The sequence below is a fragment of the Hyla sarda genome, chromosome 4, assembly GCF_029499605.1.
Source record: "Hyla sarda isolate aHylSar1 chromosome 4, aHylSar1.hap1, whole genome shotgun sequence".
In the NCBI taxonomy this organism is placed as follows: domain Eukaryota; kingdom Metazoa; phylum Chordata; class Amphibia; order Anura; family Hylidae; genus Hyla; species Hyla sarda.
The window spans coordinates 99,085,635-99,229,813 of NC_079192.1; the positions used below are offsets into that span (position 1 = coordinate 99,085,635).

At 43.8% G+C, this 144,179-nt stretch overlaps 1 protein-coding gene across 3 annotated transcripts; it reads right to left on the reverse strand.

The window, feature by feature from the left end:
- Positions 1–4,182: 4,182 nt before the first annotated feature.
- LOC130368294 (gonadotropin-releasing hormone II receptor-like) lies at positions 4,183–70,410 on the reverse strand. 3 transcript variants are annotated; one of them, XM_056571735.1, is made up of 8 exons: positions 62,271–62,325; positions 45,997–46,164; positions 35,286–35,363; positions 28,116–28,257; positions 27,113–27,245; positions 24,984–25,513; positions 18,210–18,411; positions 4,183–5,088 (listed from the first exon to the last, which is right to left on the reverse strand). In XM_056571735.1, exons 6-8 carry the CDS (start codon positions 25,485–25,487, stop codon positions 4,685–4,687), a joined length of 1,110 nt encoding a protein of 369 aa, XP_056427710.1. In that variant the 5' UTR covers positions 25,488–25,513; positions 27,113–27,245; positions 28,116–28,257; positions 35,286–35,363; positions 45,997–46,164; positions 62,271–62,325; the 3' UTR covers positions 4,183–4,684. The 3 variants fall into 3 exon arrangements, with proteins under 3 accessions (XP_056427710.1, XP_056427711.1, XP_056427712.1); XM_056571736.1 differs by lacking the exons at positions 27,113–27,245; positions 28,116–28,257; positions 45,997–46,164; positions 62,271–62,325 and adding an exon at positions 70,304–70,410; XM_056571737.1 differs by lacking the exons at positions 27,113–27,245; positions 28,116–28,257; positions 35,286–35,363; positions 45,997–46,164; positions 62,271–62,325 and adding an exon at positions 26,070–26,088.
- Positions 70,411–144,179: the final 73,769 nt, after the last annotated feature.

Here is a 144,179-nt window from a genome sequence, read left to right on the forward strand (position 1 = left end):
GGGATATCTGTTTTATCCTCTGGCTGATCCGAGGGCACTGACAGCGTCTCGATCCAAGTAAGTAGAACCATTTACTTAGAAACTTCGGGGGGTTGCTGTGTCTGGGACACAATAGACAAAGGCTCAGGGAGTCATAGGTGATTATAAGAGGTGCTCCGGGAGCCCCATATCACCTTAGTCAGAGATAAGTGCACTTAAAACTAAAAGAAGCTGTTCGGGGAACAGAAGGTTACAAGCTAACCACCGAAGTTCGGTACCAGGGGTACCTAGATAAGATCAGATCTCCTTACATAGACCAACTCTGAATATAAATATATACACATCACACATTGGTTTGGTGACAAAAATGAAATAAAAACCTTTATTTCCAGTGTGTATTGTTATATCGCAATGGATAGAAGATGAAGAGGCAACTTTTACTTAGTATATATAGATATAAAACACAGTAATACCAAGAACCAAATTCATACATAGTAACAGACGAGAACAGGAGAAATACATTGTGACGCCTTCTTCTATCCATTGAATGTATAATACGACTAATCCCAATAAATATCCCTGATTGTGCTCTTGTCGGTGCTCACACTGTGAACATTATCTATAGAAAAACACCTAATGGCTTCACTTATGTGAAAAGAAGTGTCTATATGACATGTCATGCATACTGTGCATGTTACCCAACATACATATTTGTGACATTTACTGATAGAATAGAAACCAATCAATGTGCCAAGTCCTTAGTTATACTATAATGCTCTTTATCCCACAGGTATAACAAATGGTTTGAACTGACAATATAGCCTTCAGACAGGTTCAGGGTCAAAACACACAAGCTGTTTGACGCATGTGGCTGAAATCGCGTCAGCTAATCGCCAATTGGATGAGGTATATCAGTCACATGTGGCTGTCAGAATGTGTGTTTTCACCTTAAGGGTCCATTACGCAAGCGGAAACTCTGAAGTGTCAACAGGAGTGTGGAAACCCATAGAAGTGCATGGACTTTCATTTCAGGTGGAATTCCGCTAGCGGAACTCTGCAAGCTGAAATTCTGCCTGTGTGAATAGATCCTTACCCTTATAGTACTTCTGTACTATAAACAACAAGATTATCTGGAGAACTTCCACTGGGCCCATTGCAATAATGTCACATGCGTTGCTTGCAAGATTCTGCAACCAATCACTGGTCTCATTGGTCATGTGCTGTACCTGTAATATCATTGCAGTATTCTAAAGGGGTGAATAAAAGAGCAGCAGCAGTTTGGAATGATGGCTAAGGTCCAGTTTCTAGTCAAATTTTAAGCAATCCTGAGAAACCTGTTAACAAGTGTACCTGTCATTTGCAAAAACATTTTCTATAATGTAGATAATACCATTATATGTATATTTGTAATAAACAATAAATACAAAATGTGTTTATTTTTCGGGGAAAAAAATGCTGTCACTGCAGCTATTGCCTGTGTGTCTCTGTGAGGAGACCAAATTCAGGAAGTGGGGTAGGACAAGCAGGGCTCTATGCAGGCTCCTGGCTTGTCAATGATCCTGATGTGTGAGCCGGGGGTGTGTTACAGAGCCTCAGTGCACAGAGCCCTGCTTGTCCTCAGTTTCATAGAGCCCTGCTTGTCCTCAGTGTACAGAGCCCTGCTTGTCCTCAGTGCATAGAGCCCTGCTTGTCCTTAGAGTAAACATATCTGCTTGTCCTCAGTGCACAGAACCCTGCTTGTCCTCCGTGCACAGAGCCCTGCTTGTCCTCCGTGCACAGAGCCCTGCTTGTCCTCCGTGCACAGAGCCCTGCTTGTCCTCCGTGCACAGAGCCCGGCTTGTCCTCACTAAACAGAGCCCTGCTTGTCCTGAGTGTACAGAGCCCTGCTTGTCCTCAGTGTACAGAGCCCCGCTTGCCCTCAGTGTACAAAGCCCTGCTTGTCCTCAGTGTACAGAGCCCTGCTTGTCCTCACTGCACAGAGCCCTGCTTGTCCTCAGGGCACAGAGCCCTGCTTGTCCTCAGTGTACAGAGCCCCGCTTGTCCTCAGTGCACAGAGCCCTGCTTGTCCTCAGTGCACAGAGCCCTGCTTGTCCTAAGTGCACAGAACCCTGCTTGTCCTTACTGCACAGAGCCCTGCTTGTCCTCAGTGTACAGAGCCCTGCTTGTCCTCAGTGTACAGAGCCCTGCTTGTCCTCAGTGTACAGAGCCCTTCTTGTCCTCAGTGTACAGAGCCCTGCTTGTCCTCAGTGTACAGAGCCCTGCTTGTCCTCAGTGTACAGAGCCCTGCTTGCTGCTTGTCCTCAGTGTACAGAGCCCTGCTTGTCCTCAGTGTACAGAGCCCTGCTTGTCCTCAGTGTACAGAATCCTGCGTGTCCTCAGTGTACAGAACCCTGCTTGTCCTCAGTGTACAGTGTAATGTATTTGGTTTCCTCACAGAAAAACATGGGCAATAGTTGCAGGGACAAAAATATACACATTTTTAAACCAATTTATATTACAAATATACATATAATGTTATTTTCTACATTACATAAAAAGTTTTTGCTAATGACACCCCCTATCCAAGGGACATTTTAAGGTGAACTCCGATCACCTATCCTGTGGATAGTGTATAAAAGTCAGATGGTTGGGAATCCCACTGCTGGGACCCCTGCAATCTCCTGCCGGTGACCTAGCTCTTATCATGCACTGAATAGGCACCGCTCTGCGCACAGAGCTGTGTCGACTACTGCACAAAGCAGTAGTATCTCTATGGGAAAGGTGGAGATACAGCGTTCGTGTGGTGGTCAACACAGCTCCTTATATGGAGCAGTGCTGTTCAGTACATGGAGAGACCCGGGGTGCCGAGCAGGAGATCGCAGGGGTCCCTTCAGTCCGACCCCCTGCGATCAGACAATTATCCCCTATCCTGTGGACAGGGAATATGTTTTTTAGTACGGGAATTTCCTTTTAAATAGCTGTGTTATTGGAAAAAAATTTAAAATCTTACAAATAAACAGTTATAAAAAAAATGAGGTGCTGTACATAGTGTACAGACTGTACTGTAGTCTGGTCCAGTGTGCTTATGGACAATGTTAACATACATAAAGATGTATCCTGAACAATCTTTGTGACATATAATGCTGTCCAGGTACATCCAGTCTCTTTGATCTGCTCTCAGGGACAACTTAATATATGTCAAATATGTCACATGATTAGAAAACCACTTTAGAGTAGGGTCATTTTGCTGTGTATTTTCTGCAGCTGATTTTGCTACCCATTGACTTCAATGTGTAGGAAAATATGCAGCAGCAAATATGCAGCAAAATACTGCACATGTGACCTTACCCTTAAAGGTGTGTTCCCATTTTGTATATTTTTCCTGTGGATAGGGTATGACCATCTAGTTTTGGGATCTCGAGAATAAAAGAGGTTTGGAACAACCAGCACTCTTCCTTGACCTGGCCTACCCACCAAACTAATCTGGGGAGAGGGACCTTGGTTAGGGAAATGAGAGAGAAACTTTCAGAAGGTCTCCACCAATCTGAGCTTTGCGGCCAGAAAGAAAGTAGCCAGAAAGAAACCTGTCCTCCGTAAAAGATGCATGAAAGCTTACCCAGAGTTTACAAAAATGTCCCGAAAGGACTGTGAGAAAATATATCCTCTGATCTTACAGTGATTGAGACACTTTCCATAGACTTGCACTAAGACCCCCGCCGACCAAAACTTTTGACATATCGCTAGGACATGTCAAAAGTTTTTCCAAATGACAGGATCCATTTAAGTTTTCTTTTCATGTACTGAAAAAAGCTACAACATTTTTACATGCCCCAATATTATAAATATAACTTGAAGAGAAAGCTTGAAAGGTCACAGGTATATATAGAATCGCATCTAGACAAATGTTCTGCACAAGAGAACTTCCGGTAATTACATTAATGGGACTCAATGTTATTGGTAACGTTTGGGAGTCAGGGTTGTGGCAGAACACAAATGACTGCTTTCCATAGAGAGGTTTATGATGTCTATCCTTAGTTTTAAACAATATTTTTGTGAAAAAATATAAAAGAATATGGTAATGACAAAAACTATGTGGGCCATGTAAATAAATATATCTATCTATCTATATATATATATATATATATATATATATATATATATATATATATATTTTTTTTTTTTTTTTTTTGTTTTTGTTTTTTTCTATATGGGTGAGAATTCAGCTTTTTTGGATATGCTCAGTTAGAAAGATATACAAAGCAGCTCTCAGGTGTCAGCTTTTGGAGGTAGCTTCCATTCATGTCAGTGTTTCACACTGATAAATAGTCTTAGAACATGACTAGGGATATATGCCAAGCCAGATATGTCTCCAGAAGGAAATATCACCTGTAGACAACTTTTTTCAGAGTTCTTGCCCCTTGTCAGTATATAGCAAGGCCAATCATTGTGGAACCAAAGTGGTAATGGTTCTCCTTAAAAGAGCATCATAGACCTTCTCTGTACTAACAAGGGGTGATAACTAATATATTCTAAAGAGATATTATGTTAAACAAATATCCCTAGTCATGTTCTAGGACTCTTAATTGGTAGGAAGCACTACATTAAAGGAAAAGCTACCTCCAAAAGAGGTGGAGAGATGCTTTGCATATCCTTCTTCCTAGAATTCACATTGGGGCATGAATAATCTATAAGTCTCTATGTGTCTAGACACAGTGTAAAATTAATTTCACAACATTGACTGCAGGGTTGTTCCAGTAGATGTTGGACCGTCCATGTAGCTGAAGTCTTTGATGGTCATTTCAGAGTCTTCTAGTTGCTTGCTATTCTTTGCTCTTCTCGACAGAACAGCACCTACTCTTCTGAGCCAGGTGCGCACATCTTCTTTGAAAGACGGGGTGTACAATCCATATACAAGAGGATCGGTGCAGGTGTGAAGAAGGCCAAAGAGAAACAAGCTATGATGAATGTACTCAGGGGTCAAGTGAATCATTTCTGGTTGGAACCAGTACCATATTCCTAACAGGTAGTAAGGAGTCCAGCAGACCATGAATGACACCACAATAACCAATGTCATTTTCAGTGTTTTCAGCCGTGCTTTGGAGATGAGGTCATTTTTGCTTCTTGATAGCTCTGTAAATAAAAAGACATATATTATGAAGTGTTTTCAGGGTACTGACTAAATCTTCCATAAGGACTCCTTTGTAGACACATACATTTCACCAATGCTTCAAGATGATGAGATCAGACAGAATGTGAAACTATTTACAGAGAAGGTATAAAGGCCACACTATGTTAAAAATATGAATAAGGGTGGGCTCACAACACAATTTTGCTGTACAGTTTCGGCATACCGTTTCATAAAAAAACATATGCAACCGTACAGAAAACCGTTCTTATAGACTTCCCATTCAAAACCGTATGCACCATAATGTATATGGTTGTCTCCATTTTTCAAACCATACGTTTTTTAACTTTTTTCGGACAGAAAATCATGGCCTACCATGGTTTTTGGTTCGGGTGAAAAACGGTATTAAACCGTATACGTTTTTTTTTAACATGGGAGTCAATGGGAACCGTACAGAACCTTATGTGCGTACGGTTCCATATGGTTTTCACCATACGGTTTTTTACTTTGCTCAGTTTTTTTCTTGGAATTTCAATCGAACAAGTGAAACTTTATTTATAATGGAGTGAAAAGTTAAAAACGTATACATTTTGTCTTCTTAAAAAACTGATGCAACCGAACATCATTTTCAAACCGTATACAGTTTTAAACCGTATACAGATAAAAATTTGTACACACGTTTTGATACAGTTTAGTCAGGTTTTGAGGAATCTGTTTTTTTTAAATCAAAAACCTGATACGGGAACTGTATTGCAAAAACGTGGTGTGATCCTAGACTAAGACAAGAGAACAAATAGAAGAAACATTTTAATTTGCATTGATTATTCAGATGAGGGTGCCCATTATTTAGTCCTAAAAACTGACTGGCCTGAAACACCTGAGAGTTACTCAACAGAGAAACACTTCTAATATTGACGTACTTAGAAATCATTAATACTTAGCAGTTCACATCAATTGTAAGTTAACTCTTTTCTAAACCAAAATTTTATTTTTACTTTATGTGTTGGATTGTTTTTCCAACATCTATATTATAAAGCAGTCTCATCCATTAATGAAATCAGGCAGAGGTTGTAAATGCAATTCCCTAAAAGGAAATCTGCAGTGAAATAAATGTATCCCCTATCCACAGGATAGGGGATAAGTGTCTGATCGCGGGGGTCCGACCAATGGGACGATCTTCTGCTACAGGGCCCGACTCTGCCGCAGCTCTCTTGTGCAGGAGGCGTGCCGTCTGTAGCATGATGCCGTGGCTAACACACCCCCTCCATGTATCTCTATGGAGAAGCAAAAAATACATTACCAAAAAATTACAAAAATAAATAAATTACAAAAAAGGCGTGTCCAGGATCTTTTGTGATTATCATAGGAAGATCTTACAAGACCGTGGATCTGAGCTCTCTGTGGAAGGCGGACATGGAGGGGGGTTCAGTATATTCTGCTCTGGCCCCCCACCGTGGAGTGAGTTGATAATTTTACTTTCCTTTTGGTTTTTATGCTATTCAGTCCCCATCCTGAGCGTAAGTGTCTTGTTTTAACTTTTTTCTTTCTGTATGAGAGAAGCAGGGATGCAGCATTCATGCATTCCCGCCTCTCCCATAGAGCTGTTAGGAGGGGGGGGGGCCTGTTCGTCAACCTCAGTGAGGTGACAAACGGATTAGCTGCAGTAATGCCGGAGCCCCGTACGGGAGATTGCAGGGGTCCCAGTGTTCGGACCCCCCGCGATCAGACACTCATCCCCTATCCAAAGGATAAGTTTATTTCACTGCACATTTCCTTTAAAAATATGTCAAGTCTATTGCATTGTTGCACAAATGGCCGACTCTGTTTTGTTTGAGTGGTTAGGGATATATTCAAAAATATATTGTAAATTTCAATGGTAGAAACAGCAGATTATGATGTGAATGCAAAGCCCCCAACTGGGATGGATCAGTCCCAAAAATCTGCACTAGAGAATAAAGCAAAAGGCGAACAGCATCCTATTTCCAAAAATACTGCTATTTATTTATGCCAACTGCATAGAAAAAACACTGCAATGTTTTGGCTTAAAAACAAAAGAATAAGCTTCCCTCAAGCCTAGTGTTACATCGCCCCAACCAGATTCTTATACAGTGTAACCTCCCTATACTAGAGATAAGTTTTGCAGTTAGCTGAGACATCTACCTAGTTGTCAATGGAGGGCCTAGGTTAACTGAGTGTCAGACTGTAGTATCACAAGCAAAAAGCTAGCAGTGATCAGACACCACACTGCAAAATTTTAAAAAGATCATCACCAGAATCATGTTCCCAAACAAAAGAGCAGCACCAGTCCAGCAAGCACTCCCCTTGAAGTGTGGTAAATAATGGCTGCTGGATTTTGATTTGCTGGATGAACTTTTACACTCATTATCAGGAACCCCTCATGTTGAATATACTGCTCTATCTGTAGTATATAGGAGGGGGTTAATTATATATGTACTTTTGTATGAAATGATGTAGTATAACATTTTATTCATTTGAATCCCCATCCATTAAGGGCTTAAATAGTCACTCTCATTTCAAACAACTTCACTCCCTTTTATAGCCAGTGGGATTCCAAATATATTTGTAAATCCCCTTTAAAGGAAATATGTCATTAGTGTCACCTGCACTAACCTGTCGGTACCGACAGGTAGTGCAGATGACACTGATGACAATGGTACTTACCTTGTCCCGTTCCATGCAGGGCATCTCCGGTAATCTTCTCTGTTAACTTAAGTTCCGGGCCTGGCTTGGGGCACGGGCAGACCTTAGTGACATCACCGCTGCTGTTCTCTAGCAGCGGGACCCAGCAGACAGCTAGAGAACAGCAGCGGTGATGTCAATAAGCTCCACCCATGCCCCAGGCCAGGCCCGGAGTTAAGTTAACAGAGAAGATTACCGGAGATCCCCTGCACGGAACCGAACAAGGTAAGTATCGTTGTCATCAGTGTCACCTGCACTACCTGTCAGTAAACATAGAATGTGTCGGCAGATAAGAACCATTTGGCCCATCTAGTCTACCCAATAATCTGAATCTTATCAATAGTCCCTGGCCCTATCTTATATGAAGGATAGCGTTATACCTATCCCATGCATGCTTAAACTCCTTCACTGTATTTGTAACTACCACTTCTGCAGGAAGGCTATACTATGCATCCACTACTCTCTCAGTAAAGTAATACTTCCTGATATTACTTTGTCTCTATGTCTCTCTAATTTAAAACAATGTCCTCTTGTGGTAGTTTTTCTTCTTTTAAATATGTTCTCCTCCTTTACCGTGTTGATTCCCTTTATGTATTTAAAAGTTTCTATCATATCCCCTCCATCTCTTCTTTCTTCCAAGCTATACATATTAAGGTCCTTTAACCCCTTAAGGACACAGCCCATTTTCACCTCTAGGACGCAGCCCTTTTTTGCACATCTGACCACTGTCACTTTAAACATTAATAACTCTGGAATGCTTTTACTTATCAATCTGATTCTGAGATTGTTTTTTCGTGACATATTCTACTTTAACATAGTGGTAAATTTTTGTGGTAACTTGCATCCTTTCTTGGTGAAAAATCCCAAAATTTGATGAAAAAATTGAAAGTTTTGTATTTTTCAAACTTTGAAGCTCTCTGCTTGTAAGGAAAATGGATATTCCAAATATTTTTTTTCGGATTCACATATACAATATGTCTACTTTATATTTTCATCATAAAATTGACAAGTGTTTTCTTTTGGAAGACACCAGAGGGCTTCAAAGTTCAGCAGCAATTTTACAATTTTTCACAAAATTTTCAAACTCGCTATTTTTCATGGACCAGTTCAGGTTTGAAGTGGATTTGAAGGGTCTTCATATTAGAAATACCCCATAAATGACCCCATTACAAAAACTGCACCCCCCAAAGTATTCAAAATGACATTCAGTAAGTGTTTTAACCCTTTAGGTGTTTCACAGGAAAAGCCGCAACGTGAAGGAGAAAATTCAAAATCTTCATTTTTTACACTTGCATGTTCTTGTAGACCCAATTTTTGAATTTTTACAAGGGGTAAAAGGATAAAATTTATACTTGAATTTGTAGCCCAATTTCTCTCGAGTAAGCACATACCTCATATGTCTATGTAAATTGTTCGGCGGGCGCAGTAGAGGGCTCAGAAGCGAAGGAGCGACAAGGGGATTTTGGAGAGTACGTTTTTCTGAAATGGTTTTTTGGGGGCATGTTGCATTTAGGAAGCCCCTATGGTGCCAAAACAGCAAAAAAAAAAACATGGCATACCATTTTGGAAACTAGACCCCTTGAGGAACGTAACAAGGAATTAAGTGAGCCTTAATACCCCACAGGTGTTTCATGACTTTTGCATATGTAAAAAAAATAAATAATAATTTTCACTAAAATGTGTGTTTCCCCCCAAATTTCACATTTTTGCAAGGGTTAATAGCAGAAAATACCCCCCAAAATTTGTAACCCCATCTCTTCTGAGTATGGAGGTACCCCATAAGTTGACCTGAAGTGCATTACGGGCGAACTACAATGCTCAGAAGAGAAGGAGTCATATTTGGCTTTTTGAGAGCAAATTTTGCTCGGGGGGCATGTCGCATTTAGGAAGCCCCTATGGTGCCAGGACAGCAAAAAAAAAACGACATGGCATACCATTTTGGAAACTAGACTCCTTGAGGAACGTAACAAGGGATAAAGTGAACCTTAATACCCCACAGGTGTTTCACGACTTTTGCATATGTAAAAAAAAAATTATTTTTTTTACACTAAAATGCTTGTTTTACCCCAAATTTTACATTTTTACAAGGGATAATAGCAGAAAATACCCCCCAAAATTTGTAACCCCATCTCTTCTGAGTATGGAGGTACCCCATAAGTTGACCTGAAGTGCATTACGGGCGAACTACAATGCTCAGAAGAGAAGGAGTCATATTTGGCTTTTTGAGAGCAAATTTTGCTCGGGGGGCATGTCGCATTTAGGAAGCCCCTATGGTGCCAGGACAGCAAAAAAAAAATGACATGGCATACCATTTTGGAAACTAGACTCCTTGAGGAACGTAACAAGGGATAAAGTGAACCTTAATACCCCACAGGTGTTTCACGACTTTTGCATATGTAAAAAAATATTTTTTTTTTTTTACCAAAAATGCTTGGTTTAGCAAAAATGTTACATTTTTGAAAAAGGTAATAGCAGAAAATACCCCCCAAAATTTGAAGCCCAATTTCTCCCGATTCAGAATACACCCAATATGGGGATGAAAAGTGCTCTGCTGGCGCACTACAGGTCTCAGAAGAGAAGGAGTCACATTTGGCTTTTTGGAAGCAAATTTTGCTCTGGGGGCATGCCGCATTTAGGAAGCACCTATGGTGCCAGGACAGAAAAAAAAAACCACATGGCATACCATTTTGGAAACTAGACCCCTTGGGGAACGTAACAAGGGGTAAAGTGAACCTTAATACCCCACAGGTGTTTCACGACTTTTGCATATGTAAAAAAAAATTTTTTTTTTTTACACTAAAATGCTTGTTTTACCCCAAATTTTACATTTTTACAAGGGATAATAGCAGAAAATACCCCCCAAAATTTGTAACCCCATCTCTTCTGAGTATGGAAATACCCAATAAGTGGACGTGAAGTGCACTGGGGGCGAACTACAATGCTCAGAAGAGAAGGAACATCATTGAGCTTTTGGAGAGAGAATTTGGCCATGTGCATTTCCAAAGCCCCCCCCCGTGGTGCCAGAACAGTGGACCCCCCCACATGTGACCCCATTTTTAAAACTACACCCCTCACGGAAGGTAATAAGGGGTGCAGGGAGAATTTACACCCCACTGGCATTTGACGGATCTTTGGAACAGTGGGCTGTGCAAATTAAAAATTTTATTTTTCATTTTCACAGACCCCTGTTTCAAAGATCTGTCAGACACCTATGGGGTGTAAATGCTCACTGTACCCCTTGTTACATTCCGTGAGGGGTGTAGTTTCCAAAATGGGGTCACATGTGGGTATTTATTGTTTTGCACTTATGTCAGAACCGCTGTAAAATCAGCCACCCCTGTGCAAATCACCAATTTAGACCTCAAATTTACATGGTGCACTCTCCCTTCTGAGCCTTGTTGTGCGTCCCCAGAACACTTTGCTCCCACATATGGGGTATCTCCGTCCTCAGGAGAAATTGTGTTACAAATTTTGGAGGCTTTTTTTCTTTTACCGATTGTGAAATTTTAAAGTATGGGGCAACACCAGTATGTTAGTGTACAAAAATGTTTTTTTTTTACACTAACATGCTGGTGTAGACCCCAACTTTACCTTTTCATAAGGGGTAAAAGGAGAAAAAGCCCCCCAAAATTTGTTAGGCAATTTCTCCCGAGTACGGCGATACCCCATATGTGGCCATAAACTGTTGCCTTGAAATACGACAGGGCTCCAAAGTGAGAGCGCCATGCGCATTTGAGGCCTAAATTAGGGATTTGCATAGGGGTGGACATAGGGGTGTTCTACATCAGTGATTCTCAAACAGGGTGCCTCCAGCTGTTGCTAAACTCCCAGCATGCTTGGACAGTCAATGGCTGTCCGGAAATGCTGGGAGTTTTTGTTTTGCAACAGCTGGAGGCTCCGTTTTGGAAACACTGCTGTAGGATACGTTTTTCATTTTTATTGAGGGGGAAGGGGTGGGGGGGGGGCAGTGTACGTGTGTATATGTAGTGTTTTACTCTTTATTTTATGTTAGTGTAGTGTAGTGTTTTTAGGTTACATTCACACTGACGGCGGATTACACTGAGTCTCCCGCTAGGAGTTTGAGCTGCGGCTGCTGCAGCTCAAACTTGAAGCAGGGAACTCACTGTAATCCGCCACCAGTGTGAATGTAACCTGTACATTCACATGGGGGGGGCAAAACTACAACTCCCAGCATGCACTGACAGAACGTGCATGCTGGGAGTTGTAGTTTTGCAACAGCTGGAGGCACACTGGTTGGAAAATACTGAGTTAGGTAATAGAACCTATTACCTAACTCGGTATTTCCCAACCAGTGTGCCTCCAGCTGTTGCAGAACTACAACTCTCAGCATGTACTGATTGTCAAAGGGAATGCTGGGAGATGTAGTTATGCAACAGCTGGAGGCACGCAAGTACAACTCCCAGCATGCCGAGTTCCTGAATGCTGGGAGTTGTAGTTTTGCAAAATTTAGAGGGGTTCAGTATGGAGATCACTGACAGTGGTCTCTAAACTGTGGCCTTCCAGATGTTGCAAAACTACAAATCTCAGCATGCTAAGACAGCAAACTGCTGTCTGGGCATGCTGGGAGTTGTAGTTTTGTAATATCTGGAGGGCTACAGTTTAGAGACCACTGTCAGTGATCTCCAGCCTGAACCCCTCTAAATCTTGCAAAACTACAACTCCCAGCATGCCAACACAGCAAACAGCTGTCAAGGCATGGTGGGAGTTGTAGTTTTGCAACATCTGGAGGGCGACAGTTTAGAGACCACTCTCTAAACTGTCGCCCTGCAGATGTTGCTAGGCAACAGACTCCCGGACACGCGGCGTCATACTCACCTCCACCGCCGCCGTGATCACAGCCGCCGGGTAAGTGACCGCCGCTGCCGCCGCCGCTACTACACGGTTCCCCCCGCTGTGCCCGGACACCGATGGGTGGGCATAGCGGGGGGGAACCAAACTTTAACCCCCCCGCCCCCAGTCTGCTATTGGTCGGTCGCTCGGCCGATCAATAGCAGGGATAGGAGGGGTGGCAACCCTGCCACCTCACTCCTATCTCTTCAAGGGGGATCGAGGGTGTCTTGGACACCCCCGATCCCCCTTATTTTATCGCTGCGCCGCCGTTGATGGGCAGGGGGAGAGCGCTCCCCCTGCAAACACTATAGATGCCGTGATCAGATAGATCACGGCATCTATGGGGTTAATGCTGCCATGACCGGCGCGATCGCGGCCCCGGCAGCTGCGGTGGGACTCCGGCTGTGATTGACAGCTGAGTCCCACCCGCGATCTCCTGCGCTGCCCGCGGCAGAGCAGGAGATCGCTTGGACGTATGCAAACGTCCATTTGCGCGAACGTGTAATTCGCCTGGACGTATGCATACGTCCAATAGCGGGAAGGGGTTAACCTTTCCTGGTAAGTTTTATCCTGCAATCCATGGACTAGTTTAGTATCTTCTTTGAACTCTCTCTAGAGTATCTTTATCCTTCTGGAGATACGGCCTCCAGTACTGCGCACAATACCCTAAGTGATTTCTCACCAGTGTTCTGTACAGCGGCATGAGCACTTTTCTCTTTCTACTGCTTATACCTCTCCCTATACATCCAAGCATTCTGCTAGCATTTCCTGCTGCTCTATTACATTGTCTTCCTACCTTTAAGTCTTCTGAAATAATTACTCCTAAATACCTTTCCTCAGATATTGAGGTCAGGACTGTGTCAAATATTCTATAATCTGCCCGAGGGTTTTTCCACTCCAGGTGTATTATCTTGCACTTATCCACATTAAATTTCAGTTGCCAGAGTTCGGACCATTTTCTAGCTTGCCTAAATCCTTTGCCATTTGGCTTATCCCTCCAAGGAACATCAACCCTGTTACATATCTTTGTCATCAACAAAAAGACATACCTTACCATCAAGACCTTTTGCGATATCACTAATGAAGATATTAAACAAAATTGGTCCCAGTACAGATCCCTGAGGTCTTTACTGGTAACAAGACCTTGCTCTGAATATTCTCCATTGACTACAACCCTCTGGGAGTCCAAGCTCAATGATTGTAGTTTATTGTGATAAGTCTTCTATGTGGGACAGTGTCAAAAGCCTAACTAAAATCTAGATATGCGATGCCTACTGCCCCTCCGCCATCTATTATTTTAGTCACCCAATCCAAAAAATCTATAAAATTAGTTTGTCATGATCTCCCTGAAGTAAACCCATGTGGTTTTTCATCTTGAAATCCATGGGAAATGTTCCACAAACCTATCCTTTAGTAGGGTTTCCATTAATTTCCCCACTATTGATGTCAGACAAACTGGCCTGTAGTTGCTTGATTCCTCCCTACTATCTTTCTTGTGAATGGGCGCGACATTTGCTAATTTTCAATCTTCCGGGACAACTCCTGTTACCAATAATTGGTTACATTATTCTATTGATGGTTTTGCAAGTTCACTGCTAAGCTCTTTTAATAATTTTAGGTGTATCCCATCAGGCCCCTGTGACTTATAAGTCTTAACTTTAGACAGCAAAGGTCGAACCTCTTCCTCTGTAAAGACACATGCATCAAACGATTCATTAGTCTTCCTACCTATTGGAGGTCCTTTTCCTTCTTTTTCATCTGTAAAAACTGAACAGAAGTATTCATTAAGGCAGTCCGCTAGCCCTTTATTCTCTCCGACATACCTTCCTTCCTTTGTTTTTTATTTAGTTATTCCTTGTTTTAATTTCCTTTTTACCATTTATATATTGAAGAATGTCTTGTCCCCTTTTTTCACAGACTGAGATAGTTTTTCTTCTGCCTGCGCTTTAAAAGTTCTTATAACTTGCTTGGCCTCTTTCTGCCAAGTCTTGTAAATTTCCCTATCTTCATTGCTCTGATCTTTTTTTTTAATAATTACTAAATGCTAGCTTTTTTATGATTTTGGCCACTTCTGCTGAGTACCACAGTGGTCTCTTCCTTTTTCTGCTTTTACTGACAAATCTAATGCAATTTTCTGTTGCCTTAAATAATGCATCTTTAAAGTAGTTCCATTTCTCCTGGAGTCCATGTAATTTGTTCCAGTCTGATAGGAACTCATTTATGACTAATCAAATTTTTGAAATTTTTTTCTAAAATCTAAACATTTTGTTTTTGTGTGGTGTGACTCGTTCACTGTTTTTATATTAAACCACACTGACTGGTGATCACTAGATCCCAAGCTTTTGCCTACAATAACATCATATACCAAATCCCCATTTGTGAATACCAAATCCAAAATGGCCTCCCTCTGAGTTGGCTCCTCAAACACTTGTTGTAGAGATAATCCCAGTAGGGAATTTAGAACGAATGGAAAAACCAGCGCTCGGAGGCAGTATATAACATAATAACAATCAAACCAAAATATAGTAGATTGTCACTGAGATGGACTTACTTCACTAGGGGAGATGTGTAGGTACAGTAACCTTTCACATCATCCCCTTCCAGGAGAGTATGACAAAAAGGCCCGGAGGTCCGTGGATAGATAGGGTAGGTTTTATTGCGACGTGTTTCGGAGGGCTTACAGGATCGCCTCCTAGGGAATTTAGAAAATTTCTCCTCCTGACAGAACTAGCTATTTTGGTTTTCCAGGTGATATCCGGAAGATTGAAGTCTTCCATAATGATAACTTCTTCTTTCATTGTCATTTTAGCTATTTCCTCAACTAGTAGATTATCTAATTCTTTAACTTGGCCAGGTGGTCTATTTATCACACCTACACGAGTTACTGTCTGATTACCAAACTGTAACGTCACCCAAACTGACTCTATGTTTGTCTCACTAACTTGTATTAGGTTAGATTTTATGCTATCTTTCACATACAGGGCCACCCCTCCTCTTTTCTTGACAGGTTAGTGCAGGGGACACTGGTGACAGATTTCCTTTAAACAGTTTAAAAATCTTGTCCACTGGGCACCTCCCTTCTGTGCAATCTGCTGTCCACTGCCTGTTGTCAGGGGATTTCTGTCTTTAGTAACAGAGAGAATCACGACAAAGCAGTGATTGAGAACAGCATTCCCCAAGTGCCCTGTGGGAATGGGGCAGTAGTGCGGTTGTTCACTGTAATGGAATTGATGGAATTTGCAGAGCATGATCTCCATCAGTCACACAGCAGTTCAGATCAGTTACCCAAGCGCACAGCCACTTCACTCCCATAGGACAGGTCCTGGCAGTCAGACCCCTGCAATCCCACATTTATCACAAATCCTGTGGATAGGTGGTAAATAATATTAGTAGACAAATGAGTTAAAATTTATATGAACAGAAAACAAGTTATTCTGAATCTTTTGTCAATTTTGTATCAATCTACTGTCCAATAATATACCTGCAGATTGTCCAGCCTGTTCAACGTGGCCTGTCCCTTAGGATATTGCTAGAGCATTAGAGGTAAGTTTCTAATAGAAATGAGTCAATATGTGAAAATTCAGCTAAAGTAGACTCATAACTCAAATATTTAGAGAACAGAGCATAGCATATATTTTGAACACATCCATGAAACATACTGTCTGGCTTTCCCATCTGTCATGTATTGCTGCCCCAATGGAATCACTCTCATTATTTATTGACAGATAAAAGCCGTGGTCCTGAACTGAAAAAGATCTGTCAGTGAACTGGCTTGCTTAGGATTACTTAGGCGCATGTTTCCCTTAACCCTTGGAGCTGCAGCGGTGCCCTACATGTAAAAATGTACTCATCTGCTGCACAAGGCCCTTGACTTGGCTTACGCTAGGGATCGGAAATTCATTTCTATGCATCCAAAGCCTCAGAGAAAAGACTTAAAAAAAAAAAAGCCATTATCTCTCTTGTCATTTTCTATAAATTAAATTGTGGTTTTCAAGCATCCTCAAGATTACAGGGTGTCACAAGGCATGCATTAAAATGTTAGTGTGAGGAAACTGGGAATGCACAAACACTGAATGCCAGCAGGGCCACCCTGACAAGCCATGTATGTCTGGCTTAATAGAAGAGGATTTTTATGTTCACGTTCCAGACATTGACATCTAATTTTATTTATTACTACAAGAAAAAATTCATGAAAGATATTGTGTGTTTATATTTACTATTACTTTCTACCGTATTTTTCGCCATATAAGACGCTCCGGTATATAAGACGCACCCAATTTTAATGGAGGAAAATCTAGAAAAAAAAGATTCTGAACCAAATACAATGTAATGTATAGGACAGTGATCTTCAACCTGCGGACCTCCAGATGCTGCAAAACTACAACTCCCGGCATGCCCGGACAGCCGTTGGCTGTCCGGGCATGCCAGGAGTTGTAGTTTTGCAGCATCTGGAGGTCCGCAGGTTGAAGACCACTGGTATAGGAGGTAATACTCACGTGTCCCCGCTGCTCCGGACCAGTCACCGCTGCCCTGGATGTCGCCCTCCATCACTGTCGCTGCGTCCCCGGGGTGTCCCAGCCGCTCTGGAATGTCTCTGCTGCCCGGTATGGTATCCTCGCTCTCCGTTGCCACCATCACGTCGCTACGCACGCCGCTCCTATTGGATGACGGGATGGCGTGCGCGACGAAGTGATGACGACGAAGGAGAGCGCCAACCATGCAGGGGATCCCGGCACGGAGCAGTCATTCGCCGATCGGACACCGAGGAGGCAGGTAAGGTCCCTCCCAGTGTCCTGTAAGCTGTTCAGGATGCCGCGATTTCACTGCGGCGGACCAGAACAGCCCGACTGAGCAGCAGGGTTAGTTTCACTTTCGCTTCAGACGCGGCGGTCAGCTTTGATCGCCGCATCTGAAGGGTTAATACAGGGCATCACCGTGATCGGTGATGTCCTGTATTAGCCGCGAGTCACAGCCGTTGATGGCCGCAGGGACCGCCGCGATATGACAGGATTTTAATGTGTATTTGCCCTATAAGACGGACCAACTTTTCCCTCCCAGTTTTGGGGAAGAAAAAGTGCGTCTTATACGGCGAAAAATACGGTAATACTCACTGCATATATAGACCTCATAAAGCAGTGTGTGGAGAGTGGTTCTCCATGGGAAACATCAAACTCAACACAATGTCAGGATCTCAGTAATAAAATGAAATTCTAATATTTTATTTGTAATAAGATTAGCAGATATAAGTCTGGTGTCACACACAGCATTTTATGGGAAAACCCTGCAGCTTTTGTGGAAGTTCTTTTTTAAACAAAGCCAAGAGTCAATTCAAAATAAATGGGCAACGTAAAAGTAGGATCTGGACTTCCCGTTTTGCTGAATCCACTCCTGGCGTTGGCTCAACCATGGCTGCAGGGGAGTGAAGGAATTAACTGCATTTTTTTCTTTTATCGGGCAGCATGGACATATTTATAAAGAAAGACTTTTTGCCAGATAGTAAACCCTGTTATTTCAATTTAGAGAAAATATGGTAAGATCAAGCTTTCTTTATGTAACAGTAATACATTTATCTCACCTTTCTTGTGCTTCATCTGCTTGCCAATTTCCCAGAGGATACGAGTGTAACAAACAATCATGACACCCAATGGTGTGATAAAAAGGGTGCAAAATGTGAACATGTTGTACACTGTTTCTTGCCAGCGGTGGGCAAAGCTCCCATGTGTGGCACACTGTGTAAAGTTGGCTCCGGGAACAGTTTTCAGTCGGAAGAGGAACAGCTAAAGAGATAACATTTAGCAATGGAGAATAAGAAATCTGTAATGCGAGTTAGCAATAAAAAGCAACAAATCATTTGGCAAACTAACAAAACTGTATCTGAAATAATATGCATGTAACAGTAGGATTTTGCTAGAATCTTGGATGGCGGCATTCATAAAGTCTGTACAGGCAAACACAACTGAGTGAGCAGAGACAATAAAAAATGGAAGTTCTCAAACTTTACAATTCTTACGTGCTTAGGAAGGATCCATGCTTGTCTTGGGGCTAAATGGCTGTCCTGTAAGTCCACTATAACGCTGCTGCTTTCTTTTTGTGAATTTTCTATTTCTTGTTGGAGTTCCCTCTCTCCAACTACAAGTCCCCAGGATCCCTTTTTTGTAATTGTGAGGTCACTTTTCTTCCTCTCACACACCAGTCACCCACCCTGTGCAGCACTGCTGTTCATGAAACTACAATTTCCTGCAGCCCTGTGGAGAATGATCTCCTTTCCACCCAGCGATCACTCCACCCACTGAAGCACAGATAGGCTCCCTTACAACAACTGACTAGTGATGTAATGTCTTTAGCCACACTGCAACCTGGGAAAACCTGAGACAACACTCATTTTGTATGCTGTTAAAAAAAATTGGGCCAAATGTCACATGAGAATTGCGAGACCAGCCATCAAGCACAGGCGCAGACACTATATTATGAACTACACTAACATTACAGCCTCTGTAGCATAATCAAATAAAAACAATTCCTGGAATACTCCTTTTATAACGGCTCGCATTTCCACATTTTATATTGGGTCCTGTTGGACCCGCGGGATACCAATCCCATTGCACTCCTCTAGTCACTCTAGTAGACTACATTTGATCGATGCCACATCATGCTGAAATATACTATTAATATTCTTTTTGATGTTATTCCGAAGTATATTAGTGGCAGATAGAGAAAATTTAATGTGAATGGGGACTAACTCACTAATAGGGTTTTTTCTAATCCAGACATTCACTTTGATGTGTGAATGCACAGTATGTAATGATGATTAATTTACACAATTTACAGTTCACTCTCTGGGAAAGCTCCAAAGCCTTTTCCTTTTATTACAGTTGCATGTTTTTTTTTTTTTTTGTACTCTTCCCTTGCAGTAATTAAATTACATTTTCTCCACTGATATTGTTATGCCTTGAGGCTTAAAACCATTAAGTACTTTGAATTATTAATATATATTAAAAAAAAAAGTTACAGTAGTTCAATCCACCAATTTTCATGTGTAGTTTAGGCTATATTTAACAGCAAAAACTTTGTCGGGAATAAAAGGTCAAGGTGCATTAATGCCACTTAGAGGAGAGCATTACTTGTCATCGATAAACATGAGTGACACTTTATGGAAAAATTCAACAAGCCAAAATCACAGTTTTAAATTACTAGGTAAATTATGTTTGAATAGTTAACATTTATCTGTTCACTTTCATTAAAAGATGTTCTGAAGTTAGTTCTTTTTAATATATTGCATACTGGTGATAACAGGTATTAAAGGGGTACTCCAGTGGAAATTTTTTTTTTTTTAAAGAGTACCTGACACCAAACTAAATTTTTTAGATATTTTTCCTTATGTAATTATAAGACACTTTGCTATTTACTTGCTGTTAAAATTCTCAACCTTTATTAATGTGATTGAAAAAACAGCCACTAGGTGGCTCTGTTCTGTTCCCTGCACAAGTTAAACAGTTGGTTTGGACTCCACCCAGACTTGCAGAAGTCCAAACTCAGGAAGTGGGTGCGGGGCATGGTGAGGCCCAGCTGACGCAAGCTTCAGTGACGAAGCACCTGCTGGAGAACACCCACTTTCTTCTGCCAGGAGCTCACACAATGTGAGCAAGGGGAAAGGTAGGTTACACAGCTTTTTAAAGCTCAGAATTTTTTTTAAGGGCAGGAGGGGTGCTAGGAGTAATTAGGAAATATCTTTAGTTAGTTTAGAAAATATAGTTTGATGACAGGTACACTTTGAATCAACTGGTGCCAAAAAGTTAAAGATCTTAATCCTTCCAGTACTTATCAGCTGCTGTATGCTCCACAGGAAGTTCTTTTCTTTTCTGTCTGACCACAGTGCTCTCTGCTGACACCTCTGTCCAGAGTAGGAGCAAATCCCCATAGAAACCTTTCCTGCTTTGGACAGTTCCTCAATTGGACAGAGGTGTCAGCAGAGAGCACTGTGGTGTGACAGAAAATAAATGCAAAAAGTAAAGAACTTCCTGTGGATCATACAGCAGCTGATAAGTACTGGAAGGATTAAGATTATTAAATAGAAGTAATTTACAAATCTGTTTAACATTCTGGCACCAGTTGATTAAAAAAAAATAGTTTTCCACTTTAAAGGACATATGACACGCTAAAAAATGTATTCCCTGCTCTCCCAAGGAGCGGTGCGTCACGACCCCCGCTTAAAGTTGCAGCCGACACGTCTTCTCCATATATCGCTATGGGAGAGCCATTCCGCTATCTCCAGGTCTCTCATAGAGATATGTGGAGGGAGTGTGTCGGATGCTGTTTCGTGTCATGGTTGACAAACTGCATTCATGCAGAGAGCAAGGGCACTGGAGGGGAGATCATTGGTTGTCCCAGAGGTTGAGCCCCCAGCGATCTGACACTTATCCCCTTTCCTGCGGATAGGAGATCATTTTTTTAAGTTTTTAACGTTTTTTTACAACAGTGGTATCTATGACAATGTGTGTCAAACTAGAGAAGGCGGTGATTTAAACTTTTATTAGGAAAAGGGCTTATTCATATTTTATTAACTGTTTTTTTTTCACACTTTTTGTCATAATTTTTATAGTCACCATAGGGGACTTCAGATTGCACAGGATTGATCAGTGTTATCAACACTCCATTGCTACATGGCTTTCTGCAAAATGCGCCGATGGTATGGCAGGGAACAAGGTAAGAGACTTCTCTCAGGCCTAACAGCTGGTTGGGACCCCTCAATTTCGCTCCGACGGTCAAGATCAACCCTGAGTAGCCAAGATGTGTTTTCCGGTACTTTTAGATGCCCCTATCAACTTTGATCGCAGTGTCTAAAGGGTTCATGCTGGACATTGGCTCAATCAGTGAAACAGCCTGAAGGAACCCGGCATGAAGTGCGCTCAGCTCCTGAGTGCGCTTCATAAAACAGGAGCGGGTGCCCTGATCCTTAAACTGTTTTTGTGGTGGCCCAGTACGGTAGGTGTTACACCGTACCCTTGCTACCCTGTCTGGCAGCTTCCCTTCAGTGTCCTTGGGCCCCCTGTGCTTGATTCCCCCCTGTATATATGTTTTGCTATGTATTATAATATATAATGTGTTGTTGCTTTAACGCCTTAAGGACCAGGGGTTTTTCCATTTTTGCACTTTCGTTTTTCCTCCTTACCTTTAAAAAATCATAACCCTTTCAATTCTACTTTGTAATGATGTCAGTCATTTTACTCAAAAATCTACGGCAAAACGGAAAAATAAATCATTGTGAGACAAAATTGAAAACAAAATGCCATTTTGTAACTTTTGGGGGCTTTTGTTTCTACGCAGAAATTTTTTTTGCTAAAAATGACACACTCTTTATTCTGTAGGTCCATACAATTAAAATGATACCCTACTTATATAGGTTTGATTTTGTCGTACTTCTGAAAAAAATCATAACTACATGCAGGAAAATTTATACGTTTAAAATTGTCATCTTCTGACTCCTATAACTTTTTTATTTTTCCACATATGGGGCAGTATGAGGGCTAATTTTTTGCACCGTGATCTGACGTTTTTAGCGGTACCCTTTTTGTATTGATCAGACCCGTTGATCGCTTTTTATTCATTTTTTCCTGATATAAAAAGTGACCAAAAATACACTATTTTGGACTTAGGAATTTTTTTGCGTGCACGCCATTGTCTGTGTGGTTTAATTAATGATATATTTTTATAATTCAGACATTTCCGCACGCGGCGATACCACATATGCTTATTTTTATTTACACTGTTTGTTTTTTAAATGGGAAAGGGGGGGTGATTCAAACTTTTATTAGGGGAGGCGTTAAATGATCTTTTTTCACTTTTTTTTCCACTTTTTTTTGCAATGTTATAGCTCCCATAGGGACCTATAACACTGCACACACTGATCTTTTACATTGATCACTGGTTTCTCATAGGAAACCAGTGATCAATGATTCTGCTGCTTGACTGCTCATGCCTGGATCTCAGGCACCGAGCAGTCATTCGGTGATCGGACACCAGGAGGAAAGGTAGGAGACGTTCGTCATGTCCCACAGCTGTTTGGGATGCCGCGGCGATCCCGAACAGCCCCCTGAGCTAACCGGCAGTGATTTACTTTCACTTTAGACGCTTTTGCACTCATCACACCCCGTTATCACATTTCCATGTATGGCAGAGTAAGCTTGGTGGCTACAGTTCACACTTGGTGGTACAAAAAAATATCTTTTGGAATAGATTCGTCTCAATTTGCACCCTGGTTAGCTATGTCAATGTGTGTCAACATTTTCTGTGGAAACCTTAGTAAATATGTTGGGTTTTTGTGAAAATGTCGGGACAATGCCCCCTTTATGTGACCAAGCCCCATTTTCCCGACAGCCACGCCCCTTTTTCGTGTTTTCTCAGTAAAGTGGAGAGTTGGTCATTTTTTTTTTTTCATTTCTGTTGCAATGAGGCAGAATTCTGGAGCACTACCCGACAAAACATGCCAATATTTCAGTACATTTCAATGTAAGATTTTATATAAATAAATATACAGTGCCTTGCATAAATATTCACCCCCTTGGGCTATTTTATTTTTTTTACATTTTGTCATGCTATGCCCACTGATTCAAATATATTTTATTGGGATTTTATGTAATGGAGCAACACACAATAGTCCATCATTGGTCTCAAAAAAATTTCAAAATCTAAATCTGAAAAGTATTGCTTTACTGTGATACCCCTATCAAAGATCTAGTTCAACCAATTGCCTTAACAAGTCACATAAGCAAGTCACACAATCAGTAACTAGGGTCCACCTGTCTGCATTTTAATCTCAGTACAAATATTACTGTTCTTTAAAGGCCTCAGAGTTTGTTAGAGAGCATGACTGAACAAATAACAGCATGAATATCAAGAAGTTCACCAAACAGATGAGGGATAGTTTGGCTTAAGTTAGAAAAAATATCACAAGCTTCAAACATTACACAGTGTACCATAAAATCCATAATCAGAAAATGGAAAAAATATGGCACCACTGTAAACCAACCAAGACATGGTCGTCCACCAAAACTGACAAAGCGAGCAAGGACAAAATTAATCAGAGAAGCTACCAAGAGGCCCATGGTAACGCTGGGGGAGCTGCAAAGATCAACAGCTGAGGTGGGAGAATCTGTCCACAGGACAACTATTAGTCATATACTCCACAAATCTGAGGCATCTGGAAAAGAGGCAAGAAGAAAGCCATTGCTGAACATGAGCCACAAGAAATACTGTTTGGAGTTTGCTGCAAGTCATGTGGAAGTGACAGCAAATGTGTGGAAGAAGGTGCTCTGGCAGGCTGAAAGCTAATTTTAATTTTTTGGCCTCACTGCAAAATGCTATGTGTTGCGGAAACTCAACTCTGCCTATCACCCTGAGTGCATAATCCCCACAGTGAAATATGGTGGTGGTAATATCATGCTGGGGGATGCTTCTCTTCAGAAGGTACATGGAAACTGGTCAGAATTGATGGAAAGGTGGATGGAGCCAAATACTAGGCAATCCTTGAAGAAAATCTGATACAGTCTGCAAAAGACTTGAGACTAAGATGGCGGTTCATATTTCAGCAGGACAATGGGGGAGATTTAAACCTGTCCAGAGGAAAAGTTGCTGAGTTGCCCATAGCAACCAATCAGATCGCTTCTTTCATTTTTCAAAAGGCCTGTGAAAAATTAAAGAAGCGATCTGAATGGTTACTATGGGCAACACAGCAACTCTTCCTCTACACAGATTTTGATAAATCTCTCCCCCCCCCCCCCCCCCAATGACCCTAAACATACAGCCAATGCTACAATGGAATGGTTAAGATCAAAATCTGTTAGTGTCCTAAGATGGCCCAGTCAAAGCCCAGATCTGAATCCAACTGAGAATCTATGGCAAGACTTAAAAATTGCTGTTCACAGATGGTGAAGCTGGTAGAGACATACCCCAAAATACTGGCATCTGTAATGGCAGTGAAAGGTGGTTCTACCAAGTATTGATTCAAATGGTGAATACTTATGCATCCAACAGATGGCAACTTTTTCGTTCTCATTATGTGTATCTTGTTTTATTTTATATTATGCACTTTGTGTTGATCAAATGGTAAAAGTCTATATAGGCCAATTTGAATTCAAGTTTGTAACAGTAGCAAAATGGGCAAAAAGTTCAATGAGGGGAATACTTAGCAGTTATGAACCTTTCCTTTATTACTTGTAGTTCTTTCACATTCTGTACACTGAAACTGAACATGTAGTAGTAGAACACATTACCTCAATCTTCATTTAAGCATAAACACTTATGTCATATACCAACAAAAACCGTAACTAAACAAAATATTGGTCATCTGTACCTGAGGTGAAGCCAGAAGGAGGCTGCCTATCCAGGATGTCCACAGCATGATCCGGTTGCGTTGCCCAGCACTTGTAAAGCTGAGTGGGTACAGAATAGCCCAGTGGCGGTCGAGGCTGATCACTACTAGCACTAATGCAGCAGAATACATAGCAAATAACTTCCCAAAGTTTAGAATCTTGCAGGAAAGTTCATCTGCGTACCATTGCACCATCACATTCCACACAGCATCCAAAGGCATGACCAAGAAGGTAACCAGCAGGTCCGCCACAGAGAGGCTAAGAATAAGGATCCGAAGATGAGACTTGCATCGTTTCCCACTGATGCTGCATAGTACAGCCACATTACTGCAAGATGCTATGAGGAAAAAGCAACACGTAATCCCCACACGTACTTTGGCAGCTTCTGTAAATGTAGGCTCTCTCCATGGAAAGCCCGATGCTGAGACATTGGCATCACGTAGAACCAGATGGCTTTGATTCAGGATAGTTGGCAGCATAGCCATGGTCTAAAACATATATGTACAGAAACCTAGCATAGTAAAGAATACACAATGTTAATATCAAAGTTCAGATTCTTAATATATCCTGTTAGGGTTGAGATTCTGGTAAGAATTATACAAGTTGTAGAGTAAATTCTTCAGGTCGACAGAAGATCTTTGCGATGCACTAGATGTCATATTGCCTATATGACAGCAAATCCATCAACCTGGATCTATACCCAACACAGGTTCTCACAAGAATACTGGCAATGATCCTTATTCCTTATCATCTAGAAAATATGTGCCTGTGTTTGCACAAAAAGTAAGGGTAAGGCTCAGCCAACTCAAGGCTTTTCCACAGGGTATTTTAGGCAGTTTCAGATACAGATTTGCTCCCAGATACAGCAACAGATTCTGTGGATTTCTACCACAGAATTGCACCAAATATTTTACAAATGGTTTAGTTAGTCCCCAGTAATGTATATTTCATGCCAGTCTTTTTTGTACTATCCTGGGAAAACTGTATTTCTAGTCAGACACTAGTCTTAACTCTTTAATGACCAGTAAAGATATTTTCTTCTTGCATTTTCCTTTTTTCCTCCTCACCTTCTAAGAGTTATAACTCTTTTATTTTTCCATCTACAGAGACATGTGAGGTCTTATTTTTGGAAAAACCAACTGTACTAACGTCACCCTTTATTTTCCTGTAAAATATAGTACAAAACAACAAAAAAATATTTGTGGTTTATTAAAAAAAAAGCAATTGTTAACATTATGGGGGATTTCCTTTCTACACAGTGCGCTTAACAAGAAAAATGTTCTCTTAAAGGGGTTATCCATTATAAGGTGATTTTAGTACGTACCTGCCAGACAGTAATGGACATGCTTAGGAAGGATTGGTGCTTGTCTTGGGGCTAAATGGCTATGTTGTGAGATTAACATAATACTGTGGCTAGCTTTTTGTGAACTGGTATTTCCTGTTTGACTTTTCTTTTTTTGACTACAAATCCCACATTTCCATTTTCCTCCCTCCCACACATCAGCCACCCCACCCATTGAAACATAAATGAGCTGCATCCATTCAAAAGATATGTGGTTTTCAATCAGGGTGCCTACAGCTGTTGCATCAGTTGCAGATTGATGTCTATCCCACCAAGCGATCCCTCCACCCATTGAAGCAGACAGGCTCCCTGTCATCAGCTGTCTAGTGAGTCATGTCTCGGCCGCATTGCAACCTGGCAAAAATCTGAGACAACAGTCATTTTGTATGCTGCTAAAAATAAATATTGGGGTGGAAATCAAAGAAGAAATGTGAGAAAACCGTCACACAAAGGTACAGACACTATATTATGGACTACACTAACTTTACAGCCCCTGCAGCATAGTCAAATAAAAAAAATCCTGGAATACCCCTTTATTTCTCTAGGTCAATGGAATTACAATGATACTCAATTTATATAAGTTTTCTTTTATTTTACTACTTTAAATTTTTTTTCCCTTTTTTCAGGAAAATAAGTATGCCTAAAAAAGCACTGTCAGAATCAAAAGCTTTTTATATATTGTACATCTTCGCAAAACATTAACCTTTCTAATATATTTCATACATTTTTTTATCTCTATAAAAATAGACCTCTAGGGGGTCCCCATACCATCCAGATCACCTGTCTGGCTGCAGCATCATCTTTGTCCAAGCTGAAGCACGGGCAGGGACAAAGTCAGGTTAGTGTGGCCAGGACCAGCACCCCTCTGTGTTCACTCCTGTCCTGTCTATCAGATTCCTGTCTGAAAACAGAGAGGAGGGGATTACAGAGCAGCCTGCAGTGATTGGATGAAGAAACCCAGTACAGCAGACTTATGAGTGAATGCATGGTAAGGGCGGTCTCAGTGCTTATTTTCACATGCCTCTTCATGAGCAGTGGATGTCAGAATGAGTGAGCAGCAGAAGAGAGGGATTTGTGAGCCAAATACAGAAGCTAGACACATAAAAAAGGCATATAAAGCATCTGTGTGACCTACTGAGTAAGGCTGGGTTCACACCATGTTTTGTAACTACGGTTCCCGTATATGGCTGGGAGGAGGGGGGAGGGGCTTAATTGTGGCGCCCGCACTCAGCCGTATTCGGGAACCGTATTTAATGCATGTCTATGAGCCGACCTGAGTGAACCGCAGCCTCCGGTCGGCTTTGTTTTCGGTCGTATGCGGTTTCCCGCCCGTCGGCAGAAACGCGGTCGACCACGTTTTTGCCTGCGGTCGGGAAACCACATACGGCCGAAAACGAAGCCGACCGGAGGCTGCGGTTCACTCCGGTCGGCTCATAGACATGCATTAAATACGGTTCCCGAATACGGCTGAGTGCGGGCGCCACAATTAAGCCCCTCCCCCCTCCTCCCAGCCGTATACGCGAACCGTGGTTACAAAACGTGGTGTTAACCCAGCCTAACATTTCTAAGCATTTATTTCTGTTATATGACTGGTATGCTTTAAAATTGTTCTACTCTGACCTCTAGAATCTAACATTTTTCCATATACAGAGTTGTATGAAAGTAAATTTTTTGTGCCCTTTAGTCTTTATTTGAACTAGGGATGAGTGAATCTAATATGACACATCTGAATTTCAGGAAAATTTTTATTTGCAACGAAGGCGAATATCACCTGAATGGCAGATCCACATGTGAGGACATGGGGCAAGGAATCCTGGGAAGGCGGGAACAAGGTGTCGGCGGATAACCCTGAATCACATATGATGTCACAGCTCTATATAATCGGCCATCTTGCGGACAGTCGCATCAGCGTTCTATTACAGAGAGAGGGACAGACAGCAGTGTGTGTTACACAGAGAAGCATTTTTACAACAGCGATTCACCTCCCAGTCACATCAGCGTTCTATTGCAGAGAGAGAGGGACAGAGAGCAGTGTGTTGCATAGAAACTTTTTTTTTATAGCAGTGATTCACCTCAAGCCCAAATCCAGCCTTGAAGCATTGATAGCGAAGGGAGTGAGATTGAGAGAGAGAGTGTAATTTTGGGTGTAGTACACAGCGACTGTGTGCTGCAGCACTGGTGTGTACAACAATTGAAAAGCTAATAGTAGCCAGCCAGTTAGGGTGAGCAGAGCACTAAAAGGGTATTGTCCTGTATTGAGTGTAACCTGTGCGTACCTCTAAGTGGTGTACCATTTTATTCCTGTTAAAGGGCCTAGATGCTGTAAAAGGCCAGGCAAAAGTGCACACCTACTGATGTTGTTGACAAATACTGTTTTACGTGTACTGGAGCGCATGGTCCTACCCTCATAAGTGCATACCACATACTTACATCAAAGTGGTGTACCATGTTGTTCCTGTTGAAGTCTTAAGGGCCTAGATACTCTGAAAGGCCAGCCAAAAGTACACACCTGCTGGTGTTATAGACAAATACTGTTTTAAGCATACTGGAGCGCATTGTTCTCCCCTCATAAGTGCATACCACATACGCACATCTAAGTGGTGTACCATTTTATTCCTGTGAAAGTCTTAAGGGCCTAGATACTCTGAAAGGCCAGGCAAAAGTACATACCTGCTGGTAATGTAGACAAATACTGTTTTTAGCATACTGGAGCGCATTGTCCTCCCCTCATAAGTGCATACCACATACGTACATCTAAGTGGTGTACCATGTTGTTCCTGTTAAAGTCTTAAGGGCCTATAAACTGTGAAAGGCCAGCCAAAAGTACACACCTGCTGGTGTTGTAGACAAATACTGTTTTAAGCATACTGTAGCGCATTGTTCTCTCCTCATAAGTGCATACCACATACGTACATCTAAGTGGTGTACCATTTTGTTCCTGTTAAAGTCTTAAGGGCCTACATACTGTGAAAGGCCAGCCAAAAGTACACACCTGCTGGTGTTGTAGACAAATACTGTTTTAAGCATAGTGGAGCGTATTGTACTCTCGTCATATACGCACTCAGTATATCAGGCAGAGAAGTCCCAGAACGTGCACAGAGGAGTGGCAGAGGCCTAAATTAATCAGGCAAATGTTGCAGCAGACTAGGGGCGAGTGGCAGCAGGCGTCTCAGCTAGAGTCCTGAGCTCCCCGTATCAGCTAGCGGTTGTGTCTCGACCAGCAACCCATCTGCCATCATCGATTGGTTAACACAGCCAACCACTTCATCACAAGTGACATCTGACATCCCCAGTCAACAGTTGGTGGGTTCCTCAGACACAACCCTCAGTTGGCATGGCCCGGGAGCAGTCTCTGTCCTCCCATTGCCTCTGTCCTATGCTGTTCCCTCCCCCACAGAAGTATTGTATGCTATGGATTCAGCTCCACTATTTAGTGAGGACAATATACCAGAGGACAGTCAGCTGCTACAGCCCAGCCAAGAAGTGGAGGAAACATTCGCCGCTTCCTCCGCTAGGTGGGCAAGTAGTGATGAGGAGAGTGGCGTTGGAGGTGGTGTTGCGAGCATTCAGGCTCCTGAAGCAGACACTGTTCTGAGGAGGACATCAGTGACGTGCAGACACAACTCGATGATGGTGAAGCTGAACCCACTTGAGAGCCGGGTGCAGAAGGGGCTTCATCTTCATCATCAGGAGAAGAGGGTTGCAGGTTGCCTGTGAATCAGCAGCTGAGCCAGCAAGGTGGTATCATGGTTGGCAGTCAGCATGGTGGCAGAAGTGTAAAGTCTGGAGCCATACGTGTCAGGCAGCCATACTTTGCGGCAGCCTACCTTCCCGGGAGATAGTGGAAGAGGGGTTCCTGGAGTTGGCGGCAGTAGCAGTCAATCAGTGCAGACTTTTGGGGGAAAAGTTGGCTACTCGGCGGGGTGGCAGTTTTTCATCAAGCATCCGGAGGATATTAATCTGGCCACATGCAAGATGTGTCGGCAGAAGGTGAAGCGTGGCCAGGGTCCCAATGTTGGCACCACAGCCCTGCATCAACATATGCAACATCACCATAAAGCGGCCTGGGAGAACGTGGCTCTGATCTGGTGGTCCAGCCTGCTGCATCACCAAGTGGCACGCCGCTCCCTGTTTCAGCCAGCCAAGGCTCCCCTACCCTAGCCAAAGGGAGCTGTGTGTCATACCCATCATCTGTCGCTCCAGATGCTCCTGCTCCTCCTACTTTGAGTCAGTCATTCCGCCAGCAATCCATCGGCGAAGCCATGTCCAAGTGGCAACAGTATGCGCCCACTCATCCAGCGGCGCAGAAGCTTTATGTGCTCCTGTCCAAGTTGCTGGTGCTGCAGTCCCTCCCTTTTCAAGTGGTGGACTCTGCACCTTTCAGAGAACTGATGGCTTGTGCCGAGCCGAGGTGGTGTGTCTCAAGCCGTCATTTATTTGCGAAGAAGGCTGTACCAGCCCTGCACAATTTTGTGGAACAGAAGGTGGGCCAGTCCTCAAGTCTGTCGGTGTGTACCAAAGTGTGGTGTCCCAGTACAGGTACATTGTGTAAAGGTATTTAGGCCCTGTCAGATTGAGACCTCCAGTGTCCTGGGGGCTCTCCTGCAGGGACTCAACCATTTCTAATGTGTATTTACACTGTTATAACTTAGCAATCAGTTATTAGGTATCTGTAGCTTTAAGTATGTTACCTAGCAACCTCATGCCTAGTCAGGGTATGTGAGAGTGGAGGACTGAGGGCTAGACTAAACTTTTGTGTAAGGTATTATGTTATTACTTGTATGTAACTTTATTGTTAATCCCAAAGGAGAGACAGACAACCCTATGATCCACAGCTGCCTGGCCAATGGGCTTTAGTTTAGCCTTCCCTCATAAGGGGTGGCATTTCCTATGTAGTTCAGTTCTGGAGAGTTGAGGAGCAGAGTTCAGGAGGAGTTCTGGAGAGTTAAAGTGTGGAGAAAAGCTGAGTGAAATGGAGTGCAGGAGTTCAGGAGAGAAGTTGAGTTCAGAGTGAAGAATCATCAACTCATTTCAGTCAGAGTACAGAGTGGAGAAATATCAAGCCTTCACTTCAGCCTTGATCAGAGAATTGTTAAAGGACAATTCATTATCTTCCGGCGAAAAGCCACAAATCTAAGTACTAAGTCTAAGTCACTTCAGTAAGTGACTTTAATCTCAAGCCTAATATAGCGCAGAGCTAAAACTCCTAGTCTGGCCGTAAGAGCCAAGCATATACCGTATGCAATATCAAGTCCAGGCACTGCAAGCTGTGTGGTCCTCTAGAGACTGTCTTTTAACCCTTTGGGAGACTTTGGTTGAGCGCTGTGAAGATTGTACCACCTATCTTCAAGTTAGTAAAGCCTCCGTTAAACTGTAACCTAGTGTGGAGTCAATTCTTACCTTGCTAGCCTGTGGGGAGACGGAGTTCCCCGGACTTGTAGTACACCGGGAGATACCAAGACTACAGTGGCGTCACGTGACATTAAGGGTTAATACCATCCGACCCTGGGTTAATACCCCCAAGAACCAAGTAGCTAACCCCAGCGTAGCGGTGGCTGCGGACCTCACCCGTGGCCACCACAAAAGTGCACGGCAGCACTGACGTGTGGAGCTGTAACTACGGTCAGGGACAATGCATGTCCTTCAATGCCCACTGGGTGAATGTGGTTCCTGCACAGCCACAACAGCAATTTGGACAGGTCACGCCGCTTCCGCCCCCATGCTCTCAGGTCGTGGGTCCTGTTACAGTGTGCGACTCCTCCTCCTCATCCTCCACCGTGTCCTAAGCCTCCACTGCACGGACAAGTCTCAGTGCCCCTCTAGCATACCATGTGTGCAGGGCACGGCGGTGTCACGCTGTTCTTCACATGGTTTGCGTTGGCGAACAGAGTCACACAGGGGAGGAACTGCTAAAAGTATTTAATCAAGAAATCGAATCATGGCTTACTCCACGAAAACTGGAAATGGGAACCATGGTGACCGACAATGGGAAGAACATCTTGTCTGCGCTGGGACAAGGAAGCCTAAGACATGCACCCTGCATGGCACACGTGTTCAATCTGATTGTCAAGCGGTTCCTGAAGTGCTTCCCCATCTGCAAGACATCCTAACAATGGGTAGGAAACTTTGCATGCACTTCAGCCACTCGTACACCGCAAAGCACACCCTCCTTGAGCTGCAGCGCCAGAACGGTATCCCCCAACTTAGTCTGATTTGCGAAGTTTCCACACGTTGGAATTCCACCCTCCATATGTTGGACCGACTGTACGAACAAAGAAAGGCCATCACTGATTTCTTGATAATACAAGCGGATAGGGGAACTCCCCTGCGTAACTTCAATGTCATCCAGAGGCAGCTCATACGTGACACCTGCCGTTTGCTCAAGCCCTTTGAGGAAGCCACCTTATAAGTCAGTCGCCAGGATTGTGGGATGAAGTCATTCCACTGCTTCATTTACTACATCACATGTTGGAAACAATGGCTGGTCAGGGCACTGGAGACATGGCGCCTACATCTCATGGACACATGAGCCCTGTGGGGGCTGAACTGGAGGAGGAGGAGGAGGGGGGCATAGTGGAGCACAGTTTACGTTTCGCGAGATGGGCGGCTTTTCTAGCAATCTGACAGGAGAGGAGGAGCAGGAGCAGCCAGAGGAGCTAGAGGGTTATGAGGAAGGCGAGACGGAGGACCCAGACACACCGTGGCAGTATGCAGTGGAGATGGAGGCAGGTAGTCTCTGCAAGTCACTTGCACAAATGGCATGATGCATGCTCACTTGCTTGCGTAGTGACCATTGAATTTTCACCAGTGGCAGCGGGATGACTTCTGGCTCTCCACCTTATTCGACCCTCGCTACCGGCACAAAATAGGGGGCCTTTTTTACACCCACTGAGAGGGAGGACAAACTGACCTACTACAGAGACGTCCTACGTAGTCAGTTGGCTGATGCCTATCTGCGCCATCATCCATCCTCTTGTAGGTCTGACTCGGGGGGCCCTCATCGCTCACCTTCCCCTGCCATGGCTGCTGGGGAGGGGTGGGGTGGCAGGAGCAGTACCAGCTCCAACAGCAGCAGCCTGAGTCTACAGTCATGAGTAGCTTTCTTCACCCGCATAATGAAGCAGCTCATCAGCAGCAGGTAGACCTGGTGAAGGACCTGAACCAGCAGGTGGTGGCATACCTTGACATGACCCTGCCAACACACTTTGAAGATCTGCTGGACTTCGGGGCAGCCAAACTTGATTTTTGGCCACAACTAGCAGAGTTTGCCCTGCCCAGCCAGTAGTGCTATAGGGACAGAACGTTGATCCAGGGATTTATTCTGACTACCATATTTGGAGTCGGGAAGGAATTTTTACCTCTAGTATGAGGGTTTTTTGTCTTCCTCTGGATCAACTCAGTAGGGACTCATTAGGGTTATAGGTTGAACTTGATGGACTCTGGTCTTTTTTCAACCCTATGAACTATGTTACTATTCAGTAACTATGTTACTATTCAGCCACTATATGGTCTCCTCATGCTGCCGCTACCTCCACGTTGTGTCATTCAGCCACTATAAGGTCTCCTCATACTGATGCCACCTCCAGGCTGTGTCATTGTGCAGCTCTGCGACAGTGATTCTAATAACAACGCCTCTGATCTGCATGTCATGTCTGCATAACAATATTATTTCACTAACCCAGCATACACCCTGCGTGTTACAGCAAGGCAAAGTGTTCTACACCCCTGTTTAGGCAAATTCATTAGCATCATATTTTAATAGTTCTGATACCAAACATGTTTATTTTTTTTTTGTTGTCTACATCTTTTTAATTTTAAAAGGGGAAAAGGGGGGCTTTATATATTTTAATAAACTTTTTCTTTTTTTTAAACTTTTTAAGGCCTTCTAGGGGACTTTGCTTTGATTGCTTATACTGATCAGTGGGCTATGCCAGGAATACACATCTAGAAAATGATTTAAGTAAACTAGAAAAATGGTCAAAACTCTGGCAACTATACAGAAGCAGAAGAATATTTCTTTGCGGTGGCGTTGCTCATCTAAGATCGATTTCACGATGAGTCCAGAATTAAGAAGTATCAATTTTATTGACACAAACATATAGGACAAAGGACCGACAGGGTGCAAGACACGTTTCGGGAGTAACTTCTCCCTTTTTCAATTGCATAAATTGCAGACAGCCTTTTATGCAATTGAAAAAGGGAGAAGTTACTCCCAAAACGTGTCTTGCACCCTGTCGGTCCTTTGTCCTATATGTTTGTGTCAATAAAATTGATACCTCTTAATCCTGGACTCATTGTGAAATCAATCTTAGGCGAGCAACGCCACCGAAAAGAGATTTTCTTCTGCTTCTGTATACTCCATGGATTGCCGACCCCTCTGAGGAAACCAGCCCTGAATTTGCAGGCTGTAGCTTGTGCTCATACGTCTGTACCCCTACACGGAGGGGTTATATGCATGAACCCAATGTTCACGTAAGGTGAGCACAATACCACCCCAGGGACATTTGGGGTCTCCTTTCCACATGGAATTACATGAGGCACTGTCGTCTAATTTGTTTCCCTTCTTTCTCACTTTATAACTCTGGCAACAGACATTTAATGTGGATAAGTGCGAGGATGACGGCAGCTGTATAGATATCGCATATATTTTTGGAATCACATTGCAAACCTTACAAACTATTTTTAGGTGAAGCATTCTCTGGGGATCATTTGAGTAATTTACAAAGTACAGCATCAGTCCTGTGTGCTACCTGGTCTGCAGCATTTAACACACAAGGAAGGTAGTGAGTCATGAGACACTCAGGAGGCCTTTCTGTTACAATATCATCCTCAATATTTATGACATTCATATAATGCTGAGCAGTGCTGTTTTAAACTGATGCTGAGATAATGAAAAGGGGCCGGGAGCCATCTGTTTCTAGTATAATGTAAGATGTCTTACCATATCACTGAAGTTTCCTTTCCAAATGTGTAACCCGTATCCATATACTTATCGCCACCATGGTATCTTGTGGAGTTCCTGCAAAAAACACAAGTGGGTATAGTGGGTATAAAGGGACAGAGTTTTGGTGGTTGGGCACCCTATCACCCTATCATGGGTAGAACCTATAACACAGAGACATAACTTGTTGCTTCTGGGCTGGTGCAAAATCTGCAACAACAGGGCCCCCATGTGCCAATTATAATACTGGTCTCTCATGGGGAAGATGTGCTTTGAGGCCCCCTTAGTCACCTGTGCCCCGGTGTGACTGCTACTCTGCACCCCCTATAGCTACGCCCCTGCTATCTAGTGTTGCTCGCGAATATTCGCAATACGAATTTTATTCGTGAATATCGCATATTCACGAATTCGCGAATATTCGCGAATATAGCACTATATATTTGTAATTACGAATATTCGTTATTATTTTTTTTTCACAGTACACATCACAGTGATCATCCCTCTCTGCTTCCAACTTGTGTGGTGTAAAGAAGGCTGTAATACTACTGTGTGAGACTGGCGAGTGAATTTTCGCATATGCAAAAATTTGCATATGCGGAAATTTGCATATGTTAATTTTCGCATGTGCGAATTTTCGCTTATGGTAATTTTCATATGCTAATTTTCGAATATTCGTCCATATATTCGCGAAATATTGCGAATTCGAATATGGCCTATGCCGCTCAACACTACTGCTATCACACATTTAGGATATGTTTGTGGTATCCCGGTGTGGAACACACCTGACTTCATGACCTGTCTGGTGGATGTCACCTAGCATATCTGCTCCATGCACACTACCCAGGTTTAAATGTACAATTTATTGCACTGTAATATACTGTCAATGCACTTTTATACTTTATGTCATAAAGGGTTAACCTGTCTGTTCAGAAGGATGCTGAGGGGATCACATGCTTGCTTCAGCCAATCAGGGCTGCTGCCCTGCTCCCCTGGGTCTAGACTGAAAGGAGCTAGTTCAGTCAGTGTTTAGGAAGAGAGAAGAGCAGAGGTCACCTCTAGACCTCTGCTGTTGACCTGTTCCTCACCACAAGAGTGACAGAACTAATCTGTACTAGAGCGACAACACCCTTCACAGGATCCCGTCAACCAAGAGAGCCCACATAACCTATTAGCAAAGAAGAGGATGACAGGAGATTTGCCTCGGGCAACTTCAGTCCAGTCCAAATAGGTTCAGTCTGGCGGGAAGCCCTAATTCAGGATTCCTACGTGGAGAGCAGTGTTTGTCAGCTTCTAAGTCTCATACAAGCTACACAGTCAAATCCAGATCAGTCTAAAATATACCCCAGCAAGCTGCTAATCAGCAAGGAATACAAGTCCTAAAGTGCCCTGAAGCAACTGTGATCCCTGAAGCAAACTGCAGCAAACTGTGCACTGTTGGACTATTCCTGTATATTTTTCCAAGTTTCCAAGTTCTTTAGTAAAATGTTGTAGTTTCCATAACCCTGCATCTGTGGTCATTATTACCCCAGCGCTTGGCCCAGGAAGCTACTACCCTTAGAGAGTGAGGGTCAACACTATCCTGGCATCATGAACTTAATTCCAGTGACATCACCCCACCAGTATTACACCTACGCCATTACCCCAGTTAGCCACCACATGTTCACATGTACTTTACTAACAGTAGATTCATGCATGGAAATACACAAGTAATCTCATAGCATGTCATCAGTTTTCCTGTGTGAAATCCGTATTTCATGCAGTGTATAAGTGTGAATTTCGCTCATTAAAAGTTAATAACAACATGCTATAAGATTGCCTCTGGATTTTCATGCATGAAATCTGCAGCAAGTACGGTGTGTGTGTGAACATACCCTTATGGCAAATTAGCAAATACTATTATTTAAAATATTCTTAGTTTTGGTTCCCCTGTTCCTGTGCAGACCTATGTGCCTATTTCCTTCTACCATACAATTGGTAGGAGACTGATGAAAGAAAGAATAACTACAAGAACATGACTAAGGGTGTCTTTACACATGGTGTTTTCCAGAAAGACACTGTAAAAAAACCATTGTACATGCATGTTTTTTAATTCTCTGATAAACACTGGGGGAGATTATCAAAAATTGCTGTATTTGTACGTTGTGCTAAACGATTACGTATTCAATTTTTTCTCTCATATTTTCAATTGGCTCGTCTCCCTTTGAAAATACCTTTTTTTATGGCAAAAATTTTTTCCCGCCAAAATGTTTAATTCTTGCGCCCAAATTGCCGAGTTTTGCGACATTTTTTTAAACACAGTGGTCTCCAAATTGTGGACCTCCAGATGTTGCAAAACTACAACTACCAGCATGCCCAGACAGCCAACAGATGCCATGACATGCTAGGAGTTGTAGTTTTAAAACATCGGAAAAACCACAGTGTGTGCCCGCACCGCTGATCGCCGTCTGACCTGATCGCCACCTGCTGCTGCTGATCGCTCCCACCGCTGCTTGCTACTCCTGTACTGGTTCCCCCTGCCCTACTGGACTACCATGGGTGGGCAGAGTTGGTGAACTAACCTTTCAACCCCCCCCCCCCCTTCCAACTTCTGCTGTTGGTCGGTCACTTGCGACCAACCAATGGCAGGGGATTGGAGGAGGTGGCACCCCTGCCACCTCCCTCCTAACCTTCAGGGTGATAGGTGCTGTCTCAGATAGCACGGACCACCCTTATTTTCCAGGCAATCGGGTCACCAGAGACCAGATCAGCCTAGAATAATCGTGATTCACTGGTCAGAAATGAACGGTGAATGATGGCGATCCCCATTATTGGGGGGGTCTCAGGACCCCCCTAGGCATCCACGTTCCGATTTTCACCTTGGGAGAAGCAGTGATGGCTAATGTGGAGGGCGTACAAGTCCATCCTTAAGTACCGTCCCAAGGGTATACCTGTATGCCCTCCGTCCCCAACAGGTTAAAAAAAAAAAAAAAAAGAAGGACATTTAACATTATTCCAAAATGATTTAAAGTAAAAAAAAAAAAAAGAAACATAATTTTTTTTACACCATCTGAGATATGGTGTGAAGTTCACAAAAGCCATAAAACTGCATCACTGAGTGCAAAGGAAAAGATGCGTTTTTTTTGGGCGCAAAATTCTTTGAGAATCTCCCCACTGTGTCCAGATATTAGCTGGGAGTCAAAAGGGAAAAATAAAAAGCTATACCTTATCAGGCTATATTGGTACAGATAAAATCAGATATTATGAAATGAGAGGTATATAGATAGTTCCAGGCATCCATCTTGAATCAAATGAGTCAGTTCCCCTTAATTTGACCATGTCAGGGAAAGTTTGCGAAAAAAAGAGTGGAATGTGTGAGATAAACAAAAGGTGGATTAAAAGCCAAACATAAGAGACAATAGGCATATTAAGTGACTATTCTTAGTCTGGATACGTGTGGTTTTTATTGGTCTATTATATTCTATTTGTCTTTCTCAAGCCATGGCATAGAAAGATAAATATGTTTGATGTTTGTGCAGGTGATATAGTGGCCATAATATAGCCACATGAACTTTACATCTATAACCCAAGTAGAGTGAATAAATGATTAGCTGTGATGTCATGTGACTAGACCCTGATCTACATACTCACACCCACCCAGTCATCATTGGATGACATGATATTTGTTTGGGTGGATGTTTAAGAAAAGAAATAGGCTAAAAGCATTTGTGAGTGAGACATAGGGGATCCCCATCAAAAGGAGGCCCATCACAGGATCCCATCACAGAAGTTCTAGAAGCTACCTGAAGGGGCGGAGCCATGAAGAGTCAGGGGGAGAGTATGTCCCATAGTCATCTCTGATGACCGGTTATGACTATCGGCGTTTCCATGGGCCCCAGGCAACCATCTTTCCTTCATCCAGAAGTGCAACTATGTATAGTATACTCTCGGTAAGATATACAGGTTTCTTATTTGATTAAGTTACCTCCTTTTTAATGTGGATGAACAGGCCCATCGTTACAGGACAGGCAAACCAAGCAATTGCTTGGGGCCCCGAGCTGGCCCGGGGCCCCGAACAGAGCCGGTGCTTGTCCTGCAAGGCCGTCCTCCTGCCCCTATCCCGCTTTCGGCAGCTCACCCTGTTGGCCGGCCGGGCCAGCAGTGCGAGAGCCTGGAGCGGTACATGAGGCAGAGACTAAAGTCCCTCCTGTCCTATAGCATGGTGGAGCGGAAGCTGTCAGCTGTCCCACTCCACCATTCTCTCACCTTTCTCACAAGCTGCTCCGTTCACGCATTGTGAGCCGCGGGGACACCATCCACAGCAGGCTGGCTCGATGACCGATTCCCTTCGTGCAAAAGAACATGCATGTACGTCATGTATAATGAACAGTGACTGCATGGCGCAGTTCAAAGCCAAGCATCCCTGAAGAAATCACAACAGTCCCCTCTAAGCAATCGCTTCTATTGGTCTGTCACAGACGAATAGCTTTAAAGGTTGAGGCGGGAGCGGTGTCTTCTTCTCCCCTCCACCTCCGATCCTTCACTCAGTGAAGGTTAGGGGGAGAGGGCCGCATTGTGAGGCCCATGGCAGCAGTCGGGATCGGAGCTCCATTCCAATCCTGAAAGTTAACCCTATAGATTCTGCGGTTAATACTGCCTAAATATTATATTTATATAATATAAATATGAAATAAAAAGTTATCAAAACATCATATGTACCCCAAAATAGTACCGCAAACAAGCCCTCATATGAAAAAATTAAAAAGGTATGGCTATCAGAATATGGCAACTTAAAAAAAAGTTTTTTGTTTTTTTTTAAATCTTCTAATGTCCTAAAAAGATAAAAGGATGGCTAACAAATGATGCCAACATAAAGTAGAAATATTGTTGATGTGAATTTATAATTAATTCATGTGGCATGACTATTTCTGGTACAAGCTTGCAAAATCTAGCAAAATGCTATTTTTTCACAAAAAAAATGATGATTATAGCAATCAAAATTTACTTTAATAATATAAAGTACAATATGTCATGAAAACCAATCTTAGAATCTCTTGTTTTACTAAACATAATTTAGGCCCTGTTCAGGAGATTGTGGGGAGTCCGACCTCTTGCACACCCTATGGATAGGGATATGTTTTTAAGTTAATAACTCTTTAATCCAAAGCTATTGCACTGAATTGATTGATCGGCGATCTGCTTATGCAGCCTGTCTAAGGATAGCAGTCACAGAGGACTATAAGAATTGTTTAAACATCCCTGTGAGCTTTGACAGTGGCATATAAACAATTAAATAGCGACTATCAATGATTGCTCTCTGCTGGCTGTAAATGACAGGTCAGAAAGCAGTCTATAGCCACCTGGTTCGGGAGCATCCATCCTTAATTTCATCATGGCACAGAGATAATGTGGCGAAAGGGGGTTAAAACTATGTTTTTTATTTTAGTTTGGATCGATGAGCCTTCAAGCTGTCAGCTTTGGTTATTTACATTAAAGGTGTATTCCCATCTCAACTCATGTTGTCAAATTTGTAGGGCATGTCAAGTGAAAATTTTTTGCAAATACATTTACCAAGTTTGCCCCTTTCCTCTGATCTATCAATCTACCTATCTGTCTATCTGTCTATCTATCTACACAGCAAAAGCGCGGAGACAGCACACCAGAGTAGGTAGTCAGTGGGTCCAAGCCAAGGTGAACAGTCCCAGTCGCCGACTGTATAGTAGATATCCAAAATCGGTTTTAGGCAGCACACCAGTCCAGGTTCAAATAAAGTGCGGTTTTATTTTCCCATATCCAGATACAACGTTTCGGCAGTATCACACTGCTTGAGAAAGCCAGTGTGATACTGCCGAAACGTTGTAACTGGATATGGGAAAATAAAACCGCACTTTATTTGAACCTGGACTGGAGTGCTGCCTAAAACCGATTTTGGAAATCTATCTATCATCTATCTATACCAGCCTGATCACCACTTCTAGAGTTGAACAGTGGTCGTAAACCTACGCAATGAGTTGTCAACAAGGAAAGAAAGCAGCAGAAATATCAGGAAAATTAGGCAAAATGCAAAATCAATTTATTTAAAAAAAATATTTAACTTGACTTGATCTATCATTTTAACTACATGGTTTCAGATGGGAATACCTCTTTAACCCCTTGAGGACCGAGACCATTTTGACCCTAAGGACCAGAGCATTTTTTGCAATTCTGACCACTGTCACTTTAAGCATTATTAACTCTGGGATGCTTTTACCTTTCATTCTGATTCCGAGATTGTTTTTTCGTGACATATTCTACTTTAACATAGTTGTACATTTTTGTCGTTATTTGCATCTTTTTTTGGTGAAAAATTCTAAAATTTCATGAAAATTTTGCATTTTTCTAACTTTGAAACTCTCTGCTTGTAAGGAAAATGGACATTCCAAATAAATTATATATTGATTCACAAATACAATATGTCTACTTTATGTTGACATAATAAAGTTGACATGTTTTTACTTTTTGAAGACATTAGAGGGCTTCAAAGTATAGCAGCAATTTTCTAAATTTTCACGAAAATTTCAAAATCAGAATTTTTCAGGGACCAGTTAAGATTGATGTGGATTTGAAGGGCCTTTCTGTGAGAGATACCCCATAAATGACCCCATTATACAAACTACACCCCTCAAAGTATTCACAATGACATTCAGAAACTGTATTAACCCTTTAGGTATTTTACAAGAATAGCAGCAAAGTGGAGGAGAAAAATCTAAATCTGCATTTTTTACACTAACATGTTCTTGTAGACCCATATTTTTTATTTTTACAAGGGGTAAAAGGAGAAAAAGCCCCCAAAATTTGTAACCCAATTTATCTTGAGTAAGGAAATACCTCATATGTGGATGTAAAGTGCTTTGTGGGCGCACTAGGGGTCTCAGAACAGAAGGATTGACAATGGGATTTTAAAGAGCGAATTTAGCTGAAATGGTTTTTGGGGGGCATGTCGCATTTAGGAAGCCCCCATGGTGCCAGGACAGCAAAAAACACCCCACATGGCATACTATTTTGGAAACTACACCCCTCAAGAAACGTAACAAGGGGTACAGTGAGCCTTAACACCGCACAGGTGTTTGACGACTTTGTGTTGAAGTTGGATGTGAAAAAGAAAAATGTTTTTTTTTTTTTTACTAAAATGCTAAAGTTACCCCAAATTTTTCATTTTCACAAGGGGTAATAGGTGAAAATGTCCCCCAAATTTGAAACCCCATGTCTCTCGAGTAAGGAAATACCTCATATGAGGATGTAAAGTGATCTGCGGGTTCATTAGAGGGCTCAGAAGGGAAGGAGTGACATTGGGCTTTTGGAAAGCGAATTTTGCTGAAATGGTTTTTGGGGGGCATGTCTCATTTAAGAATCCCTCATGGTGCCAGAACAGCAAAAAACACCCCACATGGCACACTATTTGGAAAACTACACCCTCAAGGAACGTAACAAGGGGTACAGTGAGCATTTACACCCCACTGGCGTTTGAAAGATCTTTGTAACCATGGGCTGTCCAAATGAAAAATTACATTCTTCATTTTCACAGACCACTATTCAAAAAATCTATCAGACACCTGTGGGGTGTAAATGCTCACTGTACCCCTTGTTACATTCCGTGAGGGGGGTAGTTTCCAAAATGGGGTCACATGTTGGTGTTTATTTTTTTGCGTTTATGTCAGAACTGCTGTAACCAGCAGCCACCCCAGTGCAAATCACCAGTTTAGGCCTCAAATGTACATAGTGCGCTCTCACTCCTGAGCCTTGTTGTGCGTCCGCAGAGCATTTTACGCCCACATATGGGGTATTTTGGTACTTGGGAGAAAGTTTGTTACAAATTTTGGGGGTCTTTTTCCATTTACCTCTTATGAAAATGAAAATTATGGGGCAACACCAGCATGTTGGTGTAACAAATAAAAATACATTTACACTAACATGCTGGTGTAGACCCCAACTTTACATTTTCATAAGGGGTAAAAGGAGAAAAAGCCACCAAAAATTTGTAGCGCAATTTCTCCCGAGTACGGAAATATCCCATATGTGGCCCTAAACTGTTGCCTTGAAATACGACAGGGCTCTGAAGTGAGAGAGCACCATGCGCATTTGAGACCTAAATTAGAGATTTTCATAGGGGTGGACCCGGATGCAAGCGTTACACTTGCCTCCTCCACAAAAAATACTGTACGTCAGTTTTCCCCAAACAGGGTGCCTCCAGCTGTTGCAGGACTCCCAACATTCCTGGACAGTCAATGGCTGTCCAGCAATACTGGGAGATGTTATTTTGTAACAGCTGGAGGCTCCATTTTGGAAAAACTGACGTACAAGACGTTTTTTATTTTTATTGGGGGGGGGGGGACAGTGTAAGGTTGTAGTGTATATGTAGTGTTTTACTCTTTATTTAGGGTTAGTGTAATGTTTTTAAGGTACATTCACACTGGCGGAGGTTTACAGTGTGTTTCCCGCTGCAGCGGAAAATTTGACGCATCTCAAACTTGAAGTGGGAAACTTGCTGTAAGCCCCTGCCCGTGTGAATGTACCCTGTACATTCATGTACCCTGTGCATGCTGGGAGTTGTAGTTATGCAACAGCTGGAGGCACACTGGTTTGGTTTAGGAAACACTGAGTTAGGTAACAGACTACCGCAGTGTTTCCGCACCACTGTCTGTTTCCTAACTCAGTGTTTCCCAACCCGTGTGCCTCCAGCTGTTGCAAAACTACAACCTGGCACCCTGCCACCTCTCTCCTATCCCCTAGGATGATGGGGGCTGTCTTTGACAGCTCCAATCATCCCTACTTTCCGGGCTATCGGGTCATCAGAGACCCGATCAGCCCGGAATAGCCGCAAGTCACCGATCAGGACCCCCCAGGCATTTGCATGGGATACCTGCTGAATGATTTCAGCAGGCATCCCAATCCGGTCCCCGCCCGCCGCGCGGCGGGTACCGAAATTCCCACAGGCGTACAGGTAAGTACAAGGGAGCAAGGGCGTACCTGTACACCCTTCGTCCCCAAGAGGTTAAATACCCCCCTAAAATGCCCCAAAAAATATTATGAAAAAACAACAAAAAAAGTTGTAGGTTGTAAATATGTTGGAGCTGGTGTCATGGTTAGGAGAAAGTCTGGAGTTGAATAACTACTAATAAATAGGTAGCAATAGATATTGTTATTATAAGTAAGTGAAAAGAAAGTAAATTTTGAGAGCATTACACACACCTACAAAATCACGTATAAATGCTTCTGTGTCGATTTGTTAGTTTTTCACCTTTTTTATTTTAGAGATTTTTTTCACCTTTTGTGTTTTAGGACTTTTTTTTTTTTTTTTTTTTTAGAGATTTCCATGCAAAGTTTGCTTGTCTTATGTTTTTTTCTTAAATAATGCAGAAAAACACATAATAAGCAGATGGTGAAGACCCCATGTAGTGCAGAGCTCGCCTTTTTCAGCAGGTTATCCCGGGAGGCTCAGAATAGAGTACTTTTACTCTCCTTGTTCCGACTGCTCATGTCATTTCTGCTTACAATTTACAAATTGATCACCGGCTGTGAGAAGTCTTTGGGACCCTGACTGAGGATCCCTCATTAAATACTGAGCATCCATTCTTCTACACTATATAGAAAACATTCCCTAACCCATCCAGTTTCTTGGCTGCGGCATCTCAGGTGGTGGGGCAATGTCTGTAAACAATGGAGTGAACCTGTGGAAACAACTGGAATTGTTTACTTCTATTAGGTGGAGGACAACCCCTGGGTTGTGGATCTAAAGAGATTTCTCTAAGACCATTTTCAAATAGATGTGTCGGACATTATCCATAAATTGTTGTATTAAGTGAATAGAGAGTTAACTGCAGTACCCTGAGACATCTCTCTATCCCTAATTTCTGTCTGAGCTGGAGACAAATTGCCTGACAATTCTGTAGAAAATTAGGAGATTAAGGTGTCACACTTCTTGTTGAAGAAAATTATTTCAGTGACTCCCCTGCTAGGTAACTATAAGGCTTTGTACGGGGTGATTGATGAAAATCTACAGAGCTTGGTGCCCATCTCCATCACATTCTGTTTGTAAATAAGATAAAGAATTGTATCCAAAACGTTCAGTGCTTTCCTTCTCATAATTACAGATAAATACGGGTTTGTGTATAGACATTAATAAGATATAAATGCAAAATGAATATTTATAACCAAATATGAATACATTTAGAATGCAAAATAATTATTTACACCAGCCATTAATTGCTTCTTAGCAAGGCAAATGCCACAGAATGCAAACTTAGTGGGAAGATCATGTTTCTCTAAGGCACATCTGGTTGGTACAGATATGCAGAAAGATGACTGCTAAATCAATACGACAAATCAAAGTATCAAGGCATGAAACAAATTGCTGGTTTAATATATTATACTATTACGGTGTCCCTATCGGATTGCTAAAGGGAGTATCTGACTTCCTTTAGCAATCCGATAGCTTGAATGCTGTAGGTAAATGTCATTATTTTGCTAGGTATGTCGAAAAGAACTCCTAGACGATCTGTCTGCTACTCTGCATATTGGGCTATATTCTGTAGGCTATGCTAAATGGTGAACCACTTACATTCAAATAGATACATTTCATATAGTGATTTTTATTATAACTACCATATATATGGTAAACATATTATATATTCATATATTTACCAGAAATGGTACATAACTATTATACTACTAATAAAGGATATTATTTTGCACTCACCAAATTCTGCTCTCCTGCTATATTGTACTAGGATGTCTCCATGAGAGTCATTTAAACTTGTGCTTGTCCTGTGCTGGTACCCAGATCCGAGTCTTCACATCCTCTCTATGCAGACTGCTATATCTCTACTGATGCCTCATAGATGCAGCTGAGGGATGAGCAGTGACTCTTGTGGGAGGGGAGATATAGTATAAAGCCAGGAACAGGCAACCCATTGAAGATAAAGTGCAGCTCCTAGCACAGTAAGGTACCACAAGATGTACAGGCTCGCACTAGGAGTCCTGGTAATACTACATACATGCATTTGTAAATGTTCAATGTCATGTAATGGCTCAGCTAGGTTTAAACATAGAAAATGTTGCAATTCTAAATTCTTTCCAAAGCTAAATAAAAAAGCATTTTTTACTTGTAAACATCTTTGGTCGAAAACAGAAATACAGTAGAGACTAAACTGGGCTCTATGATGTTAATCTCAGTATATTTGTAGTGTCAGTAATGGCAGATAATCCTTCCATGGATGGGGGCTCATATGAGGATGTTCCAGTGGGCCCAGCTTTGGACCATGTAAATACAAAGAATAATAATTGAAGATTTTCTTAGTTTTTATGACGGAAAATATAGATTTTTTTTATGACAGGAGGCGAGCAATATATGCAGTTCTTTCTATTACTGACTCACAGCAGCGAAGTAGTTAATTAGAGTTTACAACAAGAAAAAACTTTAAGGTGTAACCAAACATACAGATAGTAACAGGTAGCCAATCATATATCAGGACAGGCCATAAATAGTCTTAGGTGTAGCTCCTCCCTCTTTCCAGGATGCGATGAACCAGGAGGTTATTAAGGTTATTATTAAGATCAGTCAATATATGACAAAATGTATGAAGTTGAAGGGAAGAACAAAGATATAATCCGGGACTTCAATCGAAGTAGTGTCTAGATGAAGAACTCAGTGAAGACTGGGACATACGAAAACTTGTAGAAATGGAACCGATGAAGGTTGATTAAACCGAAGAGCAGAAGGTAATGTCTAATATGTTAGAAGAAAACATAGAAAAAACATAATAAGGGACACGAATATACATAGGGAGGGATATTGTCACGATTCGGCTTCCAGGTAGTGGATCCTCTGTGTCAGCGAGGGATTGGCGTGGACCGTGCTAGTGGACCGGTTCTAAGAGGCTACTGGTTTTCACCAGAGCCCGCCGCAAAGCGGGATGGTCTTGCTGCGGCAGTAGCAACCAGGTCGTATCCACTAGCAACGGCTCTACCTCGCTGACTGCTGAGAAGGCGTGGGACAGAAGGACTAGGCAGAGGCAAGGTCAGACGTAGCAGAAGGTCGGGGGCAGGCGGCAAGGTTCGTAGTCAGGATGGGTAGCAGAAGATCAGGTACACAGGCTTTGGACACACTAAACGCTTTCACTGGCACAAGGCAACAAGATCCGGCAAGGGAGTGCAAGGGAGGAGACTAGATAAAGGCAGGGAGCAGGTGGGAGCCAATTAAGCTAATTGGACCAGGCACCAATCATTGGTGCACTGGCCCTTTAAGTCTCAGAGAGCTGGCGCGCGCGCGCCCTAGAGAGCGGAGCCGCGCGCGCCAGCACATGACAGCAGGGGACCGGGACGGGTAAGTGACCTGGGATGCGACTCGCGAGCGGGCGCGTCCCGCTGTGCGAATCGCATCCCCAACGGCCAAAACAGTGCAGCGCTCCCGGTCAGCGGGACTGACCGGGGCGCTGCAGGGAGAAAGACGCCGTGAGCGCTCCGGGGAGGAGCGGGGACCCGGAGCGCTAGGCGTAACAGTACCCCCCCCCTTAGGTCTCCCCTTCTCTTTGTCCGGAGACTGCCTCCCCTGGGATGAGGACACCGGGAAAGAATGGAGGGTTTCCTCAACGGCAGGCAGTACAGCAGGAGTGGGAATGGGGAGGGAGGGCAGAGGGCGAGGCCTGGCACGGGGCAGTGTGACACCAGGACGGGGGCCATGGGGAGGCACAGAGGCTTGCCTGATGGGACTGGGAGGGGGGGAGAGGCACTTCCTGTGGCAGGCAGAGTCCCAGTTCCTGATCTCCCCGGTGGTCCAATCAATGGTGGGGGAATGAAGCCGGAGCCAAGGCAGACCGAGGAGGACCTCAGAAGTACAGTTGGGGAGAATGAAGAACTCAATCCTTTCGTGGTGGGGTCCGATAGACATCAGGAGGGGTTCTGTGCGGTAACGCACGGTGCAGTCCAATCTGGCTCCGTTGACCGCGGAAATGTAGAGCGGTTTGACGAGACGGGTCACCGGGATGCTGAATCTATTAACAAAGGACTCTAACATGAAATTCCCGGAGGCACCAGAGTCCAAGCAGGCCACGGCTGAGATGGAGGAGTTGGCTGTAGGGGAAATCCGCACGGGCACCGTGAGACGTGGAGAAGAAGACTTAGAAGCAAAAGATGCCACACCCACGTGAGCTGGGTGCGTGCGTGCGTTTCCCAGGCGTGGAGGACGGATAGGGCAATCCACCAAGAAATGCTCAGTACTGGCACAGTACAGACAGAGATTTTCTTCTCTACGGCGATTCCTCTCTTCCTGGGTCAGGCGAGACCGATCCACTTGCATGGCCTCCTCGGCGGGAGGCCCAGGCGAAGACTGCAAAGGATGCTGTGGGAGAGGTGCCCAGAGATCTAAGTCTTTTTCCTGGCGGAGCTCTTGGTGTCGCTCAGAAAAACGCATGTCAATGCGGGTAGCCAAATGGATGAGTTCTTGGAGGTTGGCAGGAATCTCTCGTGCGGCCAGCACATCCTTGATGCGACTGGATAGGCCTTTTTTAAAGGTCGCGCAGAGAGCCTCATTATTCCAGGATAGTTCAGAAGCAAAAGTACGGAATTGTATGGCGTACTCGCCCACAGAAGAATTACCCTGGACCAGGTTCAGCAAGGCAGTCTCAGCAGAAGAGGCTCGGGCAGGTTCCTCAAAGACACTTCGGACTTCAGCAAAGAAGGACTGGACTGTGGCTGTGGCAGGATCATTGCGGTCCCAGAGCGGTGTGGCCCAAGACAAGGCCTTTCCTGAAAGAAGACTTACTACGAACGCCACCTTAGACCGTTCTGTAGGAAACAAGTCTGACAACATCTCCATATGCAGGGAACACTGAGACAAAAATCCACGGCAGAGTCTGGAGTCCCCATCAAATTTGTCCGGCAGGGACAAGCGGAGGTTAGGAGCGGCCACTCGCTGCGGAGGAGGTGCAGGAGCTGGCGGAGGAGATGGTTGCTGCTGTAGCAGAGGCAGAATTTGCTGTAACATGGCGGTCAACTGCGACAGCTGCTGTCCTTGTTGGGCAATCTGCTGCGATTGCTGAGCGACCACCGTGGGAAGATCAGCGAGACTTGGCAGCGGCACCTCAGCGGGATCCATGGCCGGATCTACTGTCACGATTCGGCTTCCAGGTAGTGGATCCTCTGTGTCAGCGAGGGATTGGCGTGGACCGTGCTAGTGGACCGGTTCTAAGAGGCTACTGGTTTTCACCAGAGCCCGCCGCAAAGCGGGATGGTCTTGCTGCGGCAGTAGCAACCAGGTCGTATCCACTAGCAACGGCTCTACCTCGCTGACTGCTGAGAAGGCGTGGGACAGAAGGACTAGGCAGAGGCAAGGTCAGACGTAGCAGAAGGTCGGGGGCAGGCGGCAAGGTTCGTAGTCAGGATGGGTAGCAGAAGATCAGGTACACAGGCTTTGGACACACTAAACGCTTTCACTGGCACAAGGCAACAAGATCCGGCAAGGGAGTGCAAGGGAGGAGACTAGATAAAGGCAGGGAGCAGGTGGGAGCCAATTAAGCTAATTGGACCAGGCACCAATCATTGGTGCACTGGCCCTTTAAGTCTCAGAGAGCTGGCGCGCGCGCGCCCTAGAGAGCGGAGCCGCGCGCGCCAGCACATGACAGCAGGGGACCGGGACGGGTAAGTGACCTGGGATGCGACTCGCGAGCGGGCGCGTCCCGCTGTGCGAATCGCATCCCCAACGGCCAAAACAGTGCAGCGCTCCCGGTCAGCGGGACTGACCGGGGCGCTGCAGGGAGAAAGACGCCGTGAGCGCTCCGGGGAGGAGCGGGGACCCGGAGCGCTAGGCGTAACAGATATTGCTTGCCTCCTGTCGTTAAAAAAAACTATATTTTTCGTCATAAAAACTAGGAAAATCTTCAATTTTATGTCTGACAGGAGGCTTCACAATATATGCAAGTTTAAAGCCATACTATAATATTAGTCAAATTTAATAATATATATTCAGAAAATAGACATGGAAACATGGGATTCTGGTCTAAAGTAGAAAGTCTTAAAAGTAGATTCTGATGACCAATCGGTCGCTTTAAGAAGATCTGATAGTGAACCTTGTAACACTCCAATTCTGAAGACAGGAACTCCGGTGTATGTGGATCTGCTGGACCTGTGTGGCAGATGACTTGGACCTTACCAGGGAGTGGAGTCTAAGGTGCCGCTGGTTTTCACCAGAGCCCGCCGCAAAGCGGGATGGGCTTGCAGCTGTAGGCGACACCCAGGTCGCTACCCCTGGCACAGCTCGACCACACAGGCGACTGAGGAGATGCGAGGCACAAGAGGGATGAGGAGGCCACTCGTAGTCTGGATAGCAGAAGGTCAGGGCAGGCGGCACAGTAGCATAGTCAGGCGTAGCAGGAGTTCGGTAGGCAGGCAGCAGAGGAGCAAGGTCAAGTCACAAAAGCAGGAGATCTGGTACACGGTAAGGCAATACAATGGAATGCTTTCTCTAGGGCCCAAGGCAACAAAGATCCGGTAGAGAACTGAGGAGGGTGGAGGAATTTATAAACAAGCCACAGGTGGATTACACTAATGAGCGTACTGGCCCTTTAAATCATAAAGCTCCGGTGCGCGCATGCCCTAAGGGACAGGGACACGTGTGCCAGAGCAGAGAGGCGGAGGCAGAGGCAGGAGAAACACCCGAAGAGTGACGGACTGGGGCTCGCATGCGGGCGCGTCCCGCAATGCGAGTCCCAGCCCCCTCGGCAGCAGAAGGTAAGGGGACCATGCGCTCATGGACAGCGTGTGTGGCCGGAGCGCATAGCATAACAAACCTCCTGCTTGAATAGTTTTTGTGGACATTGGTCCAAACTTAGTAATATCAAATCAAGCTATACTCATGGCTTGTCTGACCCATCTAGCCAGTAGCTGAAGATACAGGAAGATGAGGCCTGAAATATGAGATTAAAAGTTGAGAAAAAGAAAGATTATGAAGAGAGATTGTTTTAAGTTTTACGTTTTTAGACATCTTACTACACACAGTTTGGGGGTGATTAAGGAAAGAAGGATATAAAACTGATTGAATATTGGTTTTAGTATGACTGGAAATTAAAAAATTAACTCCATAAGGAGAGAACGATCTATGAGATATATCTAAGGCCTTAACGTCTGAGACTCTTTTAATGGATACAAGGAAGAACTTTAAGTTTTATAGATAAGAGTTTTAATGGAAGGAATTCATTATCCTCCCATGAGGAAAAAAGAATAAGAATGAGGGAAACATCCCAAGTGGAATTATATTTTGGGAGAGGAGGTCTCCTAAAACGGATTCCTTTTAATAGGCGACAAACAAGAGGATGCTTGCCAACTGGGAGAGAATCCACAGGTTTGCGTTCCGCGTAAATAGCAGAACAATAAAGTATCATTCTATAAGCTTTCCCTGAGAGGACCCAGCAGTCATGGTACATATTGGCACCAATGACAAAGTAAGAGGTAGGTGGAGTGTCCTAAAATTGATTTCAGGGACTTAGGCCGCAAGCTTAAGGCAAGGACCTCCAAGGTAATATTTTCTGAAATATTACCTGTACCACGAGCCACACCAGAGAGGCAATGGGAGATTAGGGAGGTAAACAAGTGGCTCAGAAGCTGGTGTAGAAAGGAGGGGTTTGGGTTCATGGAGAACTGGGCTGATTTCGCTGTCGGTTACTGGCTCTATTGTAGGGACGAGCTGCACCTCAATGGGGAGGGTGCAGCTGTGCTTGGGGAGAAAATGGCTAGAAGGGTGAAGGAGTGTTTAAACTAGGGACTGGGTTTGAGGGAACCTACAACATAGAGGGGGAAGATAGTGTAGATAGTGAGGGGGGACTTGTTAATGTACCTGGGGGAGGAGCGGAGGGAGGGGTTAGAATAGTTAATAGGGATAGGCTTCAAAGGAAGAAAAACCATATGCCATTGAATTGCATGTTGACTAATGCCTGAAGCCTGACCAATAAAACAGATGAACTGGAGGGGTTGATGTCTGAGGAGGAATATGACATAGTGGTTACAACAGAGACTTGGTTGGATGATACCTGTGACTGGGCGGTCAACATAAAGCATTATAGTCTATTCAGGAAGGATCGGACAAAACGGAAAGGGGGAGGAGTTTGTCTTTATGTAAAGTCCAGTCTGAAGGCCGCATTGCGGGAGGATATATGGGAGGGAAACGATAATGTGGAGTCACTAAGGGTAGAAATATATGGAGATAAAAATAATAAAATTCTGATAGGGGTTTGCTATAAGACACCAAACATAATGGAAGAGCCAGAAGATCAATTAATGAAGCAAATAAACAAGGCAGCAAATCAGAATGAGTTAATAATAATGGGGGACTTTAACTATCCTGATAGAAAATGGGAGACCGAGACCTATGAATCTCATAAAGGAAACAGGTTTCTGACTATAGCTAAAGACAATTATCTGTCCCAAATGGTGTAGAGCCCGACCAGAGGGGGCGCCCTACTGGACTTAATATTAACCAACAGACCTGACAGAGTAACTAATGTGCAAGTAGAAGGACACCTAGGAAATAGTGATCAGAATATAATACATTATAACGTGTTCTTCAATAAGGGAATCTCGCAAGGGGCCACAAAAACAATGAACTTTAGGAAGGCAAAGTTTGACCAACTCAGAGAAGCCCTTAACAATATAAATTGGGATAATGTCCTCAAAAACAAGAATACTGACACTAAATGGGAGACTTTTAAAAATATCTTAAATTCTCACTTTAAGATGTATATACCTTATGGGAATAAAAGGGTCAGAAATAAAAGAAAACCAATATGGATGAACAGAAATGTTATGGGGGCAATAAATTACAAAAATAAAGCACTTAAACTACTAAAAGAGGACAGCAGTGAGGAAGCATTAAAAAGCTATAGAAAAAAATAAAAATGTAAAAAAACAGATAAAAGACGCAAAAATAGAGACAGAAAGACTCATTGCCAAAGAGAGTAAAACTAACCCCAAAATGTTTTTTAACTATATAAATAACAAAAAGGTAAAAAATGAAAGTGTAGGCCCTTTTAAAAATGATAAAGAAGAAATTGTAAACGGGATCAGGAAAAAGCAAATATATTAACCCCTTAAGGACCAAGGACGTATGAGTACGTCCTTGGTCCCGGTCCCGCTCCCGTGATATAACACGGGGTCCCACGGTGACCCTGCATCATATCACAGCGGGCCTGGCGTCATAGTGAAGCCGGGACCCGCCTCTAATAGCGCGCGGCACTGATCGTCTCTAATAGCGCGCTCAAATCTGAGCCATGTGGCTAAAAGTGAAAGTAAAAGTGCCCGGCTAGCTCAGGGACCTGTTCGGGATCACCGCGGTATAATCGCGGCATCCCGAACAGCTGTACTACAGGAGGAAGGTCTCTTACCTTCCTTCCTGCAGTCCGATCGCCGATTGAATGCTTCAAACCTGAGATCCAGGCTTGAGCAATCAATCGCCGAAAACACTGATCATTGCATCTCTACGGAGATGCATTGAACAGTGTTAAAGATCAGTAAATGCAATGTTATAGCCCCCTATAGCCCCCTTAGAATTATCCCTTCCCCTAATAAAAGTTTGAATCACCCGGCATTTCCAATAATAAAAAAAAACTGTGTAAATAAAAACAAAAATAAACATATGTGGTATTGCCGTGTGCGGAAATGTCCGAATTAAAAAAAATATACTGCTAATTAAACTGCACGTTCAATGGCGTACGCGCAAAAAAATTCCAAAGTCCAAAATAGCGTATTTTTGGTCACTTTTTATATCATGAAAAGATGAATAAAAAGCGATCAAAAAGTCAATGCAATGCAGATCAATGCAAAAATGGTACCAGCAAAAACTTCAGATCACGGCGCAAAAAATGAACCCTCATAGCGCCCTGAACACGGAAAAATAAAAAAGTTATAGGGGTCAGAAGATGACAATTTTAAATGTATAAATTTTCCTGCATGTAGTTTTTTTCTGAAGTAATACAAAATCAAACCTATACAAGTAGGGTATCATTTTAACCGTATGGACCTAGAGAATAAAGATAAGGTGTCATTTTTACTGAAAAATGTACTACGTAGAAACGGAAGCCCCCAAAAGTTACAAAATGGCTGTATTTTTTCAATTTTGTCGCACAATGATTTTTTTCCCCATTTCGCCATAGATTTTTGGGTAAAATGACTGATACCATTACAAAGTAGAATTGGTGGTGCAAAAAATAAGCCATAATACAGATTTTTAGGTGCACAATTTAAAGAGTTATGATTTTTCAAAGGTATGGAGGAAAAACGAAAGAGCAAAAACGGAAAAACGCCCGGTCCTTAAGGAGTTAAACAAATTCTTCTCCAATGTGTTCACTGAGGAAAATGAAATGCCAGGTGAAATACAGCGAGATAAGGTAAACTCCCCAGTACAGGTCACCTGTCTAATACCGGGAAGAAGTACAGTGCCGCCTAAAAAAGATCAAAAAAGACAAATCGCAAGGTCCAGATGGCATACACCTCTGTGTTCTAAAGGAATTAAGTAGTGTAATAGACAGACCCCTGTTTTTAATATTCATGGACTCTATAGTAACAAGGACTGTTCCCCAGGACTGGCGCATGGCAAATGTGGTGCCAATATTTATAAATGGAACAAAAGGTGACCCTTGGAAATTATAGGCCTGTTAGTTTAACCTCTGTTATATGTAAATTGTTTGAGGGTTTTCTGAGAGATGCTATTTTGGAGTATATTGATAAAAATAAATGTATGACTCCATATCAGCATGGCTTTATGAGGGATCGGTCCTGTCAAACTAACCTGATCAGCTTTTATGAGGAGGTGAGCTCCAGACTGGACCAAGGGAAATCGCTCGATGTCGCATACCTGGATTTTTCCAAAGCATTTGATACGGTGCCACATAAACGGTTGGTGCATAAAATGAGAAGGATTGGGCTGGAGGAGCATGTGTGTAAGTGGGTAAGTAACTGGCTCAGTGATAGGAAACAGAGGGTGGTTATTAATGGTACTTATTCCGATTGGGTGACTGTTACTAGTGGGGTACCACAGGGGTCAGTCTTGGGTCCTGTTCTATTTAATATATTTATTAATGACCTTGTAGAGGGGTTGAATAGTAAAGTAGCAATCTTTACAGATGATACTAAACTCTGTAAAGCGGTAAACACAATAGAGGACAGGGCACTGTTACAAATGGATCTGGATAGGTTGGAGGCTTGGACTGGGAAGTGGCAGATAAGGTTCAACACTGATAAATGTAAGGTAATGCACATGGGGAGGAAAAATCCGGGCTGGGATTATGTATTAAATGGGAGCACACTTTGGATGGCTGACATGGAAAAGGACTTGGGAGTTTTAGTTAACAGTAAATTTAGCTGTAGTGACCAGTGTCGGGCAGCTGCTGCCAAAGCAAATAAAATCATGGGGTGCATCAATGCCCACGACAAGGAGAAAATTCTACCGCTGACAAATCACTATTCAGACCACACATAGAATACTGTGTACAGTACTGGGCACCAGTGTACAAGAAAGATATAGTGGAGCTGGAGAGGGTTCAACCAGGGTAAAACGGGGAATGGGAGGACTACAGTACCCAGAAAGTTTATCAGAATTAGGGTTATTTAGTTTGGAAAAAAGAAGGCTTAATAACTATGTAAAAAATATATCAGGGGACGGTACAGAGATCTTTCCCATGATCTATTTATACCCAGGACTGTATCTACCGGGTTGGCCATTTATATGGATACACCTTAATAAAATGGGAATGGTTGGTGATATTAACTTCCTGTTTCTGGCACATTAGTGTATGTGAGGGGGGAAACTTTTCAAGATGGGTGGTGACCATGGCGGCCATTTTGAAGTCGGCCATTTTGAATCCAACTTTTGTTTTTTCAATAGGAAGAGGGTCATGTGACACATCAAACTTATTGGGAATTTCACAAGAAAAACAATGATGTGCTTGGTTTTAACGTAACTTTATTCTTTCATGAGTTATTTACAAGTTTCTGACCACTTATAAAATGTGTTCAATGTGCTGCCCATTGTGTTGGATTGTCAATGCAACCCTCTTCTCCCACTCTTCACACACTGATAGCAACACCTCAGGAGAAATGCTAGCACAGGCTTCCAGTATCCGTAGTTTCAGGGGCTGCAGAATGGGCAAAACTAAAATTGGAACAGGACCCTCAGTTTATGCAGAAGATTTTGTTCAATGATGAGGCAAACTTTTATGTGAATGGTGAAGTTAACAAACAAAACCACCACTATTGGTCTGACACCAACCCACATTGGATAGATCCCTCCAAGACTGTTGGAAAATAAAACTTGATGGTATGGTGTGGTATATGCGGTACAAAGATAGTGGGGCCATTCTTCGTCAATGGAAACCTCAAGGCCACTGGATATGCGAAATTGCTACATGACGATGTGTTTCCCTCTTTATGCACTGAAGCTGGCACGTTCCCTGAGTTTTTCCAGCAAGATGGTGCACCACCACATTATGGGTGTCAGGTCCAAGCATTCCTAGATGAACAGTTTCCTGGAAAGTGGATTGGTCATCGTGGGCCAGTTGAATGGCCCCCAAGGTCTCCCGATCTGACCCCCTTAGACTTTTATCTTTGGGGTCATCTGAAGGCAATTGTCTATGCTGTGATAATACAAGATGTGCAGCACCTGAAACTACGGATCCTGGAAGCCTGTGCTAGCATTTCTCCTGTGGTGTTGCTATCTGTGTGTGAAGAGTGGGAGAAGAGGGTTGCATTGACAATCAAACACAAAGGGCAGCACATTGAAAATATTTTATAAGTGGTCAGAAACTTGTAAATAACTCATGAAAGAATAAAGTTACGTTAAAACCAAGCACATCATTGTTTTTCTTGTGAAATTCCCAATAAGTTCCATGTGTCAAAATGGCCGCCATGGTCACCACCCATCTTGAAAAGTTTCCCCCCTCACATATACTAATGTGCCACAAACAGGAAGTTAATATCACCAACCATTCCCATTTTATTAAGATGCATCCATATAAATGGCCCACCCTGTATAACAAGGGGTCATCCTCTACGTGTAGAAGAAAGAAGGTTTCTACACCAGCACAGACGGGGGTTCTATACTGTAAGACCAGTGAGACTGTGGAATTCTCTCCCGGAGGAGGTGGTCATGGTGAACTCTGTAAAAGAATTTAAAAGGGGTATTGATGCATTTCTAGAGAGTAAGAACATTGCTGGTTATGTATATTAGATTTATAGGGACAGAACGTTGATCCAGGGATTTATTCTGACTGCATATTTGGAGACGGGAAGGAATTTTTACCTCTAGTATGAGGGTTTTTTGCCTTCCTCTGGATGAACTCAGTAGGGACTCATTAGGGATATAGCTTGAACTTGATGGACTCTGGTCTTTTTTCAACCTTAAGAACTAAGTTGCTATGAGTTCAAAGAAGAGATTAAATTTGAGGGATAGATGCTCGAAAGCAATCCAGAGCACCAATGAACCTAAAATCTCCAAGCCGATCTGTAAGCTTTATGGGTACCTGGAGCCCAGGCTTCGGAGATAATTTCTCTAGTTAATTGTGAAAATTCGCAATCAATCGTTGATGACCCATGATCAGCCAGGCTACTAGGAATAGGGATCTCGATTGAATAAGAGGGTGTGGGTTCCCTGTTAGGTCCTGAAAAAGATGGATAAATCGAGGTAAGATTTTTGGGATATCCATCGATAAACTGAGAACTTGGGGAAACTAAGTCTGTGATGGCCACCATGGAGTGATCAATACCATGGTCCACCGTTGAATCATCACCTGAGATAGAACTCTCGGGATCATTGGAAAAGGTGAAAAGACATAGAGAATTTCTTGACGCCAAATTTGGAGAAAGGCGTCTACAGCTAGGGTGTCTGGACCGGGACACCAGCTGAAGAACCGAGTAAGTTGTCTGTTCAAACGAGAGTTAAATAGATCAAGATAAAGGGGACCCCAAAGAGAATTGAGAGAAGAGAAGATGGAATAATCTAGTTTTCAGTCACTGGAATCTGTAAGGAAACGAGAATTCCAATCCGCAATGGAGCTGACTAGACCAGGTAGGTATTCAGCGCTTAATGTAATAATCCTTTCTAGGCAGAAAAGCCAGAATTCTTTGGTGATGTTTGATAAGGTCTTGGACATTGTGCCACCCAAGCAGTTGATGTATTGTACCGCTGAGATATTGTCCACATGAAGTAGGACACAGCAATTCGATCTGTATTTCGCAAAGCTCTTTAAAGCGAAGGAACCTGCTAACAGTTCCAGACAATTGATGTGAAGACTGGTCTCCTTTTCTGACCACTTCCCTCCAGTGATGAGTGGTCCGCAACGAGCTCCCCAACCTAGGAGGCTGACATCAGATTCTTTGATGAGATCCAGAGCACAAAGGAAAATGGTCTTGCCATTCCAATTTTGGATATGGTGGAGACACCATAGGAGTTCTTCCTTGGCTTCGGTAGAAATAACTATTGTATCCGAATAATCCAAACCTAGTCTCAAATGTTGCATTTTGAGGCGTTGTTGAGCTCGGTAATGCAAAGGAGCCGGAAAAATAGCTTATATTTAGGCTGATAATAGACCTATTATACAGGCAATAGTTTGCAAGGATATCATTTGTTTGTTTAAGACCGATCAGATTTCTTTCCGAATAGTGTGTAGTTTCTTGAGGGGAAGGCTCAGAATAGTCTCTTGGGAATCTATCATGAAACACAAAAATTCCACTTCCCTGGAAGGGGTCAGTACTGTATTTTGTAATTGATAGAAAAACCTAGGGATATTAGAAGAGATAATGTCCATTGAAGATGATGGAGTATTAAAGTTTGAGACTGAGCCATGATGAGGATATCGCCTAGGTTTATAATTAGACAAACACCTCTGCTTCTTAGGATGGAAATGATCGGTTTAATCAATTTCTTGAAGCACCACAGGGCTGATGATAGTCCAAAAGGAAAGGCATGTAAACTGCCATTTCTGATCTCTCCAAAGGAATTGGAGATATTGTTGGTGAGAGGGATGAATAGGGGCCGTGAGGTAGGCGTCTTTTAGGTCTACTTTCACTAACCAGCCTCCTTGGATTAGAAGGTCTTTTAGTAAATTGTAGCCCTCCATTTTGAAATGTTGATATTGAATAAACTTGTTTAGAAGGCGTAATTTTATGACTGAGGTTGCTGATGAAACCTGGAGTATGAGTTGGAACCGGAATTATGGCTTGTTTGGAAAACAGATCCTTGATCTCTAGATCTATGAGATTCTTATCTATGGTTGAGAATTGAATTGGTTGTGGGAAAGAAAATTGGATCGGAGGGGATATGAAGTCTATCAGAAAACCTGAGACTGTGTTCAGAATCCAATGATCTGATGTTATAGAAATTCAAGTGTGGATAAAATGTTTGAGTCTTCCTCCCAAAGGAAGAAGAGAAGAAAACAGAGGAACTGGACTTACCTGAGGGTGGTCTGGTTCTGGGATAGCCTTGATTTCCTCTGGACCTCCATGGACGTCTTCTACTTAGAAAGAAGTAAACCAGAGTGCATGATGAGGATTGGAAATTGATTATGTCTTGAGAGGGGCCTCAAGGGTATTGCCTAGATGAAGAGGCTCTGCTGGGAAAGCGGCCCCTGCCTTTCCCAGCTCTTCCAAAACATTTTTGAGAAAAAACTCTCCTCAGAGAAGATTGGGCCTTGTCCAAAGGGGTAATCATGCCCACATACTTTCCTATGTCTTTTATAAAGGCATCTCCAAAGAGAAAACCTTCAGAGGATAGTTCCAATTTAGCTGAGACCAAATGGGCTTATTGGGGATCTAGCCTCATTTGTACGGTGCAGTGTCTTTCCACAGATATGGCTGCATTATCATTGCCTAGGAGACAAAGAGTTATCTGAGCCCAACCACGTAATACCTCATTATCAATGGGTTGTCCAGATGACATAGATGATTCGGATAATTCTAGAATCTTTGTCTAGGGACCTAGTATGTCTAATAGCTTGTCTTGACAAGCTTTGATTGACCTATCTAGGCCTTTCTTGGGATTCTTCCCTGTAGGTCTTGGGCACTCTGAACTAAGTTTGTTGCAAGTAGACCTGTCTAGTGCTTTCCTCTCTCTGGTGGAAAGGTAGACAAGTGAGGATTTGGAAACCATTCAGATGACCTTGGATGTCTGATAAGATCAGGGTTAAAATAAGGAGTGCCCTGACTGTCTAAAACAGCTGATTCTGGCAAATTGCCTGAATTTCTTCATATTTGTCAGATACTTCACCTTCCTCATAATCTGTATCAGAGGTAAAGTGGTCAGATACGTCAGAATATTAATCTGATGAAGATTGAACAGTGTGAGAGTCAAGTTTAGCTCTATTGTGAGCTTTTTAGCTTTTTTATGTATGTCTTCCTCTTGGGCAGAGGGTCTGGGATGCATAATATTAGCATCAGTCTGGTGGCTTATAAGAGTAGAGCCTTCATTAAATCTTTTTTGAGTGCATTTACCCTGAGGTTTATATTTACAGCCTTAAGCTAAATTAATTGTGGGTCCTCGGCCAACCAAACATTATCCAATGGAGTTGAGGGATGAGTGATGTTCGGTTTGGATTAAGAAATGGCCATTGATACAGTTTAAGATATAAAGTCACGATTAGATGACACAGCTGATTTCATAGCCAGATGTACTGACTTAGATACAGACTGGTCCACTAAATGTTTTCTTCTGCTTTGGTCAAGGGTCATTAAGACCAGAGGTAGTGTCTTCCCTCAAATTCTTGTCAAGAATATTATCAGTACACATTGTTAATATTTTTGTAAAAAATATATAGAATATATATTTTAATAGTATATTCTTATTGATAAGTGGTGAAAAACACTAGTATATAGTGGTAGTCAGTATAGAAATATTGCTGACAGGTAGAGAAAACTAATAGAAATGCAACTTTCCAGTACATGTGGTAGGGAGAATACCAAAAATTATTGTATGGTAGTGAAAATAAAGGAAAACAACTTTCCTGGGTAGGGATAACAATAGTAGAGGAGTTCTGACAGGAAAGTCACTGTGACAGAATCTTCAGTGTATCCGAGAGCAGGAAGCAGACTGGCCAGCGCTGAGGAGAACATGATGCTGTATACAGTGAATGAGAGGAAGTCTTGCAATATGTGAGACTAGTGGCTGTAGCGGGGGAAAGAACTTGCGGCGGTATGTAGTAGCAGTTGGCGGGTAAGCACCGGAGCGATATAAGAAATATATACACTATGAGGGGGATGGTAGAACTAAAAGAGGGGAAAGAAAGATATGAAAAACAGGGAAAAGGGGGCAACGGAATGTAAGATAAACAGAAGAGGTATGCGGAAATAAGCAATGATAATATGCAAATATACAAGTGAACAATACAGTAATATGTCTTATCAGTGCTATCTTATGAAGAGAAAAAACAATAGTACACATCTCACGCTGTGAGCAGCGAAGAAAAAGGGAGGAGCTACGCCTAAGACTATTTATGACCTGTCCTGATATATGATTGGCTACCTGTTACTACCTGTATGTTTGGTTACACCTTAAAGTTTTTTCTTGTTTTAAATTATCATTGACTACTTTGCTGCTGTGAGTCAGTAAAATAAATAATTGTATATATTGTGAAGCCTCCTGTCGGACATAACATTTTAATTGTTTTACTTCTGTTTACTTATTTATGTCTTGTATCTTTTTTTTTTTTTTTTTTAAATCTTGTTACACTTGTTGCTCCATATTTAGCTGTAAGTTCGGAGGTGTTTTCTACTCATGGTTTTATGTGTTGGAAACCAGTCAATAAAGATATTTTGCAAGATGATTACTGTAAGAGTATATTCAATGTTTTAATTCTGCTAACTTCTTCATATATTCTAGCTATAATTTTGTATCTAGTTGCACTTGCTGCTTTATATTTATCTGTCAGTTCGGACCTATTTTCTACTGTTGACTCCATATGTTGGATAACAGCCAATGAAGAACTTCTGCAAGATGCTTACTTTATAGCTAAGTATATATTTGTTTCTTTACTTCTGTTTACTTCTTTATATCATGTAGCTCTTATTTTGTATCTTGTTGCACTTGCCGCTTTATATTTAGCAGTAAGTTCGGACCTGCTTTCTACTGTTGTCTTCATATGTTGGATAACAGCCAATGAAGAACTGCTGCAAGATGTTTACTTCATTGCTAAGTATATATTTGTTGCTTTACTTCTGTTTACTTCTTTATATCTTGTAGCTCTTCTTTTGGATCTTGTTGTGCTTGTTGCTTTATATTTGGCTGTAAGTAAACTATATTTATTCACTTGTGTGAATCTATTTATTAATCCACTCTTAAACAGACAAATAAGTCACAAAAAGAGACTTGTGGTCCAGCATCAAACTACCATTCTACCATTCTATAGTGGAAAGTAAATAACTCACAGATTTTACTATACGCATTATGAAAAAATAAATAAAAACAAAAATAAAAAAAAAAAGACAACAACACCTGTGCACCATTTAAAAATATTAACTGTGTCCAGAAAGATAAAATCATCAAAAAAGCAATACAAAGAGCACATACATAGGATAACTGGGGTATGCACCCATAAAATAATGTACTCTGACCCAAGGTACTCCTGTTCACAATTTAAATAACTTTACTTGCTTTTCTTTTTGCCTAGAGTGTTAGCCACTAACTTTTGAGTTTATGAAGTTTTGAGTTTAGCTGATAAAGTAAAAGGTTTTAAAATATATTTTTGAGAGTCACATGTGAAATTTCACAAAAGTCGTATTGGTCTGTCTTTGCATTAACCCCTTAAGGACAATGGACGTACTCCTACGCCCCCGTTTCCGAGTCCTTAAGGACCGAGGACGTAGGAGTACGTCCTGTCCTTTCCCGGCCCCCTGCCGCTAGCCGGAGGGGAGCCGGTGCCCGATGCCTGCTGAAATCGTTCAGCAGGCATCGCGGCATATCGCCCAGGGGGGTCATTATGCCCCCCCATGTCGGCGATGGCCGCAGATCGCTGGACAATTCAGTCCAGCGATCTGCGGCGATTCCGGGTCAATCGGGTCTCCAGTGACCCGGTGACCCGGAATTACTGGCTGATCGGGGCCGTCAGAGACGGCCCCGAACAGCCAGAGCCTGCAGGGCTGAGGTGGCACTGGTGCCACCTCACGATCGCCCTGATTCGTCGGCCGGATTGCCGGCCGACCAATCAGGGCGCCTGCTGCGGGTGTCACTCCCGCACCCGCTCCGCCCCTCTTCCGGAGGACGTGAGCGGGTGCGGGACGTGCACCCCTGGTGCTGGGGACCCCGATCCCCGGCGTTAATGTTGGGATCGGGGCCCCAGGAGCGACGACGGCGGCGGCGGCGGGACTGACCTGTGCGGCGATCAAGCAGCAGCAGGAGGTGAGTGACAGCCTCCTGCTGTTGCTTAGCAACTGCTCCCAGCATGCAAAAAGGGCATTCTGGGAGCTGTAGTTATGCAACAGGAGGAGGCACACCTCCACAACTCCCAGCATGCACTTATGGGCATGCTGGGACTTATGGTTTTGCAACAGCTGGAGGCACATTCTTTCTATGGAAAAGTGTACCTTCAGCTGTTGTGTAACTACAACTCCCAGCTTGCACAAACAGCTTAAGTGCATGCTGGGAGTTGTAGTGGTGCATCTGCTGGTTGCATAACTACAACTCCCAGCATGCCCGTTGGCTGTCGGTGACTGCTGAGAGTTGCAGTTTTGCAACAGCTGAAGGCACACTGAGTTAAGTAGCAAACCAGTGTGTCTCCAGCTGTTGCATAACTACAATCCCCAGCATCCCCAGCCAAAGTAGTATGCCTCCCGCTGTTGCATAACTACAACACCCAGCATGCCCTTCTGCTGTCCGTACATGCTGGGGGTTGTAGCTTTTGCAACAGCTGAAGGCACACTGGTTGCAAAACACTGAGTTTGTTGCCAAACTGGGTGTTTCACAACCTGTGTGTCTCCAGCTGTTGCAAAACTACAACTCCCAGCATGCACTGATAGACCGTACATGCTGGGAGTTGTAGTTTTGCAACAGCTGGATGTTCCCCCCCAATGTGAATGTACAGGGTACACTCACATGGGCGGAGGATTACAGTAAGTATCCGGCTGCAAGTTTGAGCTGCAGCAAATTTTCTGCTGCAGCTCAAGCTGCCAGCGAGAAACTACTGTGAACCCCCGCCCGTGTGACTGTATCCTAAAAACACTACACTAACACAAAATAAAATAAAAAGTAAAAAAACACTACATATACACATACCCCTACAATAAAAATGAAAAACGTCTGGTACGCCACCGTTTCCAAAACAGAGCCTCCAGCTGTTGCAAAACTACAACTCCCAGCATGCACTTATAGACCCTACATGCTGGGAGTTGTAGTTTTGCAACAGCTGGATGTCCCCCCCCCCCCCAATGTGAACGTACAGGGTACACTCACATGGGCGGAGGATTACAGTAAGTATCCGGCTGCAAGTTTGAGCTGAGGCAAATTTTCTGCCGCTGCTCAAACTGCCAGCGAGAAACTACTGTGAACCCCCTGCCCGTGCGACTGTACCCTAAAAACACTACACTACACTAACACAAAATAAAATAAAAAGTAAAAAACACTACATATACACATACCCCTACACAGCCCCCCTCCCCTCCCCAATAAAAATGAAAAACGTCTGGTACGCCACTGTTTCCAAAACGGAGCCTCCAGCTGTTGCAAAACAACTACTCCCAGTATTACCAGATAGCCACTGACTGTCCAGGCATGCTGGGACTTTTACAACAGCTGGAGGCACCCTATTTGGGAATCACTGGCGTAGAATACCCCTATGTCCACCCCTATGCAATCCCTAATTTAGGCCTCAAATGCGCATGGCGCTCTCACTTTGGAGCCCTGTCGTATTTCAAGGCAACAGTTTAGGGTCACATATGGGGTATCGCCGTACTCGGGAGAAATTGTGTTACAAATTATGGGGGGTATTTTCTGCTATTACCCTTTTTAAAAATCTAAAATTTTTGGGAAACCAACATTTTAGGTAAAAATTTTTTTTTTTTTTTACATATGCAAAAGTTGTGAATCACCTGTCGGGTATTAAGGTTCACATTACCCCTTGTTACGTTCCCCGAGGGGTCTAGTTTCCAAAATGGTATGCCATGTGGTTTTTTTTTTGCTGTCCTGGCACCATAGGGGCTTCCTAAATGCGGCATGCCCCCAGAGCAAAATTTGCTTTCAAAAAGCCAAATGTGACTCCTTCTCTTCTGAGACCTGTAGTGCGCCAGCAGAGCACTTCTCACCCCCATATGGGGTGTTTTCTGAATCGAGAGAAATTGGGCTTAAAATTTTGGGGGGTATTTTCTGCTATTACCCTTTTTAAAAATGTAAAAATTTTGGTAAACCAAGCATTTTAGGTAAAAAAAAACATTTTTTTTTTAACATATGCAAAAGTCGTGAAACACCTGTAGGGTATTAAGGTTCACTTTACCCCTTTTTACGTTCCCCGAGGGGTCTGGTTTCCAAAATGGTATGCCATGTGGGGTTTTTTTGCGGTTCTGGCACCATAGGGGCTTCCTAAATGCGGCATGCCCCCAGAGCAAAATTTGCTTTCGAAAAGCCAAATGTGACTCCTTCTCTTCTGAGACCTGTAGTGCGCCAGCAGAGCACTTCTCACCCCCATATGGGGTGTTTTCTGAATCGGGAGAAATTGGGCTTCAAATTTTGGGGGGTATTTTCTGCTATTATCCTTTTTAAAAATGTAACATTTTTGGGAAACCAAGCATTTTAGGTAAAACATTTTTTATTTTTTTTTTACATATGCAAAAGTCGTGAATCACCTGTAGGGTATTAAGGTTCACTTTACCCCTTGTTACGTTCCCTGAGGGGTCTAGTTTCCAAAATGGTATGCCATGTGTTTTTTTTTTTTGCTGTCCTGGCACCATAGGGGCTTCCTAAAGGTGACATGCCCCCCAAAAACCATTTGTCGCTCCTTCCCTTCTGAGCCCTCTACTGCGCCCGCTGAACAATTAACATAGACATATGAGGTATGTCCTTACTCGAAAGAAATTGGGTTTCAAATACAAGTAAAAATTTCTCCTTTTTACCCCTTGCAAAAATTCAAAAATTGCGTTTACAAGAACATGCGATTGTAAAAAATGAAGATTGTGAATTTTCTCCTTCACTTTTCTGCTATTCCTGTGAAACACCTAAAGGGTTAATACACTTATTGAATGTCATTTTGAATACTTTGGGGGGTGTAGTTTTTATAATGGGGTCATTTATGGGGTATTTCTAATATGAAGACCCTTCAAATCCACTTCAAACCTGAACTGGTCCATGAAAAATAGCGAGTTTGAAAATTTTGTGAAAAATTTCCAAATTGCTGCTGAATTTTGAAGCCCACTGGTGTCTTCCAAAAGTAAAAACTCATAAATTTTATGATGCAAACATAAAGTAGACATATTGTATATGTGAACCCAAAAATGTTTTATTTTGAATATCCATTTTCCTTAAAAGCAGAGAGCTTCAAAGTTAGAAAAATGCAAAATTTTCATTTTTTTCATCAAATTTTGGGATTTTTCACCAAGAAAGGATGCAAGTTACCATAAAATTTTACCACTACGTTAAAGTAGAGTATGTCACGAAAAAACAATCTCGGAATCAGAATGATAACTAAAAGCATTCCAGAGTTATTAATGTTTAAAGTGACAGTGGTCAGAATTGCAAAAAATGCTCTGGTCCTTAAGGTGTAAAATGGCCTGGTCCTTAAGGGGTTAAAGGGAATATGGCAGTGCTCGATCCGAGCTGCTGACAGTGTTATGTAGCTGCTTGTACAATAAAATCAATGCTATCTTTGTGGTAGGGAAAATTGCACTTTAGATTTTCTATAAATCAAAGAGGTGTTTGCCAGCTGCATCAGCGCTGTGGTCTGGCCTGCCTCACTGATCCTTCACACTTCCCTCACCATTCTTAATAAGTAACTCGGCCTCTTCCCAAGATGCACTGATTTAAACAGACACCTGCTGGCCACAGAAGTATGTAATTGGTATCCCTATACTGCCTCTTTCACCTTCTTTGTATTGTGCATATACTGTTTCTGGACCCCTGTCTTTGCTACCTGGTAACCAAATTATCTCCGGATTTGGCTACTGATATTCCCTCCTGGCTTCTGATCCTGTTTTTGGCTTTTGACTACTGATTGTATCTGACATTACCTCCTGGCATTTTCCCCTCTGCCCTGATATTGACCATGCTACTGTCTCTGATACTGTCCCTGACTTGTCTCTCTGTTATTGACCTGGCTAGTTGCCCCTACTTGTGACTTAGTCCCTTAGTGGGTTGTTCTGTAGGTTTCACCCCTCTGACCTGCAACTATACTTCTTCCCAAGGCCTTGCTGCTGCAACCTGAGCCCCTCACCAAAAAGTCTGTCTGGACGAGACAGAAGAATCACAAGGATCACTTTAGACTCTGTGACCCAGAAAGGGGTTGAAGTATTGGTTGCATATTAAAGGCTGGCAGAGGTGGAACCAAAGCAGTTACTTACATTATAGATATTTATAAGTCATTGGTGCTTGGAGGGGTATAAATGGAGCTTTCCCATCACCTTTTGTCAATAGGGAATCTTTTGTTACATTTCTACAACTTCATAATAAGGTGTTACCTTTTATTATACTCCTGCTTGTGATAATAAGGAGATGACTGCTAAAAAGTGAATAATCAAAAAATATACAGTATCATTACCCATAAGTAAAATCTATTGCCAGCAAAATTAGTTCCAACTAGAGATGAGCGAACTTACAGTTAATTTGATTCGTCACGAACTTCTCGGCTCGGCAGTTGATGACTTTTCCTGCATAAATTACTTCAGCTTTCCGGTGCTCCGGTGGGCTGGAAAAGGTGGATACAGTCCTAGGAGACTCTTTCCTAGGAATGTATCCACCTTTCCAGCCCACCGGAGCACCTGAAGGCTAACCTAATTTACGCAGGAAAAGTCATCAACTGCCGAGTCGAGAAGTTCGTGACAAATCGAATTTACTGTAAGTTCGCTCATCTCTAGTTCCAACTAACCACCAAGGTAAAACAGTACAGTATAATCTAAATGAATGCAAAGTCCTTGATAAATTCCATCTCTACTCCTCTCTCTATCTGTTTGCACAAACAGGATCTTATTATCACCCAAATCATGCAATGGTTAAAGGGGTACTCCGCTGCTAGACATCTTGCCCCCTATCCTTTGGATAGGGGATAAGATGTCTGATTGCTGGGGTCCCGCTGCTGGGCCCCCCCGTGATCTCCCCCTGCATCCGGCATTCTAAACAAACGCCGGGTTTCTGCATTCTGCGGCAATGGTCATGACGTCACGGCCATGCCCCCTCGTGACTGATGCTACGACCCTCCATTCATGTCCTTGGGAGGGGGTTTGTCGGCTGACATACCACCTCCCATAGACATGAATAGAGGGGGTGTAATGTAACGTCAGGAGGGACGTGGCCGAGACGTCACGATCATGGCCTCTGGCTTTGAGCGTTCTGAACAAGATGTTCAGAACATTGGAGCACCGGAGTACCCCTTTAGACTAAAAGAGTCTATAAATGGCAGAAACAGACAATAAAGTAGACCTCTACTTAAGAGGGACACCTCACTCTTCAATAAATACCTTGCTTAGAATGTTTTTATATTGCAGACTACCAATAACTTTGAGCTTCAGAAGGAAGCACCTTACAAATAATGGAGCAGACAGTAGGAATGTATTTACCTATCTATCTAGTAGTGGGTGGGGCCTTCTTAACCATCTAATACACTATGCAGCTGCACAATACTCACAGAGCCGTGCCTTAAAACAGCAATGCATTTTTTTATATATATAAAACACCCTATTAGAGCAACTTGCTCTTGTCTTTTGTGTGAGGAAATTCCATTCCCTCTTTATCCTCTCTGTATAGGAGTAAAAATTGCAATGGCCTCTTGTTACAATATTTCCAGCATACAATGGTTTTTTCTAGACAATTGTAATGTGAAACCAGACTCAACATACAATGCTATGGACTTCCCAGATCTGTGAAAGGTATCAATGGCTGAAAGAACTGACCAGTCAGAATGTGCATTCACTGGTAAAACACCTGTATTACTGAAGTGTATGCACTGACTGGTTTTCTGGTAGCGCCCCCTACAGTACAGGGGGGTACTACATGTTCTGTACTCTTTACCTGTGCCAGGGTTAGCTTCTCCTTTGGACACCAGGTAAGGGCGGCTCCATGTTACTTTTTTTTAGGACATTGCGTGTACTGTACAGGACCCTGAAGAAGCTCCTGTCCTCTACATAGACAGTGATTTACAGCTCCCAGAAGATCTTTCTTACTTAGATAAAGCAAGTCCTTGCATATAAGTTTTAGTTTTCTACTTATTTTTCTTTAATTCTCACTTTTTTCTATATTTGGATGACATGTTGGGGCTTCAGAACCAATTACCAATTTTCCATAGAGTTATGGTCTCAGCCTACAATGGTCGTCCTGAAACCAATTAATATTGCAACTTGAGGGACCACTGTATTGCAGGATTCATTTATCTCAGTGACTATTTGCTTCACAATGTAGACTTCAGCAATTCTTCATATGAATGTTAGTAAAAGTGTAGGAAACTAAAATTATGACATTTCATATTTTCTATAACTACCTTCAGTGGTCACTGAGTTGCATCATTGTGTTGAACGGAGGGCACAATCCTGTATGTAACAGCATTATAAAGTGAAATGTATACCCTAGATTTTGTTTTACATTTTAAAACCAGATACCAAAACATGAACTTTTTTAAATTTATTTTTGTTTTCTGATTGTAGGTTTTTTATTTTACATTTTGTATGTGACCCTGGGGACCATGTTAACAGCAGTTTAGATACGGTATTTGCTTGAAAGTATTAATAAATTCATAATACCCTAGTATTTGGTTAAGACCCATTGTCTTCTTTGAGAGTTTTGTGAGCGTGCCCTGCAACCTGTGCAAAGGTCACTGTGTAGGGTGGGAGAGGTGGGCTATAACTTTCACCTATTGATAACAGGGTGATCCTGAGTGGCATCTGTCTCCAGCTTCATCATAGGTGTTACCTGTCCTTGCTATCCTGATACTGTCCTATACAGTGACCCCCCCGACCTACGATGGCCCCGACATACGATAATGCCTCTGAGAGGCCATCGCATAAACGGCTATCCAGCAGCACAGACTGCTTCAGCTGCCGCCAGATAGCAGTTTACGGTGCCCGTGTGTGATGGCGGCGACGGAGAGCGAGGATGCCGGGGAAGCAGAGGCCTTGCCGGAGACGCGGCGACAGCGATGGAAGGCGACATCCAGGGCAGCGGTGACGAGCGGTGATGGTCCGGAGCAGCGGAAACACGTGAGTATAACCTCCAATACCAGTGGTCTTCAACCTGCGGACCTCCAGATTTTGCAAAACTACAACTCCCAGCATGCCCGGACAGCCGTTGGCTGTCCGGGCATGCTGGGTGTTGTAGTTTTGCAACATCTGGAGGTCCGCAGGTTGTAGACCACTGTCCTATACTTTACATTGCACGGATCCCTCAACATACGATGGTTTCAACAAACGATGGTCCATTTGGAACGGATTACCATCGTGTGTTGAGGGACCACTTATGATAGGAAGATATAAAACACAGATTTCCCTCTTTGTATTGCAATGGGTAAAATCCCCTGGAAAAATATCCTCAAAAATGTCTGAAAATATCTGCCATATAGGGGGAGATTTATCAAAACCTGTGCAAAGGAAAAGTTGCCCATAGCAACCAATCAGATCCCTTCTTTCATTTTGCAGAGGCCTTGTTAAAAATGAAAGAAGCGAGCTGATTGGTTGCTATGGGCAACTGGACAACTTTTCCTTTGGACAGGTTTTGATAAATCTCCCCCATACTGTCTATTGTTGTTGATATTCGGCACAGAATGAAATCTGAAGCATCTTTCCGTCTAAACTTTGTATTGTTTGTTGTTGCTGCCCTGACATAGAAGGTTTGTCTATCAAGCTTCTGCCCTGGATACAAATATCAGATTACATCTTCAGTGTCATCTCAACATCAGATTACAGGTCATCCAAAAAGGAAAACTTCAAATAAAGATTTGATGACTTGGCCAGAAGAAAATCTGGACAAAGAGATCAGTTGTTTTATTTGGTGCTTTGCTTTCCAAAATGGGACTGAAAGCCCTATTTATACTTTACTTTCATTTAGATTAAACATATGCATACATACTGATCACTTAATGTGTGACTGATCCTGCATTCTTGTTACTTGCATCAGGAACATAACTAGGGGGCGGAGGATGGGATGTTGTGCTTGGTCCTGGTTGCGAAGGCTGCACCAACAAGCCATTCTGCCTTGGCCATTGGATTGAGCTACAGGGCGAGGGAATGAGAAGAAGTATTTAAAGGGGTACTGTGCCCCTAGACATCTTATCCCCTATCCAAAGGATAGGGGATAAGATGTCAGATCGCCGGGGTCCCACTGCTGAGGACCCCTGGGATCTCCACTGCGGCACCCCGCTATCATTACTGCACAGAGCAAACTCGCTCTGTGCGTAATGACGGGCAATACAGGGGCCGGAGCATCGTTACGTCACGGCTCCGCCCCCTCCCATAGACTTACATTAAGGGGGCGGGCCGTGACGATGCTCCGGCCCCTGTATCGCCGTTCATTACGCACAGAGCGAGTATGCTCTGTGCAGTAATGATAGCAGGGTGCAGCAGTGGAGATCCCGGGGGTCCCCAGCAGCGGGACCCCGGCAATCCTTTGGATAGGGGATAAGATGCTAGGGGAGGAGTACCCCTTTAAACAACATAGGGGCGGAGTACCCCTTTAAACAACAGAGGAAGAGTGTCGCAGTTGATCATAGCAATTAATCAGATTGCTGCTTTCATTTTTAGCAAAAAGTCTCTGAAAAATAAAAGTAGCAATCTGATTGTTTCTGTCTGTATGTGCAATAAATCTAATTAGTATAATCTGTTGTAATATATGAAGATGCTAATGACACCATAATATAAAACATGAAAAAACAGATGGGGCACATTTACTGTTCTAAATCTGCCAGAATTCTGGCTCAATTTGTAGAAAAAAAAGATGAGCTCCAATAGAGAGAGGCCATTGGACCCCATTAGGCACCATTTTCACCCTTTGAAAGGTGTAACAAATTTATCTGATTTTGGTCTATAAAATGCTGATGTCAACTCACTTCTTGTCTGTTATCTGTCCTAGTAACAATTGCTTCAATTTGTATACATTGGGCCAGATTTACTTATACGGTTTGATGGCTCGATCACACGAGCGGATTTATTTGTGGGTGTTCCGTTGCATGTTAGAAAGGGGCAGGCTGTCCATGGCTGTTCACAGCAGATTTTATGCTGCAGAATTTCCACAGGCTCTATTGACTTCATTGAGGCTTGCGGCGGATTTTCCACATTGGAAATTCTGCAGCCGAAAATCTCCTACGGTCAGCCGCAGAGAGCCCACCCCCTTTCAAACATGCCTCAGGAAACCCGCAAATAAATCCATTCATGTGAACGAGCCCTTAGGGTACATTCAAACATGCATATTTTCTGCTGCAGATCTGCTTAAGCAGATTGTGCTGCCCATTGACATTGACTTTGATGGGCAGCAAAATCTGCAGCAAAAATATGCATGTATCCTAAGGGTAAGGTCACACGGAACAGATCAGCAGCATATTTTACACTGAAAATCCGCCAATGACGGACCATATAGTGTGCCTCCTACCATGCCTGCTCATAGCAGCAATCCACCGCTATGAGCAGACATAAAGTGTTCTTCGAGTCGCCATGCGCATGCGCTGAGTACTCACACACATCGCTGCTGCTCTTGGCCTAGCTTAGGGAGCAGGGGGAAACGCTGCGACATCTGTGAGTACCTACCTGCCTGCTGCCACTCACAGATCGCTGTGTGTATGTTCGTAGAGGCGGATTGCTGCTAAGAGCAGGCCCGGTAGGAGGCACACTGTAGGGTCTGTCGCCAACGTTATCCGTTTCATGTAAACCTACCCTAAGGGTATGTTCACACGTACATGATCTGCTGCATATTTTTGCTGCATATTATGTGCAGCTGATTTTGCTCCCCATTGAAGTTAATGGGTGCATTCACACATACAGACAGTATCCTGTGCATATTTGATTTGCAGCTGTATTAAGTCATTTAGTTTACATTGAAATCTGCAGCTTCAAATCGTTGGCATCAAATATGTGCAGGAGACTGTATGTTTGAATACACCCCAATACTTACACAGTGCAAAACGGTCTGAAAATATGCAAGGAACAGAATCAGGACACCGCACTGTGGCTCTGGCAATTTGATACTTCTGGTACATCTGTAAACTGTCTAGTCTAAGTTTAGACCAACTATCATTTGGCTTACTTTACACCAAAATGTTACATCACAATTTTGGTGCATGGAGCCACAGACAGTGTGACAAAAAGCATGTAAAAACTGATAATAAATGTGGGACAAGTGATGTCAAGACTGTTTGTTGGCAAAAGTTCTGCCAGACTTCTGGTGCATTTGCAATAATAACTCTACCCCATTATGGTTTTGTTTTGCCTCCAAGTACATTGCCAACCTATATTTTGTAGGCATCATGTCAACTATTAGAAAATTACTACTGATTCCATTACCTGCAGTAAATTTTTGCGCAAAGTGGCTGCAAATTAGACATTCACTTTTAAAGAGTCCATTTTGATAAAAAAAACTTCATTCATTCTGAATAATTTGATTTCATGAGTAACAATAGATGATGAGTTGGCGTGCAGGGGTTACCGAACACTCAGACTGTATTATTAGCCGCACTGCTCATTAGGGAGAGCCTGAGGCGGTTATAGCCATATCTGTCAGATCAACAGGTCACCAAACATCAAGCTGACATTGATCAGAACACAATGCAATGAGTCACTGCAAAGATTTGTGACCACTTGATGTGCATTTACAGTGTATACTTAGAGAGATTCGGGAGATACATGTCATTAGAGAAAGGAACGCTAATCAATTATTTCCTAATCTGTCGCCTTGTGTCTCTGCAACTTGACAACACAAAGGACAGACAAGTGGCATCACGTTTAATGGAAAATGTACACTTGTTTTAATAAACTTTAGCCAAAAAACATGCTTGTATTGCTCTTGTGTAAGAAAAAAACACTATGAAGATGCAGGACACAAATATCTAAATTGTTATCGATCAATAGCCCTCAATGTAATGATAATCACAGTACAGATTGATTAATTAGCTACAACATGAGCCAGAATACCTCCTCTCAGTGTCTTCTACTGCTTGATTAAAGGGGTACTGCAGTGTAAGACAACTTATCCCCTATCCAAAGAATAGGGGAATAGTGTCTGATCTTGTGCAACGGCGCTTGGACCGACCGTTGGGACCCCCCGCAATCTTTTACATGAACCCTGTATCTCTGGCTTTCCCAGAGTGAAACATGTAGGGGGTGTGTGTTCATGCCTCCATTTCTTGCGAGGGTCGAAACAGCTCTGCGCATCGGAGAACCGGGGTGCCATGCAGGAGATCACTGGGGGTCCCAGTGGTCTGACAATAACTTTGCCATAACGCTGCCATATGAGGGCATTTATTTTACCAATAATCTATGCCAAAGTCCCCCAAAAATTATTTGAAACCATAACTTTTGGGAGGTTTTGTTTTGTTTCTACACTTACAATGACACCTTATCTTTATTCTGCAGGTCCATATAATTACAATGATACCCAATTTATATAGATTTTGTTTTATCTTACTACTTTTGAAAAATTATAACTTTTGGGAAGAAAATTAGTATGCTTAAAATTGTCCTATTCTGACCCCTATAACACTTTTATTTTTCCATGTAGAAGGATGCATAAGGGCTAATTTTTTGCTCCGTGATCTGTAGTTTTTTTATGGAATTATGTATTGCTCTTTATAATTTTTTTTCTGGTATATCAAGTGACCAAAGTGACTGCATCATTCACTGTGAGGTTTTATTAATATTATATATATATATATATATATATATATATATATATATATATATATTTAAATATCTTTATTAAGAGTTTTAAAATTTTGTACAAAAATAGCAGACAGGGACTAGACACCCCTGTGTGCCTTTAACAAAAGTTTAACCAGGAATTAGCTAAGCATACAAAAAGGCACGTTGCACCAAATATGTTCATGCTTTGTTTACATTATTATTATTAATATTATTTTTTTTATCAGAAAAGAGGGGTATTTTACATTTTTATTGGGGGGGGGTATTCACATTTATAAAAAAATATATATAAATTTTTAACATTATTTTTTGTCTCCATATGGGCCTATTACAAGCAATCCATACATTGCTCATTCTCTTCAATACTATGCCATAGGCATAGTATTAATCAGTATTATCAGTATTAGTCCACCCTGCCAAAACAGCCTACAGAAGAAAAGAAAAGATGGCACAAAGGCAGGAAGGGACCTTCTAGCTGTATTGTTAGTTGATTGGGGCCTTGTGATCACCCCATGGTGGTTCCAATCAGTTTAACTAATGGGTTAACATTAGATCCAAAGATTGACTTTGGTTATTGCATCTAAATCAGAGGTTCTCAACCAGGGGTACGTGTACCCCTAGGGGTACACCAAGGGTTATACAGGGGTACAGAAATTTGCTGACAAATACTGACCATGCATTTGCCAGTATTTGTTAGCGCAAAGTGGGGATTGGACAATGCAGTCGCCATGGCAGCTCACTTTATTGTACAGCTCCGGCCGCGGGCACTTTATGTGAGCTGCAGTGGCTGCCTGGCCTGACGTGTGACGTCCCTAATGTTGTGCGGAGGTGCCAGCAGAAGGATGTCACCAGTCAGTGCGGCCCTCCAACTCCCGCCGAACAGGATAGACACAGGCCTGGTAAGCATGTAACACCGCAGTATGGAAGGGTGTTATTGTATATATCTCATATATTGGCCCAGGGGGATTGGAGGGGGGAATAATGGCACAAGGGGATTAGGATGGAGGGGGGGGGGGGGTAATGGTAAAAGGGGATTAAGATGGAGGGGGGGATAGTGGTAAAATGGGATCAGAGGGAAGGGCGAATAATGGCACAAGGGGATTAATATGGTGGGAGGGGGTAATCATTATCCCCCCCCCCTCCATCTTAATTCCCTTGTGCCATTATTCTCCCCTCCCTCTGATTCCTTTTTGCAAATATCCCATTGTGGCAAAAGGGGATCAGAGGGAGGGGGGAATAATGGCGCAATGGGATTAAGATGGAGGGGGGAATAATGGCACAATGGGATTAAGATGGAAAGTGGGAATAACGGCACAAGGGGATTAAGTTTTGCATTAGTATCGCATTAGAAAGGAAAGCAAACGCCATTATGAAATTAAGTACTTTCATGATTTATTTTGTCCTCGGGTACCCCTTGTGTGAAAGTCCAGCGCAAACTTACTCACGAGGGGTATCCGCGGACATTCTTTCACCCTTTGGGGGTATAGTCGCGAAAAAGGTTGAGAACCAGAAAGATATTTCTTAATTCAGTACTGAAGGAAAACATATCAATCAATGCAGGTCAATGTGTTTTGTACAAAGAGACAAGGAACATAACAGAAAAGGAAAACTGACATATTTTCAGAATGTTGGACTGTAAAGGATCAACTGATTTCAAGAGAAATGATATAGTGGCAAAACTTTTCCTGCTTAATATGTTGCCATACACAGGTGTATCATGACTTCCCTGTCTTTGCAAGGATGGCTACAGCTGTAGCCATATGCTGTATGCTAAACCGTTTAAGAGGCTGTGCCTCTATTTGTGGAAGAATCTTTTATTCAAGTAAAATCTGGGACTTGTTTAAAGGAGTTCATACTCCTTTAAACAAACGGCCGAGGCAAGACATCGCTGCGGGCAGTCATAGGCTAAGCGTCGTGTGACGATCTGTGCACAGGAAGAAGGATGAAGACCGGACCGGAGGACCGATCAGCTGTAGCGGGGCAATGCAGGAAGGTGAGTGAAAGTTTGTTTACATTTTTTTTTCAACCCGGGCACAACAGAGTTGGAATAGTCTGAACTAGACTACTCTTATTCAAGTAGCTTTGTTACTGCACCCCCCACCCCCATCAAATATGCCACAAACACCATCAAGTTAGGCACAGTACCAGGTATGCCCCTGGGGAAACTGCAAATCCCTTCACATACAATGCAGCCCCTCTTCACTGTGCACGACCACAAAGTCACTGTGGAAGCCCTTAAGATGAGATAGGTCCTAGCTATCCAACAGCAGGGTATATGGATATACTATCTGAGCTTCCACTAGGTTGCTGCACTAAAACAGCAAATCTGGAGGGAAAAAGTGATCAAGTGGGAAATGTAACTAAAATTGGTTGCAAAAGTAGGCCTAACTGACACTAAAGATGGCCATGCACTAGAGATTGTGGGCCCAGATTTATCAAAGAATGTCTACGGTAGAGCTATTTTCCCACGTTTATTTGGGTGGTGGGTTTGATTAGTGTGCATCTTATTTATCAAGAAGGTGCAGCAGGATGATGAATTTTGTGCAGCTCTGCTGTGGTGGGAAAAGCTCTACCATATACACTTTTTCTAGACGTTTGTGAGGAAGGGAAGAAGACACTTTCCCGGCTCCTGAATTTGGCAGGTTAGGTGTTTTTACTTACTTTCACAGAGCTGCCTGGACATTTTTACTAGCATTTTAGATGCTACAATCAAATTTGATTGCGGTGTCTAAGGGGTTAAAGCCGGGCATAACTGTGATTGGTGATTTATGGCATTAGAAATGGGTCCTGATGGCAGACAGCCACAAGGACCACTCAGCTATGACCCGCGCTCAGCTCCTGAGCGCATGCCATAGAAGGGGAGTGGGACGCTGTCGTCCACAAGAGGTTAAAGGTTGAATTGCGGAAGGTAGAAGTGATTCTAACGCCTACTGGTAGGTGGTGTACCTTTGCGCCTCAAAAAGTTCCTTTGCGCGCAAAATAGTGACTTTTGATAAAAAGTCACAAATGATAAATACATGACCACTGCATGATCAAAAAGAAAAGGTTCTACGGGTAGGCAAAAAGAGTGAAACTGTCTATATCAAAAGGCGCATAAAAGTCCCTAAATATGCTGCTTGCGCCTGAACTGTGCCAAAACATAGACAAAAAAAATGCTCTAAAATCAATGATAAATCTCCCCCTATGTGCAGACCAATAGGCCAGTTTAGTGTATTTTATACTCACCAATTAAATATTTTAAGGAGACATGAACCAGCTGTGACAGATTCTGACTGAAGACATCTGAAAAAGTTAAACTGCTATGTTGGATTTTTTGACTCTACGGTAAAGCAAAAAAAAAAATAAATTTCATCCCATACTAATTTGTATAATTTTACTGCTACCTTTATTTTAAAAATGAAGTTAAACATTGATTTGAATTTAGTATTTAATCCCCTGTCAATCAGCAACATTTCTGGCTCCCAGGTGTCTTTTATACAGGTAATGAGCTCAGATTAGGAGCACTTAAAGGGAGTGCTCCTAATCTCATCTTGTCAGCTGTATGAAAGACACCTGTCCACAGAAGCAATCAGATTCTAAACTCTCCACCATAACTAAGAGCTGTCCAAGCAAGGCAGGGACATGATTGTAGATTTACACAAGGCTGGAATGGGCTACAGAGGATGTAATTGGCTGCAAGACCATCGCTAAGCAGCTTGGTGAGACTTTTACAATTGTTGGTGGGATTATTCGCAAACTCAGAAACACAAAATAATTCTCAATCTCCTCAGTCAGGGGTTCCAGCAAGATCCCACCTCATGAAATTTTAATGATCAAGAGAACTGTAATTAAGTAGCCAAGAACTACATGGGGGATCTTGTCAAATAATGTCAAGGCAACTATTCCCATAGTCACCAAGAAAACAATTGGGAACAACCCGCAGTGAAGGACTGAAAGTACATATCTAGGCCCATATAAAATTTGCCAATGAACACCTGACTGATTATTACGTTCATTTTATGCTGCATAAACACATATTGTACCTTCTGTGCTTCTGATATAATACTGCATGTGCCATGTTATATCGCTTGCCATGCATTGGAGGTATTCTAATTTGAAGAGTGGCATACCATATGGAGGCACTATAAGACATTTATGTGCACAAAGCCTTGTCGTGTGGGGGCTTAAGGAGATAAAACCACAGTAGGATAAACGTGTGCATTCAGCATGAGATCACATCAACATTGTCCCTGTTCTCACCTTATCTCCTGCTCAGATCTTAAGTATACAGAAAAAAAGTGTATTTCCAGCTTCCATAAAAAATAGTACATTTTATTTAGATCCTTTAAAAATGTGCAAAAAGCATAAAGGTGACCCCATAAAATCCAAATGAAATGCCGACGCGTTTCGGTTTATTAATAAACCTTAATCATAGCGATAATTATATGTGGGAGCCTGTTCCTCTCTTTATACCTGTAATAAGTGTAGTAGGCAAAGTAAAGAGTCCACCCACCTGGAGGGTGGGGGCAGACATTAGTCATCTTGGTATGAGAATTTTCAGCTGTGTAAAAACTCAGGTAAAGAGAGAGGAACAACATAATATTCAGAAAAATATGTATAAGAATCATAGCAGTAACAGAGTTGTATTTAGAAGATATACATTAGATTGTTTTTGTAATTAAGTCCTCGGGGGAATCTGGTATCCAAAACGCCTCCCGTCTGAATACCATCTTCCCCCAGTCACCACCTTTATTAGGAGGTTTAACCCTTTTGATGCCCTGTATACTCAGGCTGGAGAGATCGCCCCAATGTCCCTCAAAGAAATGTTTGGTCAGTCCCGACATAGAGCGTTGGGTTTTATTCAGATTGTGCAGCATGTGAAGATGTTCCGAAATTCTTACCGTTTCCGAGAGGTGCATCCTATATACTGCAGGTTACAGGTGCGACAAAGAGCAGAGTAGATGTCATGTGAAGTATGGCAGTTAACAAATTATTTCATCTTGTAAGTTGTATTATTTGATTTGAAGTTGGAAGAGGTATTCATGTATTTGCAAATATTACACCGAGTGTGGCTACATGGAAGGGTGAACTGACTCCAATTTTCTCTTTTTTGTATTGATCAGATCTTAAGTGCATTAAAGCAATTTTCCAGACCAATAGATTTTAAAACTGTCACTAGAAACTGATAATAAACACACAAAAGGCAACTCAGCAATATCTTTAGGACATATATTGAAATGTGAGGCAGCATGTCTGTTCACACTGACACTTGTTCCTCCATTAACCTATAGCTCCTAGTAGTAAACCTAATCCCTTAAAGAGTACCTGTCATCAAACTAAACTTTTAATATATTATTCCTTATGTAATTATAAGACACTGCTATTTACTTGCTGTTAAAATTCTCAACCTTTACATTTTTTTAATGTGATTGAAAAAACGGCCACTAGGTGGCTCTGTTCGGTTCCCTGCAGCAAGTCAAAAAGTTAGTTTCCCTTACGTCCTAACCAGTAGCACAGATGGGGTATTCCACCCCCCGTGAACTGGTTAGGACAGATGGAAGTTTATTGAATAAATAAATTAATTAATTAGACAGAACACATCCACTATACCCTGCTATAAGTAAGAGGGTCACCCTACATCCCCTTGTGTTTTTTTTTTCCTGTCCTCCCGGACAGTGGAACAGATGGTGACCACCTTACTCCTACAGAGGGGGGTCTCTTTCTCTATGATTTTAAGCAACCTTGCTTTATGTATGTTTTTTTACTTGCCTCAATAGCCACCTTACAACACTATGTGCTCTTCTGCGCTGTGTGTGTCGGGTGCCGCACATCTCCGCGGCCCCTACCCGGAAGTGCATCAGCGGCGTCTGACGTCACTTTTAGTTTCTTTTTTTTTTTTTCAGCTCGGTTTCTAGCCGTTCTACCACTCATAATACGGCAAAACCGAGTGGGAACCTTCTCTTCTAGGTCTCCATGCCCATAGTTTAATAAAAATCTCTTTTGTTACATATTTACCAATTTTTTTCCTGGCTCCACCTTAGGGGCGGAGTTTGGATTTGGCGCCATCAGGGAAGATATTTAAACCTCCCTGAGTCTATCATTAGTCTCCTAGAGCGCAGTACTGTTGGCTATCATTCCTGCAGTTCTGCCTTTTTGAGATTTAAAGCGGTACTTCCTTGCGGAAAGTGCTTCTTACTCTGCAATTTGCTTTACCTGCTTTCCTTGTTTAATCTGAAAGCTTTGGTATTAATGCTAATCTGATGCCACAAATCCTTTTTGTGCCGCTACGTTTTTTTCTCTTTCTTTTAACCTCTATCTCATTTATGGTAGATATGTCGACTGAGGGTTCAGGTGATCGTGAGGGCTTGGTTAAGAAAACCACCAAGCGTAAACATCTCGCTTGCCATGGGTGCCATATCCCTCTGGAGGATAATTACGAATATTCTAGGTGCCCTCCATGTAGGGCTAAGGTTCTCCCTCCTCACCAAACTGAGCCTACTGTGCAGGACATGTATGTGTGGGTTTCCTCTAACATGTCCGCCATGCAAGCTTCTATTGAGGAACTCAAACAAGCTGTGGCTCAGAAGCGCTCCAGACATGCTTCACCTCCCAGAATGGAGACCTCTGCGGATCAAGAGAGAGAAGAATCCAAGTCGTCTTCTTCAGATGAGGAAGTCTCTACCTCTTATTTTTTTCCTCTGGAAAAAAAACAGCGTTTGTTAAGATCCATCAGGTCAGGGGACCAGGATGTTGATCCCGGGGAAGCCTCTACCTCCGCCTCTAAGGGACCTAGGGTCTTTAAAACGGATGATACCCTTCTATCCGTACTTAGAACGGAATGGAAGGAAACAGAAAAGGGTCCGGTCTTGTCTAAAAGATTTAAGACCATGTTTCCCATTCAGGAAACTCAGCTTTCTTCCTGGGGCCCTGTCCCTAAGGTCGACATGGCAGTTGCAAAACTGTCCAAAAGGACAGTGGTTCCTGCAGAGGATGGGTCTTCTTTGCAGGATCCAATGGATCAAAAGGCTGATTGCGCCATGAGGCGCTCCTACTCCACTACTTCTGCATCAGTGGCGATAGCTTGCTCTGAGGTAGCAAACTTTCAAAAGACCCGGCTTTCTAACATCCAGCCGGATTTGGACCAGGGGGTTCCCAGGGATGATATTTGTGTGATGCCTCTACCCAGCATCTTATGCTAGCCTCTAAGTCTATGGCCTTGGCCTCCGCTGGACGACGTCCTTTGTGGTTAAAGCCTTGGAAAGTTGACAACTCTTCCAAAAACACCCTATGTGGTATGCCTTATGAACCCGCCATTCTTTTCGGAGCAGAATTGGACCGTATTATGGAGGGACTTTCGGATAAGAAAGGCAAGTCCCTTCCTTATTCCTCCCTTCGCAGTTGAGGGCAGCGTTCTGGGAGCAGATCAGCCCCTCAGCCCAGACCTCAGAGAGACTGGGTTAATCAACACCGGGGCGGTAAACGCTCCCGTGGCTCCAAAGACCAAAAGCTCTGACTATGGGCTTCTACGAAGCTCTGGGTTCCCTGCCGGTTTGACCTTTCCAGTTTCCCATCCTGCCCCCCATATTCCTGTAGGTGGTCGCCTCCACCATTTTCTAAGCGCTTGGACTCTCCATATTCAGGACCCTTGGGTCTTAAGAATTATCTTGGATGGATATTTGATAGACCTGGAATCTATTCCCCCATCCAAGTATGTAGAGACGAGAGTTCTTCCACCAATCAAACAAGCTGCGCTAGAAACTTACATTTTGGAATATATCCAGAAAAATGCCTTAGAGGAAGTTCCTCTTGCAGAACGGGGGTCAGGAATTTATTCTCCAGTTTTCCTAGTTCTCAAGGTAACAGGAGACTGGTGGATGATTGTAGATATGAGATTCTTCAATCAGTACGTAAAGCGCAAACGCTTTCGGACGGAAACTATCCAGTCTGTGGTCAACCTCATCTCGCCAGGGGATTACCTGGCTACTCTGGATATAAAGGATGCCTACCTCCATATTCCTATTCATCCAGCATCCAGAAAATATCTGAGGATCGCGGTCCAGGTAGGGGGAGTTCTAAAACACTTCCAGTTTGTAGCCCTCCCGTTTGGAATTTCTTCGGCCCCACACACATTTACCAAAGTGGTGGTAGCAGTAGTCACTGTTCTAAGGCTCCAGGGGCTCAGCATTGTTCCCTACCTAGACGATTGGCTCCTCAGAGCTCCTTCTCTAGCGATCCTGTCCCAACATCTGCAATTAGCAGTATCCTTCCTTCACCAGTTGGGGTGGATAGTCAATTGGGCCAAATCCAACTTTCTACCAACAACTTCAGTGAGGTTCCTCGGCTTTATAGTCGACACAATCTCCATGACGCTGTACCTCACCCCGAGAGGAAGTCTCGGGTTCAAGAATCGGCTCTTTTTCTCTCAGTACCCCGGAGAGTATCCATTTGCACTCTTATGCGGATGTTGGGACTTATGTCCGCTACCGCGGATGCGGTTCCTTGGGCTCTTTGGCATCTACGCCCTCTTCAGTCAGAGGTGCTTGCCACATGAAATCTCAGGCCATGAGGCCAAAACAGGTGCCACTCCCTGTCGTATCTAGTCTGTTCCTCCCTCAGATGGTGGTCTCACCTCGAGGACGGCAAGTCAATGATCCAACCCTCTTGGATCATACTTACTACCGACGCATCCCTTGTAGGTTGGGTCTAACAGTGCGGGGGTCTTGGTCCCCACAAGAGAGAGTGTTAACCTCCAATCTCCTCGAGATTCATGCCATCAGATTAGCGCTCCTCCATTTTGCTTTTCTTCTTCAAGGGAAAGCAGTAAAGATCCAATCCGACAGCATGAAGGCTGTGTTGTATATCAACAAGCAGGGAGGCACTTGATCACAAAGCCTCCTCAGAGAGGTGGGTTTGATCTTGGATTGGGCACAGAAGAACCTAACCCATTTGTCGGCAGTTCACATTGGGGGATCTCTCAATGTGATCGCCGACCGCCTGAGCAGAGGACTTTCAACCGGAGAATGGTCTCTCCATCCGGAAATATTCAATCACATAACGCTCAGGTGGGGTGTGCCAGAGATAGATCTTATGGCAACAAGGTTCAACACCAAAGTAGTGAGATTTTGTTCCCTGTACAGGGAAGACAACCCAGAAGCAATCGATGCTCTCTCAATCCCATGGACGTTCAGGCTGGCCTACATCTTCCCTCCAATTTCCTTGATCCCGAGGGTATTGATGAAAATCAGGCAGGACCAAGCCCCCGTCATAGCCATAATTCCAATTTGGCCCAAGAGAGCTTGGTTTATCCAACTCCTTCAAATGAGTCGGGGACAATATTGGAGGCTTCCCCCAGAGCAAGCACTAGTGTTGGGGGACACTCACAGCTGCTCAAATCTTCAAATGTTCAACCTGACAGCCTGGAGGTTGACCAGCCCCTTCCACACCTAGAAGGGCTTTCTAATGCGGTCTTGAATACTCTCTCGCATTCCAGAGCGGAATCCACTAATAAAGCCTAAAGCCTAATCCTAAAAGGATCTGGACAATCTTTCAGTCTTAGTGCTCCAAGAAACAGCTTCCTGGTCAGAATCCAGCTGTTTCCACAATTCTCAACTTTCTTCAGGATGGATTGGATAAGAATCTATCCCCTTCTACACTCAGAGTTCAAGTGTCAGCTATTTCTGCCTTTCTCAATAGACCATTATCTCAAGACCTACTAGTCAAAACTTTCTTGAGGGGTTCCTAAAGACTAAAACCTACAATTGTACAACCTGTCCCAGCATGGGACTTGTCGGTAGTGCTCAAGGGGTTAGCATCTCCCCCCTTTGAGCCCTTGAAGGATGTGGACATGAAATTTGTTACCATTAAACTATCTTTTTTACTGGCAATTACTTCAGCCAAGAGGATTGGGGAACTCCAGGCGCTCTCTGCACATGAGCCTTATACCAAATTCTTGCCTGATCGTGTATTACTCAGATTTATGCCATCTTTCATACTGAAAGTTCCATCATTTCAGAATATAAACCAAGTTATATCTCTTCCAGTTTTTTCTCCACATCTATCCTCAGAGGAAGATAGGGCTCTTCATTGCCTTGATATCTCGAGATGTCTCCAGATCTACTTGGAGATCAAAGGAGTTTAGGAAGGATGAAAATCTTTTAATTCTCTTTGCAGGGTCCAAGAGAGGTCTCAAAGCTTCAAAACCGTCCATCAGTAGATGGGTAAAGGATGCCATTCGTATTTCCATGGTATCCCAAGGTATGGAGCCTCCTGAGTTTGTAAAAGTTCACTCCACCAGGTTTGTATCCACCTCCTTTGCGGAAAGGAGTCTTGTTCCTCTGGAACATATATGCAAAGCTGCATCCTGGAGTTCACTCTCCACTTTTATTACCCACTACAGACTTGACAGTAGATTGGCCGATTTCTCCTCATTTGGACGGACAGTATTATCTGCCGTCAGGCATGAGAACCCTCCCTCATAGGGTATTCTGCTTGCCATTTCCCCATCTGTGCTACTGGTTAGGACGTAAGGGAATCATTAATTTCTAACGATAACTTGTTTTCCCTTAGTCCTAAAAGTAGCACAACTTTCCCTCCCTAGTTTAAGCTACTTTACTATTGTTAAGTCTTAGTTATTAACTTTTATTTGTGATTATTTTTTTCCTTTTAGTTTTCTCTTGTTCACTACACAAGGGGACGGAGGGTGACCCTCTTACTTAGAGCAGGGTATAGTGGGTGTGTTCTGTCTAATGAATTTATTTATTTATTCAATAAACTTCCATCTGTCCTAACCAGTTCGCGGGGGGTGGAATACCCCATCTGTGCTACTGTTAGGACTAAGGGAAAAAAATAATTGTTAGAAATTAAGGATTGGTCTTCACCCAGACTTGCAGAAATCCAAACTCAGGAAGTGCCTGTAGAGCATGGCGAGGGACAGCTCTCACAGGCTTCAGCGACGCTGCACCTGCTGGGGAACGCTCACTTTCTCCTGCCGGGAGCTCAGACAATGTGAGCAAGGGGTAAGGTATAATTCACAGCTTTTTAAAGCTCAGGAAAAAAATGTAAGGGCAGGAGGGGTGTTCGGAGTAGTTAGGGAATATAATCTGAGTTAGTTTAGAAAATATGGTTTGATTTTTGCAGTTAACCTCTTAAGGACTCAGGGTGTTCCTGTACGCCCTTGAGCCCGGTCCTGGTGTTTAAAACGGGGTCACGCCATGACCCCGCATCACACCGGGTGGGTCTGGCTGCTAGTCATAGCCGGGACCTTAGGCTAATAGCGCGTGGCACCGATCGTTATGCCGCGTGCTATTAACCCTTCAGACACTGCGATCAAAGTTAACTGCCGCGTCTGAAAGTGAAAGTAAACGCTTCCCGACAGCTCAGTCGGGCTGATCGGGACATTATGATAAAATCGTGATGTCCCGATCAGCTAGGACACGAGCGGAGACCCCCTTACCTTGCTCCGTCGCATCCGATCGGCGTTTGATTGCTCCAAGCCTGAGCTACAGGCTTCAGCATTCGAGCCCCTATCTCGCTGATCCATGCAAAGCTAGGGCTTTGCAGGGATCAGGGTAAAAGATCAGTGTGTGTAGTGTTATTGGTCCCTATGGGAGCTATAGCACTGCAAAAAAAAAAAGTGAAAAAAAAAGTTAACAAAGGTCATTAAACCTGTGTAAATAAAAATAAACATATGTGGTATCGTCGTGTGCGTAAATGTCCGATCTATAAAAATATATTGTTAATTAAACCGCACGGTTAATGGCGTACGCGCCCAAAAATTCCAAACATAGCGTATTTTTGGTCACTTTTTATATCATAAAAAAATGAATAAAAAGTGATCAAAAAATCCGATCAATGCAAAATTGCTACCGATAAAAACTTCAGAACACAGCGCAAAAAAATAGCCCTCATACCCGCCCGTTTGCGGAAAAATAAAAAAGTTATAGGGGTCAGAAGATGACAATTTTAAACATATACATTTTCCTACATGTAGTTATGATTTTTTTCAGAAGTGCGACAAATTCAAACCTATATAAATAGGGTATCATTTTAACCGTATGGACCTACAAAATAAAGATAAGGTGTCATTTTTACCAAAAAATGCACTGCGTAGAAACGGAAGCCCCCAAAAGTTACAAAATGAAATTTGTTCTTCAATTTTGTTGCACAATGAATTGTTTTCCCTTTCGCCGTGGATTTTTGGGTACAATTACAATGTCACTGCAAAGTAGAATTGGTGGCGCAAAAAATAAGCCATCAAATGAAATTTTATGTGCAAAATTGAAAGCGTTATGATTTTTAGAAGGTGATGAGGAAAAAATGAAAATGCAAAAGACCAGGGTTTTTTTTCAATTTTTGCACTTTCATTTTTTCCTCCTTACCTTTAAAAAATCATAACTCTTTCAATTTGGCACCTACAAATCCATATGATGGCTTATTTTTTGCACCACCAATTCTATTTTGTAATGACATCAGTCATTTTACCCAAAAATTTACGGCGAAACGGAAAAAAAATTCATTGTGAGACAAAATTGAAAAAAAACAAAACGCCATTTTGTAACTTTTGAGGGCTTCTGTTTCTATGCAGTACATTATTGTGTAAAAATGACACATTCCCTTTATTCTGTAGGTCCATACGATTAAAATGATCCCCTTCTTTTAAAGGTTTGATTTTGTTGTACTTCTGAAAAAAATCATAACTACATGCAGGAAAATTTATACGTTTAAAATTGTCATCTTCTGACCCCTATAACTTTTTTATTTTTCCGCATATGGGGCAGTTTGAGGGCTCATTTTTTGCACCGTAATCTAGTTTTTAGCTGTACCATTTTTATATTGGTCGGACTTGTTGATCGCTTTTTATTCATTTTTTCATGATATGAAAAGTGACCAAAAATACCCAATTTTGGACTTTGGAATTTATTTGCGCATATGCCATTGACTGTGCGGTTTAATTAATGATATATTTTTATAATTCGGACATTTCCGCACGCAGCGATACCACATATGTTTATTTTTATTTACACAGTTTTTTTTTTAAATGGGAAAAGGGGGGTGATTCAAACTTTTATTAGGGGAGGGGTTAAATAATCTTTGTTCACTTTTTTTTCCACTTTTTTTGGGGGGCTATATAACTGCACACACTGATCTTTGATCAATGATTCTGCCGCTTGACTGCTCATGCCTGGATCTCAGGCACTGAGCAGTCATTCGGCGATCGGACACCAGGAGGCAAGGTAGGAGACCCTCCTCGTGTCCCACAGCGGTTCGGGATGCGGCGATTTCGCCGCGGTGATCCCGAACAGCCCCCTGAGCTAACCAGCAGTGATTTACTTTTACTTTAGATGTGGCGCTCAACTTTGAACGCCACGTCTAAAGGGTTAATAGCGCGCTATTAGCCACGGCCGTTGTTAGAGGCCGGGCCCGACCCGTTATGACGCAGGGCCATGTCGTGGCCCCACGTTATAGAAAAGGAAAGGACTCAGGACATACCGGAACGTCCTTGATCCTTAAAAGGTTAAGGGGCTAAAGGGGTACTCCGGCCCTAAGAAACCTTATGCCCTATCCAAAGGATAGCGGATAAGATGCCTGATCACAGGGGTCCCGCCGCTGGAGACCCCGCAATGTTTCATGCAGCACCCCCCTATCATCAGCCTCCGGAATGAACCCCATGATCAGGCATCTTATCCCCTATTCTTTGGATAGGGGATAAGATGTCTTAGGGCCGGAGTACCCCTTTAACATTTGTTAACGGAACTTTCTCTAGTTCATACCTCTAGGGGGAGGAGGAGTAGATTGGGCACAGGTGTATAAATCTTAGCTTGGGACTCTTATTGAGAGCTTGCTCTTTCTGAGTGTTGCTGTGTAAGAGGGGGCGTGAAAGAGGAGTTTCAAAAACTGGAGTTTGAAAGCAGGAGGTTGAGATCGCTGTGAGTGTTAATTTCTGAACGCACAAGGTCTACAAAAAATTTTTAAGTGTAATTTTGACTGTCTGTTTTTTCCTATACATTTGTGAAATCCCCATTACTAGATGGCCTCCATGTTGGAAAATGCAGTCCAATGTACATCCTGTTCAATGTATGCAATCCTTGAACAACAGTTTGAGGGTGCATATTGTTGTGCGAGATGTGTGCTAGTTGTCCGTTTGGAAGCCCAGATCCTGCATCTAGAGGGGCGACTGGCAACAATGAGAAGCATTAACAACATGGAGAGGAGTCTCCTGCTCACTGAGCAGGCACTCTCGGGAGTAGAGGTGGGGGAGGACAGTGGGACGGAGTTGCAGGACAGTCAGGCAGTTAGCTGGGTTACAGTTAGAAAGAGGGGTAGGGGAAAAAGTGTCAGGGAGGCTAGTCCTGAACTGGCACACCCCAACAAGTTTGCCCGCTTGGCAGATGAGGGGGATGCCATTACAGAGCTAGGAGAACTGCAGCAGGATACCACCTCTGACCGCCAGGGGGGTGTCTGCTCCAGTAAGGAGGGAGGGAGGAGTACAGGGCAGGCCAGACAGGTACTAGTGGTGGGGGACTCAATTATTAGGGGGACAGACAGGGCAATCTGTCACAAAGACCGGGATCGCCGAACAGTGTGTTGTCTGCCTGGCGCACGAGTTCGGCACATCGCGGATCGGGTTGACAGGTTGTTGGGCGGGGCTGGAGAGGACCCAGCAGTCATGGTACATATTGGCACCAATGACAAAGTAAGAGGTAGTTGGAGTGTCCTTAAAAATGATTTCAGGGACTTAGGCCGCAAGCTTAAGGCAAGGACCTCCAAGGTAGTCTTTTCTGAAATACTACCAGTACCACGAGCCGCACCAGAGAGGCAGCGGGAGATCAGGGAGGTAAACAAGTGGCTCAGAAGCTGGTGTAGGAAGGAAGGGTTTGGGTTCATGGAGAACTGGGCTGACTTCGCTGTCGGTTACCGGCTCTACCGTAGGGACGGGCTGCACCTCAAAGGGGAGGGTGCAGCTTTGCTTGGGGAGAAGATGGCTAGAAGGGTGGAGGAGTGTTTAAACTAGGGACTTGGGGGGAGGGAACCTACAGCAAAGAGGGGGAAGATAGTGTAGATAGAGAGGTGGGAATTATAAATGTACCTGGGGGTGGAGCGGAGGGAGGGGTTAGAATAGTTAATAGGAATAAGCTTCATAGGAAAATAAAACTTACACCCTTGAATCCCATTAACCCCAATAACATAAAGGATGGAAATGTAAAGTGTATGTTCACAAATGCCAGAAGCCTAGCAAATAAAATGGGGGAGCTTGAGGCCTTGATACTGGAGGAACATATTGATATAGTTGGGGTCACTGAGACATGGCTGGACTCCTCGCATGACTGGGCTGTCAATCTGCAGGGGTTTACATTGTTTCGCAAGGATAGAATGAACAGAAAAGGTGGTGGAGTCTGTCTGTATGTAAGAAGTGGTATGAAAGTCAGTGTGAACGATGCCATAGTGTGTGATGATTCTGAGGATGTGGAATCACTGTGGGTAGAATTACAAAAGGAGGGAAATACTGAAAAAATAATATTTGGGGTAATCTACAGACCCCCTAATATCACTGAAGAGATAGAAGTTCAGCTTCATAAACAAATAGAGAGGGCCGCCCGGGCAGGTACAGTGGTAATAATGGGAGATTTTAACTATCCAGATATAGATTGGGGTCCGGGGTTGGCTAAAACTACAAAGGGGCGACAATTCCTAAATTTATTGCAGGATAATTTTATGGGCCAGTTTGTGGAGGACCCAACAAGAAGTGATGCCTTGTTGGATCTGATCATTTCCAACAACGCAGAGCTGGTTGGTAATGTAACTGTGCGGGAAAACCTTGGGAATAGCGACCACAATATAGTTACTTTTGACTTAAAATGTAGAAAACAAAGACAGGCGGGGAAGGCAAAAACATATAACTTTAAAAAGGCAAATTTCCCTGGGCTGAGATCTGCACTACAGGACATAGACTGGGGGGAGGTGTTCTCAAATACTGATACAGAAGGTAAATGGGACATCTTTAAATCAACTCTAAATAACTATACAGCTAAATATATACCAAAGGGGAACAAATATAAACGATTAAAACTAAATCCTACATGGCTGACACATGATGTTAAAAGAGCAATAAACAACAAAAAAATAGCCTTCAAAAAATACAAATCTGATGGGTCAGCTATAACATTTAAACAGTACAAGGAGCTTAATAGAATCTGTAAAAATGTAATAAAAACAGCAAAAATTCAAAATGAGAGACAGGTGGCCAAAGAAAGCAAAACTTATCCTAAATATTTTTTTAGACATATAAATGCAAAAAAAACAAGGACAGAGCATGTAGGACCCCTTAATAATGATAATGGGGAGGTTGTCACAGGCGATCAAGAGAAGGCGGAGCTACTGAATGGGTTCTTTAGTTCTGTATACACTATGGAAGAAGGAGCTGACATTGGCCAGGTCAGTGCTGGTAACACATCATGTAATGTACTGAACTGGCTTAATGTAGAGATGGTACAAGGTAAGTTAAGTGATATAAATGTAAGCAAATCCCCAGGACCGGATGGACTACACCCAAGAGTTCTTAGAGAGGTAAGTTCAGTAATATCTGTACCCCTGTTCATGATATTTAGAGATTCTCTGGTGTCTGGTATTGTGCCAAGGGACTGGCGCAAGGCGAATGTGGTGCCAATCTTCAAAAAGGGCTCTAGGTCTTCCCCAGGAAACTATAGACCGGTAAGTTTAACGTGCATTGTGGGTAAATTGTTTGAAGGACTTATAAGGGATTACATACAGGAATACATAGGGGATAATTGTATTAGAAGTGATAGCCAGCATGGGTTTACTAAGGATAGAAGTTGTCAAACCAATCTAATTTGCTTTTATGAAGAGGTGAGTAGAAGCCTTGACAGAGGAATGGCTGTGGATATAGTGTTTCTGGATTTTGCTAAAGCATTTGATACTGTCCCTCATAGACGTCTGACAGGTAAGTTAAGGTCTTTGGGTTTGGAAATTTTAGTTTGTAACTGGATTGAACACTGGCTCATGGATCGTACCCAGAGAGTGGTGGTCAATGATTCGTACTCTGATTGGTCCCCGGTTATTAGTGGTGTACCCCAAGGTTCTGTACTGGGCCCGCTGTTGTTTAATTTATTTATTAATGATATAGAGGATGGTATTAACAGCTCTGTTTCTATCTTTGTAGATGACACCAAGCTTTGTAGCACAGTACAGTCTATAGAGGATGTGCATAAGTTACAAGATGACTTGGATAGACTAAGTGTCTGGGCATCCACTTGGCAAATGAGGTTCAATGTGGATAAATGTAAAGTTATGCATCTGGGTACTAATAACCTGCATGCATCGTATGTCTTAGGGGGGATTAAACTGGCAGAGTCACTGGTAGAGAAGGATCTGGGTGTACTTGTAGATCACAGACTACAGAATAGCATGCAATGTCAGGCTGCTGCTTCCAAAGCCGGCAGGATATTGTCATGTATCAAAAGAGGCATGGACTCAAGGGACAGGGACATAATACTCCCCCTTTATAAATCATTGGTACGGCCTTACCTGGAATATGCTGTTCAGTTTTGGGCACCTGTCCATAAAAGGGACACTGCGGAGTTGGAAAGGGTGCAGAGACGCGCGACTAAACTAATATGGGGAATGGAACATCTTAGCTATGAGGAGCGATTAAAGGAGTTACAATTGTTTAGTCTTGAGAAGAGACGTTTAAGGGGGGATATGATAAACGTATATAAGTATATTAATGGCCCATACAAAAAATATGGAGAAAAACTGTTCCAGGTTAAAACCCCCCAAAGGACGAGGGGGCACTCCCTCCGTCTGGAGAAGAAAAAGTTTAGTCTCAAGGGGCGACACGCCTTCTTTACCATGAGAACTGTGAACTTATGGAACAGTCTACCTCAGGAACTGGTCACAGCAGGAACAATTAACAGCTTTAAAACAGGATTAGATACATTCCTGGAACAAAATAAGATTAATGCTTATGAAGAAATATAAAATCTCATCCCTTCCCCAATATCGCGCCACACCCCTACCCCTTAATTCCCTGGTTGAACTTGATGGACATATGTCTTTTTTCGACCGTACTAACTATGTAACTATGTAACTATAGTAGAAAGTTTTTGCCTCTGTTCAGCTGTGTTCACTTCATGCTATGTGAACTCTTTTGGCATATGCTTTGGGGAGAGCTTTTAGTGCTAAATATGTTGAATAATTGAAAGTAGCCATAGGCCCCCATTGACTAAAAAGAGTATCCTTTAGGCCAGTACCGATACTGATCATAGCCATAAGGCTCCATTTATACAACGAAGCCAATAGAGTGTCCTTTAGACCCTTTAGAGGGGTGGTATGAACCTGAAATGCTTTTATGTACAGTACTGTATAGGAAAGCACGGCAGACTATATTTTCCTATACAATGGACCAAAGCAAAAACATATACTGATATAGTAGCATAGTCTGGAGGAATATGTATACCAGATACATGATGTGAATAAATCCTTACTGGCGTTCTTTAGTATAATTGTGGCATATAATAAGATTGTATGATTAATGTGTTGTTATAGTTTAGCACATTATAATGTGTTAGAGCCAGAGGAAGAACACTGTGCAGTTACAACTAATCAAACCAGATCTACTAAGCACCTCTCCAAGGCCTGAAGCTTCAATGAAAAACATTTATGTATTATGGTTACATAGAAAATAACAATATTGTATAAGTGGTGACGCATCCATGGGCTGTGTTGGCATTTAATTAGCGGTTCCACGAGTAATTACTGACTCAATTATACAACTATTTTCTGGAATTGTGGCACAGTGAATAGCGCAATCTTAACACAACTATGCAAAACTTATGGATAAATTTCCAAAACAAGTAACCAAGGTCTCCTCCTGGACAATGATTCGGGTGACTCTACAGATGTAGCAACAGGTATTTTTACAGAGGTAGCAACATATATTTTGAGTGCATTAACCTGACACAACAATATGTTGTGCAGGGATATCCTAATGCACCAGGGATTGAAATAAGGCCATTATTTTAGAAGTAATGGTAAACTTACTCCTAGTGTTGAGCGGCATAGGCCATATTCGAATTCGCGAATATTCGCGAATATATGGACGAATATTCGTCATATTCACGAATATTCGCATTTTCGTAATATACTCATTTTATTTTCGCATATGCGAATATTCGCGTATGCGAAAATTAATATATGCGAAAATTAGCATATACAAAATTAGTATAAGCGAAAATGCGCATATGCGAAAATTAGCATATGCAAATTTTCGTATATGCGAAAATTCGCACACCAGTCTCACACAGTAGTATTAGAGCCTTCTTACACCACATAAGCTGGAAGCAGAGAGGGATGATCACTGTGATGTGTACTGTGAAAAAAAAACAAAAAAAAAAACGAATATTCGTAATTACGAATATATAGCGCTATATTCGCGAATATTCGCGAATTCGCGAATATGGGATATTCGCGAATAAAATTCAAATTGCGAATATTCGCGAGCAACACTACTCCTTAACTTAGCTTTGATAAAGCTCCTCCAATATTCTTGGCTATGTTCAGACAGTCATTACTCAGTTGTGTCTTCTAAATCTTTCAAAAGCAAAAAAAAAATTCCCCACCCCAAATATGTGAAAAAATTACCTTTTTACTGCAAATCTGCAATCAGTGACCTAAGCAAAGTGTCACAGGTGGACAGGGAATAAGTGAGGTCCTTGCCTATTGCATTTCCACCCTAAGGGAAAGACCACAACCAATGAAGATAGTCCCTTCCTAACTAAGGTGCTGGGGCGTCAAAATCAAAATAAGTCAAAATAAACTACTCTGTGTGCTCTGTCTGAGTGCTGCTTTGGAAGAGAGGCAGCTGAAAGAGAGTTGTAAAACAGGAGATATCTGCTGTGCAGAGGGAATCTGTGGAGCTGGAGTGACTTTTGTGAGTACTCACATTTCCACATAGAGGGATCACTGATATAATTTTAAACAGACTTTTCACTTTTTTTCCCTCTACTCTGCCTCTAGGGGGAGGGGTAGATTGAAGTTTTCTATGTTTTATTTGTGCTTAAAAAAGCTCAAGAGCACATTTTCCCCATCTCTTACATAGACTTTGAACCAAAGCCCAAACACAGGAAGTGCAGCCTGGCGTGCTGAGGGGGGTGTGTCCAATATTTTTTTATTTACCATTAGGAGTGCAATAGTAAAAATTAGTTTAAATGAGAGTCACCCTTTAAGGCAAGGACCTCCAAGGTAATATTTTTTTAAATATTACTTGTGAAACGAGCCACACCAGAGAGGCAGAGGGAGAAAGTCACACTGCAGGAGTTTATACGGGAGGGACACGATAATGTAGAGTCATTATGGGTAGAAATATATGGAGATGAAAAAATTTTAAAATCTGATTGGGGTTTGCTATAAGCCAAAAAACATAATGGAAGAGGCAGAAGATCAATTGCTGAGGCAAATAAACAAGGCAGCAAATTAGAATGAGGTGATAATAATGGGGGATTTTAACTATCCTGATATAAACTGGGAGACTGCGACCTGTGAATCTCATAAAGGAAACAGGTTTCTGACTATAGCTAAAGACAATTATCTGTCCCAAATGGTGCAGGCCTGACCAGAGGGGGCGCCCTACTAGACTTAATATTATCCAACAGACCTGACAGAGTAACTAATGTGCAAGTAGAAGGACACCTAGGAAATAGTGATCATAATATAATACATTATAACTTGTTCTTCAATAAGGGAATCTCTCGAGGGGCCACAAAAACAATGAACTTTAGGAAGGCAAAGTTTGATCAACTCAGAGAAGCCCTTAACAATATAAAATGGGATAATGTCCTCAAAAACAAGAATACTGACACTAGTTGGGAGACTTTTAAGAATATTTTAATTTCTCACTGTAAGATGTATTTACCTTATGGAAATAAAAGGGTCAGGAATAAAAGAAAACCTATGTGGATGAATAAAAATGTTAAGGGGCAATAAATGACAAAAAATAAATAAAGCATAAAGCAGGAAAATTAAATGCCAAGTGAAACACAACGAGATAAGGTAAACTCTCCAGTACAGGTCACCTGTCTAACCCAAGAAGTACAGTGCTGCCAACAAAAAATCATAGTTTACAAATCGCTGGGTCCAGATGGCATTTACCCCCGTGTTCTAAAGGAATTAAATAATGTAATAGACAGACCCCTATTTTTAATATTCATGGACTCCATAGTGACAGGGAAGGTTCCCCAAGACTGGCGCATGGAAAATGTGGTGCCAATATTTAAAAAATAAAAGGGGTCAAAAGGTGACCCCGGAAATTATAGACCTTTTAGTTTAACCTCCATTGGATGTAAATTGTTTGAGGGTTTTCTAAGGGATGCTATTTTGGAGTATCTTGATAAAAAATGATTGTATGACTCCATATCAGCATGGCTTTATGAGGGATCAGTCCTGTCAAACTAACCTGATCAGCTTTTATAAAAAAAGTGAGCTCCAGGGAATCGCTGGATGTCGTATAACTGGATTTTTCCAAAGCATTTGATACGGTGCCACATAAAAGATTGGTACATAAAATGAGAAGGATTGGGCTGGAGTAGAATGTGTGTAAGTGGGTAAGTAACTGCTTCAGTGATAGGAAACGGAGGGTGGTTATTAATGGTACTTATTGTGATTGGGTGACTGTTAGTAGTGGGGACCACAGGGGACAGTCTTCGGTCCTATTCTATTTAATATATTCATTAATGACCTTGTAGAGGGGTTGAATAGTAGAGTAGCAATCTTTGCAGATGATACTATACTCTGTAAAGTGGTCAACACAATAGAGGACAGTGCACTGTTACAAATGGATCTGGATAGGTTGGAGGCTTGGGCTAGGAAGTGGCAGATGAGGTTCAACACTGATAAATGTAAGATTATGCACATGGGTAGGAAAAATCCAGGCTGGAATTATGTATTAAATGGGAGCACACTTGGGGCGACTGACGTGGAAAAGGACTTGGGTGTCTTAGTTAACAGTAAATTTAGCTGTAGTGATCAGTGTCAGGCAGCTGCTGCCAAGGCAAATAAAATCATGGGGTGCATCAATAGGGGCATAGATGCCCACGACAAGGAAATAATTCTACCGCTGTACAAATCACTAGTCAGACTACACATAGAATACTGTGTACAGTACTGGGCACCAGTGTACAAGAAAGATATAGTAGAGCTGGAGAGGGTTCAAATACGGGCAACCAGAGTAATACGGGGAATGGGAGGACTACAGTACCCAGAAAGATTAGCAGAATTGGGTTTCTTTAGTTTAGAAAAAAGTAGGCTTAGGGGCTACCTAATACCTATGTATAAATATATCAGGGGGCTGTACAGAGATCTCTCCCATGATCTATTTATACCCAGGACTGTATCTATAACAAGGGGGCATCCTCTACAGTCTTGAGGAAAGAAAGTTGCTACACCAGCACAGATGGGGTTCTTTACTGTAAAAGCAGTGAGGCTATGGAACTCTCTGCCAGAGGAGGTGGACATGGTGAACTCTGTAAAAGAGTTCAAACGGCGCTGGATGCATTTTTGGAGAGTAATAACGTTGCTGGCATGTATACTAGATTTAAAGGGACAGAACGTTGCTCCAGGGATTTATTCTGATGCCATATTTGGAGTCTGGAAAGAATTTTTACCTCGAGTATGAGGTTTTTTTTTGCCTTCCTCTGGATCAACTCAGTAGGGACTGATTAGGGATATAGGTTGAACTTGGTGGACTTTGGTCTTTTTTAAAGGGTCAGGGAAAGAGTCAGGAATACAAAAGGTAAATATGCACTATAGCAATACTCAAGGAAGACATACAAACACAAAGGATTGTCAACAAGCTGAGTAAGGAAACCAAGAGGCCAGTAATATGCAGAGATCAGCGAGAAATCCAAAGACAGAGCGGGGCCACAAATACCAAGTTATCAAGACAAATGCAGATGCAGGATATAAACGCTAGCTACCAGAACAAAGTTCTTTCACAAGCGAAGTGTATTGGCACTGCAGCTGAGCAGGTTTGGTCACAAAAGGTATCAGATTGGCAACAGAGACAGAACCCCAGATAGGTCAGAGTGTTACCACAGCAACTCAACTCAGTACACAAACAGAACATTTAAAAAGACACCATTTTTATAGAGAGACAGCAGAGAAGAGCAAGCAGCTTTAGAGGAGGAGCTCGGGAAAAATGAGGGGAGCTGTGCAGGGGAAAAGAGTGCTACATTCTTGAGGACATGGCACTCTCCAGCTCAGGGACGTGCACAGGAATTTTGAGGGGCAGGGGCTCAATGTGAAAAAAAGGGCATACTCGATCCATATGCAACTCCCTAGACCAGTGTTAACCCAAGCACGGTCCTTAAAGGACAACTGCAGCCAAAATTTTACTTATCCTCTATCCACAGGATAGGGGATAAGTGTTTGATCGCTGGGGGGTCCGACTGCTGGGCCCCCCTGCGATCTCCTGTACGGGGCCGCGCCGTGGCTCTCCCGTGCGGCCGACATGCCCCCTCCATACATCTCTATGGGAGAGGTAGCTTTCATGCCTCCCCGCCTCCCCCATAGAACTGTATAGGGACGGGGCGGGGACGAGGCGTAAACCATCGAGCTCAGAGCTCAGCGCTAATGGCGGCGCCCCGTTAGGGAGATCGCGGGGGGTCCCAGCGGTCGGACCCTTCGCGATCAAACACTTATCCCCTATCTTGTGGATGGGGGATAAGTTAAATTTGGCTGCAGTTGTCCTTTAAATACCCATGACAGGTCATGTTATCAGGTGATATAGTTGTAGAGATGCCTGATGCAAAGACCAGAATTATATCACCTGCGAAAGACTAAGGGAATCTTGAAAACATGACCTGTTAGGGCAGTACTTCAATTATTTTCTGTCATGCCCCCCCTAGGAAGAAGAAAACATTTTGCGCCCCCCGCGCGACTGTAATTAGCATCATTTGTCTATAAAATTGTTATAAGTACACCTCTGCATAACACTGTAACCTTATTAACGTATATGAGGCTCTGTACACTGACAACATGCGAGGCTCTGTACACTGACAACAAGCAGGGCTCTGTACACTGACAACAAGAAGGGCTCTGTACACTGAGGACAAGCAGGGCTCTGTACACTGACAACAAGCAGGGCTCTGTACAATGACAACAAGCGGGGCTCTGTACACTGACAACAAGCGGGGCTCTGTACACTGACAACAAGCGGGGATCTGTACACTGACAACAAGCGGGGCTCTGTACACTGACAACAAGCGGGGCTCTGTACACTGACAACAAGCGGGGCTCTGTACACTGACAACAAGCAGGGCTCTGTACACTGACAACAAGCAGGGCTCTGTACACTGACAACAAGCGAGGCTCTGTACACTGACAACAAGCGGGGCTCTGTACACTGACAACAAGCGGGGCTCTGTACACTGACAACAAGCGGGGCTCTGTACACTGACAACAAGCGGGGCTCTGTACACTGACAACAAGCAGGGCTCTGTACACTGACAACAAGCAGAGCTCTTTACATGGAGGACAAGCAGGGATCTGTACCTGAGGACAAGCAGGGCCTGTACGAGAGAGAGAGCAGGGCGGCGGGCGCACTGCTCGGTGGCACAGTGAACTCCGACATGGTGGGCTACTGCGCTTAGACGTGACCTCATGTCTGAACGTAGCAGCGCGCCACGCCGGAGTTCAAAGCGCCTCTCCCAGGCAGCCACACTGACAACCCAGGGCCGTAAGTAAGATCCAGCCGTAGAGTTGCTAGGCAACCAACGCCGTGTGGGACGCCACTTGCAAGTGAGTTGGGCCCCCCTTTACGGAGCCTCGTGCCCCCCCTGGCGCGCCCCACTATTTGAGAAGCACTGTGTTAGGGGGACTTGAGGACCGCGCTTGGGAAATCTACAGGATAGAGGATAAGTGTTTGACCCCCGCGATCTCCCTAAAGGGGCCCCCGCATTAGCACTCAGTGAAAGGTCGACAGTTACGCACCCTCCCCGCCCTGTCCCCTTACAGTTCTATGGGAGAGGCGGGGAGGCACAAACGCTGCCTCCCCGCTTCTCCCATTGAACTACATGGAGGAGGCGTGTCAGCCGTGATGTCACGCCGCGGCTGGCACGCCCCCTGCGCGGCAGAGCTGTGGCCCCGTGCACGAGATTGCGGGGGGCCCAGCGTTTGGACCCCCGGCAATCAAACACTTATCCCCTTTAACATACCATCCACAGCTCCCCCCGTTGCACTGATATAGCTTTTCTGTCCTCCGTTTCGGCCTTCTTTCTGCTTCCTGTGCACAGATAAAAACACTGCGGTGAACTTATTGCCGGGCGCAGCGATTTCCCACCTTGACCAGTGATACAATGAGCGCAGTGTCATATAACAGGCCAAGGCTCCTTATATGACATGCGCTCAGCCTATTACCGACCGAGGTGGGACATCACTGCGGCAGGAGATAAGCTCATCGCAGTGTCCTGGTGCTGTCCACACCTCGTGTCACACTGGGTCTGGTGCTACATAAGCTGCATATGGACTATGCTCAGTTATCAGCTGTGGACAGTTCCGGGAGTGGGGAGAAAGGAGCCCTGTTAACCCCTTAAGGACTCAGCCCATTTTGGCCTTAAGGACTCAGACAATTTAATTTTTACGTTTTCATTTTTTCCTCCTTGCCTTCTAAAAATCATAACTCTTTTATATTTTCATCCACAGACTAGTATGAGGGCTTGTTTTTTGAGCGACCAGTTGTCCTTTGTAATGACATCACTCATTATATCATAAAATGTATGGCGCAACCAAAAAACACTATTTTTGTGGGGAAATTAAAACGAAAAACGCAATTTTGCTCATTTTGGAAGGTTTCGTTTTCACGCCGTACAATTTATGGTAAAAATGACATGTGTTCTTTATTCTGAGGGTCAATACGATTAAAATGATACCCATTATTACGTACTTTTATATTATTGTTGCGCTTAAAAAAAATCACAAACTTTTTAACCAAATTAGTACGTTTATAATCCCTTTTTTTTGATGACCTCTAACTTTTTTATTTTTCCGTATAAGCGGCGGTATGGGGGCTCATTTTTTGCGCCATGATCTTTACTTTTTTGTGATACCACATTTGCATATAAAAAACTTTTAATACATTTTTTATAATTTTTTTTTATAAAATGTATTAAAAAAGTAGGAATTTTTGACTTTTTTTTTCGTTCACGCCGTTCACCGTACGGGATCATTAACATTTTATTTTAATAGTTCGGACATTTACGCACGCGGCGATATCAAATATGTCTATAAAAATTTTTTTACGCTTTTTGGGGGTAAAATAGGAAAAAACGGACGTTTTACTTTTTTATTGGGGGAGGGGATTTTTCCCTTTTTTTTTACTTTTACTTTTACATTTTTTTACATTTTTTTTTACACTTGAATAGTCCCCATAAGGGACTATTCATAGCAATACCATGATTGCTAATACTGATCTGTTCTATGTATAGGACATAGAACAGATCAGTGTTTTCGGTGATCTTTTGCTCTGGTCTGCTCGATCACAGACCAGAGCAGGAGACGCCGGGAGCCAGACGGAGGAAGGAGAGGGGACCTCCGTGCGGCGTTATGAATGATCGGATCCCCGCAGCAGCGCTGCGGGCGATCCGATCATTCATTCAAATCGCGCACTGCCGCAGATGCCGGGATCTGTATTGATCCCGGCACCTGAGGGGTTAATGGCGGACGCCCGCGAGATCGCGGGCATCGGCCATTGCCGGCGGGTCCCTGGCTGCGATCAGCAGCCGGGATCAGCCGCGCATGACACGGGCATCGCTCCGATGCCCGTGGTTATGCACAGGACGTAAATGTATTTTTTTATCAACTGGTCCCAGAAAGTTAAACAGATTTGTAAATTACTTCTATTAAAAAAATCATTACCCTTCCAGTACTTATTAGCAGCTAAATACTACAGAGGAAATTATTTTCTTTATGAATTTCTTTTTGTCTTGTCCACAGTGCTCTCTGCTGACACCTGATGCCTGTATCAGGAACTGTCCAGAGCAGGAGAAAATCCCCATAGCAAACCTATTCTGGTTTGGACAGTTCCTGTCATGGACAGAGGTGTCAGCAGAGAGCAGTGTGGACAGGACAAAAAAGAAATTTAACCCCTTAAGGACTCAGGGTTTTTCCGTTTTTGCACTTTCGTTTTTTCCTCCTTACCTTTTAAAAATCATAACCCTTTCAATTTTCCACCTAAAAATCCATATTATGGCTTATTTTTTGCGTCGCCAATTCTACTTTGCAGTGACATTAGTCATTTTACCCAAAAATGCACGGCGAAACGGAAAAAAAAATCATTGTGCGACAAAATCGAAAAAAAAACGCCATTTTGTAACTTTTGGGGGCTTTCGTTTCTACGCAGTGCATATTTCGGTAAAAATTACACCTTATCTTTATTCTGTAGGTCCATACGGTTAAAATGATACCCTACTTATATAGGTTTGATTTTGTCGCACTTCTGGAAAAAATCATAACTACATGCAGGAAAATTTATACGTTTAAAAATGTCATCTTCCGACCCCTATAACTTTTTTATTTTTCCACGTATGGGGTGGTATGAGGACTCATTTTTTGCGCCGTGATCTGAAGTTTTTATCGGTATGATTTTTGTTTTGATCGGACTTTTTGATCACTTTTTATTCATTTTTTAATGATATAAAAAGTGACCAAAATACGCTTTTTTGGACTTTGGAATTTTTTTGCGCGTACGCCATTGACCGTACGGCTTAATTAATTATATATTTTTATAGTTCGGACATTTACGCACGCGGCGATACCACATATGTTTATTTTTTATTTTTTTTACACTGTTTTATTTTTTTTATAGGAAAAGGGGGGTGATTCAAACTTTTATTAGGGAAGGGGTTAAATGACCTTTATTAACACTTTTTTTTTACATTTTTTTTGCAGTGTTATAGGTCCCATAGGGACCTATAACACTGCACACACTGATCTCTAATGCTGATCACTGGCGTGCATTAACACGCCTGTGATCAGCATTATCGGCGCTTGACTGCTCCTGCCTGGATCTCAGGCACGGAGCAGTCATTCGTCGATCGGACACCGGGGAGGCAGGTAAGAGCCCTCCCGGTGTCCGATCAGCTGTTCGGGACGCCGCGATTTCACCGCGGCGGTCCCGAACAGCCCGACTGAGCAGCCGGGTCACTTTCACTTTCACTTTAGAAGCGGCGGTCAGCTTTGACCGCCGCTTCTAAAGGGTTAATACCGCACATCGCCGCGATCGGCGATGTGTGGTATTAGCCGCGGGTCCCGGCCGTTGATTAGCGCCGGGACCGACGCGATATGATGCGGGATCGCGGCGCGATCCCGCTTCATATCGCGGGAGCCGGCGCAGGACGTAAATATACGTCCTGCGTCGTTAAGGGGTTAAAAAGAAAAGAATTTCCTCTGTAGCATACAACTGCTATATTATTAAATAGCAGTCATTTAGAAATCTGTTTAACTTTCAGGCACCAGTTCTTTAAAAAAAATTTAGAAGCCAAATTGGTTCTGCACAATAGTTATTTATCATAAGCAACGGAGTTGTGCTTTAAATGTTAACACAAATACAGTGTGAATCCAGCCATTGGGATTTTGCTACAGATTTTTTTGCTGCAGATTTTATACTCTGGATTTTGTTATTGAATAACCAGCAGAAATTCTGCAGCAAAATGGGGGAGACTTATCAAAACCTGTCCAGAGGGAAAGTTGTCCAGTTGCCCATAGCAACCAATCAGTTTGCTGCTTTCAGTTTTCAGAGGCCTTGTTAAAAATGAAAGAAGCGATCTGATTGGTTGCTATGGGCAACTTTTCCTCTGGACAGGTCCACAAGAAAGGTGGGACAATACAAAGATTGTAGGGACTGATGATGTGGGGAAGATACAGATGTGGAATGGCATTAAAGGGGCACAGGTGGGTAACACTAATGGTTTATAGCTATTGGTTTATAGCAGTGTTTCCAAAGCAGGGTGCCTTCAGATGTTGCAAAACTGCAACTCCCAGCATGCTTGGACAGCCCTTGGCTGAGAGTTGTAGTTTTGTACCAACTAGAGGCACCCTGGTAGGGAAACACTGGTTTATAGGGAGGGAAAGAACAACTATGCTGGACTAAGCTTTTCAGGTACTGTAGGTGGGGGACACTATGGGGGAAATTTTACAAGACCTGTTCAGAGGAAGAGTTGCCCATAGCAAACAATCAGATCCTTTCTTTCATTTTTCAGAGGCCTTTTCAAAAGTAAAATAAGCAATCTGATTGGTTGGTAAGCAATCTGATTGGTTGCTATGGGCAACTTTTCCTCTGGACAGGTCTTGTTAAATCTCCCCCATAGTGTATATCAGAATAAATAAGGAAAAAAAAAAAAACAACACAAAAACACACTATAATTTCCCTGAAGCTGCTTGTACAGAGGAGGCCAGTCCTCCCTGACAGACCACCCTGCTGATCATCAGTTACTGTCACTGTGGACTCTTCTAACTCTTCTAAGTCCCCTCACACAGTCCACCCTCCCTAGGGCATTAAGGGGCAGGTGCATGAAAAGGCAGGGGCTCAAGCCCTCTTTGAGCAGGATCATGGGTTTATTCATAAAACAAAAAAAAAATGTGAGTGATATACGATATACTATATATATATATATATATATATATATATATATATATATATATATATATAGTAAGGGAATATGCAAACCAGCTCATTACATCACCTTCTCAGGCGATTTTCCCTGGTATCAGCTTAGCTCCAGTTACGGAATATAAAAAAACTGATTGGAATTAATGCCAAGCCAGACTTACTCCCCAAAAGGGAAATTTCTACCCATCTGCAGACAGCTGTTTCGGGTTTATTGAAAGAGCTTTATTGTCCGTTCAGTCATTACAAGTCATACAATAAATTACAATCACACAAAGCATGACAGTACAATACACAGCAAAGGTTCCCTAAGCTATACCACGCACATCATGCTACTCTAACACTCCGCTCAATCCTGTAATAGAAAAGCACAAGGGATCGAATAACAAAACAATACAATCTGTGATCGGGGTAGGGGTGTGGACGATTATGTGGGGGTGGGGAGGGGGCGGATCACAGGGCCAAACTGCTGGGCTGTATCTTCAAGGAGACATGGGAGAAGGAGAGGGGTCTTCACTCCTCTTCTTCCTCATCGACGGCCGGGCTGTCCAAGATGGAATAGTCTCTAAGCAGGCTCTTGATGAACCTGCGGCAGTCCCGAACGGACATGTTCTCCCTGTTGATCACGAGGCGGTTCCTGGCAAGCCACACTGCATCCTTAACCCCTTAAGGACGGGAGGTTTTTCCGTTTTTGCATTTTCGTTTTTTGCTCCTTGCCTTTAAAAAATCATAACTCTTTCAAATTTACACCTAAAAATCCATATGATGGCTTATTTTTTGCGCCACCAATTCTACTTTGTAATGACGTCAGTCATTTTGCCCAAAAATCTATGGTGAAGCGGGAAAAAAAATCATTGTGCGACAAAATTGAAAAAAAAAACGCTGTTTTGTAACTTTTGGGGGCTTCCGTTTCTACGTAGTACATTTTTCGGTAAAAATGACACCTGATATGTATTCTGTAGGTCCATACAATTAAAATGATACCCTACTTATATAGGTTTTTTTTTGTCGGACTTCTGGAAAAAATCATAACTACATGCAGGAAAATTAATACGTTTAAAATTGTCATCTTCTGACCCCTATAACTTTTTTATTTTTCCGTGTATGGGGCGGTATGAGGGCTCATTTTTTGCGCTGTGATCTGAAGTTTTTAACGGTACCATTTTTGCATTGATAGGACTTATTGATCACTTTTTATTCATTTTTTAATTATATAAAAAGTGACCAAAAATGCACTATTTTGGACTTTGGAATTTTTTTTGCGCGCACGCCATTGACCGAGCGGTTTAATTAATGATATATTTTTATAATTCGGACATTTCCGCACGCGGTGATACCACATATGTTTATTTATATTTTTATTTACACTGTGTTTTTTTTTTTATTGGAAAAGGGGGGTGATTCAAACTTTTAATAGGGGAGGAGTTAAATGATCTTTATTCACTTTTTTTTTTCACTTTTTTTTTGCAGTGTTATAGGTCCCATAGGGACCTATAACACTGCACACACTGATCTTCTATGTTGATCACTGGTTTCTCAAAAGAAACCAGTGATCAACGATTCTGCCGGATGACTGCTCATGCCTGGATCTCAGGCACTGAGCAGTCATTCGGCGATCGGACAGCGAGGAGGCAGGAAGGGGCCCTCCCGCTGTCCTGTCAGCTGTTCGGGATGCCGCGATTAGTCGCGGCTATCCCGAACAGCCCGACTGAGCTAGCCGGGAACTTTCACTTTCACTTTTAGCCGCGCGGCTCAGCTTTGAGCGCGCGGCTAAAGGGTTAATAGCGCGCGGCGCCGCGATCGGCGCTGCGCGCTATTAGAGGCGGGTCCCGGCTTCACTATGACACCGGGCCCGCCATGATATGATACTGTGTAACCCTGCGTTATATCAGAAGAGCAGGACCAAGGACGTACCGGTACGTCCTTGGTCCTTAAGGGGTTAAAACAGTTCATAAGGCGTCAGGCCTCCACATCGTGGGTCCCAGGGAACAGACAGTAAAGCACCGAATGGTACGATAGGCAGTTCCTGGGTACAGAGTCTCTGAGTTCATGTTCCAGGGCATCCAACAGACCCTGTGCAAAGGGGCACTGCCAAAACACGTGCAAAGATGTTTCCTCCACATAGGGGCACCGGGGGCAGTATCGGGTTGTGCACAGGTTGTGGGCATGCATGAACGACCTGAGAGAGAGTCCTCCCTTGACGGCCATCCACGACAAGTCCTTGTGTCCATTGGTAAGCCGCTTTGAGGCCACATTAGTCCAAACTGTCTCTGCAGTTGCGCTGCATTCATGGGCAGGGCTTCGCACAGGCTAGGTCTGGGGAAGATGTTTTGCTCTTTTGTTAACGTCATGTATTTTGATATTTACAGCATGGTGTTGGTGAACGGCTGGAAGACTGACCCCTTTTCCATCCTTTCATGGGTTAGACAAGGCTGCCCTCTTTCACCTCTTCTTTTTGTTTGTGTTATAGAGCTCTTCGCTGAGACTATCCGGCAGAATGGAGAGATCAGAGGGATCACCGCACCAGGACCAGATCGCTATGAGGTCAAGTGCTTGCTCTACATGGACGACGTGACCGTCTTCTGCGCTGACCAGCGTTCGGTGACTGCACTCGTCCAGACCTGCGAGGACTTCGGCAGAACTTCGGGGGCAAAAGTCAACTGCGGGAAGTCGGAAGCCATGCTCTTCAGGGAATGGCACCTGGCTTCTTCTGCCCCCTTTACTGTTAAGCCGGACTTCATTCAAATTCTTGCAGTCTGGTTCGGGAAGGAAGGAGCGGCCCTTAAGTCTTGGCAAAACCGACTAAGAAAGATGAACTCTAAGATCGGACTGTGGAGCTCCAGAAAGCTCTCTATTGAAGGCAAGGCACTTGTCCTGCAGAGTGAAGTTTTGCCTGTGCTCCCCATACCACCGTTTGCAAGGCCATCACCCAGACAGTGTTTCGCTTCATCTGGGGCAAAATGGACAGAGTCAAGAGGACTGTGATGTACAAGGAGCCCCGCGAGGGTGGGAAGGAAATACCCGATATCCCCACTCTGCTGAGGGCCTCCTTTGCATGTGTCAGCGTGCAGCGGACTCTTGTTGAAAAGACTGGCTCAGCAGGCAGGTCCATGACTCGCTTGTTTCTCATGCCCCTCTGGAGACAGCTGGGCTGGGACAGGTGGGACAGCTCCATCCCTTACAACTGGAACGCTCCCTGACTTAGCTGGTTCCGGGACTCCCCGCAGCCACTGCAGAGACAGTTTGGACTAATGTGGCCTCAAAGCAGCTTACCAATGGACACAAGGACTTATCGTGGATGGCCGTCAAGGGAGGACTCTCTCTCAGGTCGTTGATGCATGCCCGCAACCTGTGCACAACCCGGTACTGCCCCCAGTGCCCCTATGTGGAGGAAACATTATGCACGTGTTTTGGCAGTGCCCCTTTGCGCAGGGTCTGTTGGACGCCCTGGAACATGAACGCAGAGACTCTGTACCCAGGAACTGCCTATCGTACCATTCGGTGCTTTACGGTCTGTTCCCTGGGACCCACGACGTGGAGGCCATCCACAAGGCCTGGCGCCTTATGAACTGTTTTAAGGATGCAGTGTGGCTTGCCAGGAACCACCTCGTGATCAACAGGGAGAACATGTCCGTCAGGAACTGCCGCAGGTTCATCAAGAGCCTGCTTAGAGACTATTCCATCTTGGACAGCCCGGCCGTCGATGAGGAAGAAGAGGAGTGAAGACCCCTCTCCTTCTCCCATGTCTCCTTGAAGATACAGCCCAGCAGTTTGGCCCTGTGATCCGCCCCCTCCCCACCCCCACATAGTCGCCCATACCCCCCACAACCCACGCCCCTACCCCGATCACAGATTGTATTGTTTTGTCATTCGATCCCTTGTGCTTTTCTATTACAGGATTGAGCGGAGTGTTAGGGTAGCATGATGTGCGTGGTATAGCTTAGGGAACCTTTGCTGTTTATTGTACTGTCATGCTTTGTGTGATTGTAATTTATTGTATGACTTGTAATGACTGAACGGACAATAAAGCTCTTTCAATAAACCCCGAAACAGCTGTCTGCAGATGGGTAGAAACTTCCCTTTTGGGGAGTAAGTCTGGCTTGGCATTAATCCCGATCAGTTTTTTATATTCCGTAACTGGAGCTAAGCTGATACCAGGGAACATCGCCTGAGAAGGTGATGTAATGAGCTGCTTTGCATATTCCCCTACCCAGAATGCCCGCGGAGTGCTAAGTGGCCCTTGAAAGCTCCGTCACACCAGGAGTGGTGGCTGGGTCTTTCAGCATGACAATGATCCCAAACACAATGCCAGGGAAATGAAGGAGTGGCTTTGTAAGAAGCATTTCAAGGTCCTGGAGTGGCCTAGCCATTCTCCAAATCTCAACCCCATTGAAAACTTTTGAAGGGAGTTGAAAGTCGGTGTTGCCCAGCGACAGCCCCAAAACATCACTGCTCTAGAGGAGATCTGCATGGAGGAATGGGCCAAAATACCAGTGTGTGAAAACCTTGTGAAGACTTTAAGAAAACATTTGACCTCTGTCATTGCAAACAAACAAAGGGTTTATAAAAAAGTATTGAGATGAACTTTTGTTATTGACAAAATACTTATTTTCCACCATCATTTGCAAATAAATTCTTTAAAAATCAGACAATGTGATTTTATGGATTTTTTTTTCTCATTTTCTCATGCCTCTCATAGTTGAGGTATATCTATGATGAAAATTACAGGCCTCCCTCATCTTTTTAGGTGGAGAACTTGCACAATTGGTGGCTGAATAAACACATTTTGCCCCACCGTGTATATATATATATATATATATATATATATATACCAGCTGAGTACTTGGCGTTGCCCTGTTTTTACTACCTAATCCTTGTGGGGGAGGAAAAGCAACAAAGGAGGAAGCTTTTGTCCTCATATCCCAACCACAAAGCACCTCCTCATATCTTAACCTCATATTCCGACCTCATATCCCTACCTCATATTCTGTCCCCATATCCCTACCCCAAATCCCCTCCTCAAATTCCGTCCTCATATCCCGATCTCATATACCAACCTGATATCCCGTCCTCACACCCCTTTCCTCATATACCTGTCCTCATATCCTGTTCCCATATCTCGTCCCCATATGGGGTCCTCATATCCCTTCCTCATATCCTGACCTCTTATTCCATCCTTATATCCCATCCCCATATCCTGTCCTCATATCTAATCCTCACATCCCATCCTCAGGTGGGGCTGAGTTGTAATGAAGATATTGTAAGCTGAAAATAGAAGGGGGCGTGGCTTTTTGGGAGTGGGCGTGATTTGCAAGCTAGACCGATACACAAAAAGGGTAGAAAATAAAAGGCGTGTGGCTTAAAGGGTGGGCAGGTCTTTGCAAGATGGGGCATGGCATGCGGGGAGGGTGTGGCTTGTCAACCGGACTTACGCATTTACCAGGGGATGCAGAGCAGAGCTTTTGGAGTAAAGTACCAGATGTCCCATACACCTGCATGGGACTTGAAACAAAAACACAATTATTTACATAAAGGGGTAGGTAGGGTTAATTTAACTATCCTATATTTTTATTTGACATATAAGTAACATGTGTACCAAGTATTACCGAAATATCTCCAGCCGTAGGAAAGTTATGCTGGAACATACATTTCCCATAGATTTGCATTGGACTTTAAACAAAAACCCCTTCCCTTGCAAATGGGGGTAGGTTAGGGTTAAATTAACTATCCTATATTTTTAGTTGACATGTAAGTAACATGTGACCAAATATTATTGAAATATCTTCAGCTGTTTGGAAGTTATGCAGTATCCTATGTTTGTGGTTGACATATAAGTAACATGTGTACCAAGTTTCATGTTAATATCTGTAGCCGTTTGGGAGTGATGCTGGAACATACACACACATATACAGACATAGAGGGGAATTTATCAAACAATTTAGATGGCTTTTTTCTTCTAAATTTGTTGCAGGAAAAGTCACAGGCTGGTCCCATGCAACTTTATATTATATTTTTTATAATATATGTTTATTAAGGTTTTTAGTACAGAAACATACGAAAAAGCATGTTAATAAAAAAAAAGCACAGTCACAAAGCGTCAAATGACAAATAAAAACTCCTCTATCAAGAATAACAATTGTGGGTACCTGTACTTCATGATGTCTGTAGGTTCAAAGAAATTTGGTGGTCAATGAGCAGTATGAGCCCCATTAATAGTCTAAGGCACAATAGAGTTAATACAGACAAGGGGGGCCTATGGAAGAGGCAAAAATATATTCAACAATGGGGAGTGGGTACAGGCTGACTATTGCTTTCGTATAAGAGTGGGTGAAGGAGAAAGAAGAAACAGGATACAGGATAAGGGTAAAGGAAGGGAGTAAGAAACGGAAGAAAGAGGAAGGGTGTGGAAAGCTCAGATAAGAGTGAGTACCTCGGAGGGCTGCGAGCACAGGCAGGGCCACGGATGGTGGACGAGCTGATACTACTGAGTGGGTAACATGCTCGAGAAAGTGTTGGAAGACTGGGTAGTTATGGTGTCAGGTAAAGAGTTCTATAGGTGTCCAAAGACATAAAGTTAATCCAGGGTCCCCATATTAAAGGGGTTGTGCGCTGCCCTGCCTTTCGGAGCTCCGCTCACAGCGTACGGAAGTTCATTGCTCTGAATGCTGGGTGCGGGCTTCCGTGTTCCGTGTTCCGCAAACACGGAAGCCCGCACACAGCGTTCGGAGTAATGAACTTCCGGAAGCTGCGAGCGGAGCTCCGAAAGGCAGGGCAGCGCACAACCCCTTTAAGCGGTGTTTTGTCAAGTGTTGCCTAGAGTCAGCTATCAGTTCTTCCATTCTGTGAATGCGAGTGAGCTGCTGTGTCCATTCAGAGAAAGATGGAGGGGAAGTGTATTTCCATCTCCTAGGGATTACTGACCTGGTGGCTAAGAGCATGAATCTGATCAAGCGGGCGTGCCATTTAGGAGTTGAGGAAGGAAGAATAGAAAGAAAAAGAGGGGCTGGATTGAGATTGAGGCGAACTGAGGTTAGTTCGAAAATCGTTTCTAGTACCTGAGTCCAAAAGGGGAGTATTAAAGGGCAGTATAGCCAGATATGTGACATAGTGCAACCTGGCGTGCCACTCCTCCAGCATAAATCTGGTAAGCTTGGGAAAAAGCATGAAAGCAGGGTCAGGACTCTATACCATCTTGTTAGGAGTTTATAGTTCGTCTCTTGTGCCTTACAAGAAATGGACGTCTTGTAGCACCTTCCCCATTCTCCGTTCAAGAACTCACAGTTCAGTTCCCACTCCCGACCGCCTTGAAGGGTAGAGGGTCATCTTGGAGAGACGGTATGCCCCAGATTTAGATGTACAGATTTTTCTGAAGGGAGAAAGGGGCAGTGGAGGTTGAGGACCGCTCCATTAGTGCCATTAAAATGGCTCAGTTAAGCGTATTGAAAGCGGTGCATGAGTGAGGCGGGATGATCTGGTATGAGGTGTTGCAGAGGTTTCAGTTCAGACACATCTAAGAGACGTGAGAAGGAAATACCTTCGGATTTAGAGTACCCCAGAGAGGAAGGGGAGGCGAAGGCAGGTGGAAAGGCTGAGTTCCCAAAAACAGGAGACAATGAGCTATCAGCTTGGTAGAGAGGGATGCTGGTAAAGAAGGTACGGTGAGCATGGGCAATAGAGGATGTGACAGGAGGTAATGTTGAGTCCACCATCTGTTTTACACCTGCTCAGAATACGTCTCGCTATACGAGGGCATTCAAGGGACCACTGTTTAATTTTCACGACCATAAAAAGTGATCTGATTTAGATCAGTTTGGGCATTGGTCACTAAAAGTCGCAGAAAAGTTGCACAGACCAGATATAGAAGAAATTACAGATCAATTCAACCTTACCGTATATAACACTATGCAACAATTGTATTAAGGTCCGTGCGACTTTTAATGCAGTTGTCACATGGCCCGCCACTGCTCTGCAAAATTTAAACCGAGCAGTCCAGTGTGCATTCATCAACGTCTGTGCGCAATTTGATAAATATGGCACACTGACATCACTTCTGCAACTTTTTTTTTAACCCCTTCCCGCTATTGGACGTATGCATGTGTCCCAGCACCCAACATGTTTGCGCGATGGGACGTATGAATACGTCATAGCGATCTCTGGCACTGCCACGGGCAGCGCAGGAGATCGGCAACTGGACCCGGCTGTCAATCACAGCCAGAGTCCCGCCGCAGCTGCCGGAGTCGCGATCACGCCGGTCCTGGCAGCATTAACCCCGTAGATGCCGTGATAAATCCTGATCACTGCATCTATGGTGTTGACAAGGGGAGCGCTCTCCCCTGTTCACCAATGGCGGCGCCGCAATACGATCGCGGGTCACCGTTTGTTGCTATGGCAGCAGGAGGTCAGATCATGACCTCCTGTCTGCCTGCTACGGAAGCCTGTGAGATCCAGTCACAGGCTGGATAGCACAGGCTGTGCTGTGTGCAGCTGATCAGGTCATACTGTGCTGCAGTACAAATGTATTGCAGCCTAGTATAAATAAAATAAAAAGTTCTTCAATAAAAGTATGAAGTGTAAAAAAAAAAAAATGCCCATTTCCCAATAAAAGCCCTGTATTATCACCAAAAAATATCAAAAACACAAATCATTTACATAATTGGTATTGCCATGTCCGTAATCACATGTACTATAAAACTATAATGTAAATTATCCTGCAAGGTGAACGCCGTAAAAAAAAAAACATGAAAAAAAAAGCTAAATTCACCAATTTTGGTACAAATAGCGGAATAAAAAAGATAAAAAGGTAGCTTATATCGCAAAAATTATACCAATAAAAAGTTCTGCTCATCCTGCAAACAATGAGCCAATGGCGTCGGACAAAAAAATTAGCCAATGGCGTCGGACGAAAAATAAAAAAGTTACGGCTGTTGGAAAATGAATGGCAGAAAAAGAATTTTGCTCAGAAAAGGAAAAAGAACATAGAAAGCTATATAAAATGGCCATAATTGTACCGACCCACAGAATAAGTTTTACATCACTTTTACCGCACAGTGTACACCATAAAAATAAAATAAAATAAAAAAACGCCATAAATTTTCCAGTTTTTCACAATATTTTGGAATTTTTCAAAAAATTTTTTGCATGTGTCAACAAAAATGCACCACTTATATAAAGTACAATGTGTCACGAAAAACTATCTCAGAATCGCTCCACTCAGAAAAAGCGTTCTAAAGTCATTACCATTTAAAGAGATACATGTCAAATAAAAAAAAAAGAGCCTGGTCATTGAAGTAAAAAAATGGGTCCGTCCTTAAGGGGTTAATCTAAACTGAACTAAAAGCAAATTCAGTTTTGATAAATGCCCCTCATTGAGTTATATATACACATATATATGTTGTGGATGCCTAGCTACATAGCTACAGGAAAGGATACATGTGACTTGACATGCAGGTAATGTCCAAATTGGTAGGAGGTAAGGAGGTAGCATCAGTATCTGTCCAGTATGGAGGGAGCAGCAATCTAATGACTGTTGGGTATTTTTAGACTCTAGACTCTGACTCATCTGACGTTTTCATTACAGTGGAGAACATGAACATTGGCATTTGCTCTGATAAGTATTGTCAGATTTTTGTTTAACTCCATCTGAAGCAATAGTTGCACTAATGGCTGTTTTCCTCTTATTATTCCAGGAAAAGCACAATCAAAGATTCAGTAAAAAGGTCAAGAGTCATTACATATAGACGTAATGATTGGGATTTTTACTACACAGAATGCTGAAAGTTATCTTCACAAACCCACTCAACTCTTAAAGGGCCCCTTACTGTATTTGATTTGCTTTGTACACATTTTATCCTGCCCTGTATACAAAACATGCAATTGGGTTGATGGGGCAGAGATAGTGAACAGTCTATATAAACCTTCTACTGGATAACATGAAAAGGATCACATTTTGATCCTAAAAAAATTGGTGTAAAACGTTTTTCTTTCAGTATCCATCATTTGGGATGCTAGCAGCAGTTTAGTGTAATATATATATATATATATATATATATATATATATATATATATATATATATATATATATATATATATATATATATATATATATACAGCAACAGAAGAATGCAGCAGCACACTGCCAGCACAAGGATATAGGTGCAACATGAATATGCAGTTAAAACATGGAGAGCTATACAACTATGGTGTAATAGATGCAAATGTGAAACTATGAAATAGTGAGGCACTTAGCTCGCAAATTTGTCTCCGCCGGCGGTCAAATAGCTTGGACCGTCCCACCGCGATAAGGTAGCCTCCTTGGGACGGACCCTACACTGTGAATATGCCTCTGTGTGAACAGTTCAGTAAGCATGGCAGGATCTGGAACATCCAAGACACCTTATATACACACCTGATAGAGGTGGGTGGGGTGCAAGGCCAACATGGAGGTAGCCACTCCCCCGTATGTGCAATACAGACAAAGAATAAGTCAGCCAGCACTTTAGTTGGTACCAAACTATTATATGGACCTGGCTTACAGGTGCACGCTACTAGGCTAGATATACAGCAACAGAAGAATGCAGCAGCACACTGCCAGCACAAGGATATAGGTGCAACATGAATATGCAGTTAAAACATGGAGAGCTATACAGCTATGGTGTAATAGATGCAAATGTGAAACTATGAAATAGTGAGGCACTTAGCTCGCAAATTTGTCTCCGCCGGCGGTCAAATAGCTTGGACCGTCCCACCGCGATAAGGTAGCCTCCTGGGACGGACCCTACACTGTGAATATGCCTCTGTGTGAACAGTTCAGTAAGCATGGCAGGATCTGGAACATCCAAGACACCTTATATACACACCTGATAGAGGTGGGTGGGGTGCAAGGCCAACATGGAGGTAGCCACTCCCCCGTATGTGCAATACAGACAAAGAATAAGTCAGCCAGCACTTTAGTTGGTACCAAACTATTATATGGACCTGGCTTACAGGTGCACGCTACTAGGCTAGATATACAGCAACAGAAGAATGCAGCAGCACACTGCCAGCACAAGGATATAGGTGCAACATGAATATGCAGTTAAAACATGGAGAGCTATACAGCTATGGTGTAATAGATGCAAATGTGAAACTATGAAATAGTGAGGCACTTAGCTCGCAAATTTGTCTCCGCCGGCGGTCAAATAGCTTGGACCGTCCCACCGCGATAAGGTAGCCTCCTGGGACGGACCCTACACTGTGAATATGCCTCTGTGTGAACAGTTCAGTAAGCATGGCAGGATCTGGAACATCCAAGACACCTTATATACACACCTGATAGAGGTGGGTGGGGTGCAAGGCCAACATGGAGGTAGCCACTCCCCCGTATGTGCAATACAGACAAAGAATAAGTCAGCCAGCACTTTAGTTGGTACCAAACTATTATATGGACCTGGCTTACAGGTGCACGCTACTAGGCTAGATATACAGCAACAGAAGAATGCAGCAGCACACTGCCAGCACAAGGATATAGGTGCAACATGAATATGCAGTTAAAACATGGAGAGCTATACAGCTATGGTGTAATAGATGCAAATGTGAAACTATGAAATAGTGAGGCACTTAGCTCGCAAATTTGTCTCCGCCGGCGGTCAAATAGCTTGGACCGTCCCACCGCGATAAGGTAGCCTCCTTGGGACGGACCCTACACTGTGAATATGCCTCTGTGTGAACAGTTCAGTAAGCATGGCAGGATCTGGAACATCCAAGACACCTTATATACACACCTGATAGAGGTGGGTGGGGTGCAAGGCCAACATGGAGGTAGCCACTCCCCCGTATGTGCAATACAGACAAAGAATAAGTCAGCCAGCACTTTAGTTGGTACCAAACTATTATATGGACCTGGCTTACAGGTGCACGCTACTAGGCTAGATATTCAGCAACAGAAGAATGCAGCAGCACACTGCCAGCACAAGGATATAGGTGCAACATGAATATGCAGTTAAAACATGGAGAGCTATACAGCTATGGTGTAATAGATGCAAATGTGAAACTATGAAATAGTGAGGCACTTAGCTCGCAAATTTGTCTCCGCCGGCGGTCAAATAGCTTGGACCGTCCCACCGCGATAAGGTAGCCTCCTTGGGACGGACCCTACACTGTGAATATGCCTCTGTGTGAACAGTTCACAGTGAACAGTATATATATATATAGGAAAGTTGCAACAGCACTCTAGGTGAAAAAATGGAGGCTCTCAGCGCACTTTTTGATCAAAATGTGTCCCCCCATCCACCACGCGGAGGTGGCCTCATATCGGATGGGACCCTAACATGATAACTCACATCTGCTGTGCATATAGCCTCTGACTGTGTGACATGTTGGATCAGCCATTGACTAAACCACCTCCAGTCTGAGAGGGGTGGGGTGCACGGCTAAAGAGGGTGCCACACCCCCCAATTTACAAAGTAAAAACAAAAGGAAAAATAGCCAGCACAACAACCTAATACACAGGTGCCCGCTGCTGTGGCAAATACAAAATGTACAAACAAGAAAGTTGCAACAGCACTCTAGGTCAAAAAATGGAGGCTCTCAGCGCACTTTTTGATCAAAATGTGTCCCCCCATCCACCACGCGGAGGTGGCCTCATATCGGATGGGACCCTAACATGATAACTCACATCTGCTGTGCATATAGCCTCTGACTGTGTGACATGTTGGATCAGCCATTGACTAAACCACCTCCAGTCTGAGAGGGGTGGGGTGCACGGCTAAAGAGGGTGCCACACCCCCCAATTTACAAAGTAAAAACAAAAGGAAAAATAGCCAGCACAACAACCTAATACACAGGTGCCCGCTGCTGTGGCAAATACAAAATGTACAAACAAGAAAGTTGCAACAGCACTCTAGGTCAAAAAATGGAGGCTCTCAGCGCACTTTTTGATCAAATTGTGTCCCCCCATCCACCACGCGGAGGTGGCCTCATATCGGATGGGACCCTAACATGATAACTCACATCTGCTGTGCATATAGCCTCTGACTGTGTGACATGTTGGATCAGCCATTGACTAAACCACCTCCAGTCTGAGAGGGGTGGGGTGCACGGCTAAAGAGGGTGCCACACCCCCCAATTTACAAAGTAAAAACAAAAGGAAAAATAGCCAGCACAACAACCTAATACACAGGTGCCCGCTGCTGTGGCAAATACAAAATGTACAAACAAGAAAGTTGCAACAGCACTCTAGGTCAAAAAATGGAGGCTCTCAGCGCACTTTTTGATCAAAATGTGTCCCCCCATCCACCACGCGGAGGTGGCCTCATATCGGATGGGACCCTAACATGATAACTCACATCTGCTGTGCATATAGCCTCTGACTGTGTGACATGTTGGATCAGCCATTGACTAAACCACCTCCAGTCTGAGAGGGGTGGGGTGCACGGCTAAAGAGGGTGCCACACCCCCCAATTTACAAAGTAAAAACAAAAGGAAAAATAGCCAGCACAACAACCTAATACACAGGTGCCCGCTGCTGTGGCAAATACAAAATGTACAAACAAGAAAGTTGCAACAGCACTCTAGGTCAAAAAATGGAGGCTCTCAGCGCACTTTTTGATCAAAATGTGTCCCCCCATCCACCACGCGGAGGTGGCCTCATATCGGATGGGACCCTAACATGATAACTCACATCTGCTGTGCATATAGCCTCTGACTGTGTGACATGTTGGATCAGCCATTGACTAAACCACCTCCAGTTTTGATCAAAAAGTGCGCTGAGAGCCTCCATTTTTTGACCTAGAGTGCTGTTGCAACTTTCTTGTTTGTACATTTTGTATTTGCCACAGCAGCGGGTACCTGTGTATTAGGTTGTTGTGCTGGCTATTTTTCCTTTTGTTTTTACTATATATATATATATATATATATATATATATATATATATATATAGATAAATAGATAAATAGATAGGTAGGTAGATGGAAAGTTTCCAGATCTTTCACTTATTTATATTTTGTTCATATTTTTGTTTAAATTTGTTACGGACTCGTGCTAAAATAGAAAAAAATAATGTTTTCCCATCATTCTGCACTTAGTATCCCGTAATGACAAAGTGAAGACAGAATGTTAAAAATCTTAGCTAATTTCGAAAAAAGGAAAAACTAAACTATAGCAGTGAAATAAGTATTCAGACCCTTTGCTGAGTTGGAGCAGTGATTACAGCCTCCAGTCTTCTTGGGGATGATGGAACAAGGTTTTCACACCTTGATTAGGGATTTCCTGCCATTCTTTTTTGCAGATCCCAAGTCTATGGGAAATATATGTTACTGAATAACTTTCAAACGTCTGGAGATATTTTGATAATACTTAGTCACATGTTATTTATATGTCCACAAAAAATATAGGATAGTTAATTTAACCCTTAACTACCCCCATTTGTGAGGGTCAGGGTTTTTGTTTAACCCCTTAAGGACCGGGGTTTTTTCCATTTTTGCATTTTCGTTTTTTGCTCCTTGCCTTTAAAAAATCATAACTCTTTCAGTTTTGCACCTGAAAATCCATATGATGGCTTTTTGTTTGCGCCCACAATTCTACTTTGTAATGACGTCAGTCATTTTGCCCAAAAATCTACGGTGAAACGGAAAAAAAAATCATTGTGCGACAAATTATTTTTTTTTAAAACACCGTTTTGTAACTTTTGGGGGCTTCCGTTTCTACGTAGTACATTTTTCGGTAAAAATGACACCTTATCTTTATTCTGTAGGTCCATACGATTAAAATGATACCCTACTTATATAGGTTTGATTTTGTCGGACTTCTGGAAAAAATCATAACTACATGCAGGAAAATTAATATGTTTAAAATTGTCATCTTCTGACCCCTATAACTTTTTTATTTTTCCGTGTATGGGGCGGTATGAGGGCTCATTTTTTGCGCCGTGATCTGAAGTTTTTCACGGTACCATTTCCATGGAGATATTTCAATAATACCTGGTACGCATATTACTTATATGTCAAATAAAAATATATGATAGTTAATTGAACCCTACCTACACTTTTATATAAAAGATGGGTTTTTGTTTCAAGTCCCATGCAAGTATATGGGACTTCCAGTACCTTACTCCACAAGCTCCGCTCTGCATCTCCTGATGAATGTGTCAGTCCGGCCTGCAAGCCAAACCCCATCTCACAAAGACATGCCCACTGTTTAAGCCCCACCCCTTTAATTATCTACCCTTTTTGTGCATCAGTCTGGCTTGCAAATCAGGCCCAGTCCCACAAAGCTACATCCCCTTCTATTTTCAACTTACAATATCTTCATCATAAATCAGTCCCACCTGAGGACAGGATATGAGGACAGGACATGAGGTCGGGACATGAGGACAGGATATGAGGACGGGATATGAGGTCAGGACATGAGGACGGGATATGAGGACGGGATATGAGGTCGGGATATGAGGTCAGGATATGAGGTTGTGATATGAGGTCGGGATATGGGGACAGGATATGAGGTCGGGATATCAATTCGGGATATGAGGATGGGATATGAGGATGGTGTCACGATGCCGGCTGGCAGGTAGTGGATCCTCTGTGCCAGAGAGGGATGGCGAGGACCGCGCTAGTGGACCGGTTCTAAGCCACTACAGGTTTTCACCAGAGCCCGCCGCAAAGCGGGATGGTCTTGCTGCGGCGGTAGTGACCAGGTCGTATCCACTAGCAACGGCTCCCCTCTCTGACTGCTGAAGATAGGCGAGGTACAAGGGAGTAGGCAGAAGCAAAGTCGGACGTAGCAGAAGGTCGGGGGCAGGCGGCAAGGTTCGTAGTCAGGGGAGATAGCAGAAGTTCTGGTACACAGGCTTTAAACACACAAAACGCTTTCACTAGGCACAAGGGCAACAAGATCCGGCAAGGAAGTGCATGGGAGGAGGTTAGATATAGTCAGGGACCAGGTGGAAGCCAATTAAGCTAATTGGGCCAGGCACCAATCATTGGCGTAGGCGTAACAGTACCCCCCCCCTTAGGTCTCCCCTTCTCTTTGTCCGGTAACTGCCTCCCCTGGGATGAGGACACCGGGAAAGGATGGAGGGATTCCTCAAGGGCAGGCAGAACAGCAGGAGTAGGAATGGGGAGAGAGGGCAGAGGGCGAGACCTGGCACGGGGCAGTGTGACACCAGGACGAGGGCCATGAGGGGACACAGAGGCTTGCCTGATGGAACTGGGAGGGGGGGAGAGGCATTTCCTGTGGCAGGCAGAGTCCTTAATGACCTTAGGGGGACCGGATACAGGAGGAACCACAGGGTCACGGCAGGGAGTACTGGGAACCGGTTGAAGGCAGTCCTTGGAACAAGAGGGACCCCAACTCTTGATCTCCCCAGTGGACCAATCCAGGGTTGGGGAATGGTGTTGAAGCCAGGGTAGTCCAAGGAGAACTTCAGAAGTGCAATTAGGAAGGACAAAAAATACAATTTCCTCGTGATGAGGTCCGATGCACATTAGGAGGGGCTCCGTGCGGTAACGTACGGTGCAATCCAACCTGGCTCCGTTGACCGCGGAAATGTGGAGTGGCTTGACAAGACGGATCACCGGAATGCGGAATTTATTCACTAAGGACTCCCGAATAAAATTCCCAGAAGCTCCAGAGTCCAGGCAGGCCACGGCTGAGAGGGGAGAGCTGGCTGAAGTAGAAATCCGAACAGGCACCGTGAGACGTGGAGAAGCCGACTTAGCATCAAGAGACGCCACACCCACGAGAGCTGGGTGCGAGCGTGCGTTTCCCAGACGTGGAGGACGGATTGGGCAATCCACCAAAAAATGTTCAGTACTGGCACAGTACAGACAAAGATTCTCTTCCTTACGGCGATTCCTCTCTTCCAGGGTCAGGCGAGACCGATCCACTTGCATGGCCTCCTCGGCGGGAGGCCTAGGCGCAGATTGCAGTGGAGACTGTGGGAGAGGTGTCCAGAGATCTAAGTCTTTTTCCTGGCGGAGCTCTTGATGCCTCTCAGAAAAACGCATGTCAATGCGAGTGGCTAGATGAATGAGTTCATGCAGGTTAGCAGGAGTCTCTCGTGCGGCCAGAACATCTTTAATGTTGCTGGATAGGCCTTTTTTAAAGGTCGCGCAGAGAGCCTCATTATTCCAGGATAGTTCAGAAGCAAGAGTACGGAATTGTATGGCGTACTCGCCAACGGAGGAATTACCCTGGACCAGGTTCAGCAGGGCAGTCTCAGCAGAAGAGGCTCGGGCAGGTTCCTCAAAGACACTTCGAATTTCCGAGAAGAAGGAGTGTACAGAGGCAGTGACGGGGTCATTGCGGTCCCAGAGCGGTGTGGCCCATGACAGGGCTTTTCCAGACAGAAGGCTGACTACGAAAGCCACCTTAGACCTTTCAGTAGGAAACTGGTCCGACATCATCTCCAAGTGCAGAGAACATTGGGAAAGAAAGCCACGGCAAAACTTAGAGTCCCCATTAAATTTGTCCGGCAAGGACAGGCGGAGGCTAGGAGTGGCCACTCGCTGCGGAAGGGGTGCAGGAGCTGGCGGAGGAGATGATTGCTGCTGAAGTTGCGACTGAAGTTGCTGCACAATGGTGAATACTTCCGACAGCTGGTGGGTTAGATGGGCGATCTGTCGGGATTGCTGGGCGACCACCGTGGTGATATCAGAGATATAAGGCAGAGGGACGTCAGCGGGATCCATGGCCGGATCTACTGTCACGATGCCGGCTGGCAGGTAGTGGATCCTCTGTGCCAGAGAGGGATGGCGAGGACCGCGCTAGTGGACCGGTTCTAAGCCACTACAGGTTTTCACCAGAGCCCGCCGCAAAGCGGGATGGTCTTGCTGCGGCGGTAGTGACCAGGTCGTATCCACTAGCAACGGCTCCCCTCTCTGACTGCTGAAGATAGGCGAGGTACAAGGGAGTAGGCAGAAGCAAAGTCGGACGTAGCAGAAGGTCGGGGGCAGGCGGCAAGGTTCGTAGTCAGGGGAGATAGCAGAAGTTCTGGTACACAGGCTTTAAACACACAAAACGCTTTCACTAGGCACAAGGGCAACAAGATCCGGCAAGGAAGTGCATGGGAGGAGGTTAGATATAGTCAGGGACCAGGTGGAAGCCAATTAAGCTAATTGGGCCAGGCACCAATCATTGGTGCACTGGCCCTTTAAGTCTCAGGGAGCTGGCGCGCGCGCGCCCTAGAGAGCGGAGCCGCGCGCGCCAGCACATGACAGCAGGGGACGGGAACGGGTAAGTGACCTGGGATGCGATTCGCGAGCGGGCGCGTCCCGCTGTGCGAATCGCATCCCCAACGGCCATGACAGAGCAGCGCTCCCGGTCAGCGGGACTGACCGGGGAGCTGCAGGGAGAAAGACGCCGTGAGCGCTCCGGGGAGGAGCGGGGGCCCGGAGCGCTAGGCGTAACAGATGGGATATGAAGTTGGGATATGAGATCGGGATAAGAGGACAGGATATGAGGACGGGATATGAGGTTGGGATATGAGGATGGGACATAAGGATGGGATATGAGGCTGGGATATGAGGACGGGATATGAGGATGGGATATGAAGACGGGATATGAGGATGGCATATAAGGTCGGGATAGTAGGTCGAGATATGAGGACAGAATATGGCAGCTGGATATCGGAGCGGGATATGTGGTTGGGTTATGACAACAATATATGAGGATAGGATATGAAGTCAAACACTTCCTTATTTGTTGATTTTCTCCCCAACAAGGATTAGGAAGGAAAAACCGGGAAACGTTGGGTACTCAGCTAGTAAGACAATAAAACACATTTTTTAAAGCAAAACCTCCTACCCCCCACCCCCCAACATGTGCTCACGGAAGGTATCCCTGCTATTATCTTGTCAGGCAAACAAGGTAATCCTAGCGGCAATGTCAGAACCACAGATGCATGATACAATATGAACAAAATAAAACTGGGGTCTATTCTGAGGTCTCCCCTTTTACTACCTCCACATACAGAGAACACCCAACTCCTGGCTACAAGTCAGTCAATTTTCAGATACCTTAAAGACCCTGCTATGCGTCTTATCAAGGACCAAGCTGTGTCTTTAAATGGGCCCACCACCTTAGCTATTTCGATATCAGTCATGAATTCCCCCATAAACGTCTTCCATTTTTAAAGAAGGTTTTAGCAGATTTCTCCTTTGTCCTAAGCACCTCAACCTAGTCCAGAAACAAGTACCTCTGCATCTGTTGAACCACTTTGCCAGTGGAAAGCATAGTTGCTTCCAGCCAATGCACTAACAGACAGTGCTTCAAAACCACAAGTGGTGTACTCCGGTAAAGAAATTTTTAGCTTCCTAGACAACAAGCTGAACAAGTCCGTCCAGCATCTCTGCGACATTGGGCAATGCACCAACCCGTGTAAAAGGTCGGTCTTATACTCCCCACAGTTAGGGAAATGCTCAATCCTATCAAGGAACTCTGGGGACTTAAAGGGGGACATTTATCAAAGCATTTAGTAGTTTTTTTTTTTGCTTAAAATTGTTGCAAAAAAGTCGCATGTGCGACTACACTCTTTTTCTGCGACTTTTTGATTGTGCAGTGTCCTAAGCAAAAAATAAAAATCTTGCTTACCAAAGCAAATGTCACGATGCCGGCTGGCAGGTAGTGGATCCTCTGTGCCAGAGAGGGATTGGCGAGGACCGCGCTAGTGGACCGGTTCTAAGTCACTACTGGTTTTCACCAGAGCCCGCCGCAAAGCGGGATGGTCTTGCTGCGGCGGTAGTGACCAGGTCGTATCCACTAGCAACGGGTCACCTCTCTGACTGCTGATGATAGGCGAGGTACAAGGGAGTAGACAGAAGCAAGGTCGGACGTAGCAGAAGGTCGGGGGCAGGCGGCAAGGTTCGTAGTCAGGGTGGATAGCAGAAGTTCTGGTACACAGGCTTTAGACACACAAAACGCTTTCACTAGGCACAAGGGCAACAAGATCCGGCAAGGGAGTGCATGGGAGGAGGTTAGATATAGTCAGGGACCAGGTGGAAGCCAATTAAGCTAATTGGGCCAGGCACCAATCATTGGTGCACTGGCCCTTTAAGTCTCAGGGAGCTGGCGCGCGCGCGCCCTAGAGAGCGGAGCCGCGCACGCCAGCACATGACAGCAGGGGACGGGAACGGGTAAGTGACCTGGGATGCGATTCGCGAGCGGGCGCGTCCCGCTGTGCGAATCGCATCCCCAACGGCCATGACAGTGCAGCGCTCCCGGTCAGCGGGACTGACCGGGGAGCTGCAGGGAGAAAGACGCCGTGAGCGCTCCGGGGAGGAGCGGGGACCCGGAGCGCTAGGCGTAACAGTACCCCCCCCTTAGGTCTCCCCTTTTGTCCGGTGACTGCCTCCCCTGGGATGAGGACACCGGGAAGGAATGGATGGCTTCCTCAATGGCAGGCAGTACAGCAGGAGTAGGAATGGGGAGGGAGGGCAGAGGGTGAAGCTTGGCACGGGGCAGGGAGACACAAGGACGGGAGCCATGAGGGGACACAGAGGCTTGCCTGAAGGGACTGGGAGGGGGGGAGAGGCATTTCCTGTGGCAGGCAGAGTCCCTAACGACTTTAGGGGGACCGGATACAGGAGGAACCACAGGGTCACGGCAGGGAGTACTGGGAACTGGTTTAAGGCAGTCCTTGGAACAAGAGGGACCCCAACTCTTGATCCCCCCAGTGGACCAGTCCAGGGTTGGGGAATGGTGTAGAAGCCAGGGTAGTCCAAGGAGAACTTCGGAAGTGCAATTGGGAAGGACAAAAAATTCAATTTTCTCGTGATGAGGTCCGATGCACATTAGGAGGGGCTCCGTGCGGTAACGTACGGTGCAATCCAACCTGGCTCCGTTGACCGCGGAAATGTGGAGTGGCTTGACAAGACGGGTCACCGGAATGCGGAATTTATTCACCAAGGACTCCCGAATAAAATTCCCAGAAGCACCAGAGTCCAGGCAGGCCACGGCTGAGAGGGAAGAGCTGGCTGAAGTAGAAATCCGTACAGGCACCGTGAGACGTGGAGAAGCCGACTTAGCATCCAGAGACGCCACACCCACGAGAGCTGGGTGCGAGCGTGCGTTTCCCAGACGTGGAGGACGGATAGGGCAATCCACCAAAAAATGTTCGGTACTGGCACAGTACAGACAAAGATTCTCTTCCTTACGGCGATTCCTCTCTTCCAGGGTCAGGCGAGACCGATCCACTTGCATGGCTTCCTCGGCGGGAGGCCTAGGCGCAGATTGCAGTGGAGACTGTGGGAGAGGTGTCCAGAGATCTAAGTCTTTTTCCTGGCGGAGCTCTTGATGTCTCTCAGAAAAACGCATGTCAATGCGAGTGGCTAGATGAATGAGTTCATGTAGATTAGCAGGAGTTTCTCGTGCGGCCAGAACATCTTTAATGTTGCTGGATAGGCCTTTTTTAAAGAGGGCCTCATTATTCCAGGATAATTCTGAAGCAAGAGTACGGAATTGTACGGCGTACTCGCCAACGGAAGAATTACCCTGGACCAGGTTCAACAGGGCAGTCTCAGCAGAAGAGGCTCGGGCAGGTTCCTCAAAGACACTTCGAATTTCCGAGAAGAAGGAGTGTACAGAGGCAGTGACGGGGTCATTGCGGTCCCAGAGCGGTGTGGCCCATGACAGAGCTTTTCCAGACAGAAGGCTGACTACGAAAGCCACCTTAGACCTTTCAGTAGGAAACTGGTCCGACATCATCTCCAAGTGCAGAGAACATTGCGAAAGGAAGCCACGGCAAAACTTAGAGTCCCCATTAAATTTGTCCGGCAAGGACAGGCGGAGGCTAGGAGTGGCCACTCGCTGCGGAAGGGGTGCAGGAGCTGGCGGAGGAGATGATTGCTGCTGAAGTTGCGACTGAAGTTGCTGCACAATGGTGAATACTTACGACAGCTGGTGGGTTAGATGGGCGATCTGTCGGGATTGCTGGGCGACCACCGTGGTGATATCAGAGATATAAGGCAGAGGGACGTCAGCGGGATCCATGGCCGGATCTACTGTCACGATGCCGGCTGGCAGGTAGTGGATCCTCTGTGCCATAGAGGGATTGGCGAGGACCGCGCTAGTGGACCGGTTCTAAGTCACTACTGGTTTTCACCAGAGCCCGCCGCAAAGCGGGATGGTCTTGCTGCGGCGGTAGTGACCAGGTCGTATCCACTAGCAACGGGTCACCTCTCTGACTGCTGATGATAGGCGAGGTACAAGGGAGTAGACAGAAGCAAGGTCGGACGTAGCAGAAGGTCGGGGGCAGGCGGCAAGGTTCGTAGTCAGGGTGGATAGCAGAAGTTCTGGTACACAGGCTTTAGACACACAAAACGCTTTCACTAAGCACAAGGGCAACAAGATCCGGCAAGGGAGTGCATGGGAGGAGGTTAGATATAGTCAGGGACCAGGTGGAAGCCAATTAAGCAAATTGGGCCAGGCACCAATCATTGGTGCACTGGCCCTTTAAGTCTCAGGGAGCTGGCGCGCGCGCGCCCTAGAGAGCGGAGCCGCGCGCGCCAGCACATGACAGCAGGGGACGGGAACGGGTAAGTGACCTGGGATGCGATTCGCGAGCGGGCGCGTCCCGCTGTGCGAATCGCATCCCCAACGGCCATGACAGTGCAGCGCTCCCGGTCAGCGGGACTGACCGGGGAGCTGCAGGGAGAAAGACGCCGTGAGCGCTCCGGGGAGGAGCGGGGACCCGGAGCGCTAGGCGTAACAGCAAAAAGTGATTTCTGACTTGCAGTGGTCAGAGATTTATCAAGTGTAAATGTCGCAAAAAAGTCGCATGGCATGAAAAAAACCTACTAAATTTACTCCAGCTCAGACATGGAGCAGAAAAAGCCACTACCAAAGCAAAAAAAGAAAAATTGCTTATGTGAAAGAAATTTATCAACAGGCTGAAAGCAGTTGAAAAATAAGTCGCACATAAGCAAAAAAATTGTAAGAAATACAAAAAAGGAATACAAAAGCAAACATTGATAAATGTCCCCCAAAAAGAGTAAATCTATAAACTGCCTGGTGCATTATTTTGAACTAGGTGTCTCACCATCCCTCACTGATGAATGCCTTTCGAACCTTTGCCCATCCCTCCAAAATAGGTAGAGTCAGGGAATCCCTTTCCAGTTTACCCTCCCAGTCCTGGAAAAGAAACAAAGATGTCACCACGCCCCCTCCCATAGACTTCTATTGAGGGGACGGGGCCGTGACATCATGATACTCCGGCCCCGAAGTTCACTCCGTGCAGCGGATTACAGCGGGTACGGCACGAAAGATCGTGGGGGTTCCCAGCGGCAGGACCCCCGCAATCAGACATCTTATCCCTTATCCTTTGGATAAGGGATAAAATGTCTAGGGGTGGAGTACCCTTTTAAGCTATTTTGGATCTTGTTGAAAACTACTGTTTTCTTTTTTTCTTGTTTCAAACTTTTAAAAAGGTCCCTTTAAAATTAAATGAACCCTATTTTGCAAAAAAAAAACTGCATTCATCTGGTTTCTGTTCTTTAAAAAAATAAAAATAAAAAAAAATAAACTATCATTTTTGTGTCTTGTTCATCCACATTTTGTGAGGATTTTTTTCAATGTATCTACTGTATAAACATTTTGTCTGTCTGTCATTTCCCCAATATGCCTTAGGAGTGACCTTGATTTCTTTTTCCGCTCATGTCAAGCCCTAGCAAATACATTAATTGTGTATATTATCTGTAGACATAAGATGCTGATTGGAAATCAAAAAAACATGGCTTATAGAAGAAAGGCAAATGTGGGCAGTATGAGGAACAATGAATGCACTTATTTAGGCCTCCAAACATTTCTCATATTCAAGAGCTGAACCCTAGTTATCTCCCCAATTGTATCAGAGTGATCCTGGCACTTGAGATATGGTCTGCATTAGATAGGATGAATAAAACAAAATGTAGACAACAAGTTGGGTATATCTTGTTTATTAACTAGAGATGAGCGAACTGAGTGAAAAATTTGATTCTGTCATTTAGCCAAATTTTTCGGAAAAATTTGTTTCGTTCCAAATTTATTCGCGATGAATCTATATTAAAAATGGCAATTTCTGTCGTACAGAGAGCCTCCATAGTGGTGTAGAACACTTTGCTGTGTTCTAACATGCATATGGAGTATGCTGGGGTAGTGAAATTATACTGTTATTTAGAATGACATATAGATTATCGGCATCGCTTTTAGAATTGCTGCTGCAGAGCGGCACAATGACAGAGCCTGGAGGTGGCATCAGTGTGGGAAGACCATATAGTGGCTGAATGACACGGCGTGGAGGTGTTGGCAGCATGAGGAGACCATATAGTGGCTGCATGACACAGCGTAGAGGTGTTGGCAGCATGAGGAGACCATATAGTGGCTGAATGACACAGCGTGGAGGTGTTGGCAGCATGAGGAGACCATATAGTGGCTGAATGACACAACGTGGAGATGTTGACAGCATGAGTAGACCATATAGTGGCTGAATGACAAAGCGTGGAGGTGTTTGCAGCATGAGGAGACCATATAGTGGCTGAATGACACAGCGTGGAGGTGTTGGCAGCATGAGGAGACCATATAGTGGCTGAATAACAGAGCTTGGATGAGGCAGAAGCATGAGGAGACAATAGAATGACTCAATGACACAGCGTAGAGGTTTGGCAGCATGAGGAGACCAGATAGTGGCTGATTGTCACAGCCAGGAGTTGACAGCAGCATGAGTAGACACTATGCCTTCACAATCCCTAAGATTATAAAATGAATTCTGAAATTTAAACCAAAGATTTTCGGTAGCTAGTGCTACCACAACAAAAATGTTTATTCCCAGACACAGTCCCAGCAGCATCAGTAAACCATATATTGCCTGAATGGCACAGCCTGGAGATGGCTGAAGCATGAGGAGGCATATAGTGTCTAAATGGCACAGCCAGGAGTCAGCAGCAGCATGTGTAGACACTAGGCCTTCACAATCTAATAAGATGAATTCTGACATTTAAAACAAAGATTTCAGGTAGCTAGTGCTACCATAACAAAAATTTCATTCCCAGACCCAGGCCCAGCAGCATCAGTAAATCATATATTGCTTGAATGACACAGCCTGGAGTTGGCAAAAGCATGAGGAGACCATTGAGATATAAGATTTTTAAATAGAAATCTAAGATTTTGAAATGGAACTTTTAACTCCCAAGTTTTCGTGCCCTGGGCCCCGGCATGTGGGTACAAAGGACCTAATCTAACAAGGAGTCACATGTTACATGGCAGCCCAATGACAGAGCCTGAAGGTGACATCAGTAGGAGGAGACCCTATGGTGTCAGAATGGCACAGCCTGGAGTTGGCTGAAGCATGAGGAGACCATTGTAATAGAATAATTTTAAATAGAAAGCGAAGATTTTGAAATTGAAATTGAGGATTTTGAAATGGAACTTTTAACTCCCAAGTTTTAGTGCCCCGGCATATGGGTAAAAAGGACCTAATCTAACAAGGAGTCGCATGTCACATGGCAGCACAATGACAGAGCCTGGAGGTGGAATCAGTAGGAGTAGACCATATGGTGTCTGAATGGCACAGTCTGGAGTTGGCTGAAGCATGAGGAGACCCCAGGGCTTCACAATCCCTAAGAAAAAAAGATGAAGTTTGAAATTTTAACTGAAGCTTTTCGGTAGCTAGTGCTACTATAACAATTTTTTTTATTCCCAGGACCAGGCCCAGCAGCATCAGTAAACCACATATTGCCTGAATGAAACGCATATGAGGGGAGTACAATACGCTTCAATTAGCTTAAAACAGTATTTGTCTAGAACAGCAGCAGGTGTGTACTATTGGCTGTCCTTTCACAGTATATAGACCCTTGACAGATTAACAGGTACAAAATAGTACACTACTTAGATGTAGGTATGTGGTATCCACTAATGAGGGCAGAAAAATGTGCTACAGTACGCTTAAAAATACTTATTTTTACCTGTGTCCCAGATGTCCTTTATAATCAGAAATTGTCAGAATACCACCTGACATTCAAAATAATAAAATGAAGAAAAGGATCCGTCATTAGATGACAATATGAGTTTTGTGTGTTCCAGTGACATTAGCTCATCAGAGGAACAGGAAAACATGATACAACTTAATTCTGCAACTGAGAACCACAACAAAGAATGAACGACTTAGCCTACTGGAACTGAGGAACTTCAAAATCGTAAATCTACCACCTGGGATAGTCAGTCAATTCCAACAGCCGGTGGTCAGTATCCACAGTTCCCTGTTTCTGCTAGTCGTTGGCAATATTCCTTTTATTACTGGTCAGGAGCAGGCATTAGCAGTACACAAGAGGGTTTCATAACCCCTTACATTGGAAGATCAATGTTGAAATCTCAATTAAGCATGCATTTAAGCTAGTGCTAACATCCAAAAATGTAAGGGCCAAGCCCAGCAGCATACATAAGCCAAGTAGTTCCTGAAAGACACAGTCAGGAGCAGGCAGCAGCAGTACTCAAGAGGGTTTCATAACCCCTAATATTGAAAGATCAATGTTGAAATCTCTATTGAACAGGTATGTTACCTCATGTTATCATCAAATAATTGTAGGCCGAAGCCCAGCAGAATCCCTACATAGTTACATAGTTAGTACGGTCGAAAAAAGACATATGTCCATCAAGTTCAACCAGGGAATTAAGGGGTAGGGGTGTGGCGCGATATTGGGGAAGGGATGGGATTTTATATTTCTTCATAAGCATTAATGTTATTGTTACGCCGAGCGCTCCGGGTCCCTGCTCCTCCCTGGAGCGCTCACGGCGTCTCTCTCCCTGCAGCGCCCCTGTCAGACCCGCTGACCGGGAGCGCTGCACTGACATTGCCGGCGGGGATGCGATTCGCATAGCGGGACGCGCCCGCTCGCGAATCGCATCCCAAATAACTTACCCGTCCCGGTTCCCGGCTGTCATGTGCTGGCGCGCGCGGCTCCGCTCTCTAGGACGCGCGCGCCAGCTCTCTGAGACTTAAAGGGCCAGTGCACCAATGATTGGTGCCTGGCCCAATTAGCTTAATTAGCTTCCACCTGCTCCCTGGCTATATCACATCACTTCCCCTGCACTCCCTTGCCGGATCTTGTTGCCTTGTGCCAGTGAAAGCGTTTAGTGTTGTCCAAGCCTGTGTTACCTGATCTCCTGCTATCCATATTGACTACGAACCTTGCCGCCTGCCCCGACCTTCTGCTACATCTGACCTTGCCTCTGCCTAGTCCTTCTGTCCCACGCCTTCTCAGCAGTCAGCGAGGTTGAGCCGTTGCTAGTGGATACGACCTGGTTGCTACCGCCGCAGTAAGACCATCCCGCTTTGCGGCGGGCTCTGGTGAACACCAGTAGCCACTTAGAACCGGTCCACTGGCACGGTCCACGCCAATCCCTCGCTGACACAGTGGATCCACAAACTGTAAGCCGAATCATGACAGTTATTTTGTTCCAGGAATGTATCTAATCCTGTTTTAAAGCTGTTAATTGTTCCTGCTGTGACCAGTTCCTGAGGTAGACCGTTCCATAAATTCACAGTCCTCACGGAAAAGAAGGCGTGTCGCCCCTTGAGACTAAACTTTTTCTTCTCCAGACGGAGGGAAAAAGCACAGTAGTTCCTGAAACACACAGCCTGGAGCAGGCATCAGCATGAGGGCTTTACAAGAGGGCTTCACAACCCCTAACATTAAAATATTGATGTTGAAATCTGTATAGAAGATGTATGTTAGCTAGTGCTAACATCAAAAAAAATTAGGCACAGGCCCAGCAGCATCACTAAACCATATAGTTGCTGAAACACACTGCCTGGATCATGCAGCAGCAGAAGTACACAAGAGGGCTTAATAACCCCTAACATTAAAAGGTGAATATTGAAATATGTATGGAAGATGTATGTTAGCTAGTGCTAACATCAAAAAAAATTCGGCCCCGCAGCATCAGTAAGCCAAGTAGTTCCTGAAACACACAGCCTGGATCAGGCAGCAGGATGCGAACATAAGAGAGCTTTACAACCCCTAACATTAAAAGATCAATGTTGAAATCTCTATTGAGCATGTCTGTTTGCTAGTGCAACCATAAAAGTCCCAGCAGCATCCAAAAACAATATATTGGCTGAATGACACAGCCTGGAGGTGGGAAAAGCATAAGGAGACCCTATAATGGCTGAATGAAACAGCCTGGAAGTGGTAGCAGCATCAGAAGTGCTGAGAGTGGTGCGGTGGGTGGCCATACCAGTACCCGGTGATGAAGATGGCTGGAATGTTTGTAAATGGGCAGCAGTGCCTTAATTCTGTTTGGCACTATCCATATTTGTGAAGTGTTGGTGTAGCACCATGGTCAATCTACTCTGATACATCTGGCATTGGTGTGTGGAAATCCTGGCTGATGCATGTCTGATTCATCTTCACAAAGGTCAGTCTCTCCACATTTTTCATGGACAGACGAGTTCTCCTGGGGGTGACTATGGCCCCCGCCGCACTAAACACCCGCTCTGATGGCACACTACTGGCCGGGCAGGACAGCTTTTCCAGGGCAAACTCTGCTAGTTGCGGCCATAAATAAAGTCCAGCGGATCTTCAAGGTTTGTTGGCATGGCCATGTCAAGGTATGCCGCTACCTGCTGGTTCAGATCCTGCTCCATGTCTACCTGCTGATACACTATGCGGGTGAAGAAAGGTACTCATCAGAAACTGTAGACTCAGGCTGCTGCTGATGGAGCTGGCACTGCTCCTGCCACCCCACCCCTCCCCAGCAGCCATGGCAGTGAAAGGTGAGCACAGAGGGCCCCCCCGAATAAGACCTGCGAGTAGATGGATGAGGGTGCCAATAGGCATCGGCCAACTAACTACGTAGGATCTGTCTGTAGTAGGTCAGTTTGTCCTCCCTCTCAGTGGGTGTAAAAAAAGGCCCCCATTTTGTGCCGGTAGCGAGGGCCCAATAAGGTAGAGAGCCAGAAGTCATCGCGCTGCCAAATGTTGACAATTCGGCTGTCACTACCCAAGCAAGGGAGCATGCATCGTGCCATTTGTGCAAATTGATCATGCTCCTCCTCTCCTGTCAGATGACTAGAAGCACCGCCCATCTCATGAAACCTAAACTGTGCTCCACTGTGCCCCTCATCCTCCTTCTTCTCCTCCAGTTCAGCCCCTACAGAGCTCATGTGGCTGTGAGATGTAGGCGCAACGTCTCCATTGTCCTTACCAGCCATCGTTTCAAATACTGGTTGTAGGAAAGGAAGCAGTGGAATGACGTAATTCATCCCGTAATCCTGGTGACTTACTAATAATGTGGCTTCCTCAAAGGGCCTGAGCAAACAGCAGGTGTCACGTATGAGTTGCCACTGGTTCACATTGAAGTTACACAGGAGAGCACCTCTATCCGCTTGGATCATCAAGAAATCGGTGATGGCTTTTCTCTGTGCAGTCTAACATATATAGGGTGGAATTCCAATGTGTGGCAACATCACAAATCAGACTATGTTGGGGAATACCATTCTGACACTGCAGCTGAAGGAGGGTGTGCTTTGTGGTGTACGAGTGGTTGAAATGCATGCAAAGTTTCCTTCGCATTGTTAGGATGTCTTGCAAATGGGGGGGACACTTCAGGAACTGCATGACAACCAGATTTAACACATGTGCCATGCAGGGCGCATGGCTCACCCTTCCTTGTCGCACGCACAGACAAGATGTTCTTCCCGTTGTCGGTCACCATGGTTCCCATTTCCAGTTTTTGTGGAGTAAGCCATGCACCAATTTCTTTATGAATGTTTTTTAGCAGTTCCTTCCCTGTGTGATTCTTTTCGCCAAGGCAAACAATGTGAAGAACAGCGTGACACTTCCATGCCCTGCACACATGGTATGCTGAAGGGCCACTGAGACTTGTCTGGGCAGTGGAGGCTGAGGACATGGTGGAGGATGAGGAGGCGGAGTCACACACTGTCACAGGACCAACAGGCTGACAGCGTGGAGGAGAAAGCGGCGGGACCTGTCCAAGTTGGGGTTGTGGCTGTGCAGGAACCACATTCACCCAGTGAGCCGTAAAGGACATGTATTGTCCCTGACCGCATTTACAGCTCCAGACGTCGGCAATGCCGTGCACTTTGGTACACACACCAACAGGCTCAAGGACTGGACCACCTTCTCTTTCACAAAATTGTGCAGGGCTGGTACTGCCTTCTTCGCAAAGAAACGATGGCTTGGCACTCTCCACCGCGGCTTGGCACAAGCCATCAGTTCCCTGAAAGGTGCAGAGTCCACCACTTGAAAAGGGAGGGACTGTAGCACCAGCAACTTAGAGAGGAGCACATTCAGCTTCTGCGCCGTTGGATGAATGGGTGCCTACTGTTGTCTCTTGGACATGGCTTTATGGGTGGATTGTTGGTGGAATTGCTGACTAAAAGTGGGATAAGCAGCAGCATCTGTAGCTACAGAAGGAGGGTATGACACACAGCTCCCTTCAGCTGAGGTGGTGGAGTCTTGGCTGGCTGAAACAGGGAGCAGCGTGCCACAGGACCAGGCTGGACCACTACATCAGAGCCACGGTTCTCCCAGGCCGCTTTATGGTGGCGAAGCATATGTTGACGCAGGGCCGTGGTGCCAACATTGGGACCCTGACCACCCTTTACCTTCTGCCGACATATCTTGCATGTGGCTATGTGAACCTCCTCCGGATGCTTGATGAAAAACTGCCACACCGCCGAGTCCGCACTAATTGACTGCTACTGCCGCCGTCTCCAGGAACCCCTGTTCCACTACCTCCTGGGAAGGTAGGCTGTAGTGAAGCAGGTGGTCTCCCGCGGGCACGTTTGGCTCCAGAATTTCCACTTCTGCCTCCATGCTGACTGCCAACCATGCTACCGCCTTGCTGGCTCAGCTGCTGCCTCACGGGCAACCTTTAACTCTCTTCTCCTGATGATGATGAAGCCCCTTCTGCACGCAGCTCCCAATTGATATCGGCTTCAACATCATCAACAAGTGTCTGCACGTCGCTGATGTCTTCCACAGGTTCCTCAACAGTGCTTGCTTCAGGACCCTGAACCCTGGCATCACTGCCTCCCACGTCACTCTCCTTATCACTACTTGCCCGCCTAGCGGAGGAAGCGGTGGATGTCTCCTCCCCTTCTTGGCTGGGCAGCAGATGCTGACTGTCCTCTATTAGATCGTCCTCAGTGAATAGTAGAGCTGAACCCACAGCATAAGATACTTCTGTAGGAGAGGGAACATCATAGGACAGATGAAATGGGAGGACAGGGACTGCTCCCGGGCCATGCCAACTGAGGGTTATGTCTGAGGAACCCACCGACTGTTGATTGGGGGTTTCAGATGTCACTTGTGATGAAGTGGATGACCGTGTTAACCAATCGACGAAGGCAGATGGGTTGCTGGTCGAGACACGACCGCTAGCTGATAATGGGAGCTCAGGCCTCTCGCTGGGACTCCTGCTGCAAAATAGGTACAACATAGTATACTACTTAGATATAGGTATGTAGTATGTACTGATGATGGCAGAAAAATACTCTACAGTATACTTAAAAATTATCTGAGTTCAACACCAGCCGGTGAGGACTTTTGTCTGTCCTTTCACAGTATGTAGGCCCTTGAAAGTACAAAATAGTACACTACTTAGATGTAAGTATGCAGTATGCACTGATGAGGTCAGAAAAATGCACTACAATACGCCTAAAAACTCTGTATTTTTGTAAAACACCAGCAGGAGATTACTTTTGTCTGTCCTTTCACAGTATGTAGGCCCTTGGCAGATTAACAGATACAAAATAGTTCACTACTTAGATGTGCGTATGTAGTATGCACTTATGAGGGCAGAAAAATGCGCTACAATGAGGCTAAAAACTCTGCAATTCTTTTAAAACACCAGCCAGTGATTACTTTTGGCTGTCCTTTCACAGTATGTAGGCCCTTGACAGATTACCAGGTACAAAATAGTACACTACTTAGATCTACGTATGCGGTATGCACTTATGAGGGCAGAAAAATGCGCTACAATGCGCCTAAAAACTCTGTAATTTTTTTAAAACACCAGCCGGTGAGTACTTTTGGCTGTCCTTTCACAATATGTAGGCCCTTGACAGAATAACAGGTACAAAATAGTACACTACTTAGATGTATGTATGTGGTATGCACTGATGAGGGCGAAAAAATGCGCTACAATACGCCTAAAAACTCTGTATTTTTGTAAAACACCAGCAGGAGATTACGTTTGTCTGTCCTTTCACAGTATGTAGGCCCTTGAAAGATTAACAGGTACAAAATAGTACACTACTTAGATGTAAGTATGCAGTATGCACTGATGAGGTCAGAAAAATGCACTACAATACGCCTAAAAACTCTGTATTTTTGTAAAACACCAGCAGGAGATTACTTTTGTCTGTTCTTTCACAGTATGTAGGCCCTTGACAGATTAACAGATACAAAATAGTTCACTAGTTAGATGTGCATATGTAGTATGCACTTATGAGGGCAGAAAAATGCGCTACAATGAGGCTAAAAACTCTGCAATTCTTTTAAAACACCAGCCGGTGATTACTTTTGGCTGTCCTTTCACAGTATGTAGGCCCTTGACAGATTACCAGGTACAAAATAGTACACTACTTAGATCTACGTATGCGGTATGCACTTATGAGGGCAGAAAAATGCGCTACAATACGCCTAAAAACTCTGTATTTTTGTAAAACACCAGCAGGAGATTACGTTTGTCTGTCCTTTCACAGTATGTAGGCCCTTGAAAGATTAACAGGTATAAAATAGTACACTACTTAGATGTACGTATGCGGTATGCACTTATGGGGGCAGAAAAATGCGCTACAATGGTCTAAAAACTCTGTAATTTTTTTTAAAACACCAGCCGGTGAGTACTTTTGGCTGTCCTTTCACAGTATGTAGGCCCTTGACAGATTAACAGGTACAAAATAGTACACTACTTAGATGTAAGTATGCAGTATGCACTGATGAGGTCAGAAAAATGCACTACAATACGCCTAAAAACTCTGTATTTTTGTAAAACACCAGCAGGAGATTACTTTTGTTTGTCCTTTCACAGTATGTAGGCCCTTGACAGATTAACAGATACAAAATAGTTCACTAGTTAGATGTGCATATGTAGTATGCACTTATGAGGGCAGAAAAATGCGCTACAATGAGGCTAAAAACTCTGCAATTCTTTTAAAACACCAGCCGGTGATTACTTTTGGCTGTCCTTTCACAGTATGTAGGCCCTTGACAGATTACCAGGTACAAAATAGTACACTACTTAGATCTACGTATGCGGTATGCACTTATGAGGGCAGAAAAATGCGCTACAATACGCCTAAAAACTCTGTATTTTTGTAAAACACCAGCAGGAGATTACGTTTGTCTGTCCTTTCACAGTATGTAGGCCCTTGAAAGATTAACAGGTATAAAATAGTACACTACTTAGATGTACGTATGCGGTATGCACTTATGGGGGCAGAAAAATGCGCTACAATGGTCTAAAAACTCTGTAATTTTTTTTAAAACACCAGCCGGTGAGTACTTTTGGCTGTCCTTTCACAGTATGTAGGCCCTTGACAGATTAACAGGTACAAAATAGTACACTACTTAGATGTAAGTATGCAGTATGCACTGATGAGGTCAGAAAAATGCACTACAATACGCCTAAAAACTCTGTATTTTTGTAAAACACCAGCAGGAGATTACTTTTGTCTGTCCTTTCACAGTATGTAGGCCCTTGACAGATTACCAGGTACAAAATAGTACACTACTTAGATCTACGTATGCGGTATGCACTTATGAGGGCAGAAAAATGCGCTACAATACGCCTAAAAACTCTGTATTTTTGTAAAACACCAGCAGGAGATTACGTTTGTCTGTCCTTTCACAGTATGTAGGCCCTTGAAAGATTAACAGGTATAAAATAGTACACTACTTAGATGTACGTATGCGCTATGCACTTATGGGGGCAGAAAAATGCGCTACAATGGTCTAAAAACTCTGTAATTTTTTTTAAACACCAGCCGGTGAGTGCTTTTGGCTGTCCTTTCACATTATGTAGGCTCTTGACAGATTAACAGGTACAAAATAGTACACTACTTAGATGTACGTATGCGGTATGCACTGATGAGGGCAGAAAAATGCGCTACAGTATCCTTAAAAGATATATCATTTTGTAAAACACCAGCAGTACACAACAGTGCTGCAGCCAAAAAAAGCTGTGTACTAAACACAAAATTGCACCCTGTCACAGACTATTAGGAATGGACTGCTGATTATTATACCGTCTACAGACTAGTATAACCAGTAGATTATTTTTTGTGGAACAAAGACACTGAATTGCACTGAAAAATGATTCCTGCCTCCTCTGCTAAGGTTTATGAAGTTGAAGCAGCTTGTTGCACAGCTATCTGCCCCTCTCTGTAATACTATGCCGAAGAAAGTGACTAAGAGGTTTATGCCTGCAAATGCAGTAAAAATCCTTTTCAGTGAAAAAAACTGTGCTCCACGTCCATGAGAACGCTGATGTGACTAAGAGGATGTTAACCGCTGCTGGAATGAGTTTTTCTCCGCTGTAACACACACACAGGGTGTCCATCCTATCTCTCTGCAGTGTAATGAATGAAGTGGCTGGCCGTAATATGCCTGTCAATTATATAGGGCTGTGACATCACAGGGGTGACTGGCTGCTGATAGGCTGCTGCATCCTGCATGTGATTAAGGGTCATACAGCCTACTTCCCTTGCCGCCTTGCCTTCCCAGCATCCCTTGCCGTATGTACTGACATGTGGATCCACCATTTTAGATGCCCTGGAGCCTGGAACGGTGTAAAATGGAGTTAAATGAAGCGATAGAATCGCGGTGAAATTCGCATTCGTTGCAAATCGAATATTTCCTGATATTTGTAACGAATTCAATTCGCTGATCTCTAATATTAACTAACATAACACTAGACCAGTCTGAAAATGCCTGCTGCTGGTGTACATGAGGGGACAGACAAGAGATGTGTCTCTAGCTGGATCTGAGCCATTGACCCCATGCAGAAGCATTCTGGGCATTCAGCACCAATTACTTTCTTTACTTTTTGCATTAAACATGTTTTATTACATTCCCTTTTATATTTACAATTAAAGGGAACCAATCATCACTTTTTACCCCCTGTAACTATAAAAAACACGTCCTAGAGTATGTAACCATTGTTCCTACCATGTTTCTGTAGTGCATGGCAATGAATGAAAAGCTCCGAAAATCAACTTATAAAATGTCCCGCGCTGTATGTTAATTTCTGTAAGTAGTCACTTGGGCGGTGCTGCATTCCTATTTAGTCACCGTGACCAGAGCTGAAATCACGCCCCTCCCGTCCTAAACACGCCTACATGGGCGTGATTAACTGCCCGGCCGCAGTAGAATCAGCCTCTCCTGTCAGCTCGTGCAGGGAAAGGAGCGCGTGAGTCTGCAGACTGCTGGAGTGCCGCTGGGTCCTAGTGCCAGCCGGATACATACACTCTCCTGCTGTCAGTGGAGAGATCAGAGCAGAACATCTAGAGATCGGCGAGGGACACATAGGACATATTGTACTATAATCCTCCTGTCCACCTGTCTTCTTGGGTAGATTACTAAATGTTAGTTAGGTGTATGTATTAAATTATGTTATACACTGAAAAGAGTGGTGGTGGTGGGGGGGGAATCTGATGATCACTAGTACAATATGTCCTATGTGTCCCTCGCCGATCTCTAGATGTTCTGCTCTGATCTCTCCACTGACAGCAGGAGAGTGTATGTATCCGGCTGGCACTAGGACCCAGCGGCACTCCAGCAGTCTGCAGACTCACGCGCTCCTTTCCCTGCACGAGCTGACAGGAGAGACGAGGCTGATTCCACTGCGGCCGGGCAGTTAATCACGCCCATGTAGGTGTGTTTAGGACGGGAGGGGCGTGATTTCAGCTCTCGCCACGGTGACTAAATAGGAATGCAGCACCGCCCAAGTGACTACTTACAGAAATTAACATACAGCGCGGGACATTTTATAAGTTGATTTTCGTAGCTTTTAATTCATTGCCATGCACTACAGAAACATGGTAGGAACAATGGTTACATACTCTAGGACGTGTTTTTAATAGTTACAGGGGGTAAAAAGTGATGATTGGTTCCCTTTAAGTATTTTTTCATTATCTTATATATATCTTAAGAATATTATCTGAATAATTATGTAGAATATCTTTGGACTCAAAGACAGTCAAATAATTTTCCAAATTTTCACAGCAGCAAATGTTCCTTACACCAGTTAGTTCTTAATATCTTGTGAATTTCCCAATAAAACAATAGTTCTCGTAATGGTAGATTATCTAACTTACGCAAAAGGATGTTTAGCTCCTGACCATATGACAATGAGAATTGTCAGAGGTTGTCTCATTGCAGGGGTTGTCTCATAGCAGGGGTTGTCTCATTGCAGGGGTTGTCTCATAGCAGGGGTTGTCTCATTGCAGGGGTTGTCTCATAGCAGGGGTTGTCTCATTGCAGGGGTTGTCTCATAGCAGGGGTTGTCTCATAGCAGGGGTTGTCTCATAGCAGGGGTTGTCTCATTGCAGGGGTTGTCTCATAGCAGGGGTTGTCTCATAGCTGGGTAAGAGTAACCTGCTTGAGCTCCCACTCCATAGCTCGAGCAGAGGGATACTTTATAAGACTACCTTCTGTTCTAGTGGACTCAAGCCATCCATGTATTACATGGATGGTCATTGACCTTTAGAGCCAGACTTGGACTGAAATTAAGACACTTATTACAGTTATAATGGGGAAACTGCAAATCCAGAGATCTTTTATGACCCCTTGGGTCTATATTATGTAAAAAAAAGTAGTATGCACTTATGAGGGCAGAAAAATGCGCTACAATGAGGCTAAAAACTCTGCAATTCTTTTAAAACACCAGCCGGTGATTACTTTTGGCTGTCCTTTCACAGTATGTAGGCCCTTGACAGATTACCAGGTACAAGATAGTACACTACTTAGATCTACGTATGCGGTATGCACTTATGAGGGCAGAAAAATGCGCTACAATGTGCCTAAAAACTCTGCAATTTTTTAAAACACCAGCCGGTGATTACTGTTATGTGTCCTTTCACAATATGTAGGCCCTTGACAGATTAACAGGTACAAAATAGTACACTACTTAGATGTATGCATGTGGTATGCAGGGGTTGTCTCATAGATGGGTAAGAGTAACATGCTTGAGCTCCCACTCCATAGCTTGAGCAGAGGGATACTTTATAAGACTACCTTCTGTTCTAGTGGACTCAAGCCATCCATGTATTACATGGATGGTCATTGACCTTTAGAGCCAGGCTTGGACTGAAATTAAGCCACTTATTACAGTTACAATGGGAAAACTGCAAATCCAGAGATCTTTTATGACCCCTTGGGTCTATATTATGTAAAAAAAGAAAAATACAGTATAACCCTTCCAAAAGACTACTTCTTTGAGAAGACCATCCCCTTTTCTAGACCAGGTTTTTCGGCTCCACCATATATTATGTATAAATGTGAACAGAGATGTGCAGCTCACTGAAACCAAATGACCATTTATCTAACTGCATGACTCCTGTACCCTCAGGAGAAAAGGGAAAGTAAACATAAATAGCAGCTATTTGCAGTCCTCTAGATTATATAGGAAGTTTAAGATAGGAACTAAAGGAGGTAGAATGTTGTTTGCTATATAAATTAGAATTGAAATAATAATAAAATACTAATAAAAAGCATAAAATGCAGACCAAAATATATTGAGTCAGTGCCGTCATTAGCAAACCTCAGTGTTGTTACCTCACATCAACAACACTCCAAGAAAAAGACATTACGTTAAAAAAAATAAGAGAGGTACACAGAGTGAATGAACCCTGCAAAAAAAAATGGGCAAGACTAATTGAAGATGATGCAATGATCAACCTTAGTTCAGTATCTTTGACAATAGCATGAAAAATTCTACCGAACAAAGGCACCCCCGTGACCTCCTGTACGGGGCCCTGGCTCTCTTCCCCCCTCTATGCAGCACTCCTGCTCCCCCTCAATGCATCTCTTTGGGAGAGCCGGAGATTGCCGAGTGCAGCGCTCCAGGTCTCCTGTAGAGCCGCATTGAAGGGGCGTGTTGGCCACCGCTGTACGGTGGTTGAACATGCCCCATTCAGGAGGAGAGCCAGGGCCCTGTATGGAAGATTGCGCGGGGGGGGGGGGGGTTGCTGCAGCGGGATCTCTTATTATAATGTTGAGTGCCTCAATCTACTAATCTCAGTCAAGGAAAATAAAAAAAAGCAGCAAGGAATAGTAATACCTCTTTTCAGTGCCCACATGCTAAGATTATTGAATGTATTGAATTTACATAGTGCCTGATTTAGGCATTTAAACAGGGATTATAAACTTAAAGAAAAATTCCAAACTGAAGTCAGGAATTAAAGGGGTTATCCAGTGTTTTTTTTTTCTTCCTGGGTTGCCGCAATAAAAATAATAAACTTTAACTTACCTTCTGCTGCTCCCCTGGTGCCGCTAGTATCACTCTCCTGTCCTCCAGCCCTGTCTTCTTACAGTTTTTTGGGCCTAATAGTCATCCGCAGCTATGTCCTGCCTTGTCCAATCATAAGCTGAGCGGCAATATCATGTAATAGTGGCACCAGGAAAAAGCCTGAGCCCGTTACATAACACTGCAAAAGGCCCTGTGGTTTGCTTTATACAGCATTGATTTAATGTATTTTGGTCGGCATTTTATGCTCTTAATTAGAATTTTTATTAAATTTAATCCTACTTTTTAATTCTAATAAATACACAAGTTGATTTAAATCCTGACTAATCCTAATCCCTTCCTATTCTCATTTATTTAGATAACACTCTACCTACTTTACGCCCATCTTGAACTTCTTCCTGTATAATCTGGAGGACTGCAAATAGCCATTATTTACATTTATTAGGCATGTCCTCAAATAACCACTGCTCCTTGCCTCCTAATAGCTTCATAAGAACGACCTAGACGGGAGGCAATTTGTCAAAATGATCATTCTGCTTTTCTCAGTCCAATGATGTGCCCAATCGTTAAATCTGTCAACTGGGGAAAATGTGTTTAAGAGCATCGTAGAGACATGTCTAGCAGTCAACGATCTCTCACCAAGGGGTACACCTCCCGAAAGTAGTCTCTGAGAGCCTTTTTATAGGACAGCAGAGGAAGCTGTGTCTTCTTGGGACTGGCATACAATTATACAAATAAGTTAATTTAAAACCCAAAACTCTGGTTTTTAAAGAATTAATAAACTACTGTACTTGTCTAAG

Bases quoted from the DNA above. Each gene is read 5' to 3' on its own strand.
- LOC130368294 (XM_056571736.1), bottom strand. From the start codon at position 25,487: ATGGCTATGCTGCCAACTATCCTGAATCAAAGCCATCTGGTTCTACGT. The intron at 18,412-24,983 runs GTACAGATGACC...TTATCTCTTTAG, and splicing joins TCCTTCTGGCTTCACCTCAG to CTGTTCCTCTTCCGACTGAA. The intron at 5,089-18,209 runs GTGAGATAAATG...TTTTATTTACAG, and splicing joins GCAGATGAAGCACAAGAAAG to AGCTATCAAGAAGCAAAAAT.